This window comes from Drosophila hydei, unplaced genomic scaffold (assembly GCF_003285905.1).
Source record: "Drosophila hydei strain 15085-1641.00,03,60 unplaced genomic scaffold, DhydRS2 tig00000060-arrow-pilon, whole genome shotgun sequence".
Taxonomy (NCBI): Eukaryota; Metazoa; Arthropoda; class Insecta; order Diptera; family Drosophilidae; genus Drosophila; species Drosophila hydei.
In genome coordinates, this window is record NW_022045656.1 from 1125444 (window position 1) to 1262481 (window position 137038).

The 137038-nt window shown below is 38.8% G+C and overlaps 25 protein-coding genes across 32 annotated transcripts in view; 13 read left to right on the forward strand and 12 right to left on the reverse strand.

Annotated features, from left to right (window-relative positions):
• Positions 1-970: 970 nt before the first annotated feature.
• LOC111604350 (kinesin-like protein KIF12) lies at positions 971-11545 on the forward strand. Its single transcript, XM_023322415.2, has 8 exons — positions 971-1323; positions 8427-8613; positions 8674-8901; positions 8978-9118; positions 9684-9825; positions 9964-10798; positions 11075-11389; positions 11456-11545. The coding sequence occupies exons 1-8, from the start codon at positions 971-973 to the stop codon at positions 11466-11468; spliced, it is 2214 nt and encodes a 737-aa protein (XP_023178183.2). The 3' UTR covers positions 11469-11545.
• Positions 11546-11634: 89 nt separating this feature from the next.
• LOC111604354 (guanine nucleotide-binding protein subunit gamma-1) lies at positions 11635-12413 on the forward strand. Of its 3 annotated transcripts, none has more exons than XM_023322420.2 (2): positions 11635-11719; positions 11767-12413. In XM_023322420.2, exon 2 carries the CDS (start codon positions 11855-11857, stop codon positions 12056-12058), a length of 204 nt encoding a protein of 67 aa, XP_023178188.1. In that variant the 5' UTR covers positions 11635-11719; positions 11767-11854; the 3' UTR covers positions 12059-12413. The 3 variants fall into 3 exon arrangements, with proteins under 3 accessions (XP_023178188.1, XP_023178187.1, XP_023178189.1); XM_023322419.2 differs by having other exon boundaries at positions 11780-12413; XM_023322421.2 differs by having other exon boundaries at positions 11641-11719; positions 11798-12413.
• A 2260-nt stretch (positions 12414-14673) lies between these two features.
• On the forward strand, positions 14674-15641 carry LOC111604373 (PSME3-interacting protein). Its single transcript, XM_023322444.1, has 3 exons — positions 14674-14969; positions 15026-15186; positions 15250-15641. Exons 1-3 carry the CDS (start codon positions 14774-14776, stop codon positions 15622-15624), a joined length of 732 nt encoding a protein of 243 aa, XP_023178212.1. The 5' UTR covers positions 14674-14773; the 3' UTR covers positions 15625-15641.
• A 68-nt stretch (positions 15642-15709) lies between these two features.
• Positions 15710-18007, reverse strand: LOC111604372 (nucleolar GTP-binding protein 2). The gene is made up of 4 exons (XM_030226183.1): positions 17681-18007; positions 16946-17624; positions 16330-16883; positions 15710-16299 (listed from the first exon to the last, which is right to left on the reverse strand). The coding sequence occupies exons 1-4, from the start codon at positions 17888-17890 to the stop codon at positions 15733-15735; spliced, it is 2010 nt and encodes a 669-aa protein (XP_030082043.1). The 5' UTR covers positions 17891-18007; the 3' UTR covers positions 15710-15732.
• A 508-nt stretch (positions 18008-18515) lies between these two features.
• Positions 18516-22170, forward strand: LOC111604371 (E3 ubiquitin-protein ligase SH3RF1). Its single transcript, XM_023322442.2, has 6 exons — positions 18516-19004; positions 19068-19176; positions 19255-20983; positions 21042-21209; positions 21274-21537; positions 21600-22170. Exons 1-6 carry the CDS (start codon positions 18891-18893, stop codon positions 21772-21774), a joined length of 2559 nt encoding a protein of 852 aa, XP_023178210.2. The 5' UTR covers positions 18516-18890; the 3' UTR covers positions 21775-22170.
• Positions 22171-22178: 8 nt separating this feature from the next.
• On the reverse strand, positions 22179-22645 carry LOC111604377. The gene is made up of 2 exons (XM_023322448.1): positions 22511-22645; positions 22179-22369 (listed from the first exon to the last, which is right to left on the reverse strand). Exons 1-2 carry the CDS (start codon positions 22561-22563, stop codon positions 22249-22251), a joined length of 174 nt encoding a protein of 57 aa, XP_023178216.1. The 5' UTR covers positions 22564-22645; the 3' UTR covers positions 22179-22248.
• A 200-nt stretch (positions 22646-22845) lies between these two features.
• On the forward strand, positions 22846-23327 carry LOC111604376. The gene is made up of 2 exons (XM_023322447.1): positions 22846-23066; positions 23133-23327. The coding sequence occupies exons 1-2, from the start codon at positions 22956-22958 to the stop codon at positions 23226-23228; spliced, it is 207 nt and encodes a 68-aa protein (XP_023178215.1). The 5' UTR covers positions 22846-22955; the 3' UTR covers positions 23229-23327.
• A 72-nt stretch (positions 23328-23399) lies between these two features.
• Positions 23400-25198, forward strand: LOC111604374 (ras-related protein Rab-4B). Its single transcript, XM_023322446.2, has 5 exons — positions 23400-23491; positions 23570-23682; positions 23739-23819; positions 24041-24373; positions 24437-25198. The coding sequence occupies exons 2-5, from the start codon at positions 23667-23669 to the stop codon at positions 24646-24648; spliced, it is 642 nt and encodes a 213-aa protein (XP_023178214.1). The 5' UTR covers positions 23400-23491; positions 23570-23666; the 3' UTR covers positions 24649-25198.
• A 683-nt stretch (positions 25199-25881) lies between these two features.
• On the reverse strand, positions 25882-34689 carry LOC111604364 (endoribonuclease Dicer). Of its 2 annotated transcripts, XM_023322433.2 has the most exons (10): positions 34496-34689; positions 34190-34296; positions 33998-34128; positions 32451-32628; positions 31718-32034; positions 30946-31648; positions 29886-30437; positions 29639-29813; positions 27451-29108; positions 25882-27383 (listed from the first exon to the last, which is right to left on the reverse strand). In XM_023322433.2, exons 2-10 carry the CDS (start codon positions 34220-34222, stop codon positions 25944-25946), a joined length of 5187 nt encoding a protein of 1728 aa, XP_023178201.2. In that variant the 5' UTR covers positions 34223-34296; positions 34496-34689; the 3' UTR covers positions 25882-25943. The 2 variants fall into 2 exon arrangements, with proteins under 2 accessions (XP_023178201.2, XP_023178200.2); XM_023322432.2 differs by having other exon boundaries at positions 34190-34689.
• A 50-nt stretch (positions 34690-34739) lies between these two features.
• LOC111604365 (tubulin-specific chaperone E) lies at positions 34740-37089 on the forward strand. Its single transcript, XM_023322435.2, has 6 exons — positions 34740-34827; positions 34939-35108; positions 35168-35640; positions 35699-36122; positions 36178-36460; positions 36525-37089. Exons 2-6 carry the CDS (start codon positions 35013-35015, stop codon positions 36818-36820), a joined length of 1572 nt encoding a protein of 523 aa, XP_023178203.1. The 5' UTR covers positions 34740-34827; positions 34939-35012; the 3' UTR covers positions 36821-37089.
• Positions 37090-37165: 76 nt separating this feature from the next.
• LOC111604366 (GTPase Era, mitochondrial) lies at positions 37166-38616 on the forward strand. The gene is made up of 3 exons (XM_023322436.2): positions 37166-37478; positions 37529-38216; positions 38272-38616. Exons 1-3 carry the CDS (start codon positions 37215-37217, stop codon positions 38454-38456), a joined length of 1137 nt encoding a protein of 378 aa, XP_023178204.2. The 5' UTR covers positions 37166-37214; the 3' UTR covers positions 38457-38616.
• Positions 38617-38692: 76 nt separating this feature from the next.
• Positions 38693-39216, reverse strand: LOC111604368 (peptidyl-tRNA hydrolase 2, mitochondrial). The gene has a single exon (XM_023322439.2). The coding sequence runs from the start codon at positions 39208-39210 to the stop codon at positions 38812-38814; it is 399 nt and encodes a 132-aa protein (XP_023178207.2). The 5' UTR covers positions 39211-39216; the 3' UTR covers positions 38693-38811.
• On the reverse strand, positions 39120-39483 carry LOC111604367 (cytochrome c oxidase assembly factor 4 homolog, mitochondrial). Its single transcript, XM_023322437.2, has one exon. The coding sequence runs from the start codon at positions 39404-39406 to the stop codon at positions 39212-39214; it is 195 nt and encodes a 64-aa protein (XP_023178205.1). The 5' UTR covers positions 39407-39483; the 3' UTR covers positions 39120-39211.
• Positions 39484-39786: 303 nt separating this feature from the next.
• On the reverse strand, positions 39787-42774 carry LOC111604342 (elongation factor 2-like). Its single transcript, XM_023322404.2, has 4 exons — positions 42535-42774; positions 41946-42473; positions 40981-41677; positions 39787-40918 (listed from the first exon to the last, which is right to left on the reverse strand). Exons 1-4 carry the CDS (start codon positions 42750-42752, stop codon positions 39827-39829), a joined length of 2535 nt encoding a protein of 844 aa, XP_023178172.2. The 5' UTR covers positions 42753-42774; the 3' UTR covers positions 39787-39826.
• A 5648-nt stretch (positions 42775-48422) lies between these two features.
• LOC111604346 lies at positions 48423-48584 on the forward strand. The gene has a single exon (XM_023322410.1). It carries the CDS (start codon positions 48423-48425, stop codon positions 48582-48584), a length of 162 nt encoding a protein of 53 aa, XP_023178178.1.
• A 7899-nt stretch (positions 48585-56483) lies between these two features.
• LOC111604358 lies at positions 56484-56822 on the reverse strand. The gene has a single exon (XM_023322426.2). The coding sequence runs from the start codon at positions 56773-56775 to the stop codon at positions 56581-56583; it is 195 nt and encodes a 64-aa protein (XP_023178194.2). The 5' UTR covers positions 56776-56822; the 3' UTR covers positions 56484-56580.
• Positions 56823-59286: 2464 nt separating this feature from the next.
• LOC111604359 lies at positions 59287-59664 on the forward strand. The gene has a single exon (XM_023322427.2). It carries the CDS (start codon positions 59339-59341, stop codon positions 59525-59527), a length of 189 nt encoding a protein of 62 aa, XP_023178195.2. The 5' UTR covers positions 59287-59338; the 3' UTR covers positions 59528-59664.
• Positions 59665-86458: 26794 nt separating this feature from the next.
• On the forward strand, positions 86459-95957 carry LOC111604369 (neuropeptide CCHamide-2 receptor). Its single transcript, XM_030226125.1, has 8 exons — positions 86459-86802; positions 90019-90126; positions 90203-90422; positions 90494-90660; positions 93042-93235; positions 93300-93420; positions 94218-94604; positions 95817-95957. Exons 1-8 carry the CDS (start codon positions 86459-86461, stop codon positions 95851-95853), a joined length of 1578 nt encoding a protein of 525 aa, XP_030081985.1. The 3' UTR covers positions 95854-95957.
• Positions 95958-100670: 4713 nt separating this feature from the next.
• On the reverse strand, positions 100671-104036 carry LOC111604341 (fatty acyl-CoA reductase wat-like). Its single transcript, XM_023322403.2, has 5 exons — positions 103897-104036; positions 103651-103763; positions 103084-103594; positions 100882-101593; positions 100671-100814 (listed from the first exon to the last, which is right to left on the reverse strand). The coding sequence occupies exons 1-5, from the start codon at positions 103970-103972 to the stop codon at positions 100727-100729; spliced, it is 1500 nt and encodes a 499-aa protein (XP_023178171.2). The 5' UTR covers positions 103973-104036; the 3' UTR covers positions 100671-100726.
• A 9056-nt stretch (positions 104037-113092) lies between these two features.
• LOC111604370 (sodium channel protein Nach) lies at positions 113093-115934 on the forward strand. The gene is made up of 6 exons (XM_023322441.2): positions 113093-113268; positions 113677-113880; positions 113941-114677; positions 115439-115556; positions 115616-115725; positions 115780-115934. The coding sequence occupies exons 1-6, from the start codon at positions 113093-113095 to the stop codon at positions 115917-115919; spliced, it is 1485 nt and encodes a 494-aa protein (XP_023178209.1). The 3' UTR covers positions 115920-115934.
• LOC111604352 (WD repeat-containing protein 74) lies at positions 115916-117573 on the reverse strand. The gene is made up of 4 exons (XM_023322417.2): positions 117366-117573; positions 116595-117310; positions 116179-116537; positions 115916-116116 (listed from the first exon to the last, which is right to left on the reverse strand). Exons 1-4 carry the CDS (start codon positions 117451-117453, stop codon positions 115999-116001), a joined length of 1281 nt encoding a protein of 426 aa, XP_023178185.1. The 5' UTR covers positions 117454-117573; the 3' UTR covers positions 115916-115998.
• A 73-nt stretch (positions 117574-117646) lies between these two features.
• On the forward strand, positions 117647-118856 carry LOC111604353 (mitochondrial mRNA pseudouridine synthase Trub2). The gene is made up of 3 exons (XM_023322418.2): positions 117647-117868; positions 117926-118138; positions 118196-118856. The coding sequence occupies exons 1-3, from the start codon at positions 117739-117741 to the stop codon at positions 118804-118806; spliced, it is 954 nt and encodes a 317-aa protein (XP_023178186.1). The 5' UTR covers positions 117647-117738; the 3' UTR covers positions 118807-118856.
• Positions 118857-118864: 8 nt separating this feature from the next.
• LOC111604351 (SET domain-containing protein SmydA-8) lies at positions 118865-120864 on the reverse strand. Its single transcript, XM_023322416.2, has 2 exons — positions 120448-120864; positions 118865-120208 (listed from the first exon to the last, which is right to left on the reverse strand). Exons 1-2 carry the CDS (start codon positions 120783-120785, stop codon positions 118888-118890), a joined length of 1659 nt encoding a protein of 552 aa, XP_023178184.2. The 5' UTR covers positions 120786-120864; the 3' UTR covers positions 118865-118887.
• Positions 120865-122825: 1961 nt separating this feature from the next.
• Positions 122826-127947, reverse strand: LOC111604334 (serrate RNA effector molecule homolog). Its single transcript, XM_023322394.2, has 8 exons — positions 127868-127947; positions 127339-127488; positions 127069-127262; positions 126711-127005; positions 125879-125945; positions 123728-125817; positions 123556-123666; positions 122826-122907 (listed from the first exon to the last, which is right to left on the reverse strand). Exons 2-8 carry the CDS (start codon positions 127476-127478, stop codon positions 122826-122828), a joined length of 2979 nt encoding a protein of 992 aa, XP_023178162.2. The 5' UTR covers positions 127479-127488; positions 127868-127947.
• A 6016-nt stretch (positions 127948-133963) lies between these two features.
• The window catches only part of LOC111604337 (ecdysone receptor), a 109628-nt gene continuing 106553 nt past the window's right edge, over positions 133964-137038 (reverse strand). For all 5 annotated transcript variants that reach the window (XM_030226117.1, XM_030226119.1, XM_030226118.1 and 2 more), the window contains 4 exons: positions 135918-136435; positions 135716-135859; positions 135460-135612; positions 133964-135390 (listed from right to left, as the gene is read on the reverse strand). In XM_030226117.1, the coding sequence (XP_030081977.1) occupies positions 134434-135390; positions 135460-135612; positions 135716-135859; positions 135918-136435 (1772 nt within the window). In that variant the 3' untranslated portion in view covers positions 133964-134433. The remainder of the gene's footprint in view (positions 135391-135459; positions 135613-135715; positions 135860-135917; positions 136436-137038) is intronic.

Sequence of the window (137038 nt, forward strand, 5' to 3'; positions counted from 1 at the left end):
ATATCCATTCTATGATCAACAGACATTTATCTTCTCCTTGTTACTTTTGCTAAGCTATAACTATTTGAGAATTGCTTGGCGTCAGCTCTTGCAAAGAAAGCAAAAGCGAGCGATGCCGGCGTCCACTCTCTGCCTGTGGTTAAGCACTGGCATACAACAGGCAAGGTGTGGGAGAGAGAGAGAGAGGCGCGCTCACCAACAACTAAACTACATACATTTATGAGTATATATATAGGGATACCACTAGGATGTACGTAAAACGGAAATAGACAGCCTAACCCACATTTAAGTAACTGCTAATAGTTGTACACTTGGGTTTAATATCCTATAAAAGAATTTTAAAAGTGCATATATATATATATATATATATTGTGTATGTATTATTCACATTTGGTGTGATTATGCTGAAGTAAATGTAAATAAGGCACGACAATAATTTAAGTGTTGCACGAACGCTCCAACAGGAGGCCAGACGGGGTTTGTTTACTAAAACAGCGCGTTGATTTAATTGCCAGGCCGAAGCGAGTAGCGAGTGGCGAGTAGCGAAGCAACAGCCACAACAAAATTACGAAAGGTACAGGTAGAGCTATACAGGTGCCACTAACGCTATAGCTAAAGCCGACGCGTGGTCACTCGCGTCCATTTGACGTGACCTGGTGTGTGGGTGTGTGTGTGTGAATGAAAAAATTACCATAAATCTGGAGTATACACATATATACAAATGTATATTAAAAGTCGCCTCGGTGAACTTGAAGCTCAGTTCGTGTTGAGTTGACGAGGCGCGCGGTTGAGTCCCTCCGCGCGTTTTTAATATTTTGAATAATTCGCTTAACGGTCGCTTGCTGGCCAGGCAATTGGCTCATTAGTTTGTGTGTGTGCGTGCCGTAGCCATGTGGCTGCATCGGTCTAAGCCAGCGATAGTTCAAGTCCTTATAGCCTTATATAGCCAGTTGAGGAGCTGTGTCTAGTCATGGTGCGTCGCGCCTCGAGCGTGCCACATTTGAACAATAGCGGCGGTAGCAGCGCCGACAGCCTTAATGCACGCAGCAGAGCTCCGGCCGGGGCGGATCTTACGGGGCGCGGCAGGCGCGGAAATCCCTCAGGCAAGACAACAACGCCGACGCAACAGCGCCAAAGCTCCAGCAGCAGCAGCGGATCCCGTGTGCCGCGCTCTCGCAGCTTGACCAACGGCATGCGGCGCTTCAGTCCGCAGAAGGGCGGCAGCAGCGGCGGTGGCGGTGGCGGCGGCGGCGGTGGGGGCGGTGGCAGCACTGGCGGCAGCTCACGCAACACACCTTACTTTCTGCGTTCCCGTGAAAATGAGTAAGTATATCTAACTGTGGGGAGGTGTGCGATGCTTCCCACCGTAATCAATACCTTGAAAGTGGTTCGCACCTAACTACGGTAGAGATTGATGAATATTAATAATAAACGGCTATCAAACGCAAATGGGGATTGGATTGGATTGGATTGCAAAATGTTGACGAAAGCTTAACCACTTATTGGAGCTCTATTATGATATTAGTAAACTAGCTGAATACCTGAGAGAAGTACATTAGGAGAATTATTTAACTCGATTGTTCGTTCTTAATAAAGAACTTTAAAATTAAAACTATAATACCTCAATTTAAATTATAAGATTATAAGAAAGAAATTTTTAAAAGTGATTTATCAAACTCATCTAGTTCGTATTACAATTACGTAAGCTTGGATATTCCCCTAAATACTTCCCTTAGATACTTTTACAGTGTGTTCTATAAATAATATTGCGAGGGGTATTCAATTGGCTCTATGAGTTGTGCATCAATTTTGGCACAAGAAGGCAATCTAAGCCAACAGATTTATCTGATTCATTTATTTTTTAATATATATTTTATCAGTCATTTTACATTACACCATGCAATATTTACTCCGTTACAATATCAATTACAATTCAAAATATTTGATCTTTCACCTGACTCAATAAATGATGGCTTATCATTCGCAATGCGACATCAAATATCAGTATTGATATAAGTATTGATATAGGGATTGATCTAAAAGAGAGTTTCCTTAGAACTTAATACAAATCTGAAACAAAATATGAGGCTCTACTCAATAAAAACAAGTAAGGATATGGCTGTCAGGTCTTCCACGGTCTAGCCCCGCTGCTGAAGAGACTTATATATATAAATTTTGTATGTCAATAGAGGAGGTCAACAGTAATTTGTTAGTTAAGTTTTGCGTATCTAATTGTAAAATTGTAGGAGATACAGTAGCTGTGAATATATCACTTTTGGGCAATCCTAAGAAGGATTGGCTTTACAGGGTATATGCCATGCCTCAAAGGGGCTTATTCTTGGTGATCAGTGGGTATAGGAAAAAAACTTATCAGACGCGGATATATATATATATATATATATATATATTTATTTTCAATTTCAAGTCCTAGATTCAATAGCGACAAGTTAGCGGACGAACAAACATTGCCCAAAGCTACTCCTTCACTTCGTCAATGAGGAGATTCTTCACATAGAATTTCTTATATCTAAGGCACTTAAGCTTATTTGACAAAATGTCTATAGAGAGATTTGCGTTTTAACTTATTTTTAGATATTTGTTAAGTAAGGCGTAAGAGTTTCTTCTTCTGCTGCTGATAAATGCAGAAATGAAATGAAAAGTATTCATTAAAATATTTATAGAGCGGCATTATCTGTCAAAGTAATTAGTTTTGCCCAGTTATACATTTGCATCAATCCATTTGCCTGCTGGCCGTGAGAGTAATAAAACTACTTAATAACCTGAGGGTGGGCCTTGGCGTGGGCTAGCAACCCTTGATGAGGCGCCATTAAAAGGGAAACGATATGAAGAGGGTGGCATAGGCGTAATGACCACGCACAATAAATGGACATATAGACAGACGGAAAGACGGAAAGACATATAGGCAGTCGAGACAGACTGACAAACACTTTGAACATCGAGTCGCTCTCAATTGGTCATGTTTTATATTTAAACAATTAGGGGTCTTAAGCAAGGGAGTTTGAGCGAGCACGACATAAATCGATTTTGTAATCAATTCGACAAGTCGAGACTCGCAGGACTCGAATGCGAGTCCCGTTGTGTCCCGCCTGACCCGTTCCGAGAGCGAAAGTGACATATTTTTGTTTGGATAGTTGTTGTCGTCTTGGCGTTTCAGTTACTCCCAACATCTTGCTCTATGTGCTTATGTTCTATATTATATAGTTTATTGTCAGTCGTATTGAAGGTTAAGGACCTGACAGTTCTTTGGCTTGAGCTGTTGGCCATTAGCTGTGCTAGCAGGTAATTTAATTGATTGGTCTTAGACGAATTAAGGCTATAATAATCATTATTTCCGGTATTCCCACAAAATGGTATGTTCCATCAGAACTTTTTGTATAAAGTAAACTTCGATACTCGATAAAGACAGCTGCAAAGTAGGAGTAAAGATTAAGTTTAGCTTATGCGCAGTACCGAACGGCCAAACTATATCTAGAGAGAGAACTGACAATCAAGGGACAACTCAATGACATGCTTTAAAATAAAGTAAATTTATAGTTTTATAGACACACTCTATACTAATAATTATAAAAATATTAATAATAATACTTATCATCATCACAATCATTCTCCTTCAAACTGCTTATGAATGATGTGCTATTCCACACTACGATTCAGAGAGAGACACAGAAACATTCTTAGGATACTGCCCTAAGGATTTCATAAAAGTAATTGGTCTGAAACCCAAACCAGATCTTTGCTCTGAGGTATTCGTTGATTTTCCTTTAAGCTCCTTGACACGTTGAACATTTCTAAAAGACAACATAGAAAACAAGTAGTCCAAAGCTATTTAAAAATTATAACTCTTAATAAATACATATCATAAATATTATTTTAATTGCATTACGTTAACATTTACATTGTACTTTCTGTATGATTGAAGGGGTCAGGCTAGTTAAATTTATTTAATTTAATTTATTTTAATTTAATTTAAGAGTTTATATGTATAAATGTATTCTGAATCGGGCTCAACAGCCGAGTTGTTCTATTCTTTGTAGTCATTGATATATCTAAATTGAAATCGAGCTTTAGCCCTTGGTGCATACACGGATCTAAATGATCGAAGGGTTGGCATACAGACCTTACATGTTGAAAGGAGATATACTTAAACTATATGTGTAAGTCGATCTGGATTAACTTAGATATGTTAGCTTAATTAACTTAGCTGGATTAACTTAGATATGTTTGCTTAAAGTATTATATATTATTTTACATCTTATGAAGTGAGCGCTTTGTTGTTCCCATTAAATCTGTATTTACCATTTAACATTGTTGGCTTCCTCATATCCCTAACATGCCAATAGAGTACAATTGAATTGAATTGAATTGCACATATTATAAGTTATTCATGGGGCATTGACTTAGTCGTTGGCATGCAGCACCTGTTCTTTTGTAAGCCATTCAATTTTTGGCATGTGATTCAAGTGTTTGTTTTGCCAAGATTTCGTGACACGTTAATATTGTATAAGCAGCTAATCATTGTCCTTAAAGGACGTTGTCATATACTCGTCCACGGGGCAACAAGTCTATATCAGTGAGTCAGAGAAACATTTACTCGTGTAGAAGTCTCTTGTAAAGTTACTATTTCTTGGTAAAAAACTCTATAACCTACAACTGATGTGATTGGGCCTTTGGCGAGTGATCGTCTAAGGATTTCTTAAGGATTTTGAAGTAAATTTAGAATATTTTCAACCACGAGCGAGTATTACGCAGTCATTTGGGTCGACTGTAACATTCTTACACCATATTGTTTGCACAACAAATAAAATGTTATGACCCTCAATCAAGTTAGCTAGCTGGCAACTCTCACTTTTCTATGTACTATATGCAGATATATAATCGGCTTGGCTATATATGTCTGCTTGTAACCATCTCGTGCAGTGCAAAAGTTTAGGCAACGAAATGTCAACTTTGATTATCTGTGCCATGTCCCTGTTGTTCCATGTATAATTATTAGCTAACACTGTTTGCGGGAGAACCCTACGAAAAATCCATATTGCCTTTATGGCTATAATAGAGAGTTCCATTGAAATACATATATGGATTTTTGAAAACTTCAAACCTTCTCCCTCCGAAGGGTGGCTATATAATGGCATCTACGGGAATTCATATGACAGAGAAGTCAGCTATCAACACAAACATTTATCAAATTGTATTAACATGCGTGCACTTCAATAATTATGACGCCTTTTATAGTGCCTGACCACAGACAGAGTGGGAGCTAATAGAGCATACGCTCTATTTTCAAGCATACCTGTGTATATCGCCCTCTGGCTGATCCCATTAAACAAGCAAACATTTAATAATGTTCATTTGCCTGGTGCTAATATCTTCTAATAAACACATATCTGTATTAAGATTGTTATTTTAGTCTAATTTTGTATGCCCCAAATCGATTCGGCCATTTCAATTAACAAGCGCCCATCAAGTGGAGCTGTTCGATTTGTGTCCAAGTGAAAGTAAAAGAGGATATATATTGCAGTTGTACATGTGTGGAGTGTAGGTCAAGTAAATAGACTTATTACAGTTACCCATCATCAGATATGTATTTACAGAGACGAACAATTTACTAGTCTTCACTTGATATAGTCTTTGTCAGACCTTAATGAGAAGCTTATAGAGTAAACTAATATCAATTAATCGTAAAGTATTTTCGTTTCGATTTGAGGCGGTAGATATGACAATAAGGTAATCAGATATATATATAATATAAAAGGTTGAGAGTGTTCGACTAGGAGATACCTTGAGTTCCGCTACTGTTTTAATAGCTCGAGGCTTCTTCTATACATTTTACATGCACACACAAACTGATGCACAATGTGGACGGTTTCTGGAGGAGAGGCTGCACCTGGAAGAGTCACTGGGCCAGTCCATCAGAGTGTAGAGCCAAGAAAACACCATGCTGAGACAACCTGGAACTAAATAAGTTCCTCGGAGCAACAATCATGGTGGAACTACGCTGAATTGGGCGCAGTATAAGGAGTACTGTCTCTGCTTAAGGTGGCGTAAAGTGCCTGCTAAGCAATGCTTTACTTCCGACCATCCCTTCTTAAACAAAATTTATAAACTTTTTTATAAAGCGCAATAGCAGGGATTTTGCTTTGAATGTATTATGGAAAAAAGTTTTTATTTTACGCTATCTGAATAAAGTTTTAAGCCCAAGTTTCAACGATTTCAAATAGGTTTTGATTTAATTTGAGATAGATGGAGAAGGTATCCAAAAATATAAATATTCATCCCAGCAGCCTACATAGTTCTACTTAATTTATAATAAGTAATTCTTAAAAACTCAAGTCAAATGATCGATTTTTATCGATAGAAAAACATGCAAAATTACTGTTTGCCATCATAATTGGGATTAGCTTTTTAAGCCCTTCATATTTTGGTAACTCGATATATGTGACTGCGCTTAACTCAATGTGACTACACTTGACTGTGGTGGTGTTCCGTTGTGTAATGATCTTTATTCGTTTATGAGTTAGTGTTCTTATACCCTGACTAAAGCGTATTTCATCCCTTAAATCTAGCTTATCTATTATTGCACTAGCTGCTAGTCATTGAGTACATAGGCGGCATGTTTAGAATCCTCAAATATAGTGGGTCTTATATATATAATTGTGTATTTCCAGCACTTGTTAATTTTAGCCCTATTCCGAAAGCTATACGCAGCAAAGTTATATATGACAGAAATGATTAAATTATACAGAAATGAATCAAGTGAATGATCCAAATGATTTTCAATTATATTCGAGTTTAATAAATATATTTTACATATTGAGAGAAATCAATGGAAAATGTCCTTAAAATTGACATTTGAATATATAATTGATTCGAAGGACAAATGTTTATTTGTTCTCTCTCCCACTTACGACCCATCGAAATTACACATTTATCTATAAGTCTTTCCTTTAAGAAACTAACACTCCTATTAGAATGTTTGTAACTTATTAAGTATTTAGCATCAATTTCAAGTGGCAATAGGTTGATTGAACTTTTCCATGGGGCTTGTCTGCAGAGTTCCCTGGGAGGAAAGAGTAAGCCCACCTTGATTCGTGACTGTGTCGAGTTTACTTCGTGGCGTTGGCCTCCTTCTAAAATATTTACCAAGTGCACACAAAACCAAGGCGTAGATTATGTCTGATTAATATATTTACTCACATGCCAAGTGCTTAATCTACTTTCGTCTTTATTTACCAAAATTCTGTTCTCAACCTTATTAATATTTAACAAGTAATTTGCGTGGAAATGTCAAACGTCAAATGTCGAATTGCAGCGTCAACGATTACAAGGGACGAAGGAGGGAAGTTTGTATATTACACATACGCCTCGTTGTCCGCTTTGTTTATTGGTTTGCCGCTGTTGCCAGATTTATAATTGCCTAAATAAAATGTTTCTTTCTTGAACTGTTCTCAATCAATATTCACTTATATGTAAACGTTCGCATTAACGAGCTTTGTGCAAAGCTCTGAAATTCCATTGAAATCAAAATTTTTATTAATCATCGCTGACCACGCTATTCCACTCAGAACTAATTAAGCTGAAAAAAGCCCCAAAACTTGTGGCTGGCTGTACCCTTAACCTTGGCTATAATTAGTAGTACCCTCAATACGCGGAACGTCATCAAGTTCAAGGGAATTGGAACAGGCGATTTTGCATTGGCCACAACAAACCGAAAAGCAAACAAAAATTCATAACAATATCGGAATTCCGTGAGCTTTTGCGCAGAGATTCCATTTCCATTTAGCCAAAAACAATGGCTTTAACGGCCATAATATACCACGCACTCAGCTGGCCTTGACAGTGTGAGCTGCCTAATAGAATGATTTAATCGAGCAATTAGATAACGAGGTTCGGGGCTCGCATGACGAGCTTAGATACAAAATCAATAAATATAACAAAAATAATACTTTTTTGAAAAAAAGCATACAAATATACGTGCTATATTTCAATATATAAGTTTCATGATTAAAAAATTAATTTGTTTTATAATTTTTCAGTTATATGCGACTCTAAAAAATAAACAAACTATTTAATTTATTATATATGCAATGCCTAAGAATTATTATTTATTTAGAACGTATTAAGATATTTTCAAATTTTAAATTCAAAAAGTTTTTAATTATCTAAAATTATTGTCTGGGGTATGAAACAGTTCCGTAGACAAATAAATTCCATAAAGAAGCAGGATTTATGTGTATATATTTAAATATATTGTGTGTGTAGCCGAGTGACTAGGCATTTTCAAAACCTACGCCTCACACAATCTTCATTTCCTATATGGAAGCCGTATCGAATAATACCATATAAACAGGTTTTCATGAAACTTCCCCTTAAAATGTAAATAATTGAGTTTTTTTGTGCTCACTTAGAATCGGCAGCGCAGACACATTGGAAATTGTGGCCTCTAAATCCACGGGCACGGGCACAGGCAGCGAGGAGCCCTCAACGCCGGAGGACAATATCAATGTGGTGGTGCGTGTCCGCCCTCTAAACGACAAGGAGAAACGTGACAGGCACGGACCCACATTAAAGTTTCCTGGCAATGGCCAAGTCATCGTAGGTCCCAAAAAGGTTAAGCTTTTAGCATAGAAAGTAAGATAAGCCCGCATTTCGCAGATCGAGGGGAACGACACGGGCGCCAAGCGCTCGCACAATCGTGACAGTGTGCGGGTATTCACGTACAACGTGGTATTTGAGCCTGGTGCCACACAGGAGGATATACTCGACTATTCGGGAATCAAGCGCATTATTGAGATGGGCATTGAGGGTTTTAGCTGTACGGCTTTTTGCTATGGACAAACGGGCTCAGGAAAGACGCATACCCTAACCGGTCCACCAGATTTGGTAAGTGAATGATGATATATCTATAAATATATAAATATAAATATATATATATATCTGAACATTATTCTTTTTACAGTTTGTGGGTAAGCCCAATCTAAAGGATCCACGGCACGGCCTGATCTTCCGTTCGTTTGTGTATCTCTTCCAATTGATTAAGAATCGCACAGATGTGAATTATGTGCTTAAGGCTTCGTTTATGGAGATTTACAATGAACGGGTGAGAATATAACCACACTCCCCTATATGCTATATATGTGTAAAAGGTCTTATTATTGTTATTAAAATGGAGTAAAATAAATTTGATAGCTTTAGACTTTACACAAAAAAATTCAATTTCATAATCAAAATTAGTTTTATCATAAGAATACACATCTACAATTTTGCTGAGTTTCTTTTCGTTACGTTTTAATGATGACAATCTAGAAAATAGTATAGTTAATATGGGTAAGCCCTCCCGCATCATATTTGATCTTCGTAATGTAGTTCAATTTAATTGAATACCAAATTGAAATTGCATTTCACTAATACTGATTGGTTTTCCGTTGGGAGCATTTGCAAATAGCATTCGACTAGTTTGGTATGCATTGCATTGGCCTCTATATAATGGAGGTCAACATGTCATCCCCGCGATTCCTCCATCAACTCCTCAGTCTCGAGTTGTCGCTGTGCGTGAATTTTGTTTGGCATTTTCGATGATTTGTTAGTCTAGTAACAGAAGTGCGCAGAGCGAGCTTTTAATTCATAGTTGATTTTGCAAATTGATTTGCATATTTTATAAGCAGGTAATCGATTTGCTCAATCCGGGAAGCGCTCGTAAGCCCCTTGCCGTGCGCTGGTCAAAAAAATCGGGCGGTTTCTTCGTGGAGAACTTGTTTACGGTGGACTGTGAGGAACTCGACGACTTACTGGCCGTATTAGAAGAAGGTGAGTGGGGAGGAAATACTTATATAAATGTTATGTAAAACAATTTAAAAATTCAAAATTTCGAAATTGCATATACTTAAGATTATGGTTCGAATTTAGTTCCACTATTCAGCTAACCGCAATCCCCACCTACTTTAGGCATGAGAAATCGTTCTGTGGGCTCGCATGCGATGAACGATCATTCATCGCGTTCTCACACAATACTAACGGTCCACATACTATCGGACCAACAAACAGATGGTGGTGTCTTTCTCTCCAAGCATGGCAAGATTAACTTTGTGGACTTGGCTGGCAGCGAGCTGACGAAGAAGACAATGAGTGAGGGCAAAACGCTGGAGGAGGCGAACAATATCAATAAGAGCCTTATGGTGCTTGGCTATTGCATTTCGTCGCTGAGCGATAATAAGAAACGCACCGGACACATTCCATACCGGGATAGCCAGCTGACCAAGCTGCTGGCTGACAGTCTGGCCGGGAATGGGGTTACGCTGATGATTGCCTGCGTCTCGCCCGCTCATTATAATCATGCAGAGACGCTGAATACGCTGCGCTATGCATCGCGAGCGAAGCGTATACGAACGAAGCCTGTTATCATGATGGATCCGCGAGAGGCTCTCATTCTCAGTCTCAAGCGGGACATCCATGCACTGCAGATGGAGAATGAGCATCTGAAGGCGGCGCTGAATCTCCATCATCAGGCAGCTGCTCCTACGGACAATCTCTTGGAACTGCAACTGGAACGCGTTCACACGGGAGATGTTGGCATACCTGTGCCAAAGGTGGACTTAGAGCGTTTGCCCGAATTGGACGGCAGCGAGCTGGCAGAGCTAGTGAAGCTGTATATGGCGGAGAACGAATCGCTGCGACAGGAAAACAATCATTTGTTCACAGTGCGCGAGACCATATTAAGGGATCAAGAGATCGTATGCCGAGAGAATGAACGTTTGCTCAAAAAGTTGGAGGAAGTGAACAAGTGAGTAAAACACGTAACTCGAAGCATCGATCGAGGGCACAACACTCTGGCTCATTGTCGTCTCCTTTCTGACTCGTTATAGATTAAAACCGAGCGAGGACAATGAGCCATGTGTCGAGCCAGCGCCGGGGGCCGGGGCATAATTGGCAATTGGCTATATACAAGAAAAATTAAATAATATTTTACAGACAAATCATGTTTTCAAAAAACGAATTTAGAGTGTGACTAGTTATGTAAGCAAATAAAATTCAAGTTCTGTTTCTGTTCCATAATTAGTGTCTGTGTACGTTCACCACTGATACCAGCAAGACCAGCGTTTTCACCCACTACGGGTAAGGAAACGCCCGGGACCGAAATTTGGACAAATCCGGAATCAGCTATTCCAGCAGCTATCCTGCCACTGGAGCAGCGGATGTCGGAGAATGCCGACAAGCGCACGCATACGGCGCAGAAGCGCATAGATGATCAGCGTATTGCTAGGAATATACTGCTAATGGCAAATGCTTTCAGAAAGCCCCAAGGTCACCTGGAGCTGAACGCAGTCAATACCAATAATAGCAAAGAACATACGCAACCTGATTTAATGCCAGAGTAAGTAACCCTACGCAAATAAAATGTTCAAATGCATAATTTATATCTTATATTTTATTTATTTAGTATGCTTACATAGTAAATCAATTCAGGTACCTAATTACATATATACAATTAAATCAAATGTTAACACGCAATTTCAAATAAAACTTATAAAAACCCAAACCGTTGTTTACTTTACGACAAGTTGGCAGCCCAATATCAGCTGTTATTGCTTTTGTTATCGATACTTCCACATTCGGCTGAGAGCGATAAAAGCTAATCAAATCAAACGCTATTGATTTTTCGTCGATTCAAGCGAGCGCTTGTGCCTAAAAACAGCTTTTAAAGGTGAGTTGAATTATTTTCAGTTTAAACATTTATTTAGAGTTCAGCAGCCTCTAATTGCAGCTAAACATTATTCGCTAGCAACATATTGTGTTGACTTTCACCATAGGTCTTGCCGAGACTGCCGTTCTAGATATTATGGCTGCGAATTTGCAACAGCAGCGCACCATCAATGAGCAACTGCGTCGTGAGGCGGGAATACCCCGCATCCAGGTGTCGGAGGCGTGTAATGCCATGATGAAATATATGATAGATCACGAGTCGGATGATTGTCTGTTAAGTGGATTTACCAGTCAAAAGGTGAATCCATTTCGGGAGAAGAACTCATGCAACATTTTATAAGCTCAATTTTGAATAGGTACACAAGTTCCTAGCAGTATTTCATAACATGTAGACATACAATTATTGTTTATGTTTATTTCGAGAACTCTAATAGACTAGAACAACAACACAAAATTCTATTACTGCATGCATGTGTGTATAACCTTTGATGTTTCTGGAAATGTATGCTGACCTCAATTATGTCTATAAACTGAACATACATGAATACTGTAGAAAATTATTTATTACTGTGCGAACGAGCAGCCCAAATGAAAATGTAAATGAAAAGGAGAAGGAAAATGATCATGTCAAACCGTCTTTAACATACATATGTATACCATGTATTTTGCTAATCCTATAGCTCTTTTTTGGAGACCGGCATATTCGCATATATATATATATATATATATATATATATATATATATATAAATATAAATATATATTTCTATATGAATATAACTAACTGATACTAGCAATTTTCAATAAATGTATGACCCTAACTAAACATGTTTCCTATTGAGATATTAATAAATAATACCAAATAATAAATGTCATTCTATCAGTAATGAGCAAATTATTGTTATTTATTTAATATACGATTTCATATACTATATGAATCCAAATCTGACCTGTAGATTATTTGTTATCATTTGTACTCTTGTGCAAAGAAATTTCGTTAACAAGGTTCCACTACTATAGTGCGCACCGCATGGGCATGTGCTGTATGTCATGTCAAGTCATGTGCGCAGGAGTCAGGGTATTTCCTCGTCGGTCTCGTCTAGAGAACTCTTACTTATTTTATATTTTCAGTCAAGAATTCTTGCTCAAATTCACATAAGTAAAATACTTATATGTATGGGTAAATGGTTCATAATGGTTCATAATGCTGATTGAAAGTATTTATACAGAGGGTATACTATTCTCATAGACAACTGGCAAAAGGACGAAACTTTGAATACTCAAACTATAAATATTATACACCTCGATTACTAATCTAGCAAAATATTAGTGCAGTTTGCTTTGGAGTTAATCTGGAGAATGTCCTGGGAGGTGGTCGGATTATTTCTTATTTGACTTTATCCAGTCAAATTTTACATTCCACTTTTTTCATTAAATGGAGAACAGTAGATGAAAAATGCAATTTATTCATATTATCAAGAAACAGTATTTTCTGAAAATAGAGTCCAGAGACTGTTCTGGGAGCACCGTTTCTTCTCACCTCTCTGTCAAATGTGCTTATTTGCTTTGATAAAAATGTATTTTATCTTTTGGTTTTTTTAAAGCATAAGTATAAGACTAAACTAGGAAATTTGAACCTAGATTTTTGTAATAACGCAAATTCTATATGGGATATGAGACAAAGAAACTATTATTTAGCTCATATTCTTAAGTATTTATTGTAGACATATAGAATGTTTAGATGATAAAAACCTTCCCCAGCTCTTTCAGCCCATTCAAAAATCGGCGTAAGCAGCATAGTAGGCGATTCATTTCCATGGCCGGTAAGGGTAATGTAAAGATGGAGCAGCTGATTATCACTATATATAATTGGCTCACTTTACGCAACGCAACAGGAAGGAAGGAATCAACGCTGAGAGATATATTGAATTCTAATGTCCTGGTTGCCTCTCATTTAAAACGCCGTCATCACCCCAAACACATGTATTTCTCAGAACAACGATCTTTCGGGCGTAGTCGACTAGCCGGCCCCCGGGCGGTCTGCGTTTTAAATCAAATTAACTTTTATCTATACAAACTTACGAACTGTGCACTAACTTAAGTAAGGTTATAATTCGCATATTTCCAATAAGAAGAAACCACAACTAGTTCCCGCCTTATTTGACACCGTCAAATAAAACGTTACTGATTATAAACAGACAATTCTGACAATTCATACATAATTCTTTTTCACTTGCGATTCTATATATAGAATTTGAGAAGGAATGCGCGCATTTGAAAGTATGTGTGCATATGTGCCAATTCCCACGTGGATTTGCCTAGTGAACAACAGTTTTCTTTAATGACTTACTCTTTACTGCCTCCATACTCCATTAATTATGTTGCATTTAAATTTGATTAAAGTTAAATATGCAGTTAAATCCAGATAAAATAATAAAAATTGTATAAACTATACAAAATGAAATATAAAATGTTGTTATGGATATGACTAAATAAGTGAAAACTTAAATGAATTTCATGCATTTTAATGAAACCGTTATACTAATCTTAATAACTTTGAAAGTTCGATCAATTTTTAAAATAATAAAAGAGCTAAAAATATAAAGAAACAATTGATAAATTTATAGTTGTAATAATTAGTGAATATACAATTTTATAAAAATATCCAATATGTCAAGGCATTCGCCAATAAATCCATATTTTATATTTCTTGCGCAATTTCGTAAAAATCTGAAATCACGTGGCTTGGAGAATATAAAAGTCACAACTGTGGTTCATATGGCTGGTAAAAAGTGGCGCCACATGAGCAACGCTCAAAAAGCAATTTACAATCAAATGGCACATCTGAATCGAGAAGCGCGCTTGAAATAAAAAATCATAGCAATATTACATCGAAACAGATTTGAAAATTTTAATATACGCGCTCACTTCATCAGAAAGTTATCGATGTTTCTAAATTGATGACAATAAACAGCGTTTAAGAACACTGTCCAAGACATATCGTCAACATCTTTAACACATTTTCCAAATAAAAGTCTACTTTGCTTCGAAATAAAATGAGTTCCGGATTTGTTACTGAATCCGAGGCGGCAGAAGCACGGCAGCGTCGTCAGGAGGAGTGGGAACGTGTACGCCAGCCCGAGGATCCACTGGAGAGACCTGAGGAACCATATGACGGTCGGTCACTTTATGATCGCTTGAAGGAACAGAAAACAAAAAAGGATATGGAATTTGAGGAGGCGCACAAATTGAGTATGTCCAAGCAATTGTATATTGAATTCTAGAGGTATTGTAAATGCCATATATAGAGAACCTAATTCGTGGCTTGGACGATGACGAGGTGCAGTTCTTGGAGCTAGTCGATGCTCACAAAATGAACACCGAGCGTCAACAAATGGTTGACGAGGAATTGGAACTAAGGGACTTTCGCAATCGAGTTGAGAAACTGCAGGAAGAGAGCGTAGACAAGGTAGAGTCACATAATATGATAATATTTCTCTAATAATAAAAACATTTTTGGTTGTCATATTAGAAACTTCAAGCGGAACTAAAGACTACAGCCAAATCCATTGGCACTTCAGCTACAATACGGAATACACAAAAGTCCCTTCTAGGACAAGGCATCAAACGCAAAAATGGAGAATTGCCCACAAGCAGTAGCAAGGCTTCAAAAACGGAACCCGAAAAGTCTACGGATAAAACGGCTACATCAGATGTTTCCACAAAATCAAGCAAATATGATGTGGGCGGTTTGAAGTGCATTGCCATATTACCTGGCATTGGTTCCTATACCGAGTCTAGCGATTCAGATGGGAGTAGCGACACAGACGAGCACGACCACGATAAGAATAGCCTGGTGGACCTATGTGGACGCAAGATGATCAAAAAGAAACAATGTGCTGAGTGAATAAGTTTCTTTTAAATTTTGGGCAACAAGATTTATTGGATTCTTAATTATAATATTTAGCGTTTGCTGCAGCGAATTATAATAAACTAGAGATAGAAAGGAACATAACTACGTGTCCTTTTTCTTGTTGCGATTGCGATTTTTCACATTCGTAGTCTCATAGAAATTGCTGCCTATTTTCTTGCGTTTCTGGCTACGTTCCAGCGCACGTTTCTGTTTGGCATTGAGACGTGGCGCCTTGGCACTGGATGGACCCTCATCTTCGCTGTCATCCATCTCATCGGAATCGTCTGGCTGGACCTTGGCAATACGGAATTTACCAGACGATGTGATAGCTAGCTGTTGCGTCTTTTTGGCCTTCGCTTTCTTGTGGACTACACGCTGCAAATCCTCATCGTATTCGTCTTCCGAATAAAAATCGCTGGCACCATCACTAGAATCCTCCTCCTGCTCTGGATTGACTAGACGCGCCTTTTTGCGTGCCGCTCGCTCTGCCTTCTGCTGCTCTAACAGCTCCAGATCAATGTGATCCAGCTCGCGTTCATCCTGCTGCTCGTATTCGAGACCCACTCGAATTTTACGAAAGTCCTGTATTTGTTTGAATTCACGTGCCTTCTTTACGGATTCGCTTACAAATGTAGGTGCCTCCGATTTTGCATCATCGTCATGAGTTTCAGCAGCAGTCTCTTCAGCTGTTTCCTCTACTGCGGAGTTGCCCTCCTGTGATTTAGGTATAGCGAAACCCTCGGGTGGCACATAAAACGGTAATTTGCCACGCTGCCAATCATTAAGCACCATGCGTGCTGTGACTGTGATATCCGGCTCACCACCCTTCAATAGTTTACCTGTTTTCTTTGCCAGCTGCTCGAGGAAGTGTGTGGATGTCGTCCAGCTTTCAATCTTGTAGTTCTTTGCAATGTACTCTTTGCGGACACGCTTCAACACTGTATCCACATAATCTTCCGGATTGGTGACGAGCTCTACACGAACTACGCCTTTTAATACCTTCTCCGTGTCAGTTTCGGCCGACGGATAAACCACACCAGGACAATCAATTAGGAATATGCGCTTCATTAGCGTTATGTATTGCCAGACTTTGGTCTCACCCGCGATAGGAGCCACATTACAAACCTTTTTGGAGCGCAGTGCATTAATGACCGAAGATTTGCCCGCATTTGGATAGCCAATGAAGCCAACGCTGATCTGTTTCTTATCCATGTGCAGTTTGCCCAACTGACGGAACAAATTTATCAACGCACCTGTCAATGATTTTGGAATATATTTTATGAGAAACACTGACGATTTCCCTCACAATACTTACCCTTGCCAAAAGGATGTTGCATGGAAGCATGAAAAGCTATTGTAGGATATTCGGCACTGAGAATTGCCACCCAGCGTTGTGTCACCCATACAGGCACCAGATCTACTTTGTTCAATATAAAGAAGAGGTGTTTGTGCGGTTTCTCTTTGCGTAGAAACTCCTCAATATATTTGGAGCGTGTACCCATGGGATCACGGGCATCGAGCACCTGTAGCAGCACATCGGAAGCATCCACAACTTTGTGCAATTCGTTCCAAATACGTTTGCTTTGACCTGCCCCAAATACCCAATCACGCACAGCCTTTTTTTCACCAGTATCTTCGCGTATGAGATCCACATCTTTGGCAGAGTCATACTGATCAGCCTGCTCATCGGCAGCACGACTCAAATCCTCCAGATCTCGCACTTTTAAGCTGACACGCTTGCGTTGTTTCTTTGGCCCGAATACGCTATCAAAGCTCTCTGTCTCTAGCAAATGAACGCGCTGATACTTCGAGGCTTCGTTCAGCAGCGTCACGGGCAATTGCGATGGTTTCATAATGACCTGATACGGGTCCTTGACAGCTTTGCCAATGTCATCCTGAAACTTTTGCAACGCCGTTTGTGAAATAACACGTGAGTTGCTGAACCACTTCGGAGTGGGCTCCACTCTGGCCATCGTTCCTGCGGGCAGACGACCCTAAGTACAGAATTCGATTATCCAAACCATCTTAAATGACGAGATGTGAATATTACCTGAAATGGTGCTGGGGTAATAATTTTACCAGTACGATCACGTTTGGCCTTGAAATTACGATACATCTGTAGCCGCTTAATCGTTCCCTTGGTACGCGGGTGAGCTACACCTTTGAGGCCACTTGTTGGTCGCTCCGGATTCATGGAATGGTTGGAGTGATTGAATCCCTGCGTCCGGGGCTTGCCCGGAGTGCTGCGCACTTTTGGCATCGTTTTTTTATTTTATTTACGCACGGTTTATTAAAATTTAAGGGCTGATCTTACAGCACGCACGTATCAAAACAAACACGTTCTGCCTATAAAAGAAAGGTTAGGTCGAAGGATTGTTTTTATTTAAGTGTAATATCGATAATTTAAATATGTATTTTATCGATATAAATTTATCAATAAGAATAATATTAAAATAAGAGAGAAATATACCAATAGTAACATAAGCGTGCCGATATTAAGACAAATGTTCTTTGTCGCTCACATAAAAGCATTTGTAAGAAATTATTATGTTGCATATTTAAATAATCCATGTCGAATTTATTAGTAGGTTTTTTTTTTTAAATCGAGACTGGCCACTCTGTTCCTAATACACTACCGTACATAGAAATATACACGGGAATAAAATTATAATTTAAACAATGTTTAGTAAATAAAATTTTAATTATAATATATGTAATTAGTAAAAGTTAAATTTCTACATACACCGTGAAATGTAACTTCTGATCTAAAACTTAGCGACAGTAATTCGAATACTATTTAATGTCAATTTTTGTATATGCTTCTATTTGTATGGTTCATTCTGTAGATCAGAGGTGAGCAGGTTTGTATCCGTGTGGATGTCTGCTTGTTTGTAGTTGTGCATTTCAATGATGGCCACGAGCTGCACGCTTGCTGCAGTTTTAAAAGCATAATTTAAAAAAACAACTCATTTTGTTTATTATAATACAAAATTATGAAAATGTAGTGTATTAATTATGTGTTAAAGTATAGTATATAGGTGCAAAAAGACAAACAATTCAATTGTGTCTGTGTATGTATTTCATAAGCTCCGCTTCTTCGCTGTGTACGTGTGCGCGCTGTATAAGTGTGTGTGCTTTTTGGAATGTCGCTTTGCACGAAATTCAAATTGTGACCATCCTTGAGATTTAAAGAGTGAAGGGGACGTAGAAGGCGAGGATCTATGCTATTAATTATGCAAAATATTATTAAATTAAATTAAATGGATGAGCACACATTAAATGACCTGTTGGAGTGTTCTGTGTGTCTGGAACGCTTGGACACCACCTCTAAAGTTTTGCCATGCCAACACACCTTCTGTCGCAAATGCTTACTGGTGAGTAATATGGGTGTTATAGTTATTGTTACAATATATTTATTTATTTTATTTTCTATGCAGGACATTGTGGCCAGTCAGCAGAAGTTGCGATGTCCGGAATGTCGCGTTTTGGTGAATTGCCGCATCGATGAGCTGCCGCCAAATGTGTTGCTTATGAGAATCTTAGAAGGTAAGTGTTCAATGTGTGGGCGCAATTGTGGACAGCCACGTAGCTAATACTTTATTTGTTGCTTGTTACTCAATGTAGGCATGAAGCAAAATGCTGGCAAAAGTGACACTAAAACCGAAGAGTTGCCAAACAGAATTCAACTGCAACAAGAGGTTCCGCCCACGCAACAAAAGCAACAGAAGCAACAACAGCAGCACTACCAAGAACAACAACAGCAACAACAACAGCAATCGCAACCGGAACAACAGCAAACAGCACGTCAAAAACCGCGCCGATTTCTGCTGCCGCATGCATATGCACTCTTTGATTTCCTAAGCGGCGAAGCGGGCGATTTGAAGTTTAAGAAAGGCGACTTAATTTTGCTAAAGCAGCGCATTGACAACAACTGGTTTGTGGGCCAGGCCAACGGGCAAGAAGGTACATTTCCTATCAACTACGTAAAAGTAGCTGTCGCATTGCCGATGCCGCAGTGCATTGCTATGTACGATTTTAAGATGGGTCCCAGCGACGAGGAGGGCTGCTTGGAGTTTAAGAAGAGCACCGTGATTCATGTGCTTCGACGCGTCGATCACAACTGGGCAGAGGGACGCATTGCACAAACAATTGGCATATTTCCCATAGCCTTTGTTGAGTTAAATGCAGCCGCTAAGAAGCTGTTGGATAGTGGCGTTACAAATCCATTACCACAGGCGCCGGCGCAACTAGTGCAGCAGCGCGCATTGCCGCCTGTACCGGTCATCGATCCCACCCATATCACGAATGATTCCAGCACAGGGTCTTCCAACAGCTATTCCTCCAACAATAACAGCAGCAGCAATTCAAGCTCCACCAGCAGCTCCAATAATTGCAGTCCTAACCATCAATCGCTCCCCAACACGCCACAACATGCAGCCGCTGTAGCTACTGCGTCTGCTGCTATGGCTGTTGTTGGAGGCGGTTCGGTGCGTTATCGCGACAAGGGCGCCAAGGAGAAGCGTCACTCGTTAAATGCTTTGCTGCAATCAGCGCCGCTTAGTTTGCTCCAGACGAATCGACATTCAGCTGAGATATTGAGTCTGCCGCATGAATTGAGTCGTTTGGAGGTCTGCTCAGGCGCACAAACAGCCACATCCACATCTACTGCTGTCATAGTGCAGCCGTCTCAAACGTCGCGAGTATTGAAGACTCAGATGCATCAACAACAAATGCCGCCTACCCTCCCTTGGGGTTACCTAGCATTGTTTGCGTATAAACCGCGTCACTCCGACGAGCTGGAATTGAAGAAAGGCTGCGTTTACATTGTTACTGAACGGTGTGTCGATGGCTGGTTCAAGGGCAAAAACTGGTTGGATATTACCGGCGTGTTTCCAGGCAACTATCTGACGCCTTTACGCACACGCGATCAACAGCAGCTAATGCATCAGTGGAAATTTGTGCCCCCCTCTACGGACGTGAATACAACATCAGCGCAGACCCTGGATGTGCGTCTAAGTAATATGCTGCCTTCCCAACCGCCCGATTTGCCACCACGTCAGCAACATGTACAACATCCGTCTCAATCAACTAGCAGCAGCTCAGTCTGGACTAAGCCCGTCGAAGCATTATTCAGCCGCAAGTCTAGTGGCACCACGGAAAGCAAACCGGATAATGTCGGCAGCAGTTCCGGCGCAGTGGGTCTTATGCGTCGTTTGACGCACATGAAAACACGCTCTAAATCGCCAGGTTCATCACTACAGCAAAAACAACAGCAACTGACAAACAAAGACTCAAACAGCACAGCAGCCGAAAATGTGGTCAATGTCGCGCCATTACATCCAGTGCATGTGAGGTGCGTACAAGCATCTAACTCAAACCAAGTTGTATAACTAATATATTATCTTTTTTAGGTCTGGTTCGTGTCCCAGTCAGTTGCAGCAAAGTGAACAACTGAAGGAAACCACTGGAGCTTCTGCAGCAACGCCCTCAAATGCTGCTCAACTATTTCAGAGCAGTAGGAATGTGTCTTACGGCTCACAGCGAATCAAAAGCAACAAGGAGCGACCGCAGTTACTTTGGTCAGTTGAATAAGAATATAAGAGTAAGACTTAGATTATCACGCTTTCTTTTTCCCCACGGCAGTGCTAGACAATCCTTGGATGCGGCTACCTTCCGCAGCATGTACAATGCCGCATCACCACCTCCACCTTCAAGCCGTACACAAACGCAACTACATGCCAACATGATTATAGCGCCCAATCACCGCAAGAGCCAGAGCCTGGACGCGGGAAATGTGCTAAGCGCTAGCAATAGCAATAGTAACCTAAACGCTAATAGCAACGTTATAACCGAAGCAGCCATCAAGGCGAGTGCCACGACAAAGTCGGTCTACTGTACGAGAGAGAGGTGTGTTATTCATCGATTTTCATTTGAACTTAAATATATAAATTAAACAATATTTATTACAGTCGATTTCGTTGCATCGTTCCCTATCCGCCGAATAGTGAAATTGAACTCGAATTGCGTCCAGGAGATATTATCTACGTGCAGCGTAAGCAAAAGAATGGATGGTATAAAGGGACACATGCTCGCACACATAAAACTGGTTTATTTCCCGCTTCCTTTGTGGAACCGGATATTTAGATTAGTTTGCATTCCTCAACGTTTGTTTTTTTTTTTCGAAATTAATCGCCGGTCGATTCGTGCTTCCACACATGTCTAACAATTTCTCTTTTCGAAAAAGAATTGTTGGTACTTCGAATACAAATGCTCGAATAAGTTTTTATACGATTTTTAATCCAACTAGGCTAACATTGTACTTAAGGCACTTAAAATATAAGTAGATAGTGAATCGAAACACGAATAACCGAATCTATGAACCAACTTTTATTTGAAACGTAGATTCCCTTGTAAAAAATCTACCTAAAAGTTCGTAAGTAACCACTGTTATGCATAGTACTTGTACTTACACATATACCAATATATGAGCAAATTAATAATAAAACATATTGTATAGCAATACGAAAAACGATAACACAACTCAAACGTCGAATTGAACTTATTTTATTCACCATCATTAAACATATTTTCAACTAGAGTTCAAACATCATCTGGGACTTAATCGCTCTTGTCAAACTTGGAGCCATAGATGGGCATGTACTGCAGCACTAGCTTCCAGTCAGTGTAGTAGAGCAGAGCCAATCCAGCGGCTCCACCGAACCCTGCTCCGGAGCGTACACTAAAAACAAAAATAGTTATATTATTAGTGCATGAATTGTCTGCATTGGCTAATATTGGTTATGCAATGTGCTTAGGAGTTACTGTGGCTTGAGAAATCACTAGGTGCATTAAAATGGGTTATCAATTTGTTATTACTTACAAGGACGACGCGATTTCCGCGTGTTTCTTGCCAAAAGGTATACGGAAAGCCATTTTGTTCAGTTTTAAATAAGTTTTCGTCGCAAATAAATATTCACCGATTGCTCGATGTATGACCGTAATGCAATACACTAAAAAATATAAAGCATAAACCAGCTGCGAAATAACGAAAAATACTGTTGTGCTGCATCCCTGGCCACCTCAAAACCCTTATTTTTACTAGTAATGTTGGTTAAATCCAAAATAAAAAGCTTATTGAAAATATTTGCCCTTAAACGAAAAATACTAGCCGTCATTGGATTTGTGTACATATTTTGAGATAGTTGAAAAGTTGTAAACATTGGCAACCCTTGTAAGTGGACTACGTGAATAACAAACATTTGTCATCGTTCGGATTTCGTTCGCATTTGCATTAGAATTCTAGTTGATATATTAATTTTATTAAAATGAATATTGCTATTTTCGGAGAGCTTAATCAATTTGAGCTGCTTGTGCTCAGTAGCTTGATGCCAGCTGTCTTTATTTACTTGTGGACATTGATAACCGGTGATATTAAGGTGAGTTATTACACATTATCAGCTCAGAATTTCATCTAACAATCAATGTTTAATTTTTATTTTCAGAATTTTGAGAAAAGCAAGACAGCATATTCGGTTTACACAGCAAAAGATCCAATCAATTGTTACCAAAACTATACAGATGAGAAAAAAGATAACTAAGGAATAAATTTAATTGACAATAAAAATGTTACAAATGTATCAAGCGAAAACTGTATTAATGATTATTTAATATAATAATATAATGAGCATTCACTTATAGTTATGTAGTCAGTAAATGTTTAACCAAAAACTTCTCTTAATAAGAGATAAATACTTTGATTATTGAACTAAATCAAGAACTAACAAGTTCAGCTCAAATGCAGTTCACGAATCACTTTAATATGTACATATGTATGTATGCTTGTATGCATGTGGTACAGCAGGTGAACAATAACACTTTCTAGTTAAAAACAATGCAATAATATTTTAGCAATTAATTTTCAATTTCTGACCCCCTACAGCAATACTGCAAGGGTAATTCGAGGCCAAAAACCACGTAGTTGTAGAGGCAGAGTACAACAACAATAACAAAGAAACAACGACGCAAAAATAAGTAACATGTCTGAAACATTCGGTTTGTAATACATTTTGCCTTAACTAGTATTTATCAGTAACGAAATTTCTTTGCAGATTACTTATTTAAGTTTCTCATAATCGGAAGTGCGGGCAGCGGCAAAAGCTGTCTCTTGCATCATTTCATCGAAAGTAAATGTAAGTTGTACCACTGATTGGGCAGACTGTCTGGTAAAGTAATGGATGGACCCTCACAGTTTCAGTGGCATAATTCCAACTATTGCAAGTCAATTATATATATATATATATATATATATATATATATATATATATATATATCTTGCATCTTACTGCATGTTAAATTCTTTACAGTATGATAAGCCTCTATACGTTCTTATCTTCTTATTTTTGATATCCAGTCAAAGACGACAGCTCTCATACGATTGGTGTTGAGTTTGGGTCGAGGATTGTGAATGTGGGTGGGAAACCGGTGAAACTTCAAATATGGGATACAGCTGGGCAAGAGCGATTCCGTTCCGTCACCCGTTCATATTATCGTGGCGCTGCGGGTGCTCTGTTAGTTTACGATAGCACTTCGCGGGATTCGTTTAATGCTTTGACCAATTGGTTAAATGATGCTCGAACATTAGCAAGCCCAAACATAGTTATATTGCTAGTGGGTAACAAGAAGGATCTAGAGGAAGCACGTGATGTTACATTTCTAGAGGCGAGCACATTTGCCCAGGAGAATGGTTTGTCAATCATCACTAGTCAGGATTGAATTAGATTATCTATATTTTATCTTTATATTTCAGAGCTGATATTTCTGGAGACGAGCGCTAAGACGGGTGAGAATGTAGAGGAGGCATTTCTGAAGTGTTCAAAGACTATTTTGGCCAAAATAGAGACGGGCGAATTGGATCCTGAACGCATTGGTAGTGGCATCCAGTACGGCGGAGCTGCGTTGCGTAATCTACAAACAAGACAGCGCAGTATTAACAAACCCGACTGCACATGTCGGGTGTAGATGATATAAGGAGTAAAGCTTAACCCGAGTTGTAGGGTACGCACTTCAACAATATCTGTGTATTAGTTTAGGTGAGCAAGTTAATCTCATTTAGCCTCCAACTACTTGATACGAAACCGCGTTAGCCTTAGTTTTAAATATATGTGTATGTAATGTATTTCTTTTCTATTGTTAAAAATCGTTTGACTGTAGCTGCGCTGTGTAATTTGTGGCATTCCAAAATGTTGATTCGTTTCTTTTTTTTTTTTGATTTAATGACACCTCACCTTCAATTGCTGAACTAATTGTACAAGTTTCTTTCAATATGTTAACGTATATTATATGTAGTAAACTATAAGCACTCCAACTATTGTAAACCAGTGGCGGGCCCCAACAATAACAAGAATCATTAATAACTGGAATCGTGCAACGAATCTCTGGAAACTTGCCTAAATCATTAGCGAATGCAAAAAACCAGTTTATTGATAATTATCATGTAATGCGCCCAGCATTTTGTAAATAAAAAATTGTAAAGAAACTTAAATAAATTATGCACGCCGTAAATAAAAACGCAAACTAATAAAATAACTAAATTCTAATGGACGTTCAATTAAATTTGTTGCGCCTTATTTCAATACATAATTATTTATTATCCCTACTGATTTGGCAATATTAAGCTTAGGTGAGCACTCATAGACAGAGATGAGGACAGCTACTACTACTAGCTTCAGGATTGGTTAATTGTGAACAATCTTCTACCTGTTGGCGCAAAAGCTGCAAGAACACAATGAAATATTGTAAAGAAATGTAACCATTTCTGATTCATATATTATCTGTTTATCAAATCGGTATAATTGTGACAACTTCCTTTACCGACCGCAACGTACATATAGACACTTGAGCTATTAATATTTGAAGTGCACTACATTTCAGATATCTTATCATTTAGATAATATAACTTAAGTTCTCATATTCCATTGACAGAGATATGATAGACATAGGCATATTAGATATAGTGTTCCTTAAAGTGTAGCCATGTGGAGCACTAGACAACATAAATGGAGCACAATTAAACGATAAATATTGAATTTCATTTAATTTTTAAATACAAATTTTATTGCATAAAATATATATATTTTTCAAATATATTTGATACATATTTCTCTGCTTGAAACATAGTTAAAAACATTGAATTATAAAATCATATTTTATATTCTTATGCGACACTGCATACATCGAGTAATTACTAGTGAACTCAAAGTTATAAAAAATGGAGAGCAAAGTAAAAATGCAAATGAAAATTTAAAAATAAAGACCTATACATCGCATTTGGCCAGTTTTTGGAGTGCATGCTTCGCAGCTGAGAGCTTGGCCTGCTTGCCATTGCTGCCAAAGCCATAGACCTTCATGGTCTTGTCCATGCAGATGAATTGGCAGGTGACCATCACAAGGTTATTGTCCATGACAGGCGAGCTAAAGGTGGGCTTTGCTAGCTTGTGCTCAAAAAGCTGACGGATTGGATTGAGTGGCACATTACGGGAGAATTCGAGTAGCTCGGGCTCAAACATTTTGTAGACCACTTGCCAGGTGGTGTTCAAATCCCGGCAGTCTAGATAAACGGCGGCGATAAGCGCTTCCAGCACATCACCCAGGGCCTTGGGCACCTCCACGTTATGCGAAATGTTAAATTCGCCTTCTTGCGGGGAATTGGCGTCTTTAATTGTTTGCTTTGGTTGCTTGGCCGCCAGCTCGGCCATTTCCAATTCGTCATCGGAGTCGAGAGGCTCCGGCTGCACATCCTTTTCCTCCATGAGAATACGCACATGGTTAGTAACGCGGTGGTGCTGCGTCTCCTGGAACTGCACAAAACTCTGAATGGATTCCGAAAGCAGTGCATTCTCTGCCAGAATAAAGAAATGGAATCGATGACGCACACAAATGCAAGCCAGAGTCGTGTTATTAACCAGAGCCGAGCGCAAATCCGTTAACTGACCAGGTGTCATGCGAGTTTTGTGTTCAAATATGTAAGCTGAGATGAGGAAATCCAATATGGCATCGCCTATAAACTCAAGTTCCTGGTAGCAACCCGTCAAACGGTTTGTTGGATTTGAGGGATGTGTCAGCGCTTGCAGCAGATAGGCTCGATCGCGGAAAGTATAACCCAAATTTTGCTCCAAAAATTGATGATTTATCAAGAAACCATCCACTTCGCGCTGCGATATATTGGTGCGCATGCGGGAGCCACCTAGTTTAAGGTCTAGCAACTGGGTGAGCGGTTTGCCAATGTCCGGCTTGCAAATGCCAAAATATTCCAGCATACGGAAGCCGTGATGCAGTCCATAATTCTTCACAACCACGCCCAATATCGCCTCCAACGTGTCGGCGATCAGTTTATTGGGCATCTGCACCTGGCCCAAGCAAAAGTTGATTTCGCTGCTAAAGTCCGTGCCCGCATGATGAGAATGCTGATTGGATTGACAGCCGCTGATAAAGTTACTAAGTGATTGCTTTCCGCAATTGCCATCACCGAACAGCTCCTCCTCGCTGATGGACAAATTTCGCAAATTGTGTGGTCCCACCAGCGCTGCCAAGCACGGATTCTCCTTCCAAAGCTCCTTCACATTCTGTGGCAAGGCCACACAAGGCGGCAGCCAAGTGTATTTTGGCGTGAAGAGGGTGCTGCAGATGCGATGGGGTATGTCCGTATCGCTGAGGCAGTACAAAAGATTTCGATTAGAGACCAGCGTCGACTTCACCTGAAAGAAGCAATTATAAAGATAAATCCACCAACTTGATTGGTTGATTATATATATATATACTAACCTGCGTTAGAATGCCCTCATTCCAGTCGGGATACTTGTTGGCCAAATAGAGAGTGGCGCTTAGCTTGAGAAAGCAATCGCCGAGCAGCTCGAATCGCTCCATATCGAAGACGTCGACACTGCCCGCATACGTGATGGCTGCCAGGTATTCGCCCTGCTCCGCCGGAGTTATATGCTCATTGGAAATGCTGTGCTGCAGCACAGATAACACTACCTGCTCGACACGTTTGCCATTATCCATGCTGGCGGGCATTAGGGCGGGCAGCTTATTTGAACGTGCTTGACAGCTGTATATGTTGCCCTCGGACATTTTAAACTGCCTCTGGGTCCAGAGCTCCTTGTCGTCGTCTTCCATCTTATCGAAACAGTTATTCTTTCCCCTGGTGAAATTGAAGAAATATGAAAGCTCCACGGGATAGGTAGTCATGACGTTGCGATCAATATCGCGCGGTTCCATATACTGCTGCCAGGGTACCTCTAGATCGGTTATATTCAGCCTTTCCATTGCCTTCTCTACTCCTTTGGTAGGCAACGGCTCGAGCAGCGGACGCGGCTCTTCGCAATCATCGGCATGCATCGCATTGCCCTGGTGATCAACATTGCGGCGCAGCGACCAATCAATCTCCAATGCTCGCGGCCTATAATCCACTCCGTTCTGTGGCATCTTGTCCAGTCCGAGGTATTCATTAATTCGAACGCGCAGCGTCTCAGCATGCAGCATGAAGTGCAACCGTCGCAATATGCTAGGCAGGAAGAGCAGCTTCACCCACAGATCTCCGGGAAAGCCGAAATTAAAGCACAGCTCAGGGATAAGCATCACTTTGGCACGCGCTTTGCTCTGTGCCGAGGATTTGACCCTTTGCTGAACATAGAAATTCAGCTGATCGGACAGCTCGCGTACCTCGAGTAGGAACTGCTGCTTGTGGACCACATCGCCTATGTAGTTCCGATACTTTGCCATAGTGAATTCATAGTAGCTCTTGCCCTGCTGTTTTTCCTCCATCATGCTTAAGGGCGACAGATCCGTGTGCACCTTAGTAACCATCATACGTTTCTCATCATAGTTGGCATACCATTGCGTTACAACTGTGCCCACATAGTCCTGTGGATTCGGTGGCGGCATTTGGTGGCGCTCTGCGAGGCTTCTGGCTTGTGCCTTTGGCAGCCGTTGGAAGTGCTCCACCAGTGGCCAATCGATGCCAACGCCAGGCGTCGCTGACAGAGGCACCACAAGGAAACAGTTCTCATTACTATGGCGATCGAGCACAAAGAAGGGCTGCCAAATACGCAGGATATCGCGAAAGATCATTACATGAAAATGCTGAAGCTGTTCCAACTGCTCCTCGGTCTGTATGACCACCTTTGATGGCTCTTCGGCCACATGCACGTGCATCTTGCCCTGATGGTTGAATAGCGGCATCTCGGCCAAGCGCGGCAATCGTTTCCTCAGCAGCAGAGCATAGTTGCGGCGCGTCTGCAGTGAATCGTAGATGTGACTCGTATAGTCGTTGCGATCGTAGTGTGCCTCCATAGTAACCTCATATGCATAGCATTCCGTTCCCACCTGCGGCATCGCGTCGTTCAACTCCTCTGGATATTTGATGGCATAGGTTTTCAGGCTGCTGTTGGTCTCTTCACGATCTCTACGGTTAGAGGTGACTGCAAGTAGACAAAACGTATACAATAAGATATCTTATTGTCTCATTTGCTTATAAGCATATCATATTATTTATAATCATTATCCATTTGGAATAAATTTTCTGGTTATGCAAATAAATTATACCAGAGCTTCGGAAGGGTTTGCGATTGTTGTCGCTGCTGTTATGACTTTTGCTGGCAACAGGGGCCAATTCTTTGGGCTGCATTTCTCCGCCACTCCGGATACTTGGCTTAGCTGTAGCTGGTATCTTACTGTTTTGATCTGAACTCATTAAAAAAGTCAATTTTCGAGAGAATTGAACCTTTTGGCAAGTCATTTCATCCATGCATTTTTGTGATGATATGATTGTAGCTTTTGAAATAGACTACAACAATAGGGCCAAACAACATGCTGTGCAAGCTTTTCAAATTGGTTGATGTAATTTGAAGCTTGTCACGTTTCCAAGCCAATCGAGAGACTCTGTTGAAACTTAAATTCCACGAATTCAATGCAAGTCAATTTCCCATTTGGAGAAAAGATCATTACACACCATTGTCGCCGTACTTCTTCCAATGCTCGAAGTGAATATTGGCGATCTCGGCAACGCGTTCATTTACTGTTGTGGGCAAAAAGCGCTCGTTCAGTTCCCCTAATTGGTAGAGTTTGACACAGGCTTTAAATGCCGCCGAGACCTTGGCTAAATGTGAACAAGACATGGGGTCGCCCTGTTAATTATGAGACAATAGATCGTTAGGCTTGAGATTGAGCATCACGGAAATATATTGCTAGTATCTTACGTAGAGTGTTTCGCGTAACGTTGAGTTCAACGGCAGAGTGATGGATACAATACATTTACGACAATCTTTGCTCAATTTTTGGCTTTCCGGTGGATCGAGCAGCTTGAACCAAGGCAGGACAATGCCAAAGGCATCAGATGGCATTTGCTGGCAGTAGCGATGCACTAGGGACAGGGCGCTGCTAGCCAGCAGTACGGCACCCTTTGCACTGATGAACGGCGGAATATCTTCCTGGAAGTGCTCGTTGATTTCGTCCATTTGGGGATCTGCACGCTCTAGTACACGATCTTTTAGATATTCCCCGATGTCGGCGTGGGCCTTCCGATACTGTAGTATCTGCGTCGTTGTCTTTTGCTTTTCCTGATCAGACGTGATGATAATGAATGATGCTTCCTTTGAGCGTGCACGCCCTTTGGTCTGCACATACATGTTAAACGTCTTTATCGGATCCAATATGATCACATAGTTGCAGGCCTGTACATCTATGCCTTCCTCTAGGACGCTCGAGCATATCATCAAGTTTGCCTCACCATTACGAAATTCTTGAATGGCCTGCGTGAATAAAAATCAATTTTAATTTAAAACCTAAAGTTTTGACTGATAGCCTGAATCTATTCTGCAGGTCTTTTTTTTAAAATATGTAAAATCTGTATATTAATCATAGGTGTCTACTCTCTCTATTCGCAAGCAATGATGGTATTTAGGGAATGGCTGAAAAGCCAAGTCAAGATAACGATAACATGGAACTAAAAACTTTATAAAGGTGTGAAAGGATGAGGATAACGAACATACGGGCACGGCTAAGGTGACTCAGCTCTTTGTCATCGAGTTTCACACATTTGCACCAAGCCATTCAACTTGAAGTCCAATTTTCAAGGCGAGCAGGGTATAAGAAATAAATCAAAATCATTAAAAGTGAGCAATAACTATTAAACTCGTGCGAAATTAATAATGATTGGAATCAGATTGGTTATTACCCAAGCAAAGCGAACGATTCAAAGTATTAGATCAACAATAAGTTACGCAAATAAATGAATTTATATTGGTAACTATCCCTTACCGTTTTCCCCCAGCGTCTTTCGAGAATGTTGTCGAAATCGTGGAAGATACTATTACGTCCAACTATAAATTGTGGACTAATTACATTTCGTAACTCTGGAGTGGCTGCGATATAGTTAAGTAGCAGTCCATAGATACATTTACATGTATAGCGACGTTCCACGAAGACCAGACAGCAAATGTCTTTGGGCTGCTTGTTGGCAAAGGTTTGCTTCAGATACTGCAAAAATAATTGCACTCTCGGCGTGGAGAAGTTCATGATCACATCCTCTGTATTGAGCATGTCGTCAGACATCTCATCATCGTCCAACATGTCGCGCATCTTGGAAACCAGCGTATGACGCACGCTCTCGCAGAGCGTGATAGCTGAGCGATACATATTCCGCAAGCTCAGTGTCTCAGCCTGTCGCCGCTTAATTTCGAAGTCGACTAACACGGAGACGATTGCTATGGATCCCGCATAGATGCCATAGTTATCTACTTGGAATAGAAAGTCATTAAGCATTTGCTTAATGGCGCTCTTCTTATTCGGATCACGCTGCATTCGCATTCCCTTCGACATGCGCACCGGCTGATGCCCAATCTCTTGGAGATCCAGTACCGTAAAGTATTTTAAGATGCGTTGCCTCATTTCTTCAATTTTTTCAAACTGGTGCATTTTGGAGTCATATGTAATTAGGTATTCTTTCGGTTTTGTCGAGTAACTGGAATAAGTTAATATTTATATATTTCAGAGTGTGTGTGTGTGAGTGAGAGTGTGGGTTTTAACTTACAGCATTACGTTCTCCAATTCTTTGGTGTCAGAGACGGTGATTATATTGCCACAATATGTGGTTTCGAGTGTTCTCAACTTCTTGGACACATCCTTGATTTCGTTGCCTTTAATCAGGACGCCGGTCAGTCCAACGACTCGGGGCAACTTTTTGAAACCTGATTCCATTTTCATTTGGACAAGTTTCATAAACTCATGATATGGGTGCTTGCCAGTGCCATGATGGCATTCGTCTATAATCACAATGCTCACCGAACTCAGTGACATGAAATTTTCGCTAATTAAATCGAGTATCACCTGAGCTGTGGCCACCAGTACCTGTAATAAGAATTCAAAGTCAATTCATAAATAAATTAAGCAATCAAAGCAAATGTTAATAAGAACATTTACTGCCCTTCCACAATAAACAAGCTTCTAATATATTTTTGAACTCATTCATGAAGTGAAAACTGAAAACTGAAAAGAATGGCCCAAGGTTGTTTTGTAAAACAAGAAAAAAGCTTAGCGCGAGGTTCTTAATTTTGTGGAGTTGCGATCGTGCAAACAGTTGCTGATAAAATTAATCAAAATTACTTTGCTGGAATGACTCATGTTTTACTATATACAGAAACAAATTGAGAAAGCTCTATATCATTTCTGAATTTTTATACACGTATTAAAGAAAAGAAAGGCATAAAAATGAAGATCACATAAAACAAAAAGTAACAATCATGTTTGCTTATAGAGAAACTCACTTGATTATTATGTATTTCCTCATCCCATTTGTTTTTTTTCCAACTATCCGTGCCCTGTTCGCCGACATAGAATCCGACTTTGAAGTTCGTAAGCTTTCGCACACAGATAGCTTGCTGTCGAGCCAACTCAACGGTGTTGCAAAGGAATAAAGCACGCTGACCGCCCTCTTCGATCGATCTGAAATATTTCAATATATATTAACTTCATAAGTATCGCTATATAGAAGAACACACGATTACAAAAATATATCTTACACATTACAAACTGTATTGTAGACTGTATATATAAGTTAACACAACACTTAATATAAGATATTAATCAACCCTCGCTATCGCGTGCTCCATAAGTTAAGGAACAGCCCTCGCAATTGCGACAATGCATACTATGTATCAGCACGCTATAGCTGCAATAGTCAGCGGCGGTAACCGGACACTTTTGTTTTGCTGCAAGAGTTTCCGTTATTGCCTAAGATTTTCGCTGAGTCGGCTTGCCGACCATGACATTGTGGCGTGATGCGAGTTTTGGCTTAGCTTAAGTGAAATATTCTGTCTAATTAGAGTTCAGTTTTGAATACAGAGCTCTTCCAATAAGTCGCTTAAATAAATATTCACTCCGGCTTTTGGCCGTTAAATAACTTGTTTCATTGTCTGAGCCCGAGGCCAGCAATAAGAGGCACAGTCGCCTCTCAACCTAATCTTCAGCCACCACAGGACTGGAAGGATATTAATTTATACATAACAAGTTAATTACAGAGTCAAGCGATAGGCAGAACACAGCTTCCGCTTGATATGAATATATAGGTTATGCCTATCGCTTCATAAATAAATATATATATATAACAAGTTAATTACAGAGTATATAATCGTATGTTCTTAGCGGCTTAACAATAAATTGTTCTATTTTCTGTTACAAAAAGGGCATAAGCACAAAATTTGTAAAAATTATTTTGAATTGAGCAATCAAAAAGTAATTTAAGAATAAAAATAAATACTCCACTTTTAGCACATCATTTTTAAGTTTTTTCTAATCACATACATTTTATTAGTGTATTATAATACCTATGCCATTTTAATAGTAAACTCACGGTTTTTACTTATTCTTCAGCTTGTGTATATTAAGTAAAATTATAAGATAAGCGGAATACACACTGAAATGAGTAATCGAGCTCTCTCACGTTCTCATTGCTTCTAGAACATATTTTTCAACACAAGTTGGAAATTCCCTATCTAGGTTCACAAGCTTGATGCTCAGTCCACACAAACGGAAAAACATGGCTATATCGATCAGGAATATTTGTGCGCACATACAGTTGTTCAAAATATTACAATTATTAGTATTATTTTGATTTCGTACTGGCAAAACAAGAAATTAGCATTTCGCACGTAGCATTTGGCATTCCTGAAAAGCTTAGCAATTTTTGCTCCAATACTGTATAGGGTTTGGTATGTGGTTATAAGTGTGTAAATATACATATAGCGCTTCGACTAGAGCGTTGTTGGTATTTATTTGAGTAAATTAAATGTTATAGCTAAGTGTTTCCACTCACTTGTCCATGTTTTGGGAGAAACGCTTGATGGCCAGGATGGCCACGTAGGTCTTGCCCGAGCCAGTGGGCAAATAAATAATACCATTTCGTTTAGTAATGTATTCCACAAGGCGCAGTTGGTAGCTTCGTGCCTGAGTTAAATTGAAAACATAAGCCTGAAATGTAAATTATATTTTAAAAATAATAACTAACCTCGACTTTGTCATCTTCATTATTTGCGGACATATTTCAAATCTGATTTTTTTGCTACTTGTGCACTTCCCGATTGCAAATCGGAAACTGAATTGACGATCACTCAACTACAAATGCAATAAAATTACAGATTTAAGTTATTCGGCTGTGGATTGCTCCTTCCGAGTGTTTTTAATGCTGACGTGGCAGACTCTGCTGCCTTTGTTACAGGCCTCGGATAGTTATTTGTATATTTTGGGGATGTACCGTTTTCTGTCGGTCACTTGGCTATGCGATTCGGCCGGTGTTTACTTTCTTATTACATACCGGTTTCTTAGCAGAATTTCATTAGACTACGTCTAGTGTGATAAATACGGGTATTACTCTTATTACATGTGCAAACAGATAGGGTTGCTTAGCCATTAACAAATGCAAATGTGTTTAACTCGTATAAATAATAAACGAAATAAGCAGACTTATATCCAATTCGACAACACAAAATACCAAACGCTGTGTGGCTGTTTCTAGCAAAGACTAAAATACTTGCAATGACCGCAGCTGTGGTAAATATCGTTTCATAACGATTGATGAACGAATTTGTGTGTTGCTTTAGTAAAAGTGCTTTAGCCCTGGTGTGAACAGCCCTGTAATTGTTTACTGTGAGTCAATCATATACAAAATAGAGAATTTTCTTATTTAATTATAAAATCTAAGCGAAAATTAATTTATAACTGTATGTTATCATTATTTATGTGACTTACATGCTATAGAAAAGACGTACTGGTAAAGAAACGTGTACACACAGACGTAGTAGGCCTTGTAAGGAACGAAAACAAAAACAACAATGGTTGGAGTTATTGATGAGGCGCAGCTGTTTTATCCGTTGGGCACACGCATCAAAATCGCCAACAATTATGGCACCGTTAAATACGTCGGCGAGGTAGGTGTGCTTACAAATGTAATTTCAGCTTGTATAAGCCAATGCAATATACATTGTAGGTCAACGGGCACTGCGGCACTTGGCTAGGCATCGAGTGGGACGATGGGCTGAGGGGCAAGCACAATGGCATGGTCGATGGCAAGCGATACTTCCAAACGCAATTACCCACAGCTGGCAGTTTTATACGTCCTGGCAAGTTAGGACCGTGTGCCACGCTGGAGGATGAGGCACGCGAGCGTTATTCAAATTACGATTCTAAGAATGTAGATACGTCTCTGATACGTGAGGCACAGGCTTCAATGCAGGCATCACTCTTTGAGGTGGTGGGCATGGATAAGATAGCGCGCAAGCAAAGCAAATTTGAACAACTGTCGGAGGTAAGCGTGGATGAGACGCCAGTCAATGCTGCAGGCTACCTGAAGGATCTCTCACAGCTAACGACACTCAATGTGAGCCACACGCTCATCTGGAATTGGGAGATTGTGGCTAGCATAACGCAGCAATTACCATTGCTCAATAGCTTAAACTTGGGGTAAGGCTTGGAGATTCTGTATATAATAACCCTTTTTTATAATTACTTTTCTTTACAGCTCCAACCGTCTGCTGCTGCCCACAGATAAACAAGTCAATGAGTTGGCTCCCTCTTTTAGTCACTTGAAGCATATTAATTTGGGCAATTGTGGCTTTACGGATTGGCAGGATGTGATGCAAACGGCACTGCTATGGCCGGATATTGAATCGCTGAGTCTACAGGAAAATGCATTAAGTCAATTGGCCGAGGTCGACTGTAAAAAAATTTTTCGACAGCTGCGTGAGCTGGATTTGCATCGCACTAAACTAATGGATTTTGATCAGGTGTGCAAGCTGGGCAATATTAGTACCTTGAGTGTGCTTAATCTTATTGAGAATGGAATTGAGCAACTACAGCTCCCAGATTGTGAGCCGCACGCGAAATTAAATATGTTTTTGTCACTGGAGCAGCTCAGTCTAATGCAAAATCCCATATGGAATGAGGTGAGTGCCAATTAAAAATGAATTTTTTCACAGTTGTAAACATTTATTTTATCAGACTGAGGCCTTTAACGAGCTCGACAAATTACCGCAATTGAAGCGTTTGAATAAAACGCCGCATTTGAAGTCAAATTTTGATGAAATGTTTTCCAAAGCAGTGGCCAGCATAGCCGGACTGCAGGTTATCAATAAGGCCAAGGTAACTGCCGAGGAACGGCGAGGTGCCGAATATGATATATGGAAGAAATATGCTTTAGACTGGTTACAGGCAACCAAATCGGGTGCAGATGCTCTACGCGAATTCTACAAAAAACATCGGAGCTACCTGCAGATTGTGAATAGTAAGTTGTTATTGTTAACAAATTATAATCGTTGACTTTGAAATGGTGCCCTCCTTTTGCACAGAATATGGGTCGCCAGCTGATTTTGTGCCACGTATCCAAGCCAAGCCATCGAATCTCATTAAAGTCCACATACAGCATAGGAAGACAGGTGAAGTGTGGGAGAAAAAAGTGCCACGCATGATAACGGTGCAAACGTTGCAAGGACTGGTCATGAAGCGCTTTCGCCTAACAGGAGAAATTCCGCAACTATGCTATATAGATGCCAAACATCCGGAACTTGTGGTACATCTAGAAAACAATGCCAAAACATTGGATTTCTATTCAGTGCAAGAGCACGATACAGTTTTGTTTGAATAGTACAAAACTATAGTTTAATGGAATTTTTAAACCCTCCCTAACTTTCTCTACCCCTAATTTGGTATTTAATTGTGGTATTTTAGTTGTAAAGCAAGCAACACATTTTAATGTGAATGTTGATTTACATATATATACATATTAACTGTGACACCTGCTGAGACCTATGCAATGCAAAATTACTAATGTTAATATTAGATACTTAAGTTTACAAATTTCCGCTTTTGTTTTGTTTCAACAAAATAAAATTGAGTTTATTAACCGAAATTCTCTGTAAAACAATGTATATCGATATATATGTACGTGCCGATAAACATTATTGGTGTAATTAATGTGAGTTGCGTACCAGTTGCAGACATCAATACTTATCGATAGCTTTGGCAGTCACATTACCGCGATGCGTTTATATTGGCTGCAAAGTTCTTTAAAATTGCTTAAATGCAATAGAAACAGCTTATGGACAAGAAGTGTACATAGCTTATCTTCTACAACACAGGCTAGTGGACAAAATACTTTATCAACGACGCCGCCTGTGCAACCTACAGAGGTGATTGACAGCGATAGCAACAGGGAAGAGCAGCAGCGGTCGTTGCACATAGCCGTAATTGGAGTCCCAAATGTTGGCAAAAGTACCTTTATCAACAATATAATCAATCATAAGGTGAGACATAAATAGTTGGCAATGTAAAAACTAAACAACCTCGATTTTAGGTATGTCCCACTTCTGCGAAGGTACATACAACGCGAAAGGCTAACACCGCAATTTTGACTACGGGACAGGCGCAGCTCGTATTCTACGATACACCCGGCTTGGTGACTCAAAACGAAATACGGAAACATCATTTAGAGCAGAGCTTTAAAAGTGCTTATCGTCATGCCATTCAACATGCGGATATTATAGCTGTTATGCAGGATGCCTCCAACAGTTGGACGCGCAAAGCTTTACATCCCACAGTGATCGACACGCTGAAGACCTATGCCCAATTGCCTAGTTTTTTGGTGCTCAATAAAGTTGATGCCTTAAAATCAAAACGTGTCCTCTTGGATCTGATTAAGACGTTGACGAATGATACTCTGCGCAACAAGAGGGCTGATAGAAAAGTTTCACTGCAAAGCGATTCAATAGGCGTCCGTTTGAATCAGCGCGAAACCAGTTGGAATCATTTTAGTGATGTTTTCTTGGTGTCCTCCATCACGGGCAGTGGATTGCAAGAGCTGCAGGATTATTTAGTAGATTTTGCCAAACCAAGACGTTGGCGCTACCCAGCTGACGTGTATACAGATGAAACACCTGAGACGTTAATTGTGGAAAGCGTGCGAGCGCGTTTACTCGACTATCTGCCACAGGAAATTCCCTATAATCTGAAATGCGAGCTGGAGTACTACAATGTGGAGAAGCGTATGCCTTGTACGATTAATTAAATTACTGTTATTATAATTATTGTCAATTATAGATGTGGTCTACACCTCGGTTACGGTTCAGTGCCCCACGCCTCGAATTGAGCGCCTTATCTGCGGCGAATCGAATGGAAAACTACGTCAGATAACCGAACGAGTGACCTCTGATTTGGTAGAAATGTTTGGTCAAGCGGTGTCCTTAACCATTTCCACCATGTCCGGTGGTAAGAGAAATGTCTGAATGCGTGTTCCAAATCATCCATAAGCCCCGGGTAAACTGAATATATTGTTGTTGATTACGTTATAACGGACTCTTAAACAGGATGCTAATTAGCGCGCGCAGTTTCCATCAAATCGATTAAATTTAATATCTACCTTCAGTAACTTGATTCACCAAATTTCGTATAAATATTCTCTTAAAATAAAAACAAATACTTATTTTGTATTATACTGTACATATAGATATTAAGTTAAAATAATTAAAACTTCAGTTGTGCAGGCAATTCAGAGTACTTACTAGTTGGAACACTCGACTAGATCACTCTTTATTATTAATTACGTAATTTAAATGAAAACCTAATTATTGCATATGCTCTTTATAAAAGTTTTAAATGAGAAACCAGCTTATCAACATCGGCAGCTACTGCAGGTCCCAGTCCCAGAACCGTGGCTGTTCCAGGCTCCAGTTGTGTGCGTCCAGCATCCCTGACCAACGCAGCCACAACGTGCGCCTCTTGTGCCCGCAGCTGTAGACCATTTAACTGTTCGTAGCTGTCTGCACGAAGTACAATTTTTGGCTGTCCCATTCGGCACCAGCGTTGGAGTAAAGCATTTTGTGTCTCGCTGCCGTGGGATGCGTTTTGGTAGCAAAGGACAGCGGCGTGTGCGCATTGTGCCGCAGTTTTGCCTTTGCTCATCTTTAGGTCGCCGCGAACGACAAGCGCCAGTTTGGTTGGATTTGCTACAATGCTGGTGCTCAGAAGTTTTTGTATCATTTTACTTAACATTGGCGTATTTTTTGGTCTGTTGATCCACATATTTTTGCATACACGCCTTGAACTCTTTCACTTTGTCCTGGCACATACGCCAGTCACCCGTCTCTGCAATGCACTCCTGTACCTTGTAGTGTAGCTCAATGCAGCCCGTTTTCTTCAGCATCAATTCGACGGGGTCCTGTTCCACAGCTGACATACCTAATTTTTGTTTTTAATTCAGCTTGCAGGCGGCAGCAATCATTTCACTAGCAGCAAGACATGTGTGATATCGATACATAGGGTGGCCATAACTTGCGATAGTTATTATATCTGAATGAGGTGCGTCTACTAAGAAGCTTTTACGCCTCATATAATATTACTAATCGATTAGAGACAAAGAAAACTAATCATGTTTGAATTTGCCAATGAATTTTAATTAAATCAATTAAAAGTATTTCTTTTACTATTACTATTATGTTTAATATATATCACATGTATTTTGTATAATACAAAAGTATAAAATACATATATATGATGAATAGGAATTAATACTGTCATAGCTTCACAGTATGTCAATTTGAAGAGCAAATTGTCGTCATGGTTTTTTGTTTATGATTAAAACTGTAGTGAGATTAAATTACAACTTGTCCAAATATTGCGAAAGGTCGGGTACTCCTGGCTTGAGAGCCTTACGTGCACGCGTCGCCTGAACAATTTGGTAGGGCTTGCTGTTGGGCTCGGATGGATCTCCCGGCAGTAGCTGCCAATGGTCGAACACACATTGAGGAAAGGCCTGGCCCCGTGTGTTGGTGCGCAGTTCGGCAGTGAAACCGAAGGATTCGTTAACTGGCAAATAGCATTTAACCATATACATGGGTGTTCCCGGGACTGGAGACTCCTCAAAGACATGACCACGACGTCGGCTGAGCACTTTGTGTATGCCCCCCACGGCTAAATTGTGGCTTTGGATCTCGCAGAGGTACACTGGCTCTAGCAGACGTGGACTCGCTGTAATAGCTGAGGCGTATAGGCAGCGTCTTGTTGTTGGAATGATCTGGCTACCGCTACGATGCACTGCATCAGCATGAACAACCACATCGTGTATATCAAAGCGTACACCCCGCATGTTCTCTTCGGCTAGTACGCCTTCTTTGGAGGCCCACTGGAAGCCTGCAATAACCGAGTCCTTGATCTCGTTCAGATACTGTACCGATTTGGTGCAGTCCACAATGATGTTGGCGCCAGTGCAATCGGGACCGAAGCTCCAGATTTTACGTGCTTCACTCACATCATAGCCGTATTTCTCGCTGAGGAAACGTGCTCGCTTCTTGAACTCCTCTCGGGCAGAGACAACGCCATTGTCAATATCCTCGGCCAAGCCATCGGGCATTGGATCGGCTTTCATGGTCAGGCGATTATGCTTGTTGCGCGACTTGGACAGGCACATCTGATTAGACTGCTCGAGGACAGTTTCGCGGTAGGAGACCAAAGGATCTGACGTTTTGAGTGGAATACAGGCATGATCCTCCTCTAGATCCTTAATACATATCTCCAAATGCAGTTCACCAGCGCCTGCAATGATATGCTCGCCGGACTCTTCAATTATGCACTGCACCATGGGATCAGATTTGGCAAGACGCTTCAGACCAATCACTAGCTTGGGCAAATCAGCTGGGTTCTTTGGCTCCACGGCCACACGCACAACGGGCGATACGGAGAACTTCATGACCTGCAGTTGCGTAATATCAATTATAATACAGTTATTTCTTGAGTTAGACGGGCTCGACTTGCCTTCATGTTGTGTGCCTCTTTGAAGGTTGTGATTGTGCCTGTTTTTATAAGGAATTGATCCACGCCAACCAGACCACAAATGTTGCCCGCTGGCACATCCTCAATGGCCTCCACGGTACGCCCCATCATCAAGACCGTACGTTGAATTGACTTTTCGTACAGATCTTCTTTCTTGCCGGGCTCATAGTTGGGCCCCATGATGCGGCACTTTTGTCCGGTGGCCACCTTGCCGGCAAACACTCTGCCAAACGCATAGAAACGTCCTATGTCCGAGGTGGGCACCATTTTCGAGATGTACATCATTAGGGGACCTTCCGAATCGCAGTTTCTTATGGCAATCGCCGCCTCATCACTCTGAGGACCCTCGTACAACAGTTCCATGCGGTACTTTTGGGCTAAAACTGGTGATGGGAGATGGATGGCGATCATCTGTAGAAGAGTTTCGCCCGCAGGCAGCCAATTGCGCATCACCGTCTTAAGGAGTACCTTGCCCTGTTCCGCCTGCTCCTCTGGTTGCAGTTTAACCCCGATCTTCTCCAACAGTCGCGCGATTTCCTCTGTTTTGTAGTTCATTATGGCATCGAATACCTTGTAAATGGGATCGAGAATGTAAAGGCAAAATGATCGTTTGCTATCCGAATCGGGATGCTTTTGCCATTTTCTCGTCTTGCCATTGAAGAAATTGCTGCCCCACAGACTATGGAAAAAATGTACAATTTATATACAAATATATGAAAAAATTAAATATTTCGAAAATTAAAATAATGTAATTTATGTAAGATATAGATCAGATCAATTTTAAATGGAAAACTAATTGAGACGAATTTGAATAGTTAGTTCTAAACCCCAAGAAGGGAGTACTGGCTATAGATCAGATAAGAGAAGGCGCTAACAGAAAAAGCTTTGTATATTCTAGAAAGCCTTAAAGCAACCAATTGAGACGGTTGCTTTCAGGTTGAGCTTACCGTTTCATCAACTTTTCCACATCGATCTTGAATTTATCAGCATACATTTCGGCAAATTGTTTCAAAGTGAACGCCCAGCCGTGTAGGCCTGAGCCGAAACCGACGGAACCCTTTGAAGGGTCAACAGAGATATCGCCCATGGGTCCGCCACTGTCGTTGTAGGTGGCTATGATTATGTTGACATTCTCCACGGTGCGCTGAAATGTTTGGTACAGCTCTTCAGAGTCCAATTGAAGTTCGAGCAAAGCTCTATCCATTTTATTGAGGAAGAGAATGGGTCTAATTCGCTCAGCAATCGCCTGCCTTAGCACAGTCTCGGTCTGCACACAGACGCCGGAGACGCAGTCTACGACGACCAGGGCTCCATCGGTGACACGTAGTGCAGCTGTTACTTCAGAGGAGAAGTCCACATGACCAGGTGAGTCAATCAGATTGATCAGGAATCCATTTGTGTCATTTTCCCGCTGATCCGAGTGCGTGATGAAGCGCAAGTCCTCATTCTTTACCTCAAAGTACATGGTAATGGCACTGCAGAAGGCGTTAGGCAATCACTAAATATTCAAGGAATTCACTTCTTTGCCCAACTTACGTTGACTTGATCGTAATGCAACGCTCCTGTTCGTCCTTGCGGGTATCCGTGAAGCGCATGGCACCTGCCCTGGCGCCCGCTATAATGCCTGCCTTGGAGACCAGTGAATCAGTCAACGTCGACTTACCATGATCCACATGGGCTATCACAGAGATGTTGCGTATATTACGCTTCTTCTCCATCAGGCCACGTATTTCGTCTACTGACAACTTCACCATTTTATTGAGTTTTTGTTATATTCAAAATTTACACTTAAAATATTTAAACTCGCTCCCACATTGGCGCGCTCTGATGATTTCTAGAATCTTCTCGATTGTTCCGCGCTGTGCAGCCTTATAAACACTTTAAGTTAGTCTATTTCATAATAACGGAAATCAATGCAGAGCTTTCGTTGCAAAAAGCTGTTATCGTTGTGAGAGCTTTGCATTTGCGAAGCTTCCCATGCTGAATGCTTGATATGCGAGTGAAATTGAAATTCAACCAGAGAGGCCCAAGCAGTGGCCAAATTTTCTTGTAACTGAGATTCACTTTTTCCTTTGATATGTCAAGTTTAACGGCTAGTGTTTTTTTTATGTTAAGATTAGATTTATATTATTTATTCCATAAGACATTCTATAAGCAAATAGAAACAATTGTAATTTCTTCATATTTTACGCAGTTTTATTAAATAGCAAAAGCATTTAAATGCTTTTGGACTTGATAAGTTTTAAGCTTGACCAAAATATTATTTACGCATATATATAATATATATAAAACAATCACGTCACTTTTATCAATTTGGCAGCAAGATAAAAAATGTCTCTTTTTGGTATTGAATTCTAATAATTTAATATTTATTATGTCTGCATCTAGTTAATTGTTTTTATTCAACTTTCAACAAATTAGTTGAGTTCTAATAATTTAATATTTATTATGTCTGCGGATAGGAAATTATTTTTATTCAACTTTCAGCAAATTCAATTTTGGCCTCAGTTCATAATTCTTTAATTAATTTTTATGACTGTTTTCTTTTTGTATGTTGCTCACGTATTTTGGGTTACATTTCGGTCATTTCGCTTTATTTTCATAGAGCTAATTGGAAAAATGCGCAAATGAAGTTTATTTACTATTTGATGAGTCCACTGTTCATTAATTAATGGGGAAACATTTTTAAAATAACTGCTTATCGGTATAAGCATTTTACAGCAGATTTGGAGTTGCGTATTGTCCTTAGCAATATTTTTATTTTGATTTATTTTTTATATTTTATTCAATCACCGAGTTGACTGTGTATTTTTTAAACCCATTGAAAATGAGAATTTAGTGTATAATGGTCTTGTGAAAATGTATGTAAAAGGCGTTCAGTATACATAGATATTCTTATTTAGGAGCTGAGTCGAGCTCTACCTATGTCCGTCTGTGTGTCAGTCCGTCTATATGAACGCAGCAATCTCTCTAGAGAATTCAAATTGGAAATTTATACTTGTTTATACATTTTCTCGATTATCTCTATTATCGATAAGAATCGAACGTTAGATTTCCTTTTTGAAGATGACAAAAAAAGTAGTTCAATTATTTGTGCTTTAACAATTTGAAAATTGGCTGAACAAAGTCCATCTAGAAGAAAAGTTATTCAACAACTAAGTTCTCATAGTAAGGGCCATATTGGGGTCCAAGCACCTGTCTATGTGTGTGTGCACGTGTTGTATAATAATTGGAGCATTGCCTTTTAGCAGGGTTCAGGGTATCTCCTAGCATGTCGTCTCCATGGAATCGTTAAAGAAAATTATAATCAAATGCAGTATTTATTATTGCTTTAATGAGCCATATGACAGGGCCATATTGGCCATATTGATTATTATAAGAATTATTGAAATACTAGTATTTGAAAATATTTCAAACAATAATTTAATTCGCTGCAAGCACAGAAGATATATTGAGCTTAAATTTAAATTAGACCAAGTGGCGCAAGACATTTTTCAATTTTACGATTCAATTCTTAAAATAATTTATAGCTAGCTTTATTTATGGCATTGTCTTCCTTTTGGCCTAAATCATCCAGCTATAATATCACATCAATTTAGGAAGTTGACAATTGGAGCAGACAAAGTGAGTAAATGGATTTACAATTCATGTTCTTTTACTTGTAATGCTCGTTCACTAGACGAAAAGAGTATATTGGCTACGTGCAGTGCGTGCCTTGCTGCTTGACCGGGCTTGGCGACTTCTACAGGTAACTAATTGCTGGTCTACTTCATTCTGGGAATATATTTAATGCATGATAATGAAGCGAGGCAATGCCGAAAACATCAATATTTGATGAGCGACGTGTACGAGTATTGTGCAGTGGGTTGGACTCCTATGCCACGTTCTCTGGCTTGTTTGGGTGTTATCTTTATGTGTCATAAAGAATCATGCCATAATTTGCGGTTGGTTGGGTCTTCGCTTGATTTAGAATTTTTGCGATTTCTTTGGAAGTGGGCTAAAGGCTGAAAAAATGTTTTGTTGCCGATCGAATCGCATTTGCAAATTTGAGTGAATGAGTGCGTAAATGAGTGCGTGAATGGGTGAGCGTGGGTGGCTCGATTCGTGTGTTGTGTAGTGTGTATAACCCTTATCAAAAGTCTGGGTATTTACATAATTCGGCTGCAGCAACTGTCGCTTGGCATTAACATTATTTGGCTTTAATTGTTCGCCAGATTCTCGCGTGTAATGCAGCCAACGCCCCCACAATATGGGATGCTTGTTTATGCTCTTATACAGTTGCATTATTCATGAGTGTCTGTGGCGCGTGTCCAATGCCACAAAGAGAGCCAAGATTTGTGTGGCGCGGAGGGCAGCAGCATCAGAGTATATGTTGACTACTCTAAACTACGTTGTGTCCTTTGCTACGTTTACATGACGCAGCTGTCAAGAAGCAACAGCAACGGCAACAGCAGCAGTAGCAGCTGAGCCCACGCATCGTCTGCTATTGTAATGTTTATCAAGTTGAATCTTTATTTACATTTTAAGCAGTATGCAAATCGGCGGCTAAAACTGAACTGTTTTCGCCTACTGCTTCACAATTCCCGCACCCTAACATAGCCAACCATTGCCCCATCTTCTGCTTTGGGTGTCGCTATGCGCACTTCCGTTTCCGCCTACCAAATTGCCATGGAATATTGTTAACGCTTCGCAAACTTGCGAATTGTGGCCAAAAACTTGTTAATTGCCAGTTGGCAGACAGCCCCAAAAAGTTTACCTTGTAAGCGATACTTGACAGTATTTTTGCAGGCAAATTTAAATGTTTCCAGTTGCCCCACCTTAGCTGGGGGACCCTAACTTGCCACCACAGAGGCAGAGAAAGGCACAGAGTTAGTGGCCATGACAATACTTTCTCTTTTGTGTTACATTCCACTGCTTACAGTCCAGGTCAAGCGATCAAGCAACAGGTATTCTTATTTGCATTTCTTTATTTATTGCTATTTTTGATTATTTTTGACATCATTTGTTAGACAGCTATTTGCATTTATAAAACACAAATTATCTACAGTATAAGTATAAGCGCTATAGAAGCTATGCTATCTGTAATATACGAATAGGTATTATTAGGTGCTTACCGTATTAGGATAGTTTTTAACGTTTGTTATATTTTGTTATCTTATAGATTACTTTGCTATGGATCGACGGTTTTCACTAGTCAGAGTTACAATTTATACGTGATTATTCATATATTTACTTCATATATCATCAGTATCATCCGTTGATGCTATTGTATCTCAATGTTAGTTTCATTCTATTGGGTTGTTCACTAAGTAATTTCGTTTTTTAACTGAAATTAAAGCCCGATTTTTTTTATTTTATAAAACATTCTATGAAATTATGTATTCTCAATACATTCTTAGAATTATATGAATTTTGATTATCTACGATTAGCTATGTAGAATGATTAGCATTATTTTTCTTATTATTTTTAGTTATTATTTAAATTCTTATTATTTTTAATATTAAAATTAATATTATTATTATTTTTATAAATGTTCGTTTTATTATTTTTATATTTATTTTTATTAATATTATTTTTTTTTTTAATTTTATTATCTTTATATTCATTTAATTTTTATTTTTATTTTTATTTGTACTCTTATTATTATTAGTAATTTTATTATTATTATTACTATTATTATAATGTTATTTTTTTCGCACATCATAGCTAATTTTGTGTATCATAAATAAATTTGTATTCGACAGATACTTTTGTTTCTAGGTAATACATTTAATTTTGGTAATGATATATGTTACATATATTGTATATATATATATTACATATATTCGCTATATGGCTGATTTGATTCCCTCAGATACTTTTGTATCTTATTTATTGTAGAACATTTTTCAGTATTTGTTTCTTCCCTTTTAGGCAGCTTCAGTTTTTTAACCATCAGCAGGCAATTGAAATTGATGCCCGAGCGACTATAATGGACATAAACTGATGACAAGGCTAGTAGCTTTACGCAGCTGTTGCGCTCAATCAATAAGTTGCCATGCAGGACGATATGGCTGGTAGGCCTGATTGACAGGCGGCTAGTGAGGCGTGGCGCCAAAAAGCAAACAAGAATAAAGCTCAAGAGGCTTAATACGAAAATGAAGTCAGTGAAGCATTACGGAAATTAGCCAGCTTGCTTGGCATTAATTCGACCTGCTAATTATTTATTAGAGAATGCGCAATCAGCAGTCAGCACATAGCAACTTTGTTGCAAACGATGCGTCTTCAATTCAAATTTATTCAGCGTAGCATATTTTTAGGGAAACCTGAAAAACGAATAATACTCTTACCATTACCATTAGATATGTTGCTAAGTCCGCACCCCATATCCAATAAGAGTAGGCGAGAGATATCAGAAAATAAATGTTTTTAATTTTTTTCATTCTGTTAACTTGCTGAAGGTGCTTAAAAAGAAGAAGAGATGCTTTGTTTTGTTTACTTTTGATATATTGAGAAATTGAGTTAAAATAAATTTTGAACAAATATGACTTATTTTTTTATTTATTAATTTTTTTTTTAAATAAGCTCAATGGCTAGAAATTGGTGTAAGAAATAAAACATACGGAAATTAAAACTCTTATATGCCAACTTTTCTTTAATTAGGATAAGTTTGGAATAATCTCGGAAATTAAAAATATGTTTTTTAATTGAAAATGTTCTTAAGTATTTTATACATCAATAAAAGGAAAGCTAGACTCAATGATGTAAAACTTGCGTAGACAGAGAGCTTCTCGGGAAAATGAAACTGGTCTACTTGATGATCTGCTAAAGCTTCATTAATTTAAATTTATTTGATATTCATTTCGCTCTCTTATGCTGAAAGCTACTCTAAAGCTACTCTAAACACATGCCAAATTCAATTCTGACCAACGCATTTATCTGAAATAGAATTTCAAATTTTGGCAAATTGACATTGGCGCAACTCTGTAAAGCGATTATCTGCACACACTGACTTACGCACACTCCCCCACTCCCACACACACCCACACATTCTCAACACACACCATCAAATACAATTACGATTGTCGCTTTTAAATTAATTTCATTTGCAATGAAATTGCAAAATTTACCAAATTATGTAAACTGTGAACGTACTTCTGTGCATAATTGACTTTTTCTGTTGCATTAAATTGATTTAGCAGCGCAATTGTTCTCCGGGTCTGGTCTGACTGGGTCGAGTCAATATTTGGATCTGGGCTTATGCGGGTCAATGCCAGCTATACCAGCTATGCCAGCTATGCCAGCTCACCTGCGAAAGCTGTTGGCAACTGTGCAAATATGCCCAGCTCTTAGTTGGCTATAAAAGCCACTGACCATTGCCACTTACAGCATTGCGCACTTCAAAGTTTACTGAAAGTATCTCTTCAAATCGACACTGCTCAACATGAATTCCTCGATGTTGCTAGTCGCTCTGATGCTCGTGTCGCTGCTGCTGCTGCTCAACACGCCGATGGCTGAGTCCACGATCGTTTTCTTTGCCTGCCTATATAACTTGAGCATTTGTCCTTTCCGCACGACGACTGTAACGACAGTATCTACTTCATAAAATAAATCATGACAAATGTGCTGTAATCTTTAAAATTAAAAACTATTTGAAACTATTTAAGCATTCATTCAGGACCGCAGGGAAATTGATAGCGCAGATGCCTTAGTTAAGGATCACTGTACTTACTTACTACTATATTTAGATTCCTAATATTCATCTTACATAGCAAAAATAATTTATTTATGTTTATTTATCTAACAAGCAGAACAAGGAGTTCTTAAGCTGCAGAGTATTCTTTGTATACATTTATTCCTATTGCTCCTATATACCATTGACCACTATTACTCTCTTTATTTGGTATACGATATGAGTAAAGTACTATACACTTAATACTCTTCAATATAGATTCTGCACCTTGAAGTACCTTGTACCAAAGAATGTGGCCAGAAATATTCAAGCTTGTTTGCATGTTTGCAAGGAAATTAAATCTTTCATTTGTTGAAATACACCTCTAGGGATAGTTGGCACAGATATAGCATAAGTTGATGTAAGGTATCCTTCTCCGCACTGCCGAGCACTGCTAGATCAATGATTAATAAAGTGACTAAATATATGGGTAGAGAGTGAATGAAATGCATTTCAAGGCAGCTTAGTTCAAGTAAATTATTGATATACGCAGCTCAGTTCTCGCTATTGGCTCTGCACGTTGAATTGATGAAATCCTCAAATTGATGTACCTGTGTCTAATGATCTAATTATGTTAATCAGTGTTGAAACAAAGCGCAACGATTCAACACTGCTCAACATAATTAGACATAAGTCACATATTTTTATTTTTGCTTTTATCACAGCCCGTTTGTAAATATATCCTTAGTTGGCCATTACCAAGATCTGGTGATCTGTTATTAGACTAAGTTCTGTAGAGAAAATGTGAGCTTGAAATAATTAAAATATAAATCAAAATAAACTGAAGATGTTCGTTGTCCTTTTGTGATAACTCTATGGCTTAGACAATACCGATCAATCAATCAAGCAATTTTTTAACCCCACACTATACTATATAGACTTGCTCAAACTTGTCAAATTTTAAGACTCTAGTCATAGACATAGACAATACAATTTAGCCCGATATTTTTTGTGACTGTTTTAGGTATATAAATATATATAGATATAAATACTATATCCGGAAAAGTTAAAACATTTAAACAAATCGACAATATAAATCGTATAATAGGGTTTGAAAATGAATATATACGTATATATATATTATAGTATTATTGTCTAATAATACGATTTGTACCTAAATTCGGCGGCTCTCGATATGCGTAAGTGATTAAACTTCTACGTATCTAGTGGTCGATGCTTTGAAACTCCACAGACAGAGGGATAACACGACGAACATTGTACAACATTGGAGCACCTCATGAACGAGTAAAATATACATCCAACAATTACAGAAATTATAAATTGCTCTGAGTTACCTTCTGAAACGTATAAAATGGAGACATCTCACAATGAAACTATATTTCTCTATTGAGCAACTTAATCTTAGTCTATTTTCCTATATATCCAAAGCAGTTCTAGAAAGTTATGATAATTGAAATGAAGATTTTGGAAAAAAAACACCATAAAACTTCATCAATAAAAATGAATTCGGTAAGTAATTTGTCTCTTTTTGTGTAACTATTATAGGCTAGATTCGCTCTACTTGTATGTTGCATTGACTCGATTATGCTCAACAGTGTTGCGAGGGTAGTTTGTACCCTACCAAGCTGAACCTTCGTAGGGCGATCACATGCGAAATTTGTGAAGAATTTTTAAGAGAAATTAAAATATAATTAATTGAACCGAAAATCTGTTGAATCTTAAAATAATTGAAATACAAATGAAATTACAGCTAACCAAGGCTAAGCCAACTGTGTCCCTTGGTGCTAGCGCACAAACAATTAAATATCCTTAATAGCACTGGCAAGACTTGAGCATTGTAATTAAATGCTGCGTGTGGATCTATAAATACGCATCCTTGAAGTCATTTTGCAGGGTCTCTTAATTGTTAGCGAGGCGACAACAAGTGGCCACAGCTAGTAGCGACGTAGCTTCTGGGTGTGGATGGGAAATCCAAGTGGAGTCATCTCAAGTCAAATGGAAGCTCTTCTGCTTCGATGAGTGCTCGGTGGGTTGATAGAAAGGCGAGTGCAAAGTTTTTGTCATTAGTTATTTGCACTAATTAAGTGCAAAGCGCATCAAAGCCAACTCAACGGGAAAGCTTGTGGCGACTACGTGCCATGCTTCTGTAATTTCTAACAAGCCCAAGCCCCGAACCCGAACCCGAACCCGAACCCGAACCCCAACTCGAAACCTAAACCAAGCCTCTTCCAATGAGCAATGGGCACATTATGGCCTGCTTCTAGTTATTCTTGTTGTTGTTGTTGTTTGGGCATTGTCGTATAGCATTACTCATTACTCAACTTAGAGCTTTGCCCAGCTTAACGGAACTTAACGCAACCCCCTGGTTCCAGCCCGACTAGCGCTGAATGCAGAAAACTTTGCTTTGTTTTCTCGAAATCTAATAGTCTCACAAGAAATTCCATAGCGACCTTCTGGGCGCCGCTTTTCATCGCAAATTTTGCGGATACTGTGATTAATAGACTTAATAGACGACTTTCAGGAGGTAAATATGCATATACTCTTCAAGTAAGCTTTGAAATATTATCTCCTTTGATTGGTATTACTAATTATTGGCATTTCATGTTTTTGATACCCTAAGTGATTGGTTTCTATAATAAATCATATTAGCAAACTGTAAGTCTCTAGTGCCATAAGCTCTTGTTGGTATATCCTTTTAAGGTATGCCTTATTGGGTATTAACTGGACTCTTAATCAAGCATAAGAAAATATTGAAATACTGCGAAACTACTAAATGCTTATTATGAAGTAAGCTTGCCTTTGTAATATTTATTTATTTTATTTACTATACCATGAACCGATTGAAATGTCAGAAACAGACAGAAGAACCAACACCCGACAAATTGTATATATATTTGTGATCAGGAACAGCACCAGAATCGATAATAGATAGAGAATTTAAATGGTTTTTATAGAACATTTTCAGCTTCCATTAAATCGCATAAATACTTTATGAAGTTATTCAATTAATTAAAGTTAGAGTCTCCAAAAATACATTAGAAACTTGGATTTTTAATTGTTAAATAGATTAATTGAATAGCATTTTAGTTGTCATTTTATGTAATGGAGTATTGAGTACGGAGTAACACTGTAGTTATTAAAGAACACACACATATTCGAATACCTATACTCAAACAAGTATATCTACTTGCTGAAGCGAGCAATCTTTTTGGAATTCTATAAATAGAATTGTTTACAGTTTACAGTTCTATTTGGGATAGGCATATATATTGCAAGTGTTTGCTCTCTACTTGGCTTGCAGGGTATCTGCCAGTCGAGCACTGCTAACTAGAGACTTGTTACGTTTTTGTTTTTGTTTTAACGAATTCGAGCCGAATCGGTTCAAGGTCTGTAGAGCCTTTAGCTTAAATAACTTAAGGTCAACTTTTTCTTTTTATAAGTTTGTGCTCAACTTTCAGTTGCATTTGAAACTTGGTTCATTGAGCGCTTTAATTCGAGCAGCTCCTTGTGAATTGGCCTTTCCTTGGGTTTCTTTGTGAACAACAAATATTGCTTTATTTTGCTGCATGGCAAAGCATTTGAATATATTTCCTATATGCCGACGGCGCCTTTCGGGAGCCTCAAAAGACAGCAAAGGGCCTGCGAAACAAGGGACGAAGGCCGAGACGAGACCCCAATCAGCAAAATTTAATTTTTCTTCACACTACACACACACACGCACGCACACACCCACACATACATCTATGCAAATAAAGCTATTTACAGTTGAACACAAAAATTAACATTTCGTCAGCGGCAGCCGCAAATTGCATCTTTTTACTCATCTCCGCAAATGAATCAAGCGGCTGCGGGCTATATATAGAAGGAATCAGGAGGAAGAAGGAACCATTCAGGCTACCTCTTTATGTGCTGGAGTGTGTGGATGTGAATGCTTTCTGTTTGTATCTGACAGTTGAAATACCTCAGCTGGAAGATGTTTCGTTCAAAGTTAAAGGAATCTATGATTCTAATATTATTTAGTAGAGCTCCCTTTTTTATTACATAGGGGTGAATGCCTCTAGATGGTTACTTTTGTTTTCTCTAGTTAAGCTCTACTCCCTCAAATTTGAAGACAGAGGAGCACAATTTGCGTATCCAATGCGACTTCAATTGTTTAAATACTTAAAGCATAACAAGGACTTCTTATGTCTTTAGGTGCGTGAAATGGAAAATATTTAGTTGAATCTAAAATTTGAATCTATTTGTTTGCCCCTAATCAAATTAGATTCGACTGTTTTCCCTGAAAAGTAAAGATCCAACAAATTAAATGAAATGTTGAGCATATATTCTTAAATGAAATTGAAGTCCAGTGAATTTCTATTTTGTGATTTATTTTGTGTGCTTGCTCCAAAATGAAAATCGATAAATTATTTTCACTCTAGACATTGAACTGCGTGCAAAGTCTAGAGAAATTGGCCATTAAATGCTTTTGTAAGCTGTTGACAAATGTTGCCAAATGGGGAATCAATAAAGATATACTGAGAAACACACACACACACTTACAGGCACACACAAATGTAATTAAGAATTGGCATTTGAGAAGCTATAGAAAGAGCCAAACAAAAAACTCCAGCGAAAAAATAACAATGAATGGGCAGAACGAGAAATTCAGATCGAAAAACAAAGATCCCAGACCTTGCAGAGGTCACAGCTGAAGATGGAGGTTTGCGTTAATTAATCCAAGTAATAAATAAATGCTCAGCTCAGATTTTCACACTCAAATAATGCCAGCAAAGTTTATTTATAAATTTGAAGGCGTTTGCAAAAGAATCGTAGTTATTAATTAATACTGAGGAAAAAGTAACGAAAATCGATGGGGAAAATATACATATATATGTATTCAGGAGCTCAGGGGCAGTTCATAACAGTGCGGGATGCACCAGGACAATGATTCGCGACGTCAACAACCATTGTGGGACGGCTTAGCCTTTCAGCACACAGGGATAGCTTAGACAACATAAAAAAGGATTTATGTTTATATTACATCATACTAAAGGTTAATCATATGTTAAGAGCATTTAGAAATTCCTCAAGCTATAAATTTCGTCAAATATTTTTTAAGTAAATATATTTATGTTTTATTTATTTAAAATATTGACAAGCACTTTCAGCACACAATTATAGCTTTAAGAAATTTTATTCCTGGTTTTAGTTAATATTTGGAATAATGCAGTTCAAAGTCTTCCAATATAACGCAACGTTGCGCTTTATAAATTAATTTACACATATTATGATTATTTTCAAATTTGGATTGCCCTAGCCATTGCCGTGAAGTGACTTCGGATTGCCAAAAATATATATTCAGAAGTCACTCAGTAATCGCAGCAAGCTCGTGTGAAGCGTCGCGTGGTTGAAATAGCAGCTGTGCTCAGGATTTTTTAAAATTCCGAATTATTCAAAGCACGCGCGATATGATTGTAAATACAAATTAATAATAACAAATTGTATGCATATTATTATGATCACCATAATTAATTTCTTTGTTATTAAGATTGTGTTATTAAAATAATAACAAGAGTGTTGCTGAAGCTTCAACTAACAAAGAGAACAAATTTCTTTTTAATTCTTCTGCCATTTCAGTCTCGTCATGTCCATTAGAACATATGTCATTTTGTGAGCCTAAATTAACTTGTCTTAAATGCAGTTGTGGTTTCTGCTTATTGATTATATATTATATATATATATATTATATATTATTGATTCTGCTCATTATTATTATTGTGCAATTTAGCTTTACTTTCTTTATAAAGCAGTCTAAAATATTGCATACTCTTTGGCGGTTATAAAAACAACGTGAAAGGAACCTAAATGACATTGACTTGGAACAAAATCAAAACAAATCTTAAGCTAACTGAAATTAATTGTTTCAAGTAGAAAATCAAATTTTTTTGTTTACTTTTTTATTGATTGATTGGGACTGACTTTGGGCCCGTAGTCATTCAACAGTTTTTAGTAGCAATAAAAACCTGCAAGCGAATCGATTTCGAAGTACAAGAAATTGTCAGAGGTGGTGTGGAAGGTGTAAGAAATCCAATTTATATTTAGTCGCTCACGGCCACTTCTGGATGCTCGGCGTACACTTGCCTGAGGCGCACAAAGTTGCCTTTTCAAGCAGCTGACAAAGTTTTTTTGTAGACTTTAAAAAGTGTGTTTTCTTTGCGAGATGGCGATGGGGATGGGAAGTCGGAAGCCACTTGGGCAAACAACTCGTTCGGGCGATTGTTGACAATTGCCCCCTCCTTCCTGCCCATGCGCCTCAAGACTACGTTACGTATACGCACATTTGCACAGCGCAAATTGCAAATAGACGGCAAATTAATTAAATATCACTCATACGTCAGGTGCTGCGTAGGCTGAGCTGACACTGCTGCTGCTCGTGGCCATGATTTGCAAGTATAGGAAGTTCATTTGAGACCCCTCACACTGCAGCTATCCAAATGTCCAGCCGCTGCCTCTGTGGCACGTGCAACAGGCGGCCACTGCTTTCGTAATGCCCATGTCGCATGCCGCGTGGGCAACATCAGCAGCTGGAAATAGAAATTAAATATACGTCGTGGCACCACGCTTCAATCCAGATTAAATTTATGCATATTTATAACGTTCACCGATGACTAGCAAAAGTTGCCGTGAGCTCTGCGGTTGGGTTGAAGCGAATCCGAGCGAACTCTGTCAGCTAATCAGCTGCATTTCTCAAAGTCCTAAGCTCAAGGCGGATCTTAGACCTTTTTCTTGTTCAAGGGTAAACAAATTTATTTTATTATTAGCAACAGATTTTAAGTATGGATACAACTGTCTGTGTGACGTCAGAAAAATTAAATAACAGAAGCAATTGTGGGCGTTAGCTTAAGACAGAGACGAAAAGAATTGCCAAAGTTTTGAAACGATTTATTTATATGATTCATTAGAAATTTGCGGACTTTAGAACATATTAAGTACTGAACGAATTGAGATAAATACTGTCTAAGCCCTTCACTTTGCCGTGTGCCGTGTGGCACATGCGCTGCCAACCATCAGAGGGATACAACTCTTACCAAGGCTGAATCCCAAACGTTTCCATTGATTTCTGATTGACAATTCCATACACAAAATGTAGCGAGCAGAGTTCCTCCAAATGTTGGCAAACACATTTTGAAAAATAGAAAAAGCTTTTCTGGCATATCTGTGAAACTTGAGACAGAAGTTGAAGCATGAAGAGCATTTATAAATTCCTTTGCTTCTTCTTTTTTGAGTAATACTATTTAAGATATTTATATTTTATACTGATTTTCATGGACGCAAGGATGATCAAATATATATATATTTTCTTTCCCTTATCGACTCACTTGGAATGCCACAAGCGACTTCCAATGAGAAGAATATTAATTTACTTTTGCCAAGGAATTTTAAATAAGATTGAAGCAAAATATAAAGCTATATCTTTCACAAAGTAGATATCTGTGGACGTTTTTTCAGGTATCGTTTTTAAAATCACTTTTGTATCAGTTTTTCTAGAGTTTCTTCTGTTTGCACAATTTTCAAATACAATTTGGGATTCAACATTGATTTTGCTGTTTTCACTGTTAACTTACACTGTTAACGCATACTGTTAAGGTATACTGTTAAGCTGTAATGTTGCAATACACTATTTTCGTATACCGCTTAGGTACACAGCTAAGGTACACTATAGTAATCTGTAAGTTACAGTGCCACAATGTTAGGTTCCACAGTTGAGATCACTGTTAAGATCGATTGTTACAGACCACTATTAAAGTTCCCCGATAAAACGATCATGGGTAATGCGATATTTTATATTTGTTTTAGACTTCAACAAGATATAATTGATAATGTGATAAGACTCGAAAGTATCTTTTGTAGATTCCAATCTTTGGTTTTAAGCCGCACATTCGCGAGTTACAGGATTGTAAGTCTGACCAGCAGTTGGGCATCTTGGGGTCGTAGTGCGGTAGGGACACAGCGGTGATCCTGTCAGACATGCAAATAGAAGGAACGTCCCCTCGGCTGCAGGTGCAGTGAAGACCATTAGCATGGCCATCAGCGTCAAGGATATGATAAATTTGGGAGACATCGTATTATCTGTTCCGGATCTACTGATGCTTTAAAGTGACTTTCACTCAGTGGGTAACCCTATTTATATTATTTAGCTTAACGTGGAATCTACTCTAGGTTAAGTGTTATTTATGTACTTATGCATCTTGCACAATATTTATACAAGTTGCATGAGGCATTAGCACCTTGTTAATAGGTAAATATTTATGAATTGTCTCAATTCATTTCCCACATTTATTTTTGTTATATTAAATTACCTATCAACTGCTTTGGAAATTCTTAAAGGGATTAAATTGATATTCGATTTATACCCTGAACCCATTGAAAATGATAATTCAGGTATATGTAACAGGCAGAATTAGACGCAGTAGACTGCATAAATGATATATATTCTTGATTAGGTCGAAGAACTCAGTCCACTTTACATTTCCCATGTCGGTTTCTGTAATGAATACAGCAATTTTGTATATTTTGGATTATTGATACCTCCCCCTTCCCTCGCGAATTTCCAAATATTTCAAATATTAGAAAAAGCATAGCAAATACACAGAGAGTCATTTTCACGCTGCTCAAACTTTATTAAGAAACTCCACCTAGAACAAACGTTATTCCACAATTAAGTACAATATCAAGCGTTATTCGTAAAGCACGTTTAAAGAATCGTATAATGATTGGATCGCCTCTCAACCCGTTTCCGGGGTGTCTCCTAGCCGAGCAATCTCGACTAGAAAATTCTTATAATTTATGTCTAATTATATTAAACAATCTATGTTATGTGAGTGAAATACAATCAATTTGTATTCCTAGGAGCAAGATGACTCTTGTTTAGCCTAATGAATATAGATTTAAAAACTCTCACTCGGTGCTGACTTGAGTTAACTATTAATTTCAGACGGGGTCAAATTTTTGTGCAAGTTAAGCATGTATAGTTTACAATAAGTCTTAATTGAACCATAAATCTGAACATGTAAATATGCAATAAATAACAAGGTAAAGCTACTCTGTTACTATTAAGATTCATTGTGGAAGCACAGTATTTGGGTTTACTGTGAATATTTAATATTCACTGTTAGCGTACACTACTTGGGTACTCCTTAGAGTACACTGTTGGGGTATTCTATTAGCTAACACAGCGTGAGTACACTGTTATCTTATTAGGGCACTCTGTTAAGGCCCACTGTTAATGTACACTGTTAAGGTACACAGTTTGGGTAAAATGTTAGGCAACAATGTTAAGGTAAATTATTATGGCACCCTGCTACATAAGACTGTTCTACTACATTGTCAGTATATATGGGCAAGATACTATATTAAGGTACAATATTCACTATTAAGGTACAATCTTCAGGTATAATGTACTGGTTCACTGTTATGTCCTACAGCGACTATGTCAATATTGACTCAGTCTGTTGAGGTTAATTTTTAATACCGACTGTGAAAGCCTACTCTAAAGGTTCCCGAACATTTAAATACATTAAAATGACAGATAAATGCAATGCGATATTTTACATTTATTTTTGACTCCAACAAAAATATAAGTGACAATGAACTGGAAAGAATCTTCTGTAGATTCCAATCTTTGAGTTTAAGTCATTTTACACATTCGCACATTCGCGAGTTACAGGATTATAATTCGAGAAGATGAAGTTAGCAATTGATAGTATTCATTGCAGGAACAAGGAAACAATAGATTATGGTACATTATCAAGATGGACTGCTAAGCTCAAGGTACACTGTTACAGAATGTTACGATGAAGTGTTAAGGTACACGTCGTTAGGGCTGTGAGGACATTTTGATTTCCGGTATGAATTATATATGTTATTCTTTAGCTTGACAAGTCATGGTTAAAGTGTTAATTAATATTAAGAATAAATTTATAATACACATATATTATATATATATATAATACAATATATATATATATATTATGTATAATATATATATATATATATATATATATATATGCTCAGAATTGTTGTTACAAATTGTATATGATAGAAAACCGGAAACATGATCTCTATTATCATCATTTCAATAATATTTCCCTCCTGCATTTCCTACGTTTTATTATCTGCGTATTACAGTTATATATCCTTGAAATGCATTACGACAAAAAACCGAATTGTGATACATTTATATCCAATCCATTTGGAGAGTAGAAAATCAGGAAATTTAAATAGTTTTGCTACGATGAGTCATAGACTTAAAGAATTTAACAATAACTAGTCTAGATGTACATTTAGGGAAAACTAATTTGAACTTTTTACAAAATTATGCGCTATATAAAATTGTCTCAGCTTGAACTTCTAGCCTTACATAAAGCAGAAACTATTTATGAGCAATTATTAGTTTCAATATTGATCGTCGCGAGCTGTGTGCTTTCGATTGCACAATTAGAACGTGTTTCTATTTGTTGTCATACAAAGTATTGATAGCTCGTGCCGTCAATGTAAATAGCATAAATGATATTGATCAAATAAGCCATAATGAACTATATGCTCGCCTAGCCCTATAAATAGGTCGGCGAGTTCCAACGAATGCTCACTTCAATCAGCAGAGCAGATCTGGAATACTTACAACGATGTCGCCCAAGTTTCTCATCTATTTGACAGTCGTGGCCGTTTTGATGGTACTCAGCGCACCCGCAACAGAGGGCACGCTGTTCCTGACAATGTGCCTATTGCGATCCCCTCTGTGCCCATTCTTTACCACGACTCCACTGTGCCAGACGGGTAAAGTCTGGAACCCAGTTTACAATATTTGTGCTTGAGCCTTAAGCGGTCTGTATATTTGGAAATCGCATACTTTTGTGATACTCGCAGAACATTACGCCTACAAATACCGTTAGCCAATTGTATTCGAATTGAAGTCGTGAATAAATATGTAACATTCCATTGCATCATCTGATTTATAGTCGAGACTGCTCGAGCAGGAGATACACTGAACTCGATCGATAGTAAGAAAATATTATGTGTTATCGACAAAAAATGAGAAGCTCGAACTGCCTATGGTATATATAGTTAAAATACCTTACTTAGCTTAATCGCCGAGATCACAGCGTTCATACGGACTTACATACATTCAGGCTGACAGACGGACAGACCGATAGACAGACAAACGGACAGGGCTAAGTCGGCTGGTTTGTCATCCTTGTCAAATATATGTATACTTTGTGCTATCTGCCACGCCCTCTTCTGCCTTCTGTTATATATATTTTAGCTAAATCATTATACTCAGATTTCCCATTTTCAATGGGTTCAGGATGTAAAAAAAACGAACTTTGCATAGGGGCAGAAATGCCTTCATGTACTCCAAACTCGATATTTTCGAATTTTCTATGACACAATGGTCGGATCCTATCATTTATGGGTATAGCTTTGTAGGAATTCTACAGTTATGTGTCTGATGAATCTGTTAAAGATACAGATTTTTTCGATTTTCCGAAACCCTGGGTCATAGCTAAATTGTGACCTATGCAACTTTCATATTTTATTTATGAAGCTATATAATATATATAATATATATAAATATGAAAATATAATCAAAAGATAATCGGAGCCAGATGAAATTACAATAAAACAAAAAGCTTTTGAGCATTTCAGTTGCTTCCATTTGTTGACATACATAACGTGTGGAATAACACTAATTAAAGACAAAAGGTAAAATGTAGCACAGATGACCTTGAGTTCTTCAAAGGTTATGGAAGCGCTCAGCGTGCGTTGACAGAGTCGACAAGCTCCTGCCTAACCTCCAGCGTTGTTTCGCTAGCCTTTAGCTTCGATCGATTGCCCTTATTCTTGGAAGTAGATAACTTTATTGGCCTAGTACCACGCAGCACTCTTGCTTTGAAGTTACTTTAAATATATTTAATGAGACAATCAATTTTCAATTGTCTTTGCCCTAATTAATTAGAGTTTTCCAATTTGTGGAGAAAAGTGGCACTCTAATAATCTGTTTTTCCATAGAAGCGGAGCTAATCTAAAATTCCGGCACTTGGTAACTCGTTTCTTTTTAGCCCCACACGAGGCTCTTTGATGACAAAACTCAAGCACATTGTTGTGGTTACACAAACGCTCTGAAATGAAAGCCTCAAAATGAAAAGCTGAAAAGCAGCTTTCACACGAGAGAACAATGGGAAAGGCGTCTAAGCATACAGTTGAGTAGCAAAATATTTTCACAATTATTAAAGCAGCGGCGAGACTATGAATGAGAATGCGAGCGATTCACGAAATAGCAACAGTTGTCCAATAATGAATATGATCCACAAATTCTACACTGACGTCCCCGCAGATTGGGCACGCCTCTGTGTTGGTCTGTGCAGTTGGCAGCGACTGCGCACCGTGCAGAGCCACACGTGGTGGCTTCCGTTTGCTATTGGTTCCCTGTGGATGGCAATTTTAGCGCGCGCTTTTGTGCGACTGCTTCGTGTGGATCCCATTGGGGCGCTTGCACTCGGGCGCCGGCATTTCGATTTAGTCCTGCAAACGGATTCGCTCCAACCGGTCGATGGTCGCTACCCAAACGTCACGCTTCAAAAAAACGAGAACATTTATATTGAACTAAGGTTATTGGAAATACAAAAACAAATAAATAAAAATTTCAATTTCAAACATTTCGCTAGCGCGTGCCAAAAAAAAAGAAAAATATTCGTTCTACTTTCGATTTGTGCCAAGTTCTGTTTACGTCTGCCCCAGCAGACAAGTGTTTGGAAAAGAAGAGATATATCTGAAAAATAAGAAGGGAAGACTTCTGCATTGACAGTAGGTGTTCTATTTATTTTCGCATCATTTGCAGACAGCTGTGCGGGAAATTTGTTGTAAGTTGCAAAATGTTTTTTATATATATATTTTTTTCATTCAAAAAGCGCCTGCGGGCCACATAAATCAACAGCTGCCGTCAATCGAGGCAACTTTATCGAAATGCGTTCGCAAATATTTGCGTATTTGCTTAGCCTGGCTTAAATCGTTACGGCCCCAGCTGCCGGCCACGCTTTATACATAGTTGAAAGCTTGCTGAGCTGAGCAACAGTTTCAACTATCAAAACTTTGTTCGTCATTCTTTCCTCTGCATTACGCTCAAACTTTGTTCATTCAGCACAAAAAAAAAGACTCAAGCAATGTGTGAAAATTTAGTTAAAAACATTTTTGAATATGCTCGACATGTGTTAAATATGTTTTTGCTCTTAGCTTAAGTGTGAACAGAAGAAAAGAAAATTTCTTTTTCTATTGGATTACCATAGGTAGCAACTAGCTCTCACACTGTGCTGAAAGTTGAAAAGAAAACCGAGTAGAACTACTTAGAAAGTTTAGTCTCAACCAAATTGGCCTGAGGATCTGATAATAATGCGAGTTATTTATTTGATTTTTCTTTTAATACTTCATATTATTTTTGTCATTTTCTTTACAAATCTTTTTTGTATTTTAACATAGTAATCTCATAATTTAGTTTCATTATAATTATGAAACCATTGAAACTGAGAGTCGATCTTACATTGCTTTGATGTATGCATCCGTTTGTCAGCTCGTTCGTCCGTCTGTAGGAACTCAGCAGCTTCGTAAACTGCATTTAAACGCAGTAAAATATTATCTTTTTGTTTTTAGAGCTCTGCTTTTTAAATAATGAAGACTTGAGCTTTGGCAAATACACACATTTGGATGTCATTATTGCGCTCTTATATTTATTTCATTGACAAAGTCATCTAGAACAAAAGTTATTCAATTAATTATTCAATTAGTTATTCAATTAATTTCCCACAATAAAGCATATACTGCAGCTCAAGGGTAGCTGTAGTACGCGAGTGTATGTATTTTTATATATGTAATGTATATTGTGTGTATGTGTGTGTACGTGAGTGTGCATGTCTTTCCAAGCATATTTCTATACAAGAAGCCCGCAATGAATTTTCAGCCATTGCATTGCTATGGTAATTCTTACAGTTGACCAGAGGCTTACTAGTTTTTCATATACATTTTATTTTATTTTAATTTAATTAATTATATTATATTTGTTGGTTTAATTGTTTAATATGTTTGTGAATATTTTTTAAATATTTTTATTAGTTTGTTTTATTATACAAATAAATAAAAAGATATATATATTTTATATCGATTTTATATTTATAATTTAATATTCTATTGCAATTACATTTACAATTGCGGCTGCAACGTTCCTAAAATTTTTTTTGTTGAGATTGTAAAAAATAACAGTAAAGTATACAATTTGGGAATGCAATTAGTTTGTGTCTTTTAATTAAACTGTTAAGGGCCACAGTCGGAATTTCATGCAATAGAATTTTCAAGTCCAATTGAAAGTTAGCGAAACCAAAAATAAATTGAAATGAATTTTCAAGTGGTTATGAGCAGCTCTAAGGATATATTGTCCTTGATATAAATTCATCAATTCTGCAATGTCTAAACATTTATCTAAAGGAAAACCAAAGGCATGTAGTTATGTATATACTTAAATATTATATTATACATATAACATATATATATTTAATATTATATTATATTAAGTTATATATGTATGATATGATATTTCCGTATTTTTATTTTTTTCCACACAGTTTGACTTTCAATTTGTTCAAAAAATTAACTAAAAGCATTAAAAGCTCTAAATCAATACGGTTTTTCGCTAAAAAACTTTTTACTTTTAAAAATAATTTTGATTGAAAATAAAATAATATTGCAATAATATTTTTTTATTTTTGAATAAGAATTCTTGTTTAGAATAAAAAGCATTAGACATTTTGTAAAAGTTTTGAGTTCCCAGAAAACCCCAAAAAAATATTATTTTAAACTTATAAGTTTTCAACTTATAATTTGTTGTAGCATTAAAAATGATCAACCAAATTATAAAAACAACTGCTAAGAATAAATGTCTTCTTGTTTATAATAAGTCTGAAAAATATATTTGAATAATTGAAAAATTGAATTTTTTAAAATAATAAAAAATATGCAAAAGGAGATTCCCTCTAAGGAATTCTAAATACAATAATAGCAAAATAACTCTTGTAAATTACTTTAAATATTATTCATGCAATTTCAGCTGTCTGCCGAAGTGCGCTTCAAGGCGACCAGCTCAAATGTTGTTTTAAGTTTCAGCTAGATGGAAGACTGCTCGTGCGATACATCTAAAGCAAGACAGCGGGCGGTTGGTCCCTGAATTCAATTAGTGAATGTGGAATATCTTGAATTCTGATATTCTGTTCCCCCTGCATCATTTTCCAAGTTGAATGTCGAAACCCATTTGTTGCGCGAAATGAAATAAATGGAATTCTTTGCATCTTTTTGCGTCGAGATAAACACGCACAAAAACCTCAGATAACTTTGTTTTGAGGTCGAAGGACAAAGCCCACTGGCGAAAGACCAAAGGCTATGCAAATAAACACTTGAATTGTTGTAATTAAACGGAGTGAAAGCTGCCAAATTGAAATTGTTGAAGCCGCTTGCCACGCCCACACTGATCAAACGCCTCCGACTGACAGTTCAATCGAGACCGAAATCGAATTCGCCGCAAATGAGTTGCCCGGAATTAGCATAAGCCAATCAATCAGTCAAACGGCTGTCGTCTCATCACTTGCTCCCACCAGCACTTTGTCAATCAGTTCGTCAATCGACTTGTCAATCAGCGCCACATCACGAGCCACATGACCGTGTTTAAGCCAAAAGCATTTGTGGCTAATTAGCGTAGCGTAACGCAATCACTTTCAAGCGCAGTTGGGTACGCACCCTTTCACTCAGACCCCACCCCCGTTCCCCCTCCTTACTCTTTACCTTTTTCGGTTACAAATTTGCTTAATTAATGTTTTTGCTCTGCTTTTGCTTTGCTCGGTCTTCTTGTCTCCTTGCTGTGTTGGTTTCAGTTGTTACCTTTGTGTTTCATAACTGCTGTATATGCCGCGGACTTACTGAAAATTATCACGCATACGCCACGTTGCAGCATTCGCTCAATTTGATGACAAAAGTTGTGTTTACATAATTACACCAGGGAGGAGGGTTTCTAATTAATGTCGCCACTGCTCTAACACACACATTCACACTCTCACTGAGCACACACATTCCGCCTATAAGGCTGTATTTGAAGGCAAGCAGATTTACGCATATCTTTCAGCTCTTCAGCAGGATAATTGATATTAAGAATCGTGTGACTCATAAGAGACATGACACCGGCATGTGTTGTATATCAGGTCTGTTTTAGTGTGCAAGGCATCTTTATTAAGCTTGACTTAGTTCCTTATAACAGTTACGTTAGATTTGTTATACGTCATATGTAATATAATTTTATTTCGAAAGTCTATATAACAGGCAGAAGGATTCGTGGCAGACCCCTTGAATTATATATATATTCTGTGATTCCACTTGACTATGATGTTATTTAGTCTTGTATTCTCAGGGACCAATTGTGTATACACTTGACTGTGGTGGCGTTCAGTTGTGTAACGATCTTTATTCGTTTGAGCTAGAGTTCTTATACCCCGACTTAAGCGTATTTCATCTCTTAAATCTAGCTTATCAAGTGCTGACTGTGTAAGGATCAACGCTCGTATGTATAATTTTAGAATCTAATTTGATCTACTCCTATTGCACTCCCTGAAAGTGGTTGACTGCGTAGACGGCATGCTTAGAATACTGGAATATGCTGTATGTTCATGCCTGAACATATTCTTAATGAGGACAGCGCTGAGTTTATTTGTCCGTGTGTTCATCCGTGGGAGTTCATTCATTACATATTATATTACATATTATATATTTATCATATTATATCGATAATTCATTCCATTTCCTTATGAACGATAGAAATTAAAAATATAGTTGTTTGAATACCATAAATGTTGAAGACTTCAGATTTGCCGGATAATACATATTTTAGATTTTATTTTTTTCCTCCTTTCTCCCAAAGATTCGAGACTTGTGGCTTGGCAAATACAAGCACCTGGATACCATAACTGTGCCCTGAAAATTTTCTTAAGAAAATCTATCTAGAATAAAGGGTTTTGAACAATTAACATAAGCGCAATCGCTGCGTCAACTGAGCAGTCAGCAGTGTGTGTATGTGTGTGCGTGTGTTGTTCGCAATGTATGCCTAAAAGATGCGTATGCTGATAATGACAATGACATGCATAGGATAAATGAGTTAGACAGTTGGCGAAATATTTTGCTTAATAACTTCAGAGTTACTAACTGATTCCAATGAAATTTTTAGCAAATTTTATGGGATCTTAAAAAATTTAAATTCAAATGTTTGAAATATTTACAAATAAATTTAATTTCAAGAACTTTGTAAAAATTAGGAGCATCCATAATATGACAAAAAAACAAAATTGTATAAATTATAAATACAACTTTTAAAACTCTGCAGTTTCATAACGTTTTAAATCGATTAAATTGAATTGGGAATGATTTTCCATTATTTGAAACTAACTATAATTGTAAGCAGCGTTGGCGCCACTCATCAAACCAAGTTGACATATTTGACTTTTGACGTCAATAACAGCTCTGACGTTTGTCAATGTTTGCATTAAGGGGCCGCCTGAAAAGTTATTGCCACCAACTTCCTATGTTATTGATATCTCAGCGATGCATTATTAAAGTTTTACATTGGGCTAAGATTATGTTTGTTTATTATTTTGTTTATTTAAATGATTTGTTATTAAAATTCTGCACATATGTTTCAAGTGATTGTGTGGAAGTAAATATTTAACAATATAAATATATATAATATATAAATGTATAAATATATATAATATATATATATACATATATATACATATATATATATATATATTTATATATATATTACTCTGCATGCTGGCTTCATGCGTAGGTTACAGATTGGCTTAATATTTAAGGTGTTTATATATTCAATACAATTTTATTTTAGGTCTCAACAAATCGAGTAAGAGGAGAATATATATTTGTATTAGAAGCCCTTAATATCAATACTGAATTAATATCAACAGATCAATGCAAATGCGAGTTTAGTCTGAAGAACAGGTAAAATATTGATTATCATATCAGAGCAGATGCCAAAAATATATTTTAGTTAAGGGTACTCAGAAACACTTTCCCTTCGCCGCCCTCACATGCTGTCCGTTTCATCTTTTACACATGATTACCCTAGACAAATACGCATAATGGAGGACTGGCTGATTGTTGGCGTTTCGCCGCGGAAAACTTTTTGCAGGTAATAAAATTGTCGCAGCGCACGTGGCGTATACGTAACGTCATAATATGCCCATAGGGGCAAATTTATATTTTGTGTTTGCGCTTGACAATCATTTGATTATTTTCGTGTGTGGCATTAAAACACACACACACACACACATAGATCTTTATTTGCAATTCGCTAAGCCAAGTTGGGCTGGTAAATGTGATTAACATTAAATTCCGAAATATTTTCAACTCTACAAACTTTTGACTTTAACTGGAAAATAGTAGTTGCTGGCCGCCTTTTGTCTCATGTCATGTTGACGGATTTTTGGTCTGGCAACATTAAGTTTTCAGTTATTATTTTTGGATTATGCCAAAGTTTGTTGACTAAATTGTTTTCTGGGTTTTCCCTTTATTGCCAAATGTAGAAGTAAATTAAAGTTTTACCCTGTTTAGCTGGGACTGCAACGTAATTTACCAGCTTGCTGACATTTTGTCAAAAACTTTTTGAGAGCGTATGTTTTTTTGGGTCTTTTGCTAATTTCCAATGCTGACAGCTTAAACTTTGATGCACGAAATGTTAGTTAATATTTTATCTGCAGATTACATTCCTCAGAAGGTATGTAATACTTATAAGAAGAAGCACATTTCTAAATTCTTTCAGCCCAGCAGAAATATCCACACACTGGGATTTGAATGTCGCAATAATTGTTTGCTTAGTTACTTTCTCCACTTAGCTGGCTTAAATACCTAAAACAAATGCCAGAGGGCAGGAAGACACCTTTGGGCTTTGCTTTAGTATTAGATGCTCTCTCAGGTTACTACACACATACACACACACAGCACACACTCATACCAACTTTTAAAGCTGCTCGTAAGTCTCAACTTTAATTGTTTGCCTAAAAACTTGACTCGATGCTCGACCCACTCTTCCTTAGGCTGGCCATTTGAAAGCAATATATCCAAGTCAGAAAATTTCCATGAAACTTCTGTGACAGCCAGCCACTGGGGAGCACAGAACAAGTCTTCAATTGAATTGGATATATGTATATACTAATAGCTAGTTGGCCCGGCCAACGTTTGCTCAGATGTTTGCTCATATAATTTGCGTGCTGGCATTTTTATTGCCCCAAATATCCGGAATTGTGTTTGGTCTGCTCGTGTTTTAATTGATAAGAAATGTGTTTGTCAAGGCGTCGTCGCCTCAATCTAGAGCTGCCATCGTTCATGTTCACGTGTCTTTAAAAGGTGTTTTTATCGTACATCTCTAACCGTACTTTGTCGAAAGTAACATATATTTATACACATATATATACACACCTATATATATATATTTATATACATACCTGTGTTACAATAAATTTCATTTCTTTTGCGATACTGGCGATGCTTGTCAATAGGTTGGGAAAATTGATATTTATGTGCTCAACGACTTGGCTCCAAATTGTTTTTCCCTCCAGTTTTGATACCCTGCGCACATGAGGTGACTGAAAGGGCTGATATCTGACGAGTTTCACACGAGTCTTGGTCATTATATGAACGTTAGCCGCTTATTTTTCTTAAAGATCATATCTTTATATCTCGATTAGAGGTTCTAGTCTGAATAACGACAAAGGTACCGTTGATTCCATTAATAAATATAAATATTTGGTTTTCTATTATCTATATGAGGCTACAATTAATAGTATTCTAACCTTAGCTCCCTATAAGGCAGGTATAGTGAGGCTTTGCAAATTGGATATGAGAAATTATGATCGAAAATAAATAAGTTTTACAGCTATTCAATATCGCAATTTCGATAAACGATTGTTTTGTAGTGATTTTTTAATGTCACTGATGTTATTATTACTACGTACTGCTTAACATACCACTATATCGTTTTATAAATCGTTAGCGATGGTACAAGCTGTCGACTATCGGATATCAATATTGATTATTGAGAAGTAGTACATATGGTATACTAACTAACAAATAATAAATTCTTATTAATCGTTATCGACAGTACAAACTATCGACTATTGGAATTCGAGCTCGAAATGAACATTAATTATTTAGGGGTATTATTTACGGTATGCCAGCTAAAAAATCGTACAACATTATTAATCGTTATCGATAATACAAGCTATCGCTTATCGAAATTCGAAATAATATATAATATAATAAAATACAAAATCTAACTAAATGTGTTTTCAACATTCTAAATCGTTATCGACTATCGCAATAGAGTATCCATAGGCTTGGCAACTTTAAACGTTGCCTCGACTACCGCTCTAGGGTATCTTGTAGTCGCTTACTCCACGCGTACTCGGAATTGAGAAATATTTTTGGTTGCTTGGGCCGTTAAGTTAAAGGCTGAATTGATTTATGTGTAACTAGGCCTCCTAATGCCGACACGCTCAATCTTCTCCGTCCCTTTGTGACAGTATTTTCTCCGGCCTGGCTTTGGGACTTGTGCTGTGATTTGGCACTAAAAGTCAGATGGCTTAAGCTCTTATTATGAACTTTAAAGTTTTGCTTTTTGTCTGGCAGGCAATAATATCTTATTAACTCATCTTGAGCTTCCTTACCGTTTCCGTTTCCGCTTGCAGATTGCATTCAATTTTCATTTAGTAGTTTAATATTCGCTTTATTCAATTCATTTTTACAGCTTCCTTTGCTCGTTCGCCCTCTGTGCGCCGCAATTTCATTTCCATGTGATTAATGCGGTAATATCTGCGCGAGGCGTGTTTACATCTTAAAGCATTTGCCATCATTTAAATCGCATTTAATCGGAGTTTTCATACTACGCAATGTTGCAACGGCCCTTTAAAGCACTCAAATTAATTTGTCATATTAAACTGATTAATGTTAATGCCAGTTATTAATGAGTCTTCATAAAAGGCACACGCTAAGGCTCAGGCTCAGGCTCAGGATCAGGCTCAGGGCGTGGGCCTTGACTAAATTGCTCAATTATGCATTCAGCTCATAAAAGGACTCTCGCGTTTCTCTATCTATGGTCAGCGCAAACGGGCTGGCTAATAAACTGATTGCATAATTTGTGTCAATATGGCCGAACCAATCTGAATCTGAGATAGTTTTTTATTATTTATAGAACAAAGAATAATTTATCAGAAAATCATGAATTCTCAGCTCACAAAATTATTGGCAGACCAATTCGAACACAAATTTGTTTTTTTTTTAGACTAGGTTTATTTATTTTGAAGATTTTATTTTCATATGTTTTAATTCATCAACATTTGTTTTTGATTGACATTTTTATAAAATTCATATTAATTCATATTAATAATTGATTTTATTTCATAAATAAAATATTTCTTTTTGAATTATATTTTTAAAAATAATTTACAAAATACTCTAGTTTTTGTATATATTTTAAATCTATCAGCTACTTTCTTTTACTGGTATTATAAAAAATTCATAATGATGATTTTATGATTTTATTTTATTTACAAAATGTTTCTACTTGAATTATATTTCTAAAAGTAATTTAAAATATAGTCTTAGTTTTTATATATAATTTAAATCAATAAACACTTAAAAATTCATATAGATATTCAATGATTTTATTTTATAGGCAAAATACTTCTACTCGAATTATATTTTTAGAAATAATTGAATAAATAGTCTTAGATTCGAGAGTCTTAAATGTATTCTAGCTAGATTTCGAATTGTATTTATTTATTGTTTCCATGTTCACATCTTAGGCAATTATAGTTAATATATAAATAGATTCCATTTACTTCAAATTGATTTGGATTTCTTTGCCATTGCCAGGTGAAGACATTCGAGATTGACAGAGGATGGACAGTATCTTATGTATTTTAATTGAATTGTGTTTGTAAATGTTTTGAAATTCTGAATGAAGTCGTTGTTTCTGCTCACAGTTGTCTACTTGCCATATGTGAAGGTAAATGCGTATGTAGTGTTCCATATCTGGCGTATTCGCTTGAGCAATCAGCGAAAATTCAATTAAAATTTCCATTTGCATAGAGCGTAAATTTGTGATTCAGTGAGCCAGTCTTTTAATATAGATATGTCATAAATAGGAAATTAAATAAATGCAAAAAAAAAAAAACGAATAAACATGTGCTGCAAGGACACTACAGCCGGCCGAAGGACGCGTGCCAGCCAAGTCAAAAATCGAAGTCTTCTGACGGGGCAGGAATGGATGTGCATACATGAGAGACTCGGCATATTGACAGCCTGTCAAATGATGGCAGGCGACATGGCAAATGGAGCTGCCGAGCAGCCTAGTAGCCGAGTTATAGTAACTCAATCTGCTGATGTGGATAATGTGCCGACTACGTGCGTAATCTAAGCTGCAGCTTGCGCAGCAGGTGACAGCAGTTCGAATGGAATATGCCGGTAGATAAGCTGAGGCATGAGTAGCTTTCGTTAATGTCCTGACAACAACTTGTTCTTCGAAGGACATGGGCTTTGCCTTTTTCTAATACACATTTTCATGTAGCTTTGGGATAAATGGTTTGTCTGCTCATTGGCCATTTTCATCAATTGGTTCGCTTAATGCCAATTGTGAAGTTTGCCTGACTTATTCCAGAGCTAATTTCTGATAGTGTCTCGAGGTTAAAGTTTGCCACAACATTAATCTTACATGGATGCTATCCATCAATTACAGCAACTCGTTGCCAACCCACGCTCCCCAAGACTTTTTTCCGAATAACTTCAGCTTTAACATTTACAACAGCATCGGGTATGCATTGACGTCAAGACCTTCAGGTTGATTGTGTTCTCTTATAAATAGTTGAACATTGGGTTCTGGCACCTGCATTAACAAAGCAATTTTTTCACACTGTCCAGCACAATTTTCTTTACATATCCCTTTCCTTTCCTTCTCTCTCTTTCTTGCTTTTGTATACCCCGGGTTCGGGTGCTTTGTATAGCCAGTTTGCACCACCCAATGGGTTGATGATTAACTTGGCTCATTTATCATAAAATCATTGCCCCAGAACGAGCTGGAGGCGTGGCGTGCGCCGCCCACTCGCTGACCACAAGTTCTATAAATAATGCACGCAAATTGCAAAAAAGATAAACAATGAATTCAAAATAAAGTAAGTGCAGGCAAAAGATGTTTTTGTATCTTCTTCGTCGTTTTATTGTGGCTCCATTTGGCTGTCTGTTTTTTCGTGTTGCTGCCCTCTGAATTAAGTTTGTGAGCAGCATTTATCTTTCAGCTTACAAGCAAAGCACAAAAAAGCTATTAATTTGCATAGGCAATCTGCTTTACTATGTCTTTTATTCGTAGATCAAGACCCTATATTGTGTGTGGATTACGCTTCAAGTTCAGTTTTGCTTGTACAGCAAAACATGCTTGATTGTTTAGCCTTGGATTTGTGAGTCATTTGACCAGACTCAAAATGTAGATTTAGGGGACACACAGAAAGTGGGCGAGATAGCAAAAACAGAGAGATTGAGATCAAGAGGGAATGATATAACCAAATAATTGATGCCAAAAACTTCACCTTAAAAGACTTTTGCCTGATTTGCTTAAAAATATTTATTTATTTATAAATAAATAAATATTAAATAATTAAAGAAATTCAGCTATTTGAACTAAACAAATTGCGAAAATTATTTTCCCTTTCTCTCTCCATTTCGAAGTAATCTTAATTCTTTGTCATATTTTTCCTATTATTTGTTCTACTACACAGTAGAGATGGCGAACTATCGATAGTGGGCACCGTCAATATTCAGCGATTGTTTTTTTGAACCATCGATAGTGCCGATAGTGCCATCAATTGTTCTCCACCTCTCAATGAACTAATCGCCTATTGACCATGACTGCAATCTGAATAGGAAAATTATTTTTCAGTTGCCGTCGCCTCAGTGAGTTTGATGTCGCATATCATGCGCAGCTTTATTCAGATTATCTTATCACATGTATTCAGCTCGCTTTTGTCCACAGCCAGCACGTGGTGCGTAATTTACTTAGAGCATTCGAAAATTGTTTGCCTTATGAGGGAGCCTGCTGTGCCTCGGTGGCTCGTGTGTGTTGGTGTGATTGGCCCAAATTGAATTTTGGCCTGAATTATGTTGACAATAAACTTCGAGCTGCCTTTCATCGTAGCATGATTTTGCCAATTAGGCAGTATAGACTCAAAAATGCCAAACAGCCTGGACCTGAGCAGCAGCAGCCGCAGCAGCTTAAGTCCCTTATCAATTTTGGCTGCCGCACTGCTGGGCGGCATGCGGCATGCGGCATGGGGCGTGGCGCCATAAACAATGCAATAGGAAATCCAAATTAGATTTAGTATCAGGTACTTGTTTGTTCTCCACGCTTTTCGCTTGTCTGAGAACGCGACGACAATGAAAAATTTATCGGGAAATGTCAAATTGAAATTCGCTGCATTTCTCAAATGCTGACAGATTTCCGCCTGAAAAAAGTTGCCTAGAGTGGGAGGCAGAGCAGAAGAACTGTAAATCATGATTCCTACGGGAACAATGTGTCACAGTGAACCAATCTGTAATAAATTTGGGACCTATAGGTCCTATGTAAGTGGAATGTTTTTTAGAATAACATGGGATTAGCGTTAGGAGGGAGTGCTTCACTTGTAATTGATTACATATTTTATTAGTTGCGGGTTATAGGTGTTATATCATAATAAAGAAGAGTAATTTATTTACAATACATTAGAGTCGTGGCTGCTTAAGATGAACTTAGAGAAAGGGTTCGACGGTTCGGCTTATATTCTGGGAAGATGAGAACGCTCTTGAGTTCCTCATAGAGCATTAGTATATTCATTCATTCATATCATTCGTAGTGCTTTATTTAATCTTATTTAATCTAGAGCGCGAAGAAAGTGGTTGCTCATCAAATCAGATATCGCGACATTTGACACACTTAATTCAAAAGTCAATTTTAATATTTTCCACTTGACTTGAAACTTTCGCATTATTTGTTTTCGTGTTGTTGGCTTTGTCTTTGCTTTCCGCTTGGTTGCATTGTTCGTCATATTACGCTAATACCCCAAACATACTCTTTCGGTGGGGCATAGCAGGGCGTTGTGAAATGTGTTCAATTTCATACCCCGCACCCATTGTAAATGGAAAGTCAGGGTATAATGATTTTTTAAAAATGTTTGTAACAGGCAGAAGGAGGCATGTCTCAGAACCTTTATGAGCTACAAATTTGTTTTGTAGGTCCGATAACTATTCCCGTTTAATTGTAATTGCAGATGCAATTGTATCTAGTACGGCTTAAGAGACTTTATGGCTACCATTTCGTATTTAATTATACCCTGATCCCATTTAAAATGGGAAATCAGGGTATAATGGTTTTGTGCAAATGTATGTAACAGGCAGAAGGAGGCGTGGCAGTCCCCATAAAGTATACATTCTGTATATATTCTTGATCAGGACGACAAGCCGAGTCGATTGAGCCCCGTCCGTCTGTCTGTCCGTCTGTCCGTCCGTCTGTCCGTATGTGTGAACGCATGGATCTCAGCATGTATAAGAGCTAGAGACTTGAAATTTTTTGTAGGTCCGTGTATAGCACGCGCAGGTCAAGTTTGTTTCAAATATTCGATAACTATTCGCATTTAATTGTTATCGAATAAAAACATTATTGAAATGCAGTAAATAAATTATATCTCGAACGTCTTAAGAGCTGGAGCCTTCAAATTTTGTATTTAGTCTTATGTATATTTTATGCAATTTTGATTTTTGTTGGATTTTGGATGCCGGCTCCAAATTCTCCCAAATTCTTAGAATTTAAGTTTAGTTGGAACTAGGGCCATTATGTGAAGGCGTTTGCATCTCAACCAAGCCAATAGGATATGTAGATCATATGCTGAAAATTTCATTAAAATCCATTAAGTAAAACAGAAGTTATTAAACAAAACGTTTGGCCAATTTGCAGAAGCACATGTCAGCAGCGCCACGCGCACGCATTTTTCCTATGCGTGTGCACACATACATTCAAATGTGTGTATTCTTTTCTGTTCCAAGAATTGAAATTGCGCTTGAATAGTGCTGAATTATTAGCTGCTACTTATGTTCAAATTTGAAACCACTCGCGTAAGAAGGGCAGTGGCTCCGTTGGTAGAGGCGCCGCTCGTATGCAGATTGGTCCGAGTCCGAGACCAGTGGAGATGAAACGTTTTTTATAGTTTTATTTTTTTTTTAGTTATGAAGTGGCGGTGTTGGCAGAGTTTGTGCACGTTGCGCAAATAATCCGGGTTCGAATCCTGGTCTCGCAATGTCGATATTTATTTGTTTTCTTTTTTTTTAATACTCGATACAAACTACGGAAAATATTAAAAAAACTCAAAGGACTGGGATCAGGGTATCTCCTAGTCGGGCACCCCGACTAGAGCTTTCTTACTTGTTTTGTTATATTTTGGCTCAAAGCTTAACCAAAGTCTTTATTTATGTTTAGTTGCAAACTTAGTCAATTTGTGAAAGAGTTTACATTGTAAATAAACCTTCAAATATTGCAATAGTTTCATTTAAATGCCTTAAGTAACACTGAAGTTACTAAACAAAACATTTTGCCAATTTGCCGAAGCACGTGGCAAGCAGCTTCAAGCGTACGCATTGTTCCTATGAGCATGAGCACACTTAAATAAATACATTCATGCATTCTTTTATATTCCAGGAATCTCAATTGCGCTTGAATTGTGTTTGAATTGTCAGCTGCTCCTTTAGTATTTCAAGTTTTCTTTCAAGCGTTGAAGTGGCGCTGCTCGTTGCCGAGGCGTTCTGAGTTCGACTCCAGGTGACGTCGGGTTTCCTTTGGGGCGGCATTAACAAAGGTGAAACGCGTTGCCGAGAAGATGTTGGTTCGAGTCTTGTTGGGTTTTCCTCGTTATTTGCTAGTTTTCACAAATATTGGATAGTGAAAGTGCAGGCCCCAAACTTGCGTTAGATAAAAGCTATGGAGTCCTTTTAAAATCGCCAATCGGACGGGGCTCACCGCAACTCCTAGTCGGGCACCCCTGCTTAGCGGCTTCTGACTTGTTTCTACTTTGCTTTTTAGGCCTTTGTGCTGACGATGCGCCTGAACATGATTTATGCTCTTTCTGAGGAAGCTTTTAAGCAGCTTTGCAGTTGCTTCATAACCGATGCAGGCAAAGGGAGGTGCAAAAGTTTGTTGAAATGTCACTGAAAGGTTCAAAGGCCAAGCACAGGAGAGGCGCAACCTAAGCAAAATATTGCAAGTTATTCATTCGAAATTGAAGCGAACTAATGCTGACGACACGCCTGCTGGTGCCTGAGTCGATTACGCTGTAAACAATTTTTGGCGGTATAAACAATTCGTGGTCTGAGGTCGAGGCTGCCAATAAAAGAGAAATATTTACAGAAAACTGCGTAAAGCAAAGGCCGCAGCCGCATGAAATCAATTAAAATATTTGCAAGCAGCACGCAGCGCATAGAACATGCTCTGCCAATCGCATAAATCGAGCGCTAAAAGTAATTGGATGTGACTATAAAAACAGCCCATACGACGCGTGGGCCAAGTGATCACAACTAAACAAAATAGATACGCTGGAGCCTGCTCGACGAGAGCATTTGCTGTAAATATTTCGAGAAGATTAACCCACACATCTGAATGTGAGAAAGGTTTTTTTAGTTATTTTAACTTAACTGCTTGCTGGATATTACTGGAGCTAGAAAGAAGACCTCGAAACATTTTCTAATAATTTCGAACGACAGGATACCTTAGAGACTGAAAGATATTTTAATATCGCTTCCTATACCTTTTTAAAAATTGCTTTACTATGTCACTCTACTCTTCTAAGTCTTAAAGTTAGAGCGAGACTCTAGGGTCTCTTAATTTCATGTGATATGGGCAGACGAATGAATTGACTATGTTTTATAGGCGAGATAATCTAAAGTTTATATTGGATACGATGTGAATACTATCGTTATATTAAAGAGGCCAATAGGAAAATGCCTTGATCGACTTATCGACTTGGAGTGGAACAGCGAAAGTCCAAAGACTGATATCTCTTTGTGATTTGATACGAAATTGACAATCTTTTAATAATGATAAAATATAAGGATAAAAAGTAAAAAGTTGTAACTAATCTACCTTTACTTGTTTTTAACAATTTCTACGTTTCAACATATTTATAAAAAACTTGTGACAAATTGATTTAAAGTCCACCCTCTTCACACTCTCTCTTTCTCACCCTCTCCCTCCTTATCTCTCTCTTTACCCTTCCCTCTCTCTTTGTCTCTCCCTTTCTCTCTATTTTCCCCTTTATCTCTCTCTCTCTTCCTGTCTTTCTCCCTTTCTCTTCTCTTCTTACTATCACTCTCTACTATTTTCTTATTCACTCTGCCTTAACTCTTTCTCTCTCTCTCTCATTCTACTCTCTCTATCTTCCCCTCTCTTTCAGTCTGATACAATGCCTGCATTTAAGCATAACCCATTGCCGATTAGAGGGTATTCCGACAACGATCACATTAATCGAATTGTAGTATATATACTAAGTAGTGCTTGTTTATCTTGAGAGCATTGGCAAAGCAAACAAATGCCAATTGAGAATGTGCGCTGTACATCAATTGGTCAATGGCATGCATCAAAAGTGGAATAAAAGCGGGGAAAAAATTAATTAAATGTACGTGCAGCAGCAATGTGGCCAAGTATTTGAATGAATTCTCGCAGATTTTCATTTCGTTCATATTACACCCTATGCCAACAGCCCCATGCAGGGAGAGTAGCTATTGCGCTGTAATGGAAACCACTCGGGGCATTTCAAATATTTGCCAAATAATTAATCACGCCATGTCGTGGCCGGAACGGAGGCGCCTACGTCAGTCGGCAGCGAAAGTGACAGCGACAGCCAGAGCCTCTCGCCCCTCCCTTAATGTTGTGAACGTGAAGCGCTAATGCCTATGCCTGTTGGCCACTGATAAAATGAGCTAAGAGGCCTCGCAGCTTTGGGGGGTGGTGGGCCATTCCGCAAAAGTGCTTCACAGATTATGATAAATTTTTAAATAAAAGTCGACAGCTGAAATTGTCTACACATGACTCGCTGTCTCGCTATCTCTTTTGGGCACTCTTCATCTCTTTCCCTCGCTTCCTGCTTGATTGTTGTATTTTGAGAGCGCGAGCTTTGTTTTTGACGGAAATCACTTGAGAGACGCAGCTGCCATAGTTGAGGGGCGCAGACTTGAACTGATATGTGAATTTGCATTTTAACGTGTTTTATATAAAAAGTAAAGATAACTCGAGTAATTTTCAAGTGAACAAACTTCATTTTTACCTCAACTGAGCTTGTTGCATTCCTGTCCAATTACAACTTACTTGACTCTACCTCACTTTCAGTCCTCACCGTCCCAACAATAATTAATAATTAGTTACACAGCTTAATCTCTCTTTTAATGTCATCCAACAAAACATTTGCTTGCCTTAAGTGCTTGAAGGCTCCCCAACCATCCTCAATCTAACTTTATTTGCTATTGCCAACTTTACTGTACAGAACTAAGCCTATATGAATTATATATTGGACAATTTATATTTTTCTATATGCTTTAAGTTAATTCAGGGTTCAGTTTTTGCGGGCATATTGCTTAAAAAAGTTATGTCTTGTGTTACATGAGTAAGCGACTGTGATTGCCACGCCTTCCGTCAACTACAACCCTTTGTGAAAGGAAGGCAATAATGGTAGAGCTATCAAGTCACGCGCAGTAAGACAAAGAGAGAGACAAATTGGAGAAAGATCTAAATCTCATTTTCCCAAACAAACTATTTGGTTTCCTTTTAGTTTTCTATTGGTTCGCCTAAGCCCATTTAATCTTACGGAATTATTCAGCTTGACGTTTCTTTACCCCACATAATCGAGCTTAGCCTTAACCAACCAAACACAACAATTCGAGCCTCATCAAAATGATTTTTGTGGTCGTGGCGTTTCATTAAATTAAAGCCTTATCAAATTCGCTTCTTTAAATTCTCTCAAAAGTTATGTTTTTACTATTACAATTTGAATAAAACTAGGAAGTCGACTCTGACAATTACCAATAAATAAATGAAATGCAATTATCACTTTTTGACATATGAAAATATGAGCTAGAACTTGAAATTTAAAGTCGAACTTAACAATTTATGAGCACGCGTTGTGTTCTTCTCCGAAACACTCGCACATGCAGTCGTTCTTGCATCTACACAGGGGCACATAGATGAATTCGCTGTCCTTCCAGAAGTCCACCAACATCTGGCACGAATTGCTCGAGTACTGCTCCTTGGCCTTGTCCAGTTGGGATTTCTTGGCACACTCACAGAAGTAATCGGCCTCCAGGACCTTGCTTAGCTTGCCACAGCAGACATCACGAACCAGTTTGTCAATGCGGCTCGCCTTGGAGCCGAGGCCCTTCCGGGGCACCGCCTTCATTCGTATGTGGTGCGTACTCTTCATGTTCACGTCGAGGACGACGGTGGATGTTATATCCGGACAGAAGATGCGCTTGACTAGCGAATCGTCCACGTAGATCTCGTAATGGGTCACATAGGCATCATCGTGCTGATACCACTCAATGAACATACTGTCTTTAGTCATCGGTGTCACATGGACAATGCTAATGGGGAAGCTCCTTGTCGCTGGCGGTGGGTACTGCCGGGTGCCATTCAGCATGTTGTTCACTCTTTGGTGGGTCGCTGTGATCGCATTGATGTCCATGAAGAAGTCCTTCATTTGCAGTTTCATCTGACGGCGCCTCTTGCCCTCAGGCGAACACAGGAATGCAGCATGCCTGAGCGCTCGCTTTACTGCGTAGCAATGGCAGCAACAGCAATCCTTATTGTAACGATCACAGCCATCAGGAAAGAGATCCGTCATGGAAAATTTGACTACGACTTCCTCTTCAGATTCTGCTTTCGTTTTGCCTGTGGCGTTCTCTGTGTCTTCAGCTCCGGCTTCACTTGGGGCTCCATCTCGCGCTTGATCTTTGTCTTCATCTCGGTCTTCGTCTCGGTCTTCATCTCGGCCTTCATCTGGGTCCCCAGCAGTCGAGATCCGTGGAGTCCCTTCCTCTTGTACAGACATGCTTACTCGCTTCGACAAATCGAAAGTGCAGTTTGTGTAGAAGCTAACAAAAAAAAAAAAAAACTGAAAACTTCAGTTGGAAGATGTTGTGTCAAAGACAAGTAACTCAAATAAACTAACAAATATCTGAGGCACTCTAGAACCTAATTAATGTGTTCAAAAGCTTAGCAATTTGAAAATAGGCATTATTTATAGGAATCTTGGTGATCGCAAGTCGAAAACAACATTAATATTTAATATTAACGGCAATAGTTAATTATATTCTTAAGATTTAGTATTTGAAATCATCAATAATCTAGGCATGCATTAGACAAATTGTCATTTACCCAGAGTGGAAAGGGCGGAAGGATACAAGCTGTAACTTAGACTCCATGAGAGTTCAGGATAGATTATATATTTTTAATTTGCCACTCCCACAAAGGGACGTAAATTGAGGGCAGCCACGCTTGGCACTGATTGTCGAGTTAGTTTGACAATTGACCACGCGCTTTCTATGCTCCATAAAAGGAGTTCAATGAAACCTTCGCTGCAAGAAATTCATATTTTTAATTAATTGCTCTGAACTGCTATCGATTTTTAAATTTGCCTACAATTGCGTACAAATCTGATGTGTCAGGCATATAGGGTCTAAGATCTACGTGTTCATATACGTACAGATGTACGGACGCACAGAAAGCTGAACAAGGCCTGATCGAGCCAGCTGTTGATCCTTCAGGGTATACAAATAAATGTGGCTTAATCAAAAGTAATCTTTCAGTTTTCCAAAGTGCATTCATTGCCATTAACCTAACTAAGTTAATTTGATTACAAGTTAATTTACCAGTTACCGGTTCAGTTAGTCATTCACAGAATGCTTTTATTAAGAAGTTTACCTACCAGGTCTGAGAAATAATTTCCTCGCATGATGAAAATGGAATTCAGATTTACTTAATGGTTTCATTTCTTAAAGTTTCCTTAAAGCAGAAGAGGTGGCATCGCTTTGCTCAGCTGGATGCCTTTAGATATCTTTAATGCTGATGGGGTGGCAACGCTCTCTCTCGATGTACTTTTACATATTAAGTTAAATGTTAAACACAAAAAGCGATTGTAGCGTTGCCAGATGTCTTTAGTACATATACTGCATTCGATCATATTTATGTTAGGTTATGGCGAGCTTTACAAAATGCACATATTTGGCTTAACATTCTGGTGTATCATTGCCATTCTTCTGGGGTCTCAGTATAGTCTGCATGTGAAGACATCTTCGTGATTTAATGAAATGCAAACAATAAACGGCATCCTCTTTCAAAACGATAAGGGCAAGCCGAGCCATTGGCAATCATCTTCAATCATCTTCAATCATAGCGAATGGCGACGTTTGATGAGGAGCTTGGCAGTCCGTGAACTAGGCTCGTCTGATGTCAGCCATTGATTCATCTGAGGGAGGTTTTCCCGCGGCAGTGACGGCGCGTAACTTTGTCAATATTTTTGTTCACAGCTCGGAGCTGTAGAGGCTAATGGTACGTCAAGAAAATTTGCATAATGCTAGTAGGCAGTGGGCAAGGCAGTCGTTGGGGTAAGCGCATACGAAATGAGCAGTGGCTGCCTTTCTTTTTTGTAAGTCAAATTTGTTGTTGGCTCTAATTAAAATAGCTTGGAAAGCATTGCATAAAGAGCGACCCATTAGTCTGCGTTTGACATGGCTTCCGACTCGAGAGCGCGAGTTGAGGAGTGGGACTTGGGTTTCGGGTTAGCTGGAGAGTTCAAATCGACAACAACAAGCTTAACTGCTGTTTCACTTGCGATTTTCTTGTTGTTTCTGCTGAGCTGATTATTCAACTTGGCAGCCCATACGTGGCGTATGATTAACACGCTTACCATATTACACATACGCACGGTTAGCCGTCTGTTGCCGTGCAGCTTACAAGCAAAAACATAGCACGCAGTAGCTGTCTGTGCGGGTGCGTGTCTGTGTGTGTGTGTGTGTGTGTGTGTGCGTCTGTGGTTGTGTGTGCATTAAATTATGTTTGCTTTATGATTTATCTAACACACACTCATAAGAATGTTGAGCATGTCCCGAACGCCATTCCGACAATATGTCTTATCCGCCTTTGTCTGCTCAGCGCTAGCTTGGAGACGGTGGTAGCAGTACCACTGGCACAGTAGGCTCCACAGGGTGCCCTGACTACGGGGTGCCTGGCTGCCTGGCTGCCTGGAAGCCAGTCAGTCAGGCAGCCAAGCATTTTAATAGACTTTGCCTCCGACAGATGTAATTGCGTTCAAAAAGCAGCCGTTGGTCGACCCGCACCCTGCACGACATAACAAGCTTTAATCATAAATAAATACGCCTCGAAATAAAGATGGCAGCATGAAAATAACAAACACAAAAAAATGAAGCAACAAAAGAATAAAATAAAAAATGTCACGCGGATATCAGCTTTGATGGAAAAAGGTCTGCCTCGATGTATTTGAAGAGAGTCAGGAATGCTTTTGTCTAAGCCCTAAATACCCTAAGCGCTTTCAATATTCTATTATGAGTGAGCTGAAATTTATTTTATCCAAGCCACAAAATTCTCGGAAATGTAAAAATGCATAAAAAGGGTTTTTAAATGCTCAGCTATTTGAGCAATGCTCAGACAGCGCAGCCCTCAATATGTATTTGATTTTATGTTAGATTTGTACGTTAAACTTAAAAAGTTGCAAAATATAATTAAAAACTTAAATCAAATGTTTCGTATTGTACAAAAGAAAGAAAATGGCAAATGTATCACATCATGCAAACAACGTCTCGAATCGAATTCTGAGTAGAAAACTTTCGGAATATAATTAAAGTTATATGCATAAATACATGAATTATTCGCTATGGAAATTGACATTTTCCAGCTCACTCTCACTTGATCTGAGGTCCATATTAAAAGCCGCGCCTCAGTATATTTAAAAAGTTTTTAAAAGCAATAGTTTGGTTGTCTAGGGGCCTTTTTTCTCGGAGCAATTTGTCAAAATTGTGTAAAAAATGCAATTAAATTGATTGAGGTCAGAGGACTCTGTCGACTTAGGCCGCGGGCATTTGCCATAAGTTAAATTATTTTTCTTCTTTATTTTTGTTTTCGCTGTCTTATTAAATGTGTATATGTATATATATAAATATATGTGTGTGTGTTTGCTTGACACATTAAAGTGCTAGCCACTTGAGCTTTGATGAGGTCTTTGCAGCTGATGCTCCTTGCTCAAAAACTGATGTGTTCTGGGCATTTTGTTAAAAGTTGAAACTTCGCTTGAAGCGCGCATTTCATAGAGACTGTCGACGGTTACTGTGCGGAGTATTTCAAGGTTGTATTGTAGCTGCAGACAGAGATTTAAGTTTAGCTCAACCTCAGACATTCCCGTCCGACTGTGTAGGGTGGCGACTAATTCGAAACTTTTGGGCTGTCGAGTGTTAAGTTGAGGCCAATGCGGAAAATATCGACTGACGTATTTCACGATGCCGTTTTTCGCTGACAACTTTTAAGGGTCTTGTATAATTGGCTGCCGCCCAAAGCGGCTAATAAAACTTCCTTGCCAATTTGATGGCCAGCCATGGGCCAGGCATTCATATAAACTTTCAGTTTACTTACTGCCTAAATGGGGAAAATAATTAATATTCTGCGAGCTTTACACTCGGCTCGCTTTGGCAGGAAGTCACATTCTGAATTATCCATCAGACACACACCCATAAAGTCCACACTGGTGTTGGCTGTCGACACTTTTGCCGAAAATGGCCCCTTAGGTCTGTCGTTAAACAAGAATTGCCCGATTGGGAAGGCGCGAAGACTTCGTGCTTCGTCTTAAGTGAGCCACAGCTAATTGCACTTAAATTTCTGAAGGCTGGACTCCTTTATGTGGAGGCCACACATGCTGTGAATGTGGATTGCTTAAGTGTCGAGTCAGTAGAGTGAAAACTCAATCGTTGTCCGTGGGCCAAGTAAAACAAAAATACACTGTTTGATAGAAGCTAAGATAAAAATAAATAAAATAAAGAAATTATTTTTGCTGACTCAGTCATCTTTGTACATCGGCCCAGGAATTGGCTTTAAGATGTAAAACCTCTAAATACGATAAAATAAATTAAATACATTTTATTTATGGCTGCACATGACAGCCTAAGCTCTTCATCTATGTATTATATATGTGACGTGAAGCCACACTAGATGCTACTGCCTCTGTGTGATATACTCAGAAACGGTTTTAAGAGTTTTAAGAGATCTTCACATGCACAATAAATTGGGGATTCGAGCAAGCAGCGCCAAGCACAATTAAGCTGTTTGGCATCAGAAGTCCCAAAGTTGGTTGTTAATTCACATCCCTTTTCCGTTCACTCGCACTGCTCTCTGTTTAGTTGAATTTTTCAATTACTTGCGCAACGAATCGGGGCAATCCAATGTCTGCTATGCATGCACACCTCAATAATTTCAAGAAGCTATCTAATAAATACTTGATTTTATGGCGAACAAGTGCAGGAGCCCGCACCTGACCGTATAGTTGGGCAGGTGAACAGCATCATTTAGATGGCCTTCATGGAGTATCTGGAAACGACGCGCACTTGTTGATGGACGGGCTCCTAGAAATAGCTCGGCTGAATGGCCGCAAAAGATTTCGTTCGATTTGCCAAGAATTTGCTACGCATTCAGGTCGACCCTATTAGCCAATGAATAAATAACACACATACGGCTGGCCGCAGATATCCTGAAATCAATAGCGGCAAAACAAGTGACGCCTTCCACACAATCTAATATTGAAATGAAATTGAAACGACACAGAGCAAACAAACACGCACACACACGCGCACACACACACATACAATCGATACCAAGCAGAGGTTGAATACGAGAAACAAACTCACTCGCAGCTCCGATGCGATTACTGTCGGAATAGAATCGACTGATTGCCATATGCCTTTGTATTTGCCCGAATAAATTCGTATTAGTTCTCACTGCGTTTTACAGAGAGTTTCCTCCTCATGCCCGAAATGTTGACTTCTATTCCTCGATTTGTTTGCCTGTCTGACTGCCTGTTGCTCCGAAACGTCGAACCAAACCCTGAAAAATAATAATACAAGAATGCCAGCACACACAGCAAATCTCAATACTGAACAAATGAATCCTTTGCACCAGCTCAACAAAAGCCAAGGCTTTCACTGAAGCAGATGGTGTTTCCCTTGCACTTAGCTACGAAAAGCTGTGCAGCTTGTTGTCTTAAGTTGCATTTTGGCATGTTTGTATGCAAATGAATTTATATGAAATGGTAAACACAGTTGTATTGACAATTGACAAAATTAAAAAACAATATTCCAGTTAGAAATCATTGAAGAGTCTCCTGATATCTTTGTTAGTAGTAGAGTAGAAGGAAATGTGGTATCTACAAGCTACAAGGAGTCTAACTAGGTTGGTTCTTAGACTAAACTAAAGTAAGAAAAAAGAGAGATAAAGTGAGATAATGAAAGAGAAAGGGAGAGTGAGAGGGAGCAGAGAGAGTGTCAAGTGAGTCAGAGAGAGTGCGTGACAGAGAGTTAAAAGGAGACGCAGAGTGATGAAGAGAAGGATCTTGAGAAAAGTAGAATAATATTGACGGAGAGCGATGGGACAAAAACAGAGAGAGAGAAAGGTGGAGAGATGGAGAGGCAGAAAAGACCACAACTAACTGACTTGTAAACAAAATTAATATAGAAATGAATACGAAACATTTAAGTCTTTTATAACTGACAAATTGCTCTTCAATGTACTACAAATTTTAGCATGAATTTTAGTAATTCTGCAAAAGCATTGTACTGTTTTAAATGAAGTATTTCAATTAACGTTTCTATATCTGCACACGTTACTTTACTGTTGCTCCTCGTTTTCCTTAAATTACAACTTGCTTTCGTTTCTTATACAAATTTATTTTGTTCAACAATTCATGCAACATTCAACCGATTACATTGGGTACAAGGCTATTGCAGACACTAGCTTTAATAAATAATAGACTGCAGCAGAAACACGAGAGGTTTGTCCATAAACCGCAACATGAAGCATAATTAAGCTGCACAGAAAAATCCAAATATTACGCATACGCAGCGTTGTTCCCCACTGAAGTAAAAGCTGCTTAAATCATTTCACTACAACGACTTTAACATGTATTTACTAACCCACTGTCTCTTTCTCCTTTGTGTGTGTATGTGTGTTTTTTGTGTGCAGCATGGAAGCAACTGGCGCCAGTCAAAGAGCAAACCCACTCGCAGCTACAACAACAGCAACAACAACGACAGCCAATGTGGTCGCTGCTAAAACAAAATGTGCAAAATAAAACACGCAACTGTGGCAACAACAACCACTCTACTAAAAACCTAAATGCCATAAACTGAATACTCCTTGTAGCGAAAAGTGCAAAGCTGGAATATCAAAAAAAGAGAGAGGAAACGGAAGTGGGCTGAACGAACAAATAAAACGACACGCACACGGCGACAGCCACAAACAGGAAGACAAGACAGTCACAGTCAGACAGTCAGACAGTCAGACTCAAAGTTAGCTAAAGGGAACCTCAAAATAAAACATGTACGCGGCTCTAATGGACATGAGCCAGATGCTGGCTGCAAGCCTGGCCTATGCGCCACTGGAGTCAAGCGGCGCTGCAGCTGCTGCCGGTGTCAACTTTAGCCAGCTCAGCAATTCGAGTCAGTTGGATGGAACGACAATGGCAACGGTAGCCTCAACATCAACGGTGGGCACGCATAATGCCAGCGGCGAGGATTCTTCGTACGTTAAGGTATTGGATCGCCCGGAGACCTATATCGTCACCGTGATCTATACGCTCATCTTTATTGTGGGCGTGCTGGGCAATGGCACTCTGGTCATCATATTCTTTCGCCATCGTTCCATGCGCAACATACCCAACACGTAAGTGCCCCGTGGCGTCCCCGTTTTCCGTTTCCCATTTACCATTTACCATTTCCATTTCCCTTTGCCCATTCCCCAACCTCCAAGTCATTCATATGCCACATACATATGCGTACAATCACTCGCCATAAATATGGCCCAAATGAGCGCTGCGTGCTGCTCAAGAAATAGCCCGAAAGAATTGCCACTCAACATTCATGATGCTGAATTATGGTCGTATCTCTGATTTTATTGCCTCTTGTCTCAGATGCCAGCCAGATCTTGTGGCCTGCTCCGGCTGCGGTCAAAACAGCTGTCGTCGCAATCTTGACCAAATTAAAAGTTCGTCAGAAATGTTCATAACTTTTTAACCTCACAGCAGGCGCCGCCGCTGGTCACGAATACTAAGCAGGACTTTCAAATTGTGTGGGCTACAGAGATTCAAAATCAAAAGTTTATACAACCAACATCATAATTAAAATGTGAGCAAATTGAAGGTAGGCAAATTTGCTAATCGATATAAATCGATATGCAAAAAAGACTTTTTTTAAAATTCTTAGGAAGATGATTAGATAGTAAATTGCAAATATTTTTAAGCTTAAATATCCCTGAATGCCAAACATTCTCATAGTAGATTTCAGTTAATTTACGCTCGGTCTGCATTAGCTGTAAGCTCCTGAATGGCACTCCCAGCAGAAAGCCCTTATTAGCTCAGTGATGGGCATCATGGCGTATGCGCAATGCACAGCAGATTCGTCTGAGCTCATTTGTTTCCACATTGGGCGAAAATTACAACGTATAATGTGCAACTATATTCAAAATTGAAATTAAAGACACAATATTCTTATTACAAGGTATGCCACAGACGGAAGACTTGAGTCATAAATTAAAGAAACACTTAATTGAGACGAATAGCTTACACGTTCTGGCCATGCCCGCATACCTCATGTACGTCCGTTCGTCCATCTCGTGAACAATATTATCTACAGACCTGAAATCTATAAAATATGTCCTTGTACACCATACGCAGTACGATTTTCCTATCGCTAAGGATTCATTTTCAATCTTATGTTTACGCCTCTGTGTGTGATGAATACGCAGCTTATATCCACTGAAATGATAGATCTATTTGACATTTGAAGCATTATAAGCAGACGCTTTAGCTGATGTAAACGCTAAGCTGCAACTCTCCATCTCCACTGTTCGACTCAATATCAAAGCTTATCCTTTGCTCACTTTAGCCCACAGCGCATAGCGCTCCCATATTGACAGCATTCTCTTCATTTTTGCAGCTGGCTTAACTGATGCTAAGCTGTAGTTGCATAACAGTGGCAGATTCCAGCTGCCACAAAACATTTCCCGGTGAACAGCTGTCGACATGTTTAATACCCTGTATCCTCAAAAAGGCATACACAAATTGGGGCAATCTGGTCTTGTGAAAGAATCGATTACTATTGATACAGATTAAAAACCCTAAGCTGAGCTTTAAACAGCATAGAGTCCAGCTCTTAGATTGGGACTGTCTTCTCTGCAGCCTTAAAATACTTAAAACACTTGTACCTTGGGATATATTAATTTATTATTTATTATTTATTATATATTTCGTTATACCCGAGTCAAAAGCTTAGCTAGTTTGGTTTCAAAAATCGAAAGATTTTAACTTGAAATTTAAGCAAATTATAAGCCAATTCCGAAGATAATAAGCGCTAAGCATATATATTGGGTATATGGCCGTCTGGCATTCCTGCTCAGTCGAATGGGACTCATGCAAATGTTTATTAATTTGGAAACTTGTAGGAAACTTAAGAGTTCTTACAACTGTGTAGCGCCATGTGTCCTTCCTCTCAATGTGGTGACTTTCAGATCCACAACTTAAACAAATTCAAATAACAATTCATCGAAAGTTTCAGCCGGTGACACAGATGGAGAGGAAGGGAGTGCTATAACTAAGAAACACTTGCATAACAAGCATATTTGAAATTGTCGTCACGCCTCGATTGGCAATAAATGTGTCTGTTCTGCAATTTCCATTGTCAGGCCATTATTTCGCTATACAAATAGAGAGTTAAGGGAGCAAATACAAAAAGGAAAGATGCATTGAAATATGCTAAAAGTTGCATTCCTGCCAGTTAAAGGTGTGCGATTGATTGTGCGCTGGCTGTAGCCATGGCGAGCAGGAGAGGAGTCATAGCATGAGTGCTGCAATCGAGAGCCAATCAGTGGAGCAAGCAAGTTTTTGCGTCATTTGCCATCCTTTGTCCGGCTTGTCTAGACAAGCGTCAATTGACATCAATCAGAACTTACAATTTGTGGCCGATAATGATGCTGCGTTTGGGGCGAAATGTTTTTAGTCCGTCGTCTAGTTGAGGTTCAATCAGGTCAATGACAAAGCAATTTGTTAAAAAATGCCCACATTTGCTTTTAACTCAAACATTCGTTGTTTCGTTTTTGCATTTTAGGAGCTGTGAAATGAAATTCTCTTCCAATTGGCAGTAGACAGACATAACTTGAGGTGGGTGGTTTGAAGGTTGAGTGTGCGAACCCAAATCAACGAATCAACTTGAAAATGTCCAAAAGGAATACACAAAAGAAATATTCAGAACTAAAGGGCGCCTCGCTCGAGTGTTTCACAAGTGACTGCACAGCGGGTCAAACGAATGGAACAATCCCCGTTGCCATTCACTTTACCGCGCCGGTTCCAATACCGATTCTGATTCCGATAATAAAGCGAATTCTATTCCAAGTTCCACTGCCAGTGCAACCATGCAGCAAATTTGACACGTTTAACTGTGCGTGAGCAGAATAAGATTTCCATTTCTTTTTTTTTTCATTTTTACACAACTTTAAGTTGGCTGGCTTTAACTAGAGTCAATGAAACGTAGTGTGCCAGAGCTGCTGTGCCCAAGTGTTAATACCAAATACTCTATAGTGAAATACTATCGCAGGAACTATAATAACTAGAACAAACAAATAACTCATAACTGATTTGCAGGATTCAACTGGCAGATCGGTAATATGTGAAAATACTAACTTGAACTATTTGGATCTAGAATGCAAAATAATCAAATATGTATTTCAATTCAATTCAAAAAGATCTTTTCTCCTTTTTCATAATATCGATAATCATAGGAGCTATCGCTCATAGTTACTCAACATAACTTTCCCTTTATTATCATCTTATATAATATCAGCAATCATGTTTATTATCACCTTATATAATATCAACAATCATGTTAGCTATCGTTCGCCACTCCTGCCCGATAACATCTGTACACGTGATCAGCTCTTACTGAATCTCTGCAAATTCTTATTAGGTCGTAAATGGCTTAGGGACGTTATTGATAGGTACTGAAAAGAACTCACGCCTTATCACCTTTTAGTAGTTTGTAGGCATATTTGACCGATATTATTTTGCTTGCAGTTACATTCTCTCTCTGGCGTTGGCCGACTTACTGGTCATATTGGTCTGCGTCCCTGTAGCCACAATTATCTACACGCAGGAGAGCTGGCCCTTTGAGCGTAATATGTGCCGCATTAGCGAATTCTTCAAGGACATTTCGATTGGGGTCTCCGTCTTCACATTGACTGCGCTCTCTGGCGAACGCTATTGCGCCATTGTCAATCCGCTGCGCAAGCTGCAGGTGGGTAAATTATACTAATAGTTACTAGTTTTATGTATTTATATTGTGTTTCGTTTTGTTTGCCTTCACAGACGAAGCCGCTGACTGTGTTCACGGCCGTGATTATCTGGGTGTTTGCCATTATGCTGGGCATGCCATCTTTTATAGTCTCTGACATCCAGAGCTACAACATATCCACGCCCAATGGCAACATAACCATCGAAGTATGCTCTCCATTTCGATCCAAGATTTATGCAAAGTGAGTTTCGCCGCTTTCGAAATACCAATCAGTTAAATATATATATTTTGTTCACATTTATTCGCTTCATTTGCTTTTATTTAGTTTTAAGTGGGTGTCCAAGCAAAGCTCTCTTCCTGGCTTCTCTATCTCTTCGTCTCTCTCTTTCTCTCTATGCATTGAAAAGGCCAAGTCCAGTCAACTAGAAGCCATTCAAACAGCTGACAGCTCCTGCCTTTTTGTTAACACTTGGAAATTTTCATCCGAATCAAGGCAAACAGCTACAGCAACAACAGCTCAGCCATACATAAAATTTAATCTTTAATCATAATTTACACAAATACCATATCTGTTGAGTTCGTTTTGTGTGTTCGGAAAGCCACAAATTGATTTTTCGTTTTGAATTAACTTTTTTGTTCAGTTTTATCAAATTCGTTGTTTGTCCGTTATTTGTTTGTTTTTGACAAGAATTTGGAATTGAATTTACCTTTTATACCTTGCTCAAAAGGTCGACTGTAGAACATAGAAGTCATTAATTTACACGCTTCAGCTGGGCAGTAATTCAAGGTGCTTAAAATCATTAAGAATATCTCCATTAACGTCTCCCTCTCTCTCTGAAGCGTTTCTCTGATATCCCACTTGCTGCTGGGCTCATTCTGTCCATAGGCAGCTCTTCCTTCGTCTCGCTGATAAACTACTTAAATTTAATACCACTCGTCCTATTTAATACATCTCCAACAGCTGCCTGGCACAGTCTGTGCAGGACTTCAACGCTGCGGCGCTGCCTGTTCGCCTGTTGCTATAAGTTGGAAATCCTTTCATGCTCGACAGCAGCAGCTGTTGCCACATAATCTGCCAACGACTGCCTCTCTCCCTCGTCTCTGCCTTTGTTTGCAGCTTCAGCAAATTGGTTGCTAATTTTTTATGCAATTTGTTAAACCTCTTTCAAAACTCAGCAGCATGTGTTTCAAAAGCCCACAAAATTGTTGAATAAAACAAACAGAAAATTAAATTTTTGTTGCTTTTTCTTTTTGTGGAAACAGTTTATTCGACCGTAAGTCATCTAGTCACGCCCCACTACAATTTATAGAATGTCTGTGTGCTACTGACAAATTGTTGAAGACGTCTTAGACAGAGGGTTATGTAGCCATAAGCAGTTATTAAATTAGTTCTAATTTCTAATTTATTTCCCAATCTTTAGAGTTCACAAATTCACATTTATAATTCAAGACTCTTCTGCATCGCTGGCTAGTTCAGCGACAGATTCAACTTTATTGAAGAAACTTTTGAAATTTAACTTCATTTTTGATATCAATTAACACAAGCAGAATTAACACATAAATATTTCACATTGCCATTAACACTTTACAAAAAGTTAGACCTTTATTATGTAAACTGGGTTTATTTTCTTCTTAGATACAATTTCCTACTGATATAGAAGCAATGTTGGCTTTTCTACAAGCTCTGTTTGAAAAGGACTTATTTATATATTTATTAATTTATTTATTATTTAAGCCTATTAGCTAACACAGATATTATATAGCATCAATATATACTAAGAACATCCAACCCAATACTATAACCAACACGATTTGGGTAATTTATTTGCCCGATTAGCCAGCTATGCCCCAATTCAGAAAAATTAAGCCTGCCTAAAAGAACGATAATTTAATATTACCCTTAAACAAAGTTTGTATGCAAACAATCCAGAGAATAAAACTATATATATATATATACTTCGTTAATGAGCTTATCATATATTGCCCAAGTTGAATATGATTTTTTTTATACTTAGTTTAGCTGTTATTTAATCGAGGGAAATTATTAATTAATTATTCAAATTCAAATATTTTATATATAAATAGCAACAGCAGCAATCAAATTACGTTTATGTGTTTGAGCTCAATCTTCCTTAATTTGTATATAACTTTGTTAAAAGCCAAGCCATAAGCTAAATATTATTTTTATTCAGTTTACTTATTTGGAATTAAAAATAAAAAGAAAATGTCGTTTACCATCTGAAGAAGCAATTCATTAATATTTAAAATTTAGTCCGATTGCATCCAATTGTTTTTTTTTTTATTTCATTTGCTCAAAAGTTAATAAAAGCTTCAAATATTTCAAATGCAGTTTTCGCACTGAGTCCAACGGTCTAAAGGTAAACATTTGTTATAAGTGAAGTCCAAATCAAAGATTTCTGTCTTTTAAAAGAAGTTCAAAGATCAAAGTAATTGGCAGACTGTTGAGAAGTCGCGGCTGAGTTGTAATTAATGAAGCTAAGCTGTTTTTTACTGGCTGAGGAGTATCATTTCTCACAATTAGATCACGCAATCCGCATTGCATCAAACACTTTAAGCGACTCTTATTGTGAGGTGCCTACTAAGCGGCTTTACTCTTCGCAGATATATGGTGGTTGCCAAGGCGTCCATCTACTATTTGGTGCCACTGTCCATCATTGGCGTGCTGTACATCATGATGGCCAAGCGACTGCACATCAGCGCCCGCGACATGCCCGGCGAGCAGCTGAGCATCCAGAGCCGCAGCCAGGCGCGCGCTCGCCGCCACGTCGCACGGATGGTGGTGGTCTTTGTGGTCGGTGAGTAGCCAGCGCTGGAGCCTAAATATAGGCTACAACGATGTACCACTAATTGCCCTGGCAGTGTTCTTCATTTGCTTCTTTCCATATCACGTATTCGAGCTGTGGTACCACTTCTATCCAACGGCCGAGGACGACTTCGACGACTTCTGGAACGTGGTGCGCATCGTGGGATTTTGTACCAGGTAAGCGGATCAGCTGCTGTAACTGCGGCGGTTTTATCTCTTATTTTGCTGCACTTCGCAAATGTGTTCTTAAGGGCTTAAATTCGTTGCATATGCGAAGTTTTTCTGCATTGCATTCAACTTGTTTCTGCATCGCCCCAGGCGTCGTCTTTTGGCATTATTTTTAATTGAAAGAGATAATCCCTGTAAAAACTTATAGCCTTCCCCCCTCACACACACAGTTCCCCTGCCTTCTGGCTAACTCTTTACCAAACTCGCTCCCATGCGTGAAGCTGCAGTAAATTTTCTTTCGTTGACAGTTGCCCCTTCCCCGCCCCAACCGCCTCCTTGGCGCTGGGGGCGTCACTTAGCGCAGTAAAGTGCACAAAATAATGTGTCAGCATTTCGGGCAACTTAATTTGTGATGTCGGAGACTGTCAGTTCCACCGAGAGTAATTTGCATTTTAATGCCGAAAGGGTTGTCCAGAAGCAAAAATAAATACTTCTTGAATAAAATATTCAACAAAAGATTGCAGCAAGTAGACGGCAGTGCGGTGCAAGCTACTTACCTTCTGGTTTGTTGCTTCTACTGACTGTGGAAAGCGCATTCCAGTGTCTTCAGCCCAGCTTACAGATATCGATAAGCTGCAATTCAGCCGCAGTTTGTAGCAAATACAATTGCACTGCGGATACATAATGTGATGTGGCAACTGAGCTGGCAATATGACAGCTCTAGATGACAGTTCCCTTCGGAACTGGTAGAACAAACTAGCTGCGGGCGTAGACTTACTTTTCGCTTTGATCTGTTCTAATTACAGCTTCCTCAATTCTTGTGTCAATCCTGTTGCGCTTTACTGTGTATCCGGCGTGTTTCGGCAGCATTTCAACCGTTATTTGTGCTGCATTTGCGTCAAGCGGCAGCCGCATCTTCGCCAGCACTCGACCGCCACGGGCGTCATGGACACCAGCGTCACCTCAATGCGTCGCTCCACCTATGTGGGCGGCGGAGGGGGCGGACCTCGTGCCTCGCTGCACATGAACAACAACCATGGCGTTAGCGGAGCGGCGGGTGGTCGTGGTGGCAGTTTCCATCGCCAGGATTCGATGGCATTGCAGCACGCGGGCAGCATCAATGGCCACGCGCACAATGTGAATGTGGGCGCTGGGGTTGGTATCGGACGAGCCTCCATCATCAATGAGAAAAGGTGAGGCACACTAATTGTGGAGCTGCTGGAGGAGGGGGCCCCCTCCCAACAGGCCGACGCGCAGCTCTAAACACTGGGCCACTGATCTCACTCACCCAATGTGTGTGTGCGTGTGTCGCACTGCAATTCACACACACACACTCAATGCTAATTGGCAGTAATTGTTGTGTTGAGCCCCACTTTCGCACAGCAGCATCACTGAAATTGCAATTGGCATGTATATTAGCCTGGGCTATAAGCCTATGGGTCCTATACATAGCTAGTTGCTCTTTGTTATTAGCAATGCTTGCCATATGTGAGTGTGTGTCCGCTAGTGCATTGCACTAATATTAGTGAGCTTCCCATAAAGCTCTGCTCAAGCTGAAAGCCTAGCGGCAGCCGCGGCACATATGAGCCAAAAGTAGAAACTTCAATATTCAACTAGCTCGTCCCGTTACCCATTTCAGTAAAGCCCTCTCTATGTGTGTACGTATTATGTAAAGAGATATGTAAATTCCATGGCAATTGTGAGGCTAATTTGTTGTAAATACATTTAACTATAATCGCAATACACTCTATTTCGGCGTGCTCTATGTGATGTGGCAAAGTCCTAGTTGTTAAGCAGCATTCAATAGTATCTAGAGGCTATATATATATATCTGTTTGTGCAATAAATAATCATTTAGTAGGCACACACAGAGACGCAGTAATATGCAATTCCACTTAATGTAGACCTATGTAGCTGCAAAATATATCAATAGTTATAATTAATAATTAATTGTGTACATAAATTAATTAATAAATGTTTAGTTGTTGTTGCTTTCCAGTGTCAAACTCGATGTATTTAAAGCAGTCAAATATGATATTAGAGTTTTTAGTTGTTCAGTCTAGGTAAAAAAGTTGGCAAATAATTGAAAAAAAAAATACAATTTCATCTCAAATTTAAAAATAAAAACACTTTTATTCATAAGCAACGATTCCACAAGAAACCAATACAGTATATTATTATAAATTATATATTTAAAGCCAAATAAATATCTATGTAAACAGTTTGTCTTCTATTTTGGGGTAAGCCAGCAGGTAAGAGTCTGCAGAAGATATAAATATATATTTTACACTCACTAATGTTTATATTCTTACAGCACTCGAATCAAACTGCAATAAAACAATTTTCTTGCCTTTCTTCTTTACAATATTTGCATTAAATAATTAGTTTACCCTTTACACTTTCAGCTTCATCAAACGCTATGACGAGCGGACACGTTACTAAATTTTAAAAAACATTTGATGGTTTCGATTGATGAAGCAAATCGATCTATCGTACTATAACTATAAGTTCTGGAATTTCAGTGTTTATAGATTTAAAATGTCGTTTTAAATGTAAGTAAAACATACTATTACTAAAATGTATACGATTTGTCAAATCAGCATTCAATGAAATACAAATAAAATGTGAAAAATAATTCTGGCATATGACAAAACTTAATAAGAAATGAAACCCAAAATTGTAGCTCCCGCATAGGCATCTGTCTGCGTGTGTGGTTTGCTCTAGAGGAAGGCCTTTTACTGCCAAGCTGTGCATCTAAAGCGATTTCTTAGAACTTGGTAAATAAATGCAAATTGTGCAAAACCAATTACAGCTACCAGTTGCTAGTCTGGTAATCAAGCGAGTTGCCAAGGGCTCACAGGTGTTCAAATTACTTAAAAATTAAACGTAACACGTTCAATTTGCATAGGCCAACAAGAAAGAATGAGCAACCCGAGAGAATCGACACTTTTCAGGCACACAAAAGAAAAGTAGAAAATCGAAAAACATGGAAATTTATTACGACCTGCCACTCACCAAAGGTAGCTGGCAGCTCTTGTTTTTGTTGTTGGTATTTTAACTAACAGCTCAATGTATGTGAAGCTCTGTAAATTGGCTGAACATTGCGAGTGCAGGCGCACCTTTATTGCGTAGACAAAAGTTATTGGCATGCAATAAATGTTGGAGTCAAAGTGGCTAATCTCTAATATAGTCCCCAACAATCTGTACCACTCAATGACCCCGTCCATTGAATTGTCTGACAGGTAGGCAGGCTGACCTATTGGACACACACTAAATCAGCTGGCAACTGGCAGCTGGCAGCTGGCTCCACAGATAAGAACCAAACAATGAACAAACAAATTTTGTCATGTTCCAGCCCCGAAAAGTGAATGCCATTTAACATTTTCCTACCTCGTTCGACTTCTTGTGCTTCTCCGGCTTCTTTTGACCGCAGGTAATGCTGATGTTAATCGTAATTTGTGTTGCCTGCAGTAAGCCACAAACTGGGTCAAAGCCCAACAGATTTATGTACACAGTCAACATGTAAATATGTGCCCATCCACGCATAGACAGCTCTCTCCCTCCCTGCCAACGTGGCAATGCGAAAAACCGCTCTGGCCACAAATTTTGTTGGCGCTGATTGGCCTAGCCAAAGGCTTCCTTCCCCCGTCGCCCTGCTCGTTTGGCTGTTCTATTGTCAGAAGTTTTGGGTGGATTCCATTGCACAATTAGCTAATTTGTTGAACAAGGTTTGTGGTTCTGTTATAGCTGAGCTGAGCTGAGCAGTTAGTTTTGTGGTTTATCGCGCTGAGATTTTGTTGTCGCAATATAATTACAATAAATATACAGATTTTATGTCTGATATTTACTCAAATACTTTATTGAAGTTGTTTTTGCTCACGTTAAACTAGACAAGTTAACCTCGATTCAATTTAATAGGTTTGGGAGCGATTACCCAAATCAGATTTCTAATATTCGTAGCCATTATCTATTAATATAGTTTTCAAGTTTGCAAAATTATTAAACAAGGTTTATTATATGATATTAAATGAAACTGAAAACGCTTCAAACTCCTCGTACTGAGTACACATTAATGACGCAATTCTGTACATGAAATTTTTTCTATTATTTCCTTTATTAATTATTATTTATTTAAAAAAAAAAACGTAACATTCCTACAGCGTCTCTTTTATGCGGTTTCTACAATCCTTTTCATCTTCTACTTGACTCATACATCGGATCTTGCTCGCTCTAGATCTCATGCGTGGATTCCATGTGCAAGAGCGAGACAACTAGCTAGCTCAGTTTTTTACCACACTGTTAAAGCTAGGTATGGCACTGTTAATAATATATCGATGACAATGTTAGCAGAATAGTAGGGGCTTGCTACAATGGATAACAATTTACTAACGTTGTTGAGCTAATGAGCATAATGAGAAGAGATTCCAAGCACACATACAACTGATATTTATACCCATCGAGTACTCTTACTGTACTATACTACGCAGATACTCTAATTTTCAGACCAAATGCAATTTTTATGAAGTTAATTTACTAAAGCAACGATCTGAGACCAGTTTGTGCCGCAAGGAATTGCACCTAGAACCCAACGCCAAAGAAAAGCCCTGTAGGTCTAGACTATCGTGCATAATTTACATAAAACATTTTTTAAATACAAAATATGTTCATATAAATATCTTGAATTAATCAAACTCCAGATTAAGATTCCTCTAAGTTCCTAAGCTTTCTGTTCTTCATCTTTTCACACTCTACAATTGATTAGTACATTATTTTCGTAATTCCCTGCAAGCAATATACCTATCCAAGTATGTTGGTATGTATATGACAAAGTTGGAACACCCACTGGATTAGCGATGGAGATAAAGTTGGCAAACAGTAAGCCAAAAGTCTGCAACAGTTGATGCTGCATATATTGGGGACACAATCAACTGTTGACTTGGCTCTGCATAAACAAACAAATGCTTAACACCTTCCAGCCGCCTCTGTCTTAGCATCTGGCCTTACCTCCGATCCTGCTTGTGAACAACGATTCCCACATCAGCCAAGGACAACAAGTAATGGAAGCTTTACATATGCAAATGAGTCCGAAAGGACAAGATAATTCCTAACATATTCTGGCCCATTTTATGGGAACACAGCACACGCCTTATTAGATTTGAGATAGCAGTCATACCATCATTACTGAGCAGGAAAATTCGAATGATATTATCAGCTGCAATAATGCATTACCTATCTCGGATTAATTCAAATCAACAAAAGCGTACCAAAAGTTGTGAAAAAATTTTAAAATAAATCGATTAGGATCAGCAAAAATTTGAGCTTGCATTGAAATTCTAATTGGAATTTTTTCAAATCGGCTGTTTAAAGAAGATTTAAAAGGGTATATTGATAATGCCTAATAAGATCGGGTATCATTAGACACTTTATAATTTTTTTAATATATTATGTATGTCCTTATCTGCTTGTATTGATCGGCTTGTACATTTCTAAACAGTTAAATTAGTTTAAAAACAAAAATGATTTCCAGATCGGATTTTACTATTAGAATCTCACTCATCAAAAGTATTTATAAGCTTGGATGGAATATACTTTAGTTGTAGCTCAGATGACAACAGCATTTAGGACCATAATGAAGCAACAGTGTGCGACTGTAGCAAAGAGTTTGCTCACACTTCAAGCGTAGGCGTATATGAAGTTTCCCTTAGGTGCGTGGTTATCAGATTATCAAGTGCTGAATGTGGCTGGGAATGGTGGAAAGAGCACGTCAGCTGAGGGGAGAACTTTCAAGTAGCCCAAAGTGATTTATTATGCAGCTGGGAGGGAAGGGTCGTTGGTCGTAGCTGGCAGGCAGGCATAAGAATGCGGCTGGGTACAGCAACAAGGATAGGAAGAACTATAACTAACATTTAGTGCGGAAGAAAACGACGACAATCTTAGCCGCTAAACAGACTCGCCGTCCTTTTCAGGCCGGAGTCGGAGCCAGGGCCGAGGCCGGAGCATTCATAATTCCTCATTTGTGCGCCCCCATGAAAATGAGCTCGGGCTGAAGCGACGAACAGATGCTTATCCTGTTGCCATTTGCTACATGTTTGTTTACCACGCAACCCAAAGGGATTTCCATTGGCGTTTTGCTCTGCTAGCCATCTTTCCCTAGCTCTAGCTCCTGCCTCCCCCACATCGGCGTGCGAATACTGTGATGCGTCCATGCTATTGTGTTGTTTTTTTTGTGTTCAGTTTGATTATGTTTTCGCTTAGCTTTGCTTTGGAGCTGCTTTGATAATTGGCGCAACTCGTAACCGAGACCCATTGACAGCTGAATGGCGCAGAAACGGGGCGCGGCTTGCCAGAAGGCAAGGGCATAGGCGCGCACTCAACCGTTTGGCTCGTTGCTCACGCGTGTCGTGATACGGTCAAGTTAGGGTAGGACAAAAAAAGAAGAATAATTCTGGCCTGTTTATGTCTATGGGCCAGATTTTGTTTCCGGCTTGTTTGCGGATTTGTTTGTTGATGATTGCAAATGATCTCGTTTTTGTTTCTGTAATCTTTTTGGAACTTTTATGACATGGATATTTATGAAAGCGTTTCGCGGTTGATATGGCTGATAAATGACGGTTCTGTTGGGCGTAGATAGCTCGATTAACTGCCAAATTGAATTGCGCTGCATAAGTTTAAGTTGCCTTTCGACTTCAGTATTTTTTGAATATGGGAACTTTTGTTATTCTAGTCACAAATCTTTACTACTTGAACTTAATTTTAAAGAATTTTGAGCAACCTCCAGCATGTCTGAAGATCAAATGAAGAATTTAATCGAATCGAATAAAATGATAAGCTCCTACTTCGTGAGGTATACAGAAATATGTATCTAAAATTTCCAGTCCATCTTATAGTTTACTCGGAGTTTCCCTTTATAATGGGGCATGACAGAAGGGCAAATTGAATTTCAAGTTGCTGTAAGTTCATTTCAAGTGCGGAATGATTTATTTATGAATATTGCTGCATAAGTTTATAGCTACAGTTATACTCCTAGTGTCCTGCTATCTGAATACATTAACAAAATAATATTCGAACATAATCATATTCAACTTAATAATAGGCTCGAACAAGACGAGAGGAGAAAACCCATACAGAAAATTAAATCTATCATCTTTGCAGCCTTTTAAGTCTTTTAAGCCTTTTCGAAATAACCAAACGATTCCAAGCTGAATTTTAGTACTATATATTTATATTCATCATAAATATCGAAAAAAGTATTTCCAGTTCCTTATCAAAACGTCTTTTCTTTTTAAGATTAGGAGATATATTTAAGATCAACAGTTTATAGGAATAGTCGAAGAATCCATCTCGCAGTCAGAATACCAATGCAAATCAAAGTAAATTGCAGTAGTCGATGAAGTATATAAAAACTGAAAGAAATGCATTTTTAATATAAATTAATTGATTTCAAAAGGATTTTTCAGCGGCTAAACGAACCGTTTTAATATCAGGCGACCGCGCTTCAATGACTCTTCAGTTGGAGGCTCCTCAGCCAGATAGGCGCGCATGCCCATGAAAGCTCGATAGAAATATTCTTTCCAGTTCAGACCATTTAAGTCGAAGTCGAAGAGCTGCTGATCCACTGCAGACATGCTCTGTCTTAATCGATCCACATTTGGTGTTTCAAAGGTCCAGCTTTCGGTCAAAAAGTTCTGCAGGACATCGATATTCTTATGGATCTTGCCGTAGATGCGAACCATCTTCGGCTTCTGACCGCGCACTCGCAGCGCCACATCGATCAAGAAGCCGGGCAGCAGGTGGTAAAAGATGGTCGCCAGCTTGTATAACCAAATAAACGTGGTGGTGTGCAGGAACGGATACCAAATCGACTGTTCTAAAGGAAAATCTAATCGTACACCCTCCGCGGCGTTCGTAAAGTCCTTATTCTTAATAGCGTTCGACCCAGTAGCCACATAGTTGTAGATAGTAGCCGTAGGTGGCGCAGCAGTCTTCTTTGCATCCATAGCCGTACGCCATGCAGCAACCAGGGCTAGATTGCTACACCCATCCACGGGTACAATGTTCGAGGGAGCCTCCTTATCGATAGGCGCAACACGTAGCACACCAATAGCAACGCCGTAGAGCACGGCAATTGGTCCGTACAAGTTGTCTATCCAGCCGGAAACAGGCTCTTTGGAGCTGGCAACAACTGAGAAAGCAAAACAGAATTTCAGAAGAAAGACAAGTCTGAATGAGTTATCGATTATATAATCATAGAAATATAGCTCTATCTAACGATGTAGTCTACGTTGATCTGTATATTGTATTTAATGTATATTCCATTTCAAAACTCTACATTTTATAGGGCTCAAATTAAAGGCCTTTATTGCAGACACTAAATAGGGATTTCCGATAGCCCCAGCACTATATTTATCATCGACCTGTAGATGGGCTAAACAGTAAACGTCTTACTATGTTAGGCTCTATTCTTAAACTATGAGAAGTTTTACTTTATAGAACCCGTCTAGCAGATACCTTGAACTCTGAACAGATCCGATACTGGACCTATCTACTCACATTCACAAAATCGTATTCAGATATCCAAAATTACATTAAAAAACTCTACTTTCATCGACATAGATAGGGTCGATACTCTCGGTATCTAGTTTAAATGCCTTCAAGTGTGTTTGAATGTATTTAAAAACTCAATAAAACCATTGGTAATCTAAAAACACAAATTAAAAGAATTCTTACAGCGTATACGAAAAAAAGTATAAGAAAGTTTCTATCGCTCTGTTTATACAGAGTGGCAGTAGGGCACGACAAGATCGACTCAGCTCAACTTTAATGTTATGCTTATGTATGGAAGCAACAATGAGTTCAGGCTATAACAAGTATATTTAAACAGCCTTTAGCTAATTAGTGCATGCAAATGAAATTGAAATACTAACTTTTCCCATACTAAATCATTATATATATCTTCTTTAAATGGGAATTTGTTAAACGTATGTAATAGGCAGAAGGGGACGTTTTTATATTTTCCTGATCAGGGCGGCTGGCTAAGTCGATCTAACCAGTACCTAGACCTGGACAGGAGGAGGCACCATCGACGGAAGAGATAAGTGCGATCAAGCAGACGTAGTTTTGATATCTAGCAAACTAATTTATTTAAAATATAATGAGATATTGGATGTTAAACAGTTAGGGCAGGCATGTAGGTATCTCCTAGTAGGGCACTTCCGACTAGAGCTTTCTACTAGGTTTGTCGCTATGTCTATAGACATATAATATATACATACTGCAAGATAATGCTAATTGAAGAAGCTATAGCACCTGTCTAGTTGCTATACTGTGTCTTAATAAATCACAAGTCTCTAGTCGGAAATACCAGGGATTAATCAAGTTCTTTGAACACAGGCTTCCCTAAATAATTTCTGCATTTTGTATTAATGGAAAGGGAAAATCTATATATTTATTTAGCTACTTGAAAAATGTGAAGACTGTAGCTTTTTTTGGGTTTCGAAGTCGATGGATTGAATCATATATATATATGTTCTATGTCGATCTCTAGGTCGTTTGCTTCAGCGCGATAATCTTGTTAGATGAAAGCACAACAACAGCTGAATTCGATTGCGTCTGGTTGCTTTCAATACCCAAGCAAATTCGGCTTAGTCGAGTGAGCTAACGGGTTTTACTTACTAGCAGCTGGACGAAAGATGCATACCGGCAAATCTCCAGATTCCGTTTGGATCACCTGCTCTGCCAACGCCTTCGTGTAGGTATATGTGTTGGGAAACTTATCTAGCAATACTGGAGCCATCCGATCGAACATATCCGTGCTTAGCATTTCTCTCAGTTGCAGCACCTGGCTCACGTGGCAGCTGAGATGCTCAGGATAAAAGCGATCCGTAATGTGATGAATTACGCAGTTAGAGTAGGCCGTGGAGATGTGCACGAAGGCCACCAGGCGGGGCATCTGCTTAGCTAGCTGCAGCATGCAGCGAGTGGCTCTAGTATTTATATCCAATGCCACGTGCAGTGGCTCGGTAAAGTTGACCGTAGCCGCGCTGTGCATCACCAGTTCCGTCTGCTGCAAGAGCAACTCCCGATCTACCGCACTGATGCCAAGCTCAGGTTCCGCGCAGTCTCCGGCTATGCCACAAATGCAATCCAATGCATTGGGCTTTGCCTTGAGCAGTACGTCAAAGAGCTGCGGAGTACGAGGTAGACCTATTGTTCTCAGCTTAGACAGCTATCATTACTCACTGGACTAGTTTTCCATTCCGCAATACGCTCCCGTATGTCCTTGCCACGCTTGGGTCTAATCAACGCGTAGATGCGCTTTACCTCTGTGGCACGCAGCAGCTTCTCAATGATCACTGAAATATATTGGGGGTTCGGAATTGATCACAAGCTCTAAAAAGATTTCAATGATTCAAGGAAACCCAATTTATCTTTTCTGTTGAACATATTTCGATTCACATAATTTTCTTTAAAAATCCTTTGTTGTACCTCTTCCCAAAAATCCACTTGCACCGGATATAAAAATGGTTTTGTCTTTATAGAACTCTTTAATTTCAGATTCCATCTTGTGGTTATTATAAGCACTTTTGCACAGACGACGAACGAATCAACTTCGTAATGGAAGGTTTTAATGGTTGCAGAAGCTTTTATAGATGTCGAGCGGGAAATGCATTCGAAGACTTTGTGACACAAAATCATAAATATTAATGTTAATGTTAATGCTTTGGTTTACTTTTGAAATACTTTGAAACAGCTTTACTTAATCAATAGGGAACAAATAGAAATGTTACAGTCGGGCGCTATCAACTGTGTAATACTCGTTCGCGGTCTAAGGGGGCTGATGGATCCAAAAGTATCCGAGATATGTTTTATTCGATTTGCCCCGCCCTCAATACAATGGGCATTGATATATTTGCACTTTAAATAATAGCTACATTTTCTGGCCCAGACAGACGGACAGTCAGTCAGGCAGTCAGACGGACAGTTCACAGAATTTACTCATTCACTTCGGGCGTGAGTATAATAACCTTAGTCCAACCTCACGGAGCGTTCATTGTCGTATGGGAAAACACGCAACAGAATTAGAATACAATTAACATAAGTCAGCTAATTTGATAAGGTTTCAAATAATTCTATTCAGTCATGAAATTGAGTTGGGGAAGGTCCAGCAAGAATGGATTCTTAGGCGGCGGGTCACGGCAAGGGGGTTGGTGTGTCTGTCTAGTCGTTCTAGGAAGGCTTTGGCTAACCTTCAAATATCTTAATGAACCCAAGAGACCTCAGCTCCACGTGGATTTCCTCATTTAAGGTTTTAAGCGCTCTAATTTGAATTATCTGCTTATTGTTACAGTTTGAATGGCTGCCAGATTCGAACTACATATGCTTAAATGTGTTTCATTATGATCTTGTAGCTCAGTAACTTGACGAAAATTTATTGCTTTCACAATTTTTTGTATAAGTGAGTCAGCGACTTGCTAATAATGTAAAGATTTCAGAGCTGCAGTGTTTAAACGATAAACAGGAAGTAACAAGCTCGAGCTATGAGTCCGGCTTAGCATAATTGATCAATTGTACATAAAGAATAGAGACAATACGTAACGAATAACCACAAGCTATTTACAAATATAAATCTCCTACATATCGAATCCCCTTATACCGATTGCCGCCCTTAAATTACCATGTAGATTATGTAGAAACGAGTAAGATTGCTCTAGTCAGGATAGCGTAACTGGGAAATACCCAGAATTCTGTGAAGCGGGGATTTACTATCTATCATTCTACGATTCTTTTTTACATACACACCATACATATACACGGCATTTGCTTACATTTAAAGCAGCAATTGCGCTTGGGCTGCAGTATTGGCTTTACTATGGGAACTTATTGTTGAATACTTTTCTTCTAAAAGGACCATCTTGATAAATATTAACAATAATTTGCAGAGCGTGATAATAAAAGTCCTTAGTATTTGAAATATTATCAAATTCGGTGGGAAGGCAGGAGGTATCCTAAAACTAAAATATACAAAATCGTTCTATTCATTACAGGAATCTTATCTAATCTGCAAGATTTACGTCTCATTCAGGTCTCCAGCCTTCTCTCACTCAAGCAAAGAAAAGTTATTCAACAATTAATTTTCCACAGTGAAGCTCACGCTACAGTCTGCAGTCCCTGCGGCGCATATGCTTAGCTGCGCAGTAAGCAAAGCACAATGTAATGTATCTATAGAAGAAGCGTAGAATGATTAGAATATCAGCTAATCGCAGGGTCGCAGGGCTCTCTTACGTGTCGTTCCTCTTGTTTGTGTTTTCATTAAAAATAGTCGAGATTAAATTACTTTAAAAAATTGCAAAGAATTAGCCGGCTTTCTTACTACATTCAGATGCAATCGAATTTTATGCAATATTTTATTATATTGGCCATTATATTTGGATATCAGTTATTTGGTGGAAAAAGAGAATAATGTGTATGCAAAAAGGGTCGACGATAAATTCAATTTCGGCCAAGAGGCCCAAAGATTACGAACTACTTTGCATCATTACATCAACATTTGGATACAGCTCAACCTTTTAAGATGTGTGGAAATTTGCACAGAATTGAGATAGGGATTCTGAAATTCCAGCAAAAAGTACAAAACAATCCATCAACGTGCTATTCGAGCAAATATGAAAGCAGATTCATCACTTTGTTAGGCAGAAGCTCGAAGTAAGGCCAAATGTCAGAGCTGCTAAACTTAAACAGTTTAATTTATTTTTTTACAAATTGGCAGATTCTGGGTAAAGAAGCCAGCGGCTCTTTGCCCTTTGCTCAATAGGTGCCTGGTGCGTGGGGTCTGGTGTCTGGCAGCTGGGCAGGTGCACATTTAATAGGCTTAGCAGCAACCCCTAAGCCGGCTTAAATGCAAAGTGCGTTAATTTAATGACAGAAACAGCAACAACGCCAGCAGGCGGCGCCACAAGTGCCCGCGAGAGCACGCAGCCTGTAACACTTCCTTCCAGCATACAGTGCGGCCGAGAAGTTTGTTGACCTGTGTCAAAATGCTGCAGCGTAACGTAACCAAACAGGAGGAAACATGCGGACGAGGATGAAATCAAAGTCAGCCAACATTAGCTTAACCCTCTTCCATTTGTCCATTTCAGTTTAAGGTGAAACACAAATACAACTTAAGGACCTTAGCTGCAAATTTAATTAAATAATTATATCAATTATATTAACTATTGCCTATGCGAAGTAAATGTTCATTACTAATAAAGTATAGCCTGAAACAAAATATTTGTTGTGATAATCAAAGAAGATATTTGTGAAAGAATTTCGCAAATGAGAAATTTGACTGACATACATGAGTATATATATATATTAGTAAATAGAGGAGATCAACAGTCACATTACAATTTTACTGTTAACCAACTTGTTGCTGCCCTGATGGGTTTGCTCTATATATTAGTCGAGGGTTGTTTACACAGGTATATGTATTCTTGAAGATATATAGTATATTTGAAGACATATAGTACAAGCAACAAATCTGAATAATTGAAGATATATAGTATATTTGAAGACATATAGTACAAGCAACAAATCTGAATACTTGAAGATATATAGTATATTTGAAGATATATAGTACAAGCAACAAATCTGAATACTTGAAGATATATAATATATTTGAAGATATATAGTATATTTGAAGATATATAGTATATTTGAAGATATATAGTACAAGCAACAAATCTGAATACTTGAAGATATATAGTATATTTGAAGATATATAGTATATTTGAAGATATATAGTACAAGCAACAAATCTGAATACTTGAAGATATATAATATATTTGAAGATATATAGTATATTTGAAGATATATAGTATATTTGAAGATATATAGTACAAGCAACAACAAATCTGAATACTTTATCAGTTGAAGGCATCAGTGAGTATGTGTTCCGAATTCATCTCTAGTCTCTTTGATTTCACACAGAAGGACGGAAGGACGGACAGCAGGGCAGACGTTCAGTGCGTGAACTAGTATAATAATGACAAAGCTTTTTTCACGAACAACTTTACCTGTAACGCTGGGAACAGAAAAAGGAAAAGCAATTAGTGCCATGGTGCGACCTGTGTACTGCTCGCTTCACTGGGCAATAATGAGATTTGCGTGCAGCTTTAAGATCGATGTTAAATTTGTTGAAGAGTTCCTTGAGCAAAGGCAAAGCAATTAAAGACTTGGGTCAATGCCAAAAGGTAAGTTATGTTGTAGATAATATTCGGCTCCACTTGAAATTCGTTTTTATTTCCATGTGGGCAAAAAAGCTATTCTCATATGTGGCATCCTTTGCGAGGGCACTCGACATTCCATTTGTTATTCCACTAGACAATAAGCCATTAAAAATCAATTGGACCCGAAAATGCAAAGTGCCCCACGAACAAGCCGGCGCATGGGTAACTTTTTCGATAGAGCGAAAGCAAGGCAAACAAAAACAACAATTTTTAGGGCCTACCCAAAGCAAATAAATGGAAGTATTTTGTCTGGCTTTGCATTCCGCTAAATTGACTCTCAACTTTACGCAAATGGTACAAGAGCCGCCCGCATAATCACGCACACATACATATGTGCGGATAACTATGTACATATCTGAAGGAACATACATACCCTTTCAAAGGGTTCGAATCGCTTCGAGTTGCACAGCAACATTTCGTTTTCACATTCGAAGGAAGAAGAAATTTGAAATCGATGTATTAAATAATTCATTGACATTTCTTATTTTAAGCGTGTTTTTGTTATATTTATTATGCCCAGTCAGTATAACGTGCTTACACATAAGTATTTATTTAATAATAAGCTAAAATAATAATAGAACATACACAGAAATATAACACGTCCTTTTTGAAGCTTAGTTGAATCTTAACACTGCTAAGCATTTCAGATTAAAAAGTAATTGCAAATTAAATAAAAATAAGGAATAAGAGCATAAACATAAGACGATATAAAACTATTTTGGGTAAATTAAAAATATTTTATATATGTGCAAAACTGTAATTAAAATAATGAAATTATTTCATATATATTTTTTAAAAGTACAAAATAATAATTAATAAAATAATATAAAATAAAAAATATTTCCAATTTTCTGTGAAGCACAAATATGTATGAGGCAAGATCTCTGGAGCTCCTGATATGTAATTGCTACGCCTGAACTGGACTTATATCGAATTAAATAAAAAAAAATTAGACCAAAATAAGCTAATAATTTTGCAGCAAATACTTTGGACTATATAGTTTTTGTACTACTTGCCAAGGTATCAATTGTCTAAAGTCAAAAGAGTGGGTCTGCAGTAACTTCACAGTCAATATTCGCGACTCAGCGTTCAGATCTTTGGCGATTTGCCATCCTCCCAATGCTTGATGAATCAATAGAGGAAGTCAAAGGTAACCTTCTTGTCTTTTTTTCAAGCTGTAAAAATATATCAGAGACAGCTTAGTCCGATTATTCGCGTCTCCTTTTGACGCAGATATCTACTATAAACACTTAGTCAGAAACTGCCTACACGAGTATATATTCTATAGCTTCAATAACGTCAAATGATATAGTATTTAGCGATCTGCCACGTCTATAATGGACGCATGCATTCATAATCTAAGTATCTACCTACAGCCAAACAGACAGACTAACTGATAGGCGGAGAGACAGTAAGTCGAAAGTTACTCTTTTCACTTCATGAGCGAGTCTCGAAGACTATCTTAAGTAAGTTTGAGGAACACAGACGAAGTACTATACAACCTATATACTTATATTCGTAGTCCACTGGACTCCACTCTATCTGTAGGTAAACAGACCTCTTACATGCATTCCACTCATCTTGGGCTAAAATGATTATGAGTATTTGAGTTTCGGCTTTGATGTAGCTTTTTAAGCAAATCCTGCTCAAACATGTGTCGGCCTTGGCAACTAGTTTCGCTGACTCGACGCCAACCAGCGACGAGAATCTCGGCGCTTTAGTAAATCTGTGCTGTGCCTGTCAACGTGCTGGCTTCCGCTTCCATATATCCCTAATGTCTTTGAGAGTTGCCTCTGTTGTCTTGGTGTCTGCTACGAGCTGAGAAAGCTGCCTCGTCCCGTGGGTCCTTCGCCCATTTGGACTGCTGCCCAGTTGCTTGGCTACCCACTTGCCCCGTTGTGCGCTTGGCCTCTTAGCAGCCGATACAGTGGGCCATTTAATCGTAAAGTGCCGCCTGCAATGGGACTGCGAGTGTCCGGGTGGGATGAACGAGTGCAGTGAATTATTTGTTTTTATTTTACGATTATGGCCGCGTCTTTCTGCTCATTGTGGCTTTCACAATTCAATGTGTATGCAAATACTTGATTGGCATCCGGTTTTTTATGTGCGGACAGCTGATATTGATTGCGCCGAGAGCCTTGTAAGACATTCCATCCGAAGTGCTGTCCAAACACAATAACCGCAGGCCATGTTCCTTATGTTCGCCATTCCACTTGGCTGCCTTGATTGATATGCCTGATTGGCAGCTGCTATTTGTTGGCTTATCATTACGAGCGATAATCAAAAGCCAAATTTCAGCTCCAAGTGCCAGTGCCAAATATCAATCTAATATTTATTTGAATTGACACTTGAGAAATGAATATTGCGCATATTCTGAGTAACTTTGTAAGTTTGATCGGGAAAGGACAAAGTTTCTGCTTGATTGTCACTGTCCATAACTAGAATTTAGCCAAATTAAAAGTTAACAATCTGGTCAGATCATTTAAACTCAAGCTCATCAGCGACCCACTAACAGAAGTTAAAACTCTTTAGGAACTACATCAATTTGCGTTTCAGTTTAACCTATCGAATATCTACTATACTTCAATCTTATTTCTGGTGGGAATATCACAGCTCAGCAAACAGATTGCCAAAAACTAAAAAACAATATAAAATATATCTCTATAATATATAATATATGAACATCTCCCAGCTATACTGCAATTAGTTGGCGCCAACTCGCTGAGACGCCACCACAGAACCGGAAAGTCCACGAACCAAGAAAAAATAGTTACTCAACTAAACAATGAAGACAAATAAATGTATAAGAAAAAGTTTTTTGGCGCGATGTTGAAGTTGAAAAAAATGCGGGCCAAACTTCCTGAAGAACAAAGCCGATTCAACAGCGAAGAAAGTAGGAGTCAAAGCTCTTTACGAGTCGTAAGCTCTGTTGAAATAACTATGAAAACTGCATAGTGTATAAATAAGTCGGACAAATAATGAGAGCAAATTGCAAAACTTCTGGATCGAAACCCAAATTTCTTATGAAATACCTTCAACTCTTTACACCAAACGCTAAATTCATATATATATTTTTCTGAAATTTCTTAAGCTGAAATCAGATCCTTTTAAGGATTGCAACTCTATCTCTCCGCTGTTTTGCTCCACTTTCTTCTCTCTCTCTCTCTGTCTCTCCCTCTCTCTCTCTCCCTCCTCTCTCTCTCTTCACTCTCTCTCTCTCTCTCTGTGTCTCTCTCTCTCGAATTCTCTCTCTCTCTCTCGCTCTCCACTATCTCTTCTCTCTCTCTTCACTCGCTCTCCACTATCTTTTCTCTCTACCTTCACTCTCTCTTCCTTCACTCTCTCTTCCTTCACTCTCTCTCCCACCTATCTCTCTCTCTCTGTCTCTCTCTCTCTCTCTGTCTCTCTCTCTCTCGAATTCTCTCTCTCTCGCTCTTGTATGACGTTTTTGTTGTGAGTCCTAAATTCTTTACACATAAGTTCATAAATTTGAACAAATAATTTCTAAAGCATTTAATATTCCTGCATTTTGTACTCGCTTTTCGAGAGTGTTTATAGAGGGTATTCGCACAGAGTGTGTATCACAGTAAGTACTACTTGTACACCTACAAATCTGTTAGTGCACGGGTCATTTGGAGGAAATATGAAGCTTACACAGCTAAAAAATGTGTTTTCCGGTGTGAAATTCAGGTTTCCAAAGTTCGCCACGTTTGCCCACATTTCAATTGGCCAAGTTTAAAGGCGAGCTACGCGTGATGCTCCCACGTTTATCGGACGCACAAATTTTATAAATTGCTCGGCAGTTAGGCAGATTATACAGAGTACGTGTGTGCGTATGAGTATGTTTTGTGTGGCGTATCAGCCTTCTCCTTGTGTGCGACACGCGCCTCTGATAAAAAAAGGCAGCTACAAAGTTGAAGGCATTTTCCGGGCTGCCACGAGCTTCTCATTTGTAGACCTCGCGAGTCGTTCCCCTCTTCGAAATTAAAAGTTTGCGTAGTTCATGTTAAAGTTTTCGCTTCGTTGTTGCCGGTGGCATGGGTATGAGCGCTGGGCGTTGGGCGTGGCGTGACATGTTTTTACTGTGGCTCATTTGTGCGCTATGGATTTTTAATTGTCTTGATTAGCATAAGAATAGTTCGAGTAGAACTTGCGTATAATTAAAATTCAATCGCATCTACTTAAGACACTTCCATAAAGTCAACAACTAATGCCGCGTAAACATCTTGCATGAACTTTCAGGAGCTGCAACTTTTTTCAGTTCAAGTAAATTGTTTCTCTAGCTGTTAGTTTGTTGTCGTCGTCGTGATTGCCTGCAGGATGTTGTTGTCCGCACAAGTTTGGATTTTTATTGCCATTGCTTAAGAGCTGCAGATTTGTACATGAAAAACTTCTTGGACCCGACAGCTGCAGGAGCACAGTTCGACCATTCTCCCCACACACGCAGAGTAAAAGTTGGGAAAACTTAAAGTTGAACTCGAAAAGAGACTGTCCATTAAAGGATTGCACTTTCAAATAGTTGCGCAAGTGGAATTATTGTGCGAAAGTCGAATCGTGCAACGGCAATGATCGAGATTTGCAGACCATTTACATGAATTTGCAAACAACATTCCCAAACTTTTCGAGTATAAGTTTATTTGTTAGGCTACACAAAGTAATTCCTCATTTGGTTAAGCCAACTCCTTCCCCTTTATTCAATATTTTAATGCTATGAAATTCACAATATTAAACAAGTATACTGGCTTTTATGATATATCCGTCTTTCTTGGCGTTCATTGCCCTATCTATCACTATCCTATATCCTATAGAAGTCCCATTTTATCCTTCTGAGTGAAGAGCATAGAACACATCTGCACATATGTATGTGTGTATATCAGTCTAATCTTATCTCTAATCGAGTTAATCTCCTGATAACTCTGGCAACCATAGAAAGGAACATTTAGAAACGTTTTCTTTTGCTATGGGTTGATCCCATCTTCCATTTGTTTCGATTGAACATTTTAGCTTTTTAGGCCTTTTAATAGACTTTTGTTCGATTGTTCTTCATCCCATTTTTTTGTACATCATTTGTGATTCTCTCTTTCTCTTCAAAGTAGCTTCTTGTGGAGTATTTAGAGTATAACCTGCGTCAGTTATTCATGAGTCGCTTTGCCAAAGCTTTAACCCTCTTCTAACAAGCGCATTAAGCACGTGAGTATAAGTGATTCTCTTTACTTCGTCTTCCTCCCGACCGCTATAGAATCCTCAGTACCGTATAATTATAGTTAATGTGCTACCGTTGACAAACTTGTTTAGGCTGAACGAATTAAGAAGGCAATTAGACCATAATTAGCACTTAAAGAAGACAGCCGATGTCCTGCCCAAGACTATAAAAGCGTGTGGCTAGCATTGTCAACGACTGCAGAGCAAAAGAAATGGTCAACATAGTGAAGTATCCTCCAAGCAGGAGTGAAAGGCATGGACTGCTTCAATACTGGAGGCGTCATCCATTGAAGCTGGCCATTGCGAACACCTTTTGGGAGTACACGGAGCGCACCAAGGTGAGCGGCATGTGGCTGCTGCGACGCAATCGAACCCACGGACTGTCCAGGTGAGTGACAGACACGTATAACTGAACAGCTGGGACATGACTCACCTGTGCAGGTTATCAATCGAGACTCAACCGGTAACCTATCGTCGACTGGAACACTTACTTCAATTAGGCTCCTCCAATTACCATAATCAAATGCAACACGAGCTGAATCCTAATCTCCTTTTGAAATTGGATTTTTTGACTTTATAACCTAAGACTGCACAATACGATTTAGACTATTTTGGAGGTCCTGTCGCAACAAGCCATTCACTCGATTCTTACTTAGACCAGTCTAAATCAAAGGAGCTCTTGTAGCTATTATTTTACTCAACTGTCCCAAAAGCATCTTGAGCAAGGCTCAGCATTATATACATCTGCTGTTGTGCTAATTATATATATATATATAATTTTGCATTGCAATCACAGATTGATTTGGGCATCGGTGCTGGTTCAGCTGCTGTGTCTGAGCATCTATTTGACTCTGCTGCTCTGGCTGAAGTTCTACTCCTATCCCATTCTCAACACCATTTCGAATGAGCTGTCTATTACGGATGTGGCCTTTCCCGGGGTTACCATATGTAGTCCCAAAACGGTGAACAAGGAGCGCGTTCAACGCTACGTCCGAACACTGTGAGTCGGAATGGATATTCTCTAGAAGAAACTTATTGACATTTTCTTTAACTCTCTCAGCCAGATACCTAAGGAGTACGACATAGCCGATGTGGCAGCTGGCTTTGAGTTTCTGAATGCTTTCACGGATCAGAGTTTTGTGCCCACCTCGCAGGATAGCTACAAGACAACAGATGCTGTGCTGCGATTCAACAACGTGTCCATATGGGAAGCTGCGATGGCTGTTAGTCCGGGCTGTGCGGATTTTGTCAAGCGCTGCTTTTGGGGCTACTCGGAGTTTCCGTGCAATCAGAGCCATGAATACTTATCATTTATACCGACGACGGCATTCCTTGGTCCGTGCTGCTCCTTCAACTATAATCCGCGCAATTCCAGCTTTCTGCCCTTCTCGGCAAACATCTTTGGCATGGATGGGGGCCTCACCTTTATCGGCGCTGAAGGCTCTGAGCGAAATCTAAGCACCGGCCTCATTGTACTGGTCCATCATCCGATGGATTATGTAACGGAAAAAGCTGCGTCGGTCACCATAACTGCAAGATCCGAGAGCTTTGTCGAGGTCTCGCCCACCGTGCAAACCTCCTCGACAGAGGTGCTCGAGCTGTCTGAACGCAAACGAGATTGCCTCACCTCGGATGACGTGCAGCTACGCAACTATCGCCAGGCAGCCTGCCTACTTGCCTGCCAGACGGAGGCAATCGGCAAGCGCTGTGGCTGCCATCCTTACCTTCTACCCACAGTGAGCAATAAGTTCAAGGAATGCAGTCTCAACGATACCTTCTGCTACGCATATAACTATGGTGAATTGAGCGAACTAACCCCATACTTGACTGCGTCTTATCCAAAGCCAAATAAATTGCCTGCCTTTGTGTTCTTTCACCTCCTTTCCCTTACCTCTCATTTTCACTCCCGCAACGTTTGAGTTATTTGCCTTCAATGTCATTGCCATGACGCTCCGCCTGCCTGCCCCCCTCACTTTGTCTTATGTGGTGCATTGTTGTCTTCATGTCGTCCCCTCACTTTTCACTTCAGTTACATCATTTATAATTTATACTAAATATTCACAATGCGTGCCTGTCCGTATGCTTAAGTGGTTCTCCCCAGAAATACTTGGAAATTGCTTCACAACTGGTCCTTAAAGGCGCTTCGGTATGCAAAGCCATAACCATTATAGTATATATGTATAAGTCTGCAGCCCAAATAACAAGTTTCGGCAAGTATCTGCTAAAACTCTTACTACTAACTCGCATACACATAAGTACGCTTGGGTATTTGTTTAACGATTTAGTATATCAGAGTTCTAAAAGCTTAATGTTCCTTATTGTTTCCTTTGTGTATTATGTAAGATATGATCTATCTGATATTTACATAGCTGAACTATATATATGATTATAGTAATTTATAAGTGCAACTTAATATTTAAAATTGATTAAGTTGCACAATTGTCGCATTGCTTCAGAAATCTTTTGTTGATATTGTGTCCTCTAAAGACTATATTATTTCATCTTAATCGTATGAATATTAACTTCCCATACTGTAATATATATATCCTTATTTTCAGACAATTTCAAGAGTGTTCGCTGCGATCAATGCCTGCCCAATTGCTACGACGTCACTTACTCAACGCTGTCCTATAAAACGGATCTCAATGTACATCAGTTCTCAGTGAGTAACTTTTAGTGAGTATCCAATAGAATTTTATTCTATAATGTATTAAGATTAACAATATATCGTATAGCAATCAGGAGATGTTTAACAATGATAGCTTCATGCTGCGGGTCTACTTGGCCAAGCAGGTCGTTCCAGTGATCCGAAAGGTGACTGTCATGTCCTGGATTGGACTGTTGTGTAAGTGTGTATCCATGTTGCAAATTCAGTTTACAATTTTTCATTTGATTACAGCTGATTTAGGAGGCATTTTCAATTTGTGCTTGGGCCTAAGCATGATTTCCATTGTAGAATTCTTCTACTACTGCACGTATCGCCTGTATATCAATTATCAGCAGCAAAAGCAACTTCTTATAAAACAAGCTTGGAATTAGACTCAATTAAAAATATCATTTATATATTTTCTTTGATATACAACTTAATTTTAAAAGGGGTTTATTTCATAACGCGTGCTTATTGTTTTTTCTTTTTACTCTTTTGCGATTGCTTAGTCGCTTTTCGCTTTTTGGTCGCTGGCGTTTGCTGCTCTGGTGCTGTCGTTTGTTCCTCGGCCGTTCCATCATCACTGTCACTATGTTAAGAGAAATTGATTAATATTATATTATTTGATTTAGATTTTATATGAAAACTCACCCCACGGTGTCCATCTGTTCAAACATGTTCTCATATTCCGTGTCCAGGGGTGTTGCCTTAACCTCTTTCTTGTTTTTGTTTTTCTTATGCACTTGCTCTTCGGGCTCTACTTCGTCGTCATTCTCGATGGACTCTGGCTGTTGTAGTGGCACCTGGTTAATGAGCACCTTCGTTGCCTTCGACTTAACATAACATTGATAGAGCAGCACAGTCGAGTCGGCATCGTGTACTCGCACATAGCGATCCAGAGAAGCGGAGCTTAGATATTTTCCCGTGTCATCCAAGTGCAGGTCGCTGATACCGCCTGTAAAGCCTTTATAGGTGTGGACATGTGTTTTCATGCGGCGCGTGTCAAAGGCCTACAAAGAAATTGTAATGAAAAAAGTATTTCAGCCTGAGCATAAATTAGAGCTCACCTTTAAGACACCCATTGTGGTGCCTGTGTATATGTAGTGACCTTTTGCAACGAGCGAAGCAAAGCTCATGCCATGCTCTTCGCTGGCAAAGTGAGTCACAGGCCGACGTTGCTTGCGCGTATCGTAGAGCCGCACATAGCCATGGCGGGAGCAGGTGGCCAAGACGCTAGGTCCATCTACAAAGCCGATATCGCTGTCCCACACGGGCACCTCCAGCTGCAGATAATCGTTGGGCAAATTCTTAGAGCTGAAGATCTGTTTGCCATCGGCACTCAGGTCGTACACTTTCAAGTTATTCTGTCGTGCTTTGCCACCAGTGGCCACAATCTGCCTCTCTATGGTGCACTGACGCATATGGTCCATTTGATCACCAGTGTTGATGAGAACCGGATCCACTATGGCCTCCTCCTCCTCATCAGCTGCACCCAGCGACAAAATCTGTATATTTCCATTGCCAAAGCCACCAATCAGGTTGTTATTATAACGAGCTAGACCTACAATTGGAGCGCCGGTAAAATCTATGCGACGCGTGTTTACGCCACCGCCGACTCCAAGTGAGTGCAGCTCAGCTACGTTCTTCGCACGACCGAGCAGAATTTCCGTTTTTGCCTCATTGCCATATGTCAGCGCAGTCACTCGCGATTCTTTGTCCAGAGCTGTCACATCGCTAAGATTTGATTGTGCATATGGATTCTTTTCAGCAGCGGGTAACAAATCTGCAAACGATAAAGTTAAAGAACTGCTACCAGCAGAGCACTTAGTTTGACTCACGTTTAAATGAGCCTGTGTGTGTGCCTACAAATAATTCATGTTTGGCTGTATAATTGGGATGTTTTAAGTTCGCCGTAGTCCACTTCATTTTGTTAAATTGTCTTTTAATTTAATTTTTAGACAATAAAACAATTCCCGACTGACGGCCAGGAGGCAAAACAATATCAACACGTGCAACGCTAAAGTTGTGCGAGCGAGATAGCCGCATGAGCTACCTATCGCGAAACGATTAGCTGCCGAACTTACTAACACTGGTTAGTATCGCATAGCACATAGTCCACCACTAACTAATATATCGCTTGAACAGCTAGCGACTTTTAATTTCAAACAATAACATGCTGAGGTCTTAATTTTTATATAATTCATCTTAATTATGACGCTGACAAAGGTCTACGATGCGGCCACTGTGTTTAAGCACTTAAATGGCATTATCAACGTTTACAAGCCTGCTGGCATGAAAGTTAAACATGTGCGCAATGCCATATTAAGCAACATATGCAAAGGTTCGTCGAATAAACTTGAAATGAGTGCCGAATTAAAAAGTATTGTATATTTTGTAGGACTGAATGAACTGAAACAACGAGAGCCACGTAAACTGCCAAATGACATGCGGCTGCTGGGCTCCGGCGCTGCCACAGACACAGTACTGCATAAAATAGCCGCCAACTCTGATCTTTCGGATCACATATTGGCCAGTGGACCTCGTTACCTGCCAGGTGATATTCGTTGCGCACCTGTCGGCACATTAGGTGACCACACAAGCGGCGTATTGTGTAAGTAATCTAAATTACTATATACAACTACAGATAGTCGCATATCGTTTAGTTTAGTGTTTGGTCTAAACAAGGGACTGCAGCAGTCGAGCCTCATCCAGCGGAATCGTCCAGTGCGGATTTACCATGTGACTGCTCGAATGGGCACAGCCACAGAGAATCATCTGCCCGACTCACGAGTGACTGTGCGCGCTAATCATCGACACCTAACACCGGAACGCATTAGCGGATTAGCATCCTCCATGCAGGCTTCACATCAGCGGAAAATGTACGAGTTGTGCGGCGTCGACTTACAGACGCAGGCGGCCTACGAGTTGGCCTGCAAGGGACTACTGCGACCCGCCGACAATAGTCAGCCCGTTATCTATGGCATTAAACTCATACACTTTAACAGACCTCACTTTACGCTCGAGCTGCACACAATCAACGAGAATGAACAGTATATGGCAGCCCTGATCCACGACATGGCTATAGAATTACGTACAGTGGCTCACTGTTCACAGCTGCGTTGCATACGCCACGCCCACTTTGATGTGACCGAAAGCCTGCTGCGACACGGCTGGCATCTACCGGGCATCATGAAGAACCTGCGACTGCAGCAAAATGTGCTCAAAGCACATCCACAGCTATTGGACCAGCAACGCGTGGATCTACATGCTGCTCAGTAGTAAATTAAATAGCTTTTTATAAACATAAGTAATGGAAATGTAAATATAAGACGTTGTACATAAATATTTAATGTAATATGTTTAAATCTTGGTCTGATTGTGGCGCTGCGCCAGCGTTAATTTGTAATGCTCGACGAGGTGCTGTTGAAGCTTGTCGTTCAGCTTCCTCCCGGCTACAGAGTCCTGCACCTTCTCCACCACATCCTGCGCCTCTTTAAGGCGCAACTCAGCTTGATCCAGTAGAGCTGCTGCTTCTGCAGGCTGTCTGCGAGCACGTTCCTCCAGCGTGTGAGTCATCTCGATGAGTATGATACTGACATAGATGGCCAGCTTGATGCTGTGCGGATCGAGCTGCTGGCACACATTGTATAGCTCCTCGCAGAGACGCTGCTTACGGCCCAATTGGAGATCGCTTAGCGTGACTAGCTCTAGCCCCGGTTCATGACCATACAGCTGCACAAGCGTGTGCTTCAGATTAAACATGTGAAAGTGGTTGGTGTGCAGCAGCTGGGAGAGTCGAGCCAGCAGCAGCTCCACCTGGCTGGCTGTGGGTTGACCGGCCAGTAACTGCTCCACTTGCTCGGTCATGTGTGTCTGGACCTCCGTCACGTAGGCAGCGTCCACAATCATGGGGCAAGTATCGCACTTCCACTGGGTATGCTCATCAAGTGGGTCGACCGGCAGTTGAACACCTACGCATGACTTGGATACGTCACCCAGGCAGCGCATGGCACTTACATAGCTGCCATACTCGGTAGGATCCTCGCAGCGTGCGCAGCGGCAGCTAAAGTGCTTGGTCATGAGCAGATGATGTTGCCGCATTTGAGTGCCCCACAATATGTTCGTGTATGAGATCTTCAGATGGTCGCCCTTCTTCAGGTCGCAGCCCGCACACACCGCAATGCGCTGCGTGGCGGCATCGAACTGGAAGTAACAGTTGGGCTGGCAGGCGTGCTCCATCATGCAGGCCTGCCGAAACAGACCGCTTAGCTCTATGCCCGTGGCCAGCTCGATGACCATATAGTTGGTCTCGATGATGCCGCACAGGCGGTGCAGCAGCTTCGGCTCATAGTTGCTGGGCATGCTGCCCCGTTGCTTGCTCTGCTTGATGCGCTGCAGGAAACGCTGCTCCAGATAGCTCACAATCCGCTGCTCCGCTTCCTGCTGCAGCTCAGTGCCCAGGCGCTCCTCCTCGTGCGACTGCATCTCTAGCAGCATCTGCCAGCGTTCCGGCTGATGCTGCTGCAGCAGCAGGCACTTGAGCACCAACAACGCATCGTGGCGGTAATAGTCAACTAGAACACGTACATCCGCCTTGGCTTTGGGCGCATTGCCCAGACTAAGCACACTGCACTCCAATTTCTCGTGCTCGCAGCCGACGCTGCACACGGGCCAGCGACAACTGTTGGACGTCAAAGATTAAACTTTACTACAAAATATATAAAAACACGCACTACAAAGTATATAGAAATACCAATATGGTTGGGTCAAATGTAATTCACAGAATTCATGCGGTAACAGCCCGCAGGCTGAATGAATTGTTCCATAGGAATTGCTCTCGATACTAGCCGTAATAACATCCCCAAGAAATCTGTATACATCTCCTTTGTCTTTTTTTGATGCACAGTGCTTAACACTCACTTGTGACACAGATGCTTGTCCACGTGACAAGGCGCGTAGCAGCCTACGCATGGGACAATGCTGGCCGACTTCTCGTCGTCAGTGAGAAACCACTTGGGACCCACGACAAGCGGATCCTCAACGAATATGATCTGCTTGGCCTTGATGTTTTGGGTGGCCACCAAGTAGCGGCCCAGCTGGGCATCTTCCTGCTCCCTGAACGGCCGGCAGCAGCTCTTGTGCTGGGGCCAATGCTGCTTCTGGTGCTCCCCATTGCAGTAGCGTACGAGCTTGCAGCGGGTGCAGGTGAGCCTAGCGGCCACATGGCAAACGGCACAGTTGGCACTCGGGAACGTCATTCCAATGATCACTTCACGCTTCTCGGACACGCACTGATCTTATATGAGCGGAGAAAACTTATTTCGATTTCTCGTTTTCACTATTTATATTTAGCATCTTTTTCCAAACATTCGCCTCTGCTCACTCAAAATCTCTTCAAAATGCTCTTCGGCTCTTTCTCCTGAAACTGAGAGTCTGTATAGCCTGTATATACCTATATTTATATAGACATGTCGTATATATATAGAGGTAAATACACTGCACGAATTATATCTGAGTTGAGTTGCATTTTGATATTTTGAGTAGTATTTCTGCTTCTATAGAACATGAAATATATTTTTTAATTATATATGATTATACTATATTAATATATTCCAATTTGTAAAATATTAGAGTAATTATTGGCCAAAATCAGAATATGTATAGCGTCTTATGACATCCAGTATTCTGCATCCCAATTATAATTGACTTCGAGGTCATACAATTTAAAGTAGAATTCGATCCGTTTGAAATTTCATTTCTTTTCAAACTCACCAAATATCTGACGTTAACTTGGATAAAATCTAATTTCATAATTGAGGCTTGGCACACGGGTGAATACGTACACTAAGGTATTGACAAAATGACAAATTTTCCGGAAGAGATTTACCCGTACATATGTATTTCGTCAGCCAACTAGTACATTCCTAACATCGTGTATCCAGAAGGCTCCGTTATCGCAGACTGAACAGACAAGTTAATCCCGTCGTTTTGTATCTAGACCGAGACGTCCATAAGGCTGGCTCGTTAATATTTGTATAGCAAAACGAAATGTTCAACATCTGGAGAAATCTTGGCAATTATTTTGTGTATTTTAATTGCATCATTTTGGTCAGAATTGTAAGTGTGACTGTTTCGATTATTATTCAATTTTAAGCTATATAATTTTGTTAAGTAAAACTATATACTTACATTACCGGAGGAAACATTTCCGTTTATCTTTTTACCTGTTGATACTTTGAATTCAGAAGTCTTTCAGATTACCTTCCTATAAGATAAGCAGTCACTAGTTTTATATTTTTTTAATTGCTGCCTATCCTTCAGCACAGAATATCATGATGTATGCTTCATAGCGAGCGCTATAACAAAGCTCTTCAGATTCAATATTTATTTTTCATGGATAAAGAAACTTTCAATTTAATTTTGATTCAATCTATAGTGGCCAATGCTTTCTCAAAACCTTTCATAATTAAAATATTACAAAATACTTTCTATCGATATTAAGATATTCGCATCATATCATTACCATATATATCCGTTGATAAATGAAAAATTCCATAAAATGACAACCAACTTTTATTTAGTTTTCTGTTTTCTTCAAGCAATACAAAACAATTAGAATACATTCGATCCAAACCGTGTAAAACATTTATCTTAAGAATCCTTTTTCTGTTAATAATTTAGTTTTTATGTTAGCTCAGAGATGAGTTTAGACTTCTCCGCTTGATTGGGCTTATGGTTTGTTCAATGTGTGAGCTATGTGTTCTTATCATAAACTAATCTTGTTTATAGTCTATTTTGTGTAGGGGCATTAGCTTAGTACGGCTCTTGGGGCGCGTCCAAGTCTCGGTAGTGAGATCTGGCGCGGTAATCAAAACCACCGGGCCTGCAAGCAACGAGAATGAATGTGGTTTAGATTTAGGCATTATATACACAAATCTTATATAGTAAAACAAACATTTATTGCGGCATGTAATTGCATAATTGAAAGCATCAGAATCTTTGTATTTTATTAACTGAAAACTGAAAAAAATTAAAATCCTTAAATAGATCCAAACCCCAGAGGTTTTCAGTTTGTTTCTTGTGTTTTGTTTTTTGTTTCGTTTAATACAATCGGCATATTGTACATAAGTAAAAATTAAGTTTCTTTAGTCAAATTTAATGTAATATTTTTATATAGTTTTTGTTGTCCCCATTGGCTAGGAATTTGCTTAAATTGCTTTTTAGAACTGAGCTTGAAAATCGTATTTTGCGTTAACTGTGTGTGTTCTGCTTTTTGTGCTAATCAATTAATTAATTAATTAGTCAAACATATCGGAATTAACGGGCGCATCCAAATCATGGTAACCGATAAGCCGGCGTTGGTGTTCCAAGGGCAATTCTCTGCAAAAAATTTGCGACACAAGAAAGTTGTGACAAATTTCGTTTTAAGACCAACAACAAAACAAATGAAAGCAAATTAAAGAAGGCATATCGAGATCGGGACAAATACACTAGGCTCCTTATCGAGGTAAAATTCTTTGGATGTACAGAAATATATTTAAAGAATTATCTGATTTCTGAATAAGCAATAGAGAAATAAGTTTGAAAATTACTCACTAAAATATGAGACTACAATTAGCAAGACTTTTTAAAAGTACACAAATGTTATGAAAGCTCAGAAATACTTAAATCTGTAACGAATACAAAAAATATAAAAGTTTAACTATTCCGAGATATTTGGGAGCGGCAAACACTTTTAGAACTGAATCATTTTGAATATATATCACATATTAACATACTCTTGGCTTCTAATGAAAAACATATTTAAACAAACGGATTTTTAGGGATAATGACGGAAGCAAACGGCAAGAACCATGACCTGATTTATATACCGGCTAAAAAGGCAGACAAAATTCATACATTGACATCCAACTCTATTCTAAACGGGACCAGCTGCATTCAAGCATTTGTCTTGAGTTCTTCGAGGATGCTATACCCTAGCGCACTTATGTCTACGCATTTTAAATGCAAACAAATTGAGCTACTAACCTGCGCACTGGCGGAAAATTGCGTCCACCCCGTCCTCCACCGCCGCCCATCATGGGCGGTGCAAATCCATAAGGCATAGCAGAGAATGGCGGATACATAGGCGGCCGATAACTGTTGAAGCAAAATAAAGTTAGAAATATAATGAGACACCTCAATGTATGTGCCCACTTACCCGCCTGAGCCACGTCCAGACTCGGATTCTGTGCGCTTGGAGCTGCCTGGATGTTCCGGCAGCTGCGGCCGTTTGGGATCGCGTAAATAGTTGTTAAAATACTGCACCTCCTTGCGCACCTCGTCGACCTTCTCTTCGTGCTTGTTGAAAATATGTTTGCGTATGAACTCAGGACCCTTGAATTTCTTGCCTGACAGCGGACACAACCATTTGTCCTTGGCCAGTTCTTGTGTGTTGGCTTGAACGAATTTTTCCACCTCGGTTTCGGGATTCTTGGCGCCCAGCTCCTTAATCTCATCATCGCTGAGTTGCACGCTCTTGGTCAAGAACTGCTGCAGCTTCCCATCGTAAGCTTTGATGTATTCTTGGACATCATTGTTAGTGACACGCATAGGAGCTGGTCCACGGGCATGTATAATACCACACCGATTAGGCATTTCATCCTCGTATGGATACTCGCAGTGATTGTAGTAGTCCACCGAGTGCACAATGCGTAAATAAAGCACAAGTCGATCGAGAACTGAGATTAGCGACTCGTCCCGATCAATGGGTTCGCCTTCGCCATCCTTATTGTCGCCGGCCAGGCCGAGCAGTTCCTCTTCCTCGGCTGAGGCTTCTTCGATGAGGTAATCGGTTATGTTCTGAAGGACAGGATTCTTGGAATTGAAGCCATAGGTTGTTGAGTTACTTTCGCCGCTGCCATTCGTTGCTTCCTGGCCTGGATTGCTCTCCGCATCTGTTTCCTGTGCACGAACCGACTCGCACCACAGCTTAAATCGATCATCCAAATTCATCGCAATCTTAGCGCACAGTTTAATGTCAGCTCGCACAATCTGCTTATGCGCTGTGATTCCATTGGCAGGACGAACTCGTCTGCTCAAATCCCGATTCACAATGGCGCCCATTTCGCAGTCGCGCAAACGTTGATTGTTCAGGCTCCAGCAGATCTCTTTGATATTGACGTCGCGCGTAAACGTGATCCATCCGCGGCGATACCAGCGTCGCTCGACAAGAGGATCGGCAATAGCTACGCGCAGATAGCCACTGAAGCGGGTGCAAATGGCTTCGATCTCTGCCTTGGTGATTGACGGCGCCAAATTACGCAGAAATATAGACGAGGTGCGGTGCAAGGCTCGTGGATGTGGCCCATCTTTGAGCTTGTCCAAATCAATTGTCTCAGTCACCTCATTTGCTGCTGGCGCTGCAGTGTCTGCCTCGGAATTGTCTTCTATTTTCTCACCCTCCTCTTCGCCATTCTTTTCTGCTGGCTTGTCAGTCGTTCGCTGCTCCGTTTGCTCTACTGGATGATCAGTTTTATCTTCCTTCGGTTCCTCGCCGACTTCACTTTTGATTTCCACCGTCTCCTTAGGGCCAACTTCGCCTTCTGCCTGGGGACTTTCTTCGGGTGGCAGCTGTTTGGCTTTAGCTAATATGACTGCCTCCTCTTTATCTTTTTGTGCCTCCGCTTTTTGATCGGCGCGCAGCCCCTCTTCAACATCGTATTTCGCTTTCACCTTCTCATCATCTGATTCCGTGTCTGAGTCGAAGCTAGATGAAGACGAGCTGTCATCGTCGCTGCTATTCCGCTTTCGTTTCTTGATTTTCTTTTTCTTTAGCTTCTTATCGCCGTCACTTTTAACTGATTCAACATCCTCTGGCGCATTAGCTGGTTTCTCAGTAGTCACTTCTGATTGCTTTTCGCTGCTTTTGCCTGTCTCAGACTGCACTGCCATCGGTTCATCTTCATCCCAGTTTTCTTCATCGAAGTTAACGGGCCGTAAATTCTTTTGCTGCGGCGATACAGCCTCCGGCAAATCCTCATTATCTTTCTCGGCTTTTGTCTGCATTGGACTCTCAGGTTCTCGTTTTGCTACGGCAGTTGATTCAGTTGTTTCCGACTTGCGGTCGTAAACCACAGGCGGTTCTTTGGGTTTCTCGTCAAGTATCTTAAGATCTTCATCGGTGCCGCCCTCCAGTTTAATCACACAAGTGTCCAATACACGCACCAAAGCATCAGCCTGCGATGAATCAACCTTCACACTGCCAATGGTGCCATTCTCCAGTAGCTCCAAAAATACGTCTGTTCGCCTCTATAGATTTTAATAGATATATATAGTAACTCACTAATTGAAAATATAGAAAATTGAGTACCTTTAGAAAGCCTCGCTGTTCATCGCTCCGTCTCACGCTGTCTTCTGGATGATATTTGTTTTTGAACCTGCGAAAGACAAGGCTCAGCTTAAAAACAAACTTTACAAATTAAGCTAAATGTTAAATATAAACATGTTCAAAGATTAAGGTGGGCTATATATGTTTGGTGTATTATTGCAGGTAGTTTTCGATTTCCTCGCATCCATTAGCTTATAGACATCAAGTATTTATTTATTGGAACACATAGTTTGATTTGATTTGATTTGAATTTAGGTTTAGCTTTTGCATATGTACAAATTTCCCAAGGTCTTACCTTTGCAAGCGCATTCATAATGTGTATATGTATATATGTTATATATACGTTATATATATATATATATATATAAATTTAGGCATTTGCTCGCAACGAATTTAAATAGATCGCGGTTTCAAAAATATAAACACAACCCACGGCATTGCTCGCCGGGTAAATTTAAATTTTAAGTTATTCTTTCATTTTCTATTGAGACATAGGCAGAGGCTGAGAGGCAAAGGCTGAGGCTGTATCAGTGTCTCGTCTCTGAGTCTCAGATCGCAAAACGCCATAAAACCCATAAATAGCTGCAGAGAAAAACTTAATAATAAGTATACAAGAGGGTTATGAATTTTATGAATGCAGTCGCACTGAGAGAAATAAGTGCAATTAAATGAAAATTAAAATAAAAAATATAAATATAAATTGTTTATAATTAAAGGCAACGGAAGTCGAGAAGCTACTTCAGAACTCGCTTCTGGCTTTTTGCTTGGGTCGTTTTTTTTTGCTCTTGGCTAGGGAAGACGCATTCCAACTTACCACTCCTCGTCCTTGTGTGCCACAAAGAATTCGTTTAGCTGCTGTCTTTTAAAGTCCGTCTTGTACTCGGTGTATTTCCGCATCACTTCCGAGTCGGATATATTCTCGTCTTGAGTGTCCAGAAATTGTTTCAACGTTAGCATTGCAGGTTGCGTTTGTGTATCCCCACTGACACCACCTCCGCCTCCAGCAGGCGCTGTTTCCCGGGCAGACGAGCCGTGGCCGCCATGGGAGTATGCTGAGTGCAACGATTGATAATGATCGTTCCAGGCCTGCACGAGGTACGGATCGTAGCCTACAACACGAGTATACATATATATATTATGGAACTCGCCATATTAATTGCACATCGATTTACCAAAACGCGGATTGGATCTCATTTCACTGTCACCCCAGTCGGGTCGCATACGTTTCGCTGGCGGCATCTCTCGCCCCGGCGAGCCGTAACGCGGACGTGGCCCCGAGCCTCGATAGTCGCTGTAATCTGGGCGATGACGTGCACCGCCGCCGCCACCAGCGCCGCCTGCTGCCGAACTGCCTCGAAATGGATTGCTACGAGAAGAGCAGAAGAGATTGAACGATTCAACTAATGCCTACATAAGTCGCAACCAATTTTTATTCTACTTACCGCTCAGACCATTCGTCACGGGAATTAGCAGCTCCGCCCATGGGTCGGCGCTCGTCCCGCCGCTCTGGACGGTAGCTGTCCCGTTCGCCGCGAAATTTATCCCGACGCTTCCGATCGTATTCATCATCCGAATCAGCCATTTGTTGTCGACTGTAACAAACGATGCCAAATTGGAAATTCCATTATCAAGTGAAAGTTTGCACATTAAAATTTTTGGCGGTGGCAACAGAGACTTAACCTCAAATTTGGATTAGTACCGGTTGTACTTGAACTGTATATATGCTTAGAGCAATTGTATAATGTTCGTTATTCACGATAACGACTGAATATTTAGACCAACTACAAATATATATAAAATTTTTGTTTTTTTTTTTTCAGAGCTCATCCGCCATCTTGCCGCCTTTAGGTGAGAAAACGCTTACGTGTTGTTACAAAAAAAAATATTAAAGGAAAATCAAATATCAACACATTCTACAGCGTTGCAATTACATTTCCCAAGCTCGAAACTTTCTATTTTAATCACATTTACCTTTTATTTAATAATAATTCACTCTTTATTCAACTTTTATTTGTCCTACACTCCGTCGGCGTCTGGATTAAGAAGTAGATATGGCAGTAATTGCTATCGATACTTCGATACACTGTCGAAACAGTGTTGCCAGAGTGTTTAATATGAAACTGCAAATGTTGATAGCGCTGACGATTATTCACTTCGATTAATCTCGGAACCAAAGCAAAAAATATTATAATAAAAGCTTGCAAATCGTCTGACCATATTTTAAATATATATATTTTTTATTTTTGTTTTTACACGTTTCATATATATCGTATATATAGACTTTTGTTGTTGTTGTTATTATTATAATAATACGTATATGTACAGCTTAGTTTTAAAACTATTTAAAGTGTGTTCTGTTCTGTTCTGTGTAGTCTCTAATCCTATGTAAATATTTAATGTATGTAATGTAATTTTGTTCAAAAATGTATTCATATGCGCCCATTGACTGGCATTATAATCAGTTTTTAGTTAATGCGCTGCCACTCGATCGCCCAAAAAGTTACACATAAATATAGCAAATTACATCAACTCGTACATATACTTCTTCTGAAACTTAAGTCAAGTTCTAAAGTTCTTGAAGTATAAAAGTTATAATTTATGTGGTTTTTGCTTTTAGCAATACATAATGACAGTACTTCGAAACTTAATGTCAGTTTACATAGTATATATAATAAGTATAAGTATATATATATATATTTCTATATAGATAGATCAATGCACCTTAAGTTTTCAAAAGAAAAATAAGCTAACCTCGATAAGAACCATATAAAATAATAATCAAGTATGCATATTTAATTATTTTTTTCGGTTTAAATGCTAACAATCTCTACTTCTCTCTCGTTTTCGATTAACGTAATGCAGGAAAAGTGTAAATAGATTTGTCAAATGTTTGCCAAAATGAAAAAAGACTGGCTGCCTTCAATAGAATCTAAGCAATAAATAAGTTTTCTTTTCTTCTTTTTTTTTGGCAGTGTAGCGCTTCGAAACAAAATAGAGCTAAATTAGTATAAATGGGAAACATGGATTTTTCCAATTCTTTGGAATTTATAAAAGTTTCAAATTCTCTTACGTATTGTTGTTTGTTATTCGTCTGCTTTTCATTTAAAATATGTAATTGAATATATGTATATATATATTTATTTTATAATTTTTGTATTTGTTTCTGTTTTTGTAACTCTAAAATGCCACCAATTCAGTTTTAAGTTGTTTGTTTTCTCCGGATCTTTCATCATTCAAAAAGTTCACATTTCTTTCTCTTCCGCTTTCGGCTAATGTGCGTTGTCTTTAGCATAGATCGTATTTCAATGTAACTGTATTTTGTATCTTTGTGTGTTTAGTAATCCTATATATTGTAGATAATTGGGTAATTGTATATTACTGATTGCTACACATTGCAAATGAAATTTTCAATATTGACAATGTTTTCATTAGCACAGGCCAACAGGGCCAGAAGCGGAAAGTTAAGGCGGAACTCGAGTTTTGGATAGTTTCTAATATGGCTGATGAAGTTTTTGTTTCTGAAAGAGCTGCTTTATCCTTCCCAAGGATCATCCCAAGGGTTGTGCGGAAGCTGTAGAGTTTTTCGAACTGAATAGAGAAAGAATTCCCAAAAATCTGACGTGACAGGCTTCAGCCCTGTTCACCGACCTATGTTGACCTGTGCAATTAAATGAAATTTTAATTTATTCTATGATTTATTTCCTTTGAAATGCTGGCAGTGAGAAAACAAAACTGAAAATTTACAATTTCTCATTTTGTGATGGGATATCATATATATTATCTGAACTGCAGAAAGATTTCAAATGCCATTCATTTATTTATTTTTTTTTTTTGTTTTTGCTATTTTCCATTTACAACTATGATCGAGTGCTGCAAAAAATAGAAAATAAAAAAAGAATATAAAATGAATAAATAAATAAGAAACAGGTACCTCTAAGAAGGCATTTGGAGTGTGTTATCATATTTTCGAACGCAAAGTTGGGATTTGTTTTACTTGTTTGGTTTCTTTGTTTTGTTTTGTTTTGTTTTTTAGAAATTCAGCGAAACACAAAGATCATATTGTTTTCGTATGCTATTTTGTAATGTATATTTGTGGTTAGCGCTGATGCTAAGGTCTCGCTTGTAGTTACGTTTATTATTAATGCTCGAAAAACCTTTCAATCGTGTTTGTCATTTGAATGTTTCGTTTGAGGTAGTTTTCAATTCAGGATCAATATCTACAAGTTGAACACAAAACTTTCATCTTTCAATTTTGCTCATTCACTTTCTTTTCGTTTCTATCCGTCTCGTTAAGATTAGGCTTAGCTGTGTGCTTAATATGGGATTCGTTTGCTTCTTCTTCTTCTTCTTCTTCTTCTTCGTATTTAGACATATGTTCTAGGGATTAGTTACAGGGCAAAACAAGTTACAAGTTACACGTAACAGAAAACAGTGCATAAAAATTAAATAAAGTTCTTGTATTTGTCGTTTCTCTTGAATTCACAAAAATCTACATAACGATTTCTTCACGTACTCTCTGTCTTTTTTTTTTTGTTAATTTTATTTTGTGTTTTTGTTTTTTAATTTGTTATTATATGAATGGATATCTCAACAAGTTATTTACTTTAAATGTAGCTTAGGTTCATCTTTATAATTTTGTCAGGTTGCTTTCTTTTGTATGTTTCGTATTTGTATTTGCTTGTCGTAATGCTTGCTTAATATATATAGAGCGAGAGTTACCTACATACATATTTACAGTTCGACTTAGGCGTTAGGTATTATTAGGGTAAATCTTTGTCCTTTCTAGATATTATAGATTGTGTTATAAAAGTTGAGGGAAATGGTCTTATAGCGAGGGCGCGAGGAGGAGTTGAATCTTTAACTTATTTCATTTTCATTTTCATTTTACGTTTAGTTTAGATTACTTAACTTATACACTTGACATGACATCAGCCTGTTTAAGTACTTCTTTCATAATTTATAATTCATAATTATTTTTAATTTACAAATTAGAGTTTTTTTTATTTATTTAAAAGAGTTTTTAGCAAATCTTTGTTTGTATCATCTAAAGCTATTTCATAGCGCGTCTTATGTTTCTTTTATTTTTGTTTTTGTTTTTATTTATTGGGTTCTACTCTTAAGTTTCACCCATTTCAAAATCATTTCTGTATTTTCTGTGTTAGTTCTCCAATTGGCAAAACTAAAACTTGGACTACAACTAAAGAATAAACAAAGTCAATTTTCATTTGTTAACCCAAGCTGGTTCGCAGTACCCTTTGTCTCTTCCTCTGTTCTCCTAGCTTTCTTTCTCTTTATTATCTTTTATATTCCAAAAAAATTGTTTCATAGTTCGCTTTCCAATGCCGTTTTACATTCCAATATCTGAATTGCTACACTCGGTGAAAAGCTAACTTCACAGCCCTTTGCTTCGCATTTTAGCGAATTGCGTTCAATTCTGCACGTTATCGATCGATATATCGATACATCGGTATCTCATGATCGATACTTATCCTAAAGAGTCGTTGCCTTGCTCTTCGAGTTTAAACTGTTGTCGAATATATATAAATATGAACTGAAAATGTTAATTAAGATTGATTCATCTTCATGTATCTTCTTTTTCATTCGAATTCATATAATTGATCAATTTATCGATTTATCGAATTATCAATACTAAGCCTAACGAGTATATTCTTTCCTCTTCGGTTTGAAACTGTCACAAATAAATAATATGTCCAATTGCAATATGAAAACCTTTTTTGTTCTGCTTCACTTTTCCCATTCCAATTTGTCAATTTATCGGCCTATTTTGACTTATTCTAAAGAGTCTTAGCTTTCCTCTTGGTATTAAAACTATTGTCAAAAGATATTTGAGAATAAATAAAACTATTAAAAACATAATTTACTCTAAGCTTCACTCGTCAATTTATCAATTTATTGATTCACTGCCTTTTTTGCCAATCTCTATTACCAAATATGAAAAATAAGTAAAATTAAATTGAAAAATAAATAGTTCAAATAAAAACACAATTCTGTTTATGCTTGATTTTTTTTCGTTCAACATATTTTCATATATATTGTGTGTATATTTTTGTATATTTTTGTTTTGTTGTTGTTGTTGCATGTTCCATTTTCGCATTTACGTAAAATAGTAAAAATTAATTGTATATATATATTATGATAGAGTTTCTGTTGATTTTTACATTACAGTAAAACTACAAAACAAATTATATGAATAATCATTAAACGCGCGTTGGGCATACTTTAAAAACTTAAACTTTAAATCAAATTTATATTAAAATAATTATGTAAAGAAACTTAAGAGTGAGTTTTTTGTTTTCTTTTCTTTTGTTTAGGGTTTTAGTTTTTGTTTATGTTTTTCGGGTAATTGTTCCACTAATAGGTTGCTATTAATTATATTATAGTTAAATTATTCACTGTGTTTTTGTTTTTGTTTCTGTTTTTTTTTTAAGTGCAGTTTAAAAATAATCAAATTACAGCATTAAATTTATAATTTGTAATTTGTATTTTTTGCTATTTTCCAATATATTCAAAATGTGTGTGTGTAAAAATTATATATATTAATTAGTTTAAAATTAATAATAATAATAATAGTAGTAAGCATTAAAAATTGCACATATCAAAAAAATGTTCTGCCACTTTTATACACAATTAAAAAATGATGTTTAAATTTTACATATTTTGTTTTTTTTTCTTCTTTTTTTGTTTGTTTGTTTCTTTTTATGTTTTGTTGTATTTTACAAATGCTACTAAAATTAGAATAAATTTGATTTAAGTTAAAATAAGGCCAACAATTTATGTTTATTTCTTTTTTCCTTTGTTTTATACAATTTAAAGCAAAAGCAACAAAAAAAGAAAAAAAATTTAAATTGCATAACAAAAATTTCAAATATAAAAAGAAAAAAATTGCCAAAAATATTTCTTGCACTTTTGTTGTTTTTTTTTGTTTTGTTTAAAAAACAAAATTTTGATTATGCCAAATGTTGTTTAAAAAAAGTTTAATTGCTATATAATTTACAAATATTTATAAATTTTGAATTAAAATGTTTAATTTATTAATTAATATTGAAGTCTTTTGGTGTGTGTGAGTGTGTGTGTGTGTGGTGTGATTGAAACTGTTTTTGCCAGCAAAAATGTGCATTGATTTTTGTATATTTAGTTTTTAATTAATTAATACCGTTAATGCCTTTTTAAATTTTGAGTAAAACTCCAATCACTTTTTTTGTTTACAAAATGTTTTTTTTTTAAATTTCGCCAATTGTTTTTGTTTTTGTTTTAAGGAAAATTTTAAAAATTCAACTGATCGTAAAAATGTAAATTCTCAATTTTATGTTGATTAAAAAATATAAGGAGCGCATAAAGAGAAAATATATTCGTATGTATTTTTCTTTCATTTCGTTAATAATTTTTCTTACAGTTTTTTTACTCAGTTAATATGATTAAAAAAATATTTATAAAATCAGTCCAAGTTTGCGTGTGTTTTTTAGGTTTAATTTTAGTTCTTTAAGAGTTGGATTTCTTTTTTTTTTTTTTTTGTGTGTATCGTGAATTATGTAACTTAAATTAGTTGATGTTAATTAATTAGTACGTGGTTTATAGTTCAAGGTGTTTAAATCAAATTTACTCGCTGCTTCTGAATTACATGTACAGTTTTATATGTTTATATATACGTTTTTATTATACACTTGTTTTTATTGTAATATTATTATAAATTGTGTGTATTTGTTTTTATATATTTTTAAAATATAAACAATCTTTATTCTCTTTTGTTTTCATTTCTTATATTTTTGCATGACAGTTCGACAGGCATTGAATGTCGCAGGTCCTAACTTTTGTTGGAAATTAACAAAAGAAACTCAATGCAGTTTTTTGTATTTATATATAGTTCATATATATATATAATATATATATATGTTAAGGTATTCTTTGCATGAATTCTATGCCCTTTGCTTGAGAGTTTTCCAATTTATATATATATATATATATATATATTTATATATATATATATATATGTTTTAAGCATTTTCTGTTTTAGTTAAGAATTTGTTATATAGAATTAGTTGTGTCTGTGTGTTTGGGTGTGGGTGTGTCTGTGTGTCCCTATATACTATTATATTTTTTTATATATTCATAATGCCTTAGATCTAATATTTGCAGGCTTAACACTAAATAACTGCATTTTACGCTTACTCAAAAATGTTGTTCTCCAGATTTTCATATATATATTTCTATATATATATTTATATATATATTAGATCAAGCAATTGTGCCGTTACGCACTTATGTATTAAATCCACGCGCTCTGCTTTGTTTAGCTCCGTAAAAAAAAAACTATTTTGAATATGTAAAATTTGACAGTTTCTCCTGCTATATACAAATCGGTTGAATCTATTATCAAAGTGCCTAACGGTACAGCTCGGTCTATATGTGTATGTGTGTGTGTGTGAGTGTAAAGGTGTTGTACACAGCTGCCCAGCTCACTCAATAATGCTGCCCAGCAGTAGACCACCCACCGCCACGCCCACGCCCTCAAGCAGGGGCTATGCAGTGGTCGTCGAGTGCTCCGATTTGAGCGGCACTCCCATCAGAGCCATCGCCGTCTGCGTATTGGCATACATGTTGATATTCGCGCCTCCCCCATTGGCTACCGGCGCGGTCGTCGAGGTGGCAGGCACAGCGGCCGTGATGCTGGTGCTGGAGCTGGCGGCTGCTGTGGTGGGGCCCATAGCACCGCCGCCACCTATGTAATCGCTGGTCGTGCTGACAGCTGAGACGGAGCCACCGGGTAGTGGCAGCGACAGCGGCAGTGTGTGCACTGGCAGCGCGTGAAGCTGTTGATGCTGTTGCTGTTGATGCTGTGGCTGCTGCTGTGCGGCGGCAGCGAGTGCCGCCTGGGAGGATGTGGAGGCGGAGTCGGCGTCGAGGCCGGCGGCGATGGCGCCGCCGACGGCGCCGCGCATTCGCTCGGCTCGTCGCTGCTGCTCCTCCTGTTGGGCCTGGATATGGGATTGGACTGAGGGCGGTATGGCATGCACGTCCCAGATCTCTTCGAGAAACTTGGGCAGCTTGCGATTCTTGAGCTTAAGCGAGAAGCACATCTCGGCGTTCTGGTTACCCAGCGTGCGCAGCTCGGTGAGTATGGAGAGCAGTTTGGCGTAGAAGACGAGACTCATGGAGTCGCCGCAGTGGCGATTGAGTATATAAATGCGTAGCGTGTCGATGTAGTAGCTCTGTATCGCTTCAACCAGCTGGGCCTTCTCGAGGCCCGGCCGGTCCGAGAAGATCACAATGGCAGTGAGTAGCGCGTACTCCACGTTGTCCACCTTCATCGAGAACATCTGCCGGCAGAAGTGCAGCAGATCCTCAATGTTGTCTGCCATTCCGGCCATCTTGTACGAGTCGCGCGTATACGATCGATTGTTTGCAAAGTATATCGAGTCCGAATTGTGATCGTAGCGTCGGGCCATGCGCAGCATCATCACCTCCGATGAGCAGGCCTGCAAGCAATCGATAATTATCGATCTGCCATTGAATTGAGCTCTCGCTTACTGATTAGCAATACTCACCTTGAGTAACGTGATCTGATCCTCTTGCGGTATCTTTGTAAACGCTGGTAATCCTTTCGCAAACTCCACGATCAACTGCACTGTGAGTATGGTTATCTCGGTGATGTGCCGAAAACTGACATCCGTCTGACTCTCATTCTCATCCGGTTGACTCTGCATAGTGAGAAGGAAAGCGGAGAGTCCATTATTAGATGCGAGCAAATTATAGGAGAGTCGTCACATAGCTTGAGACTATCTATGGAGGTGAGGCACTTACCATAATACGCTTGAGATCCTCTTCGGATGGCTGCTCATAGCCATCCTGATACCAAATTAATTTATATATAACGGCCAATTGATTGAACGTTAATGGAGGTATATTGCGCGCTTGACACTCGGCCAAAATATCATCAGGTAGTAGCTGTAGGGAGATGCATTGTTTAGTGACTAGCGATAGCTATCGATGGGAGTTGACCTACCGGAATTGTGGCATGCTGTGGCGCCTCGCACGTCATGAGGTCGAGAATTTCCTTCTTGACGTAATCGTGGGTGCCGTGGAGAGCTCCAGCGGGGCCGCCGGCGCTGTGCTGTGAGCTGGGCGAGCTGGACACCTTGTCCTTCTCCTTCTGGGCCTTCTTCTCGCGCCGCTTCATCGCGCACTGATTCTCCGGCACCACGCACTCGGGCCGCATGCCCACGGCCAGACACTTCTTCAGCCGGCACTCCTGGCACTTGCGACGCATGTACATATCCATCTCGCAGGCCCGTCCAAATTTGCAGCAGTAGTGCGCATTCTTCGTCACGCTGCGCCGAAAGAATCCTTTGCAGCCCTCGCAGGTGAGCGCATTGTAATGATAGCCGGACGCTCGATCGCCGCAGACGAGGCACAGCTCCTCCTGCAGCCGGGGCGCCGGCCCCTTCTTGCTCTTCTTCGCATCGCAGCCCTCGTTGACCGAGTAGCCGTTGAGGCTGCTCGAGGGCGAGAGATCATCGCGACCTGTAAACAGATCCAAATTCGATTCAATTGATTTTGATTTATTGTGTTTTTTTTTGTTTTTTTTTTGCGATTTCCGTGAATTTTTTAAATATAAATCGGTTTGTTGTTGGTTTACATAAAACATCAGACCCAAATAAATAAATTTTGATTCAAAAAATTTGCAAGCGAAAAATTAAAAATCAAAAGAGAACAAAATCAGAAACAAATTCCCCAGCGAACAGCCCAACAGCCACAAGTTCCTTCACGTCTAGCTGTATATCTACATAAGAATATTTAATATCTAAATAGCTGTATCTGTATCAGTATCTGTATCTGTATCTGTAGCTGTATCTGTCTCTGTAAATGTATCTGTAGCTGTAGCTGTATCTGCATCTCTAGCTGGATCCGTATCTTTGTCTGCGAACGAGGTCTCTAAGCAGAGCAATGTACAAAGTTTCGACAAAAAATTTAAAATTCAATTACCGTGCGCTCAAAAATCATCGCATTCAAAGAATTTGACTCTATAAGAACGAGGTAAAGGTAAAAATAAATATACAAATCAAATTAATCAGAAAAGCCCAATGCAAATATGAGAAATCTGCACAGAGTTTGATAAACTCTGCG

Coding starts and splice junctions, on each gene's coding strand:
- LOC111604350 (XM_023322415.2), top strand. CDS start 971: ATGGTGCGTCGCGCCTCGAGCGTGCCACATTTGAACAATAGCGGCGGT. Junction 8,902..8,977: donor TAACCGGTCCACCAGATTTG/GTAAGTGAATGA, acceptor TTCTTTTTACAG/TTTGTGGGTAAGCCCAATCT. Junction 10,799..11,074: donor AAGTTGGAGGAAGTGAACAA/GTGAGTAAAACA, acceptor TTCCATAATTAG/TGTCTGTGTACGTTCACCAC.
- LOC111604354 (XM_023322420.2), top strand. CDS start 11,855: ATGGCTGCGAATTTGCAACAGCAGCGCACCATCAATGAGCAACTGCGT.
- LOC111604373 (XM_023322444.1), top strand. CDS start 14,774: ATGAGTTCCGGATTTGTTACTGAATCCGAGGCGGCAGAAGCACGGCAG. Junction 14,970..15,025: donor TGAGGAGGCGCACAAATTGA/GTATGTCCAAGC, acceptor TGCCATATATAG/AGAACCTAATTCGTGGCTTG. Junction 15,187..15,249: donor AGGAAGAGAGCGTAGACAAG/GTAGAGTCACAT, acceptor TTGTCATATTAG/AAACTTCAAGCGGAACTAAA.
- LOC111604372 (XM_030226183.1), bottom strand. CDS start 17,890: ATGCCAAAAGTGCGCAGCACTCCGGGCAAGCCCCGGACGCAGGGATTC. Junction 16,884..16,945: donor GCAACATCCTTTTGGCAAGG/GTAAGTATTGTG, acceptor AATCATTGACAG/GTGCGTTGATAAATTTGTTC. Junction 16,300..16,329: donor CACAGGAGGGCAACTCCGCA/GTAGAGGAAACA, acceptor GAGACTGCTGCT/GAAACTCATGACGATGATGC.
- LOC111604371 (XM_023322442.2), top strand. CDS start 18,891: ATGGATGAGCACACATTAAATGACCTGTTGGAGTGTTCTGTGTGTCTG. Junction 20,984..21,041: donor TTACATCCAGTGCATGTGAG/GTGCGTACAAGC, acceptor TATCTTTTTTAG/GTCTGGTTCGTGTCCCAGTC. Junction 21,538..21,599: donor GTCTACTGTACGAGAGAGAG/GTGTGTTATTCA, acceptor TATTTATTACAG/TCGATTTCGTTGCATCGTTC.
- LOC111604377 (XM_023322448.1), bottom strand. CDS start 22,563: ATGGCTTTCCGTATACCTTTTGGCAAGAAACACGCGGAAATCGCGTCG. Junction 22,370..22,510: donor GCGGAAATCGCGTCGTCCTT/GTAAGTAATAAC, acceptor TTTTGTTTTTAG/TGTACGCTCCGGAGCAGGGT.
- LOC111604376 (XM_023322447.1), top strand. CDS start 22,956: ATGAATATTGCTATTTTCGGAGAGCTTAATCAATTTGAGCTGCTTGTG. Junction 23,067..23,132: donor TGATAACCGGTGATATTAAG/GTGAGTTATTAC, acceptor TTTTATTTTCAG/AATTTTGAGAAAAGCAAGAC.
- LOC111604374 (XM_023322446.2), top strand. Junction 23,820..24,040: donor TCATTTCATCGAAAGTAAAT/GTAAGTTGTACC, acceptor TTTGATATCCAG/TCAAAGACGACAGCTCTCAT. Junction 24,374..24,436: donor CACATTTGCCCAGGAGAATG/GTTTGTCAATCA, acceptor TTTATATTTCAG/AGCTGATATTTCTGGAGACG.
- LOC111604364 (XM_023322433.2), bottom strand. CDS start 34,222: ATGTCCGCAAATAATGAAGATGACAAAGTCGAG. Junction 29,814..29,885: donor CGTTACGCGAAACACTCTAC/GTAAGATACTAG, acceptor CATAATTAACAG/GGCGACCCCATGTCTTGTTC. Junction 29,109..29,638: donor GAAGAAGTACGGCGACAATG/GTGTGTAATGAT, acceptor GTCTACTTGCAG/TCACCTCTAACCGTAGAGAT.
- LOC111604365 (XM_023322435.2), top strand. CDS start 35,013: ATGGTTGGAGTTATTGATGAGGCGCAGCTGTTTTATCCGTTGGGCACA. Junction 35,109..35,167: donor CCGTTAAATACGTCGGCGAG/GTAGGTGTGCTT, acceptor TATACATTGTAG/GTCAACGGGCACTGCGGCAC. Junction 36,123..36,177: donor AAAATCCCATATGGAATGAG/GTGAGTGCCAAT, acceptor TTATTTTATCAG/ACTGAGGCCTTTAACGAGCT.
- LOC111604366 (XM_023322436.2), top strand. CDS start 37,215: ATGCGTTTATATTGGCTGCAAAGTTCTTTAAAATTGCTTAAATGCAAT. Junction 37,479..37,528: donor ACAATATAATCAATCATAAG/GTGAGACATAAA, acceptor CCTCGATTTTAG/GTATGTCCCACTTCTGCGAA. Junction 38,217..38,271: donor GTACTACAATGTGGAGAAGC/GTATGCCTTGTA, acceptor TGTCAATTATAG/ATGTGGTCTACACCTCGGTT.
- LOC111604368 (XM_023322439.2), bottom strand. CDS start 39,210: ATGATACAAAAACTTCTGAGCACCAGCATTGTAGCAAATCCAACCAAA.
- LOC111604367 (XM_023322437.2), bottom strand. CDS start 39,406: ATGTCAGCTGTGGAACAGGACCCCGTCGAATTGATGCTGAAGAAAACG.
- LOC111604342 (XM_023322404.2), bottom strand. CDS start 42,752: ATGGTGAAGTTGTCAGTAGACGAAATACGTGGCCTGATGGAGAAGAAG. Junction 41,678..41,945: donor GTGGAAAAGTTGATGAAACG/GTAAGCTCAACC, acceptor TTTTTTCCATAG/TCTGTGGGGCAGCAATTTCT. Junction 40,919..40,980: donor AAGAGGCACACAACATGAAG/GCAAGTCGAGCC, acceptor ACGCAACTGCAG/GTCATGAAGTTCTCCGTATC.
- LOC111604346 (XM_023322410.1), top strand. CDS start 48,423: ATGAATTCCTCGATGTTGCTAGTCGCTCTGATGCTCGTGTCGCTGCTG.
- LOC111604358 (XM_023322426.2), bottom strand. CDS start 56,775: ATGTCTCCCAAATTTATCATATCCTTGACGCTGATGGCCATGCTAATG.
- LOC111604359 (XM_023322427.2), top strand. CDS start 59,339: ATGTCGCCCAAGTTTCTCATCTATTTGACAGTCGTGGCCGTTTTGATG.
- LOC111604369 (XM_030226125.1), top strand. CDS start 86,459: ATGTACGCGGCTCTAATGGACATGAGCCAGATGCTGGCTGCAAGCCTG. Junction 90,423..90,493: donor ATCCGCTGCGCAAGCTGCAG/GTGGGTAAATTA, acceptor TTGCCTTCACAG/ACGAAGCCGCTGACTGTGTT. Junction 94,605..95,816: donor TCCATCATCAATGAGAAAAG/GTGAGGCACACT, acceptor TTACACTTTCAG/CTTCATCAAACGCTATGACG.
- LOC111604341 (XM_023322403.2), bottom strand. CDS start 103,972: ATGGAATCTGAAATTAAAGAGTTCTATAAAGACAAAACCATTTTTATA. Junction 103,764..103,896: donor AAGTGGATTTTTGGGAAGAG/GTACAACAAAGG, acceptor AATATATTTCAG/TGATCATTGAGAAGCTGCTG. Junction 103,595..103,650: donor CGGAATGGAAAACTAGTCCA/GTGAGTAATGAT, acceptor CGTACTCCGCAG/CTCTTTGACGTACTGCTCAA.
- LOC111604370 (XM_023322441.2), top strand. CDS start 113,093: ATGGTCAACATAGTGAAGTATCCTCCAAGCAGGAGTGAAAGGCATGGA. Junction 113,269..113,676: donor CGAACCCACGGACTGTCCAG/GTGAGTGACAGA, acceptor TTGCAATCACAG/ATTGATTTGGGCATCGGTGC. Junction 115,557..115,615: donor TTCTCAGTGAGTAACTTTTA/GTGAGTATCCAA, acceptor TATATCGTATAG/CAATCAGGAGATGTTTAACA.
- LOC111604352 (XM_023322417.2), bottom strand. CDS start 117,453: ATGAAGTGGACTACGGCGAACTTAAAACATCCCAATTATACAGCCAAA. Junction 117,311..117,365: donor ACACACAGGCTCATTTAAAC/GTGAGTCAAACT, acceptor TATCGTTTGCAG/ATTTGTTACCCGCTGCTGAA. Junction 116,117..116,178: donor GAACAGATGGACACCGTGGG/GTGAGTTTTCAT, acceptor CTCTTAACATAG/TGACAGTGATGATGGAACGG.
- LOC111604353 (XM_023322418.2), top strand. CDS start 117,739: ATGACGCTGACAAAGGTCTACGATGCGGCCACTGTGTTTAAGCACTTA. Junction 117,869..117,925: donor ATTAAGCAACATATGCAAAG/GTTCGTCGAATA, acceptor TATATTTTGTAG/GACTGAATGAACTGAAACAA. Junction 118,139..118,195: donor CCACACAAGCGGCGTATTGT/GTAAGTAATCTA, acceptor CGTTTAGTTTAG/TGTTTGGTCTAAACAAGGGA.
- LOC111604351 (XM_023322416.2), bottom strand. CDS start 120,785: ATGACGTTCCCGAGTGCCAACTGTGCCGTTTGCCATGTGGCCGCTAGG. Junction 120,209..120,447: donor GACAAGCATCTGTGTCACAA/GTGAGTGTTAAG, acceptor GACGTCCAACAG/TTGTCGCTGGCCCGTGTGCA.
- LOC111604334 (XM_023322394.2), bottom strand. CDS start 127,478: ATGGCTGATTCGGATGATGAATACGATCGGAAGCGTCGGGATAAATTT. Junction 127,006..127,068: donor GAGATCCAATCCGCGTTTTG/GTAAATCGATGT, acceptor CTCGTGTTGTAG/GCTACGATCCGTACCTCGTG. Junction 125,818..125,878: donor AACAGCGAGGCTTTCTAAAG/GTACTCAATTTT, acceptor TAAAATCTATAG/AGGCGAACAGACGTATTTTT.